Here is a 144,179-nt window from a genome sequence, read left to right on the forward strand (position 1 = left end):
AGTCCAAGGCATGGGGTCATGAGAATGTCAAATTTGTAGCCAAAACAAACAGAAGTTGTGAGTAACCTTGCATCATACTACTTGTGATCGGTGCCAGAAAGTGGGGGATAGTCTCCTGAAACTGAATCCTTAGCCAGTGGTATCTAATGCTATCTCCAGGGAGACGGTATCAGAATTAAGTTAAATTATGAGACAGCTAGCTGGTGTCACAGAGAAATGCTTGGTGTAGGAGAAACAGCCCTTACATTTGGTGTCAGAAGTGTTGTGAGTATGGTAGTAGTGTAAGAATGAAGGAGAAACCCAGGAGTTATTTTTCCCCCCTTTCCAAATGTATGTTGAATTTTTACCACATATTAGGTACTTGACTAAACCTGGTGAACCAATTGTGAACAAAATAAAAATGCTAGCAGAGCCTCATTAGAATTTTATTTAAATGCTGTGAAGGTATTAATCGGTCATCAAATAAAAATGCTGTCATAAAAATTTTCACACATTTTAATTATAAACTTTTGTATTTAGAAGCATAATTATGCTAGGGCATCAAGAAAAGCATATACAAAAGAGTAACATAGATGTTGGACATGAAGAATGAGCAGAGGTTAGTATGGAATCATAAAGAGAATACTCCAGGCAGAAAGAACAGAAGTTTTGTGTGCCCCAAGGTGGAAAAAGCTTGGTACTTTCAAGAAACTCAACATCAAAGAGACTAAGGGACATTGAAAGAGAGAAAGGGAGAAGGCAGGAGAAAGAGCCAAAGAGGTATGCAGAGACCAGATACTGAAGGGCCTTGAGGGGTAGGTAGTATATTATCTGAGTAAAAAACATGGATTTTCTAAGAGTTACTGACAATCACTCTATGGTAAGTTTTAAATATTGTACTGAATTATCTTTTCATATTAAGTTGTGTCCAGTGGCTGATCTTAAAAACATCCTCATGAGAATATGACGTTTCTTGGATTGCATGTGGTAGCTCTGTCTATATTTCTCTATATTCTCATGTTTGCCCATTTCAGCACCACATAAACATAAATAAATTACATAGCATGGAGTACATAAAAATGGGGATGTAATTGGCTTTCAATTTTGTATTACTAGTTATAAGACTTAATATAAGGTCATAAGTTTACTGGCCATTTAAATGTAGTTTTCTCTGATTTGCTTATTTGTATGTATGATAGACACTAGATGCTTATTTACTATATAACAGTCTTCTTTCTTCTTCAGGGAACACAGATAGATAAATGTAGTTTTCTCTAGTTTGCTTATTTGTATTTATGATAGAGACTAGATGGTTATTTACTATATAACACAGTCTTCTTTCTTCTTCAGGAAACACAGATAGACTATATTTTCTGCCTCCTTGAGGTTAAGTATGGTCATAAAACTAAATTCCAGCGAATGGAGTATGAGCAGACTGGTAGCTCCTAAGCAATCTCATGCAGAGATTTGTTGTTCCTACACCCACTGGCTCACGAGAGAAGAATCTGAGCATCTAGAAGAGGTCAAAGCCAAAAATCAAAATCACATGGGTTCATAAAGACATTGAAGTAAATTATCCTCATAGGTGTTCTTTTTACTAACATGAAGAACTTTCCATCTGATGTAACTAGTTGTATTATTGCAGGATTGTAGGTTTTCTCATTTTTAACATTACTACACAATGGCAATTGAGGCCCAAGGTAATTATAACAATCTATAAACTGACCAGCAATGTTTGAGAGTTCAAGTTGTTCCACAGTCTCAAACATTGCTGGTCAGAATGGAAAACTGCACCGACACTTTGGAAGATGCTTTAAAGTTAAACTTGCATTTATAGTATGGCCAAGCAAGGCCACAGCTAAGTATTTACTCAACAGTAAACGTATGTCCACACAAAAAACTTTACACGAAGATTTGTAGCATACTCATATTGTTGAAAACTGCAAACACAATTATCTTACAAGAAGCTAGTGAATAAACAGATAAAATACTATGGACAATGAAATGGAATAGAATACTATTCAGCAATAAAAATGAACAAGCATTTAATAAACACAACAATCTGGATGTATGTAATACATTATGCCAAGTGAAATAAACTTGTCTCAAAAGGTTACATACTGTATTATTTTATTTATATTACATCCTTTTAAAAAAAGTAAAAAAAAAAAAAAAAAAAAGAACAATAAGGATTGTTCTAGAACAGGTCAGTGGTTACCAGCAATTATGGGTGGGAGAAGGGGTTGAGGGATGGCACAAGGAAGGTTCTTTTGAGAGCTGACGGAACTGTTCTATATCCTAACTATGGTAGTTGTTACATTATTATTTTTGTATTACAATTCATAGAATTTTATATAAAAGTCAATTTCAATTCATGATAATGAAAAATATTAAAAAGTAAGAATAAAAATAGAAACAGTATTTCAAATCAGGCATTTAGACCACCTTGCTAAAATGTAATCTTTGGAGTTGAAGTTAGCAGTCATTACTACTCTGAATTCAAAAGCTTTTCTAAGTTTTAATTAGACTAACAGTTTGCATTAATCTTTCATGAAGTTTCAGACACAAGCTCAATAATCTTGAAGCCCTTCTTGATAACACAAAGGTTACGGGACTTACAGAGCAAAGGAAGAGAGGATGAGGGTCTTTCTTGAGTGGAAGTCTAGATTCTGTTAGAAAAAGAAATTGTTTCCAAGTCCTTGTTATACTAACATCACCAATTACACTCATTAGATTTTAAAAAATAGCTATGGTATTATTTTTAGATTCTTAGTCATTTTAGTAACCTACAGTCACAAATCAGGAGTGAATCTTTTTGATATGTCTTGTCTTCTACTTTCCTCATTTTATTTTTTACATGGAAATGTCTTTTCTAGTTTAAAATGTTTTCTGGTTCTCCAAAGATTGACAAAGCATGTGGTCTGTGTTCCTTGCCCATTTGTCTTGTATTATTTTGTTCATCTCTAATGATATTTAATTTAAAAAATGTTATCCTATTAACCCCAAACACATTTTTCTTACCATCTCTATTTCATAACTGAGAATACCAAAGATTTACAGTGTTATCTATTATCCACAAAGTTGTCCTCACAACTCTGATAGAGATAGATTATTTTTACATTTTACCTGTGAGAAAACTGATCAAAGTATTTAGAATTCATAGATTATTAAAGAAAATATAAAGCATATTTGGGTTAGAGCAATTTGTTTTCACTCTGTTCACTGATGTGTAACTAGAATGCTATTCTTCTGTATTTCCTGTAAAACTTGGAAAAACATATTTTTACCCTAGAACATAAAAAGGAACAAAGAAATAATGCAATGCATTTATTTAAGAAAAGCAAGTTTTAAACATAATGTAAGAATTAATTAAATAAATTTTATTTTAAAATTTTAGTATTTGCCCACTATTGATCTGAGGTCCAGAATATGTTCATTTTGTGACAGTCAAACCACTCCATAAGAACATTTTAAGTGATCTAAGATTGATGAAGTCAGGACAAGCTAGTGCATTTCTTGAGCAGTTTAAAGTGAGTTTCCTAAAATCCTCTAAGCAGTTCAAATCTAAAAATAACTTAAATTATTCAGATCTTTAATAATGTGCAAATGCGACTTCATCCTTTCTAAGCTCTAGGTATGTGATAATTCCTATCATTTTTCATTAGAAGCTGTTGGATTTTGAACATTTAGAATTCTAATCTCATTTCCACAAAGGGCTGAAAAGCATTAATATCTATCTTGAAGGAGATCACACATTTCATCTGCTTCCCCTCCTCAGGAGCCTTTGGCAGAAGGAGAGGAGGAAGAGAGAAAAACAACAATTATGCCACGAGGAAGATTTGTCTGGTCAAGATGCTTGGGCGTCTGCACTATACGATATCAAAACAAAATTTTATAAAACCCTGATTTGTTTTTGACGTTTGGTCTTAGAAGGGCTGACATTTTCAAGACCATTCTATATTGCATCCTATATGCATGCATAGAATATTGAACAATATTTGACAGTCTAAATGAGTGAGAATGTTTGCTATCTGAGTCAAGGGTCTTGAAGAATCTAATATTATCAGTTTAAATGAATAAAGAAAACAAATAATGCTTTTTTATCAGACGTAAATTTACTTAAAAATAAGAGATTCTTGAACTATACTAATTATGTAACTAAGGTGTGGTTTTGATGGTAAAGAGAAACTCTAGCAATTACTCAACTATAGAAACCATAGTTAAACAAAACCATCTTATTATCAAACCTAGCGAGTGTATCATTTCTTTTAATTTTGAAATGTAATCCCACTAATTTTTATATCTGTGAAACATTCTTTATGGTTACTTTCATGAGATTGAGATTCACGATCCTTATGTTGTTGTGGCAGAAATTCGGTCATAGGGAAGAGACAGACTGCATGCACTCGGAGAATTAGAAAATGGCTGTTTAATATGCACAGGTGCTGTCCCAGCAGAGTCCCCTCCAAAGGCTGAACCCCCAGGTGAGCCCAAGCTTTTACGCATGATAAACTTCTGGGTATTTGGGGGCTTTCTAGTTCCAATGTAGTTTAGGTCCTTGGTGGATGTAAGGGGATTACAAAAACCAAGGGCGGGGTCTCTGCCCTGCCTAAGGGGGTTGTCTGCACCTGGCTTGCCTTCTCATTGTAAGAAGCAACTTCCTTACTCTTTGCTAACCATTCAAATTGTGATTTCACTTTTTCTCAAGAAGCCTTGTTTCCCCGAACTAGATGAAAGGTAACGTGAGGTCATGATAAACTCAGCACAACACAGAAAAATGCAGTCAGTTCAGCTTGCCTGCAATTTTAGTGCCTTTCACTTTCCAACCATGCAAATCTAAGTACTCAGGAATTTTCCTTTTCAGTTAACTTCTATCTGCCTATATGACGTGGCCTTGTTCAGTTGACACCTATTACTGACATGATTATGTGCATATTAGTGTTGGACACACAACCTATAGCGGGAAACAATGGTTTTTCCTGGCTTCTCCAAATATCACATCATCAACATTTGCATTTTGAATTATTCTGACGCATGAGGAGAGTGGTATTCTAACTGTCTCAGACACTAATTAGGTGCATAACTTTGGCAAATGCTTCAATAATTTATATGGAGTTCAATTAACCTTTACTATAAATAAGAATAAATTGGCATGTTTATTACAATGAAAATTTCCAAGCATCAGAATAAGAGTCTAGCCCTGGCCAGTTTGGCTCAGCGGTTAGAGCGTCCGCCTGCGGTCCGGAGAGACCCGGGTTCGGTTCCCACTAAGGGCATGTACCTCGGTTGCAGTTTGTCCCCAGCCCTGGTTGGTCGTGCGGGTGGCAGCCACTCGATGTGTCCCTTTCACATCGATGTTTCCTTCTCTCTCTCTGCCTCTCTCTCCCTCCCACTCTGTCTGTGCAAAGAATGGAAAAATGTCCTCGGGTGAGGATAAAAAAAAAAAAAAAAAAAAAGAATAAGAGTCTAAAGGGTTGATCTCAGAAATCTTCCTACAGGGTTATGAGAGATCCAAGAAACACTTTCGAGATGTTAACATCCTAATCTGTGACCAGATAGGACTGGTGCACTATAATGGGGATCTTTAACAAAAATCGTCTACAGAAGTTTATCAAAGCAGTTTCACCTTAAAATCTCCCTAAAGGTGTGACTACAACAACATCCTTCCACTTCTGACCCCGACTGCACTTGAACACACCAAAGGAACTGTCTTTGTCTTTCTCAGTGAGAACCACCGGTTCTGTTCGATTCATAAGCTTACATTCACTTCTAATATCCAGTGATGGTTTCTTGTCACAATTTGTTTTGTTTTGACCAAAAGCAATGAACACGGGCATTACAAAGACATTTCTATTGTAGATTAGTTAAGATTCAGGGAGACTTAGTGGGCAAGATCAGGTTTTGGGTTTAAACTACGGACTGATTTCTGTGACCTTGGACAAATTACTTAACCTTTTTGAAACTCGGCTTCCTGTACTTGAAAATTGAATAATGGTCCCAAACATTCCAGTTTATTGCACTAATTTTGCGAGATGAAATATGGGAAGTTGTATGGCAGGCATGCTTGTCCTATGTTTATTATTATTGTTGCAGTATTTTGAAAAATTATGTCGTTATTCATTAAACTGCATAAGAAACAAAAAACATTACCATAATTATAATCACATCTCTAAAAATAATTATAGTGGTAAATCCTTGAGTTTTCTTCTGTCATCTACCTAAAAACTACTTTTACTTTCAGAATTGACATCATTAATTATAACTTTAAAGTTTATGCATATGTACATTTAACTTGTACTGGGTCTCATTTAATTTATCAGAAAGCTTTGTTTTATCCCAGTATTTGTCTGTCCCTTCAGATTAAGCATTTGACATTTTAATTAAAATCCTGTAATTTACATATTAATTTGAAGCTTGGGGCTCAAATGTTTTTAGTACTGAGGTCCTGCGTTCCCTGCTGTCCATCTGGGTATTGGAGACCAGGACCTTGACCCCTTCTCTAGGTATGACTGATGGCGTTTTCTGCTGCATTCTCTTCTGAGGGTGTGTAACATGATATTTTACATAGATATACTTCTGCTATATACTTCTTCTTGAATATCTGCCATGCTTTGCAGACGTGTTTGTGCCAAGGCACCTGAGGTCTCCCCTGTGAGTTTCAATTTTGAGAGATCTGTGTGATAAAGCCTATCAATGATTTCAGGCCTTAGTGTATGTCTCAATCAGAAGCTCAGCAGTCTCTCAGACTAGAACAGCTTGAGGTCAAAGACTCTTCATTTTCAGGTTCACAGGAACACATCAAATTTAAACCACTGGTTGGATAATCCCTAGGCTACAATTATCCAAAACTTCTTCATATTATGTATTATTCAAACGGGGTAAACATTTTTGGGGGTGGGGGCTGGAATGGGAGGTCAGCTGTGGGGACAAGAAAAGGAGGTAAAGGAAAGGGACTCATTTCATTACATTAAACAAAAAATAGAAATGGGTGGTGGGTCTAGTATCTAAATCGGTGGTTCTCAACCTGTGAGTCATAACCTCTTTGGGAGTCGAACAACACTTTCACAGGGGTTGCCTGAGGCCATCGGAAAACACATATTTTTGATGGTCTTAGGAACTGAGACACTGCTCCTCTATCTGTCTCCAGGTGGGTCCACCGACATGTAGATACACCCACATATGAATACCTGGCATTATGACATCACCGCGCCAACCCCATCATATACACCCCATACAAATACAGGTGTATGTGACAGGGTTGGTGCCATAATGTACTTATGTGGACCAGTCAGACATATGTAGAGAGCAGCTGCTGTGTAGAAAACAGCTACTGTGTTAAAAGCAGCAGTATTGGAGGTAAAATGACATAAATTAAAATTACTGGGTAAATGTAAAATCATGTACTGTAAAACCATCAATTACTGCAAAAAAAATATCTGTATCATGGGAACTTAAACTGGATGCTGAGCAGTCTTTTTATATTCAGCTGTGGTTGATGTGAATACTGCCCCCTTGTGATAGTAACAGGTATGTAAAAAAAACAAAAAAACACAGAATGGTAAATCATAGGAAACTTTAATGAACTGTATTGACTAAACTATGGCATGTATCATCTTTTGTATTATTAAAGCTATTGTTATATATTATTTTCATTAGCAAACCATCCCATGATAATGGATTGTGTAGAGAAGAACAGTAAGAAAAGAAAATATAATGAGGATTTTTTACAGTATGGTTTTACTTCAATAATTACAGCAGGAATTGAGAAACTGCAATGTGTTATTTGTTGTGAAGTTCTATCCACCAAAATTATGAAGCGAACAAATTAAAGTTTTGATAGCAAGCATCAGAGCTTTGCCAGCAAGGATACCAGCTATTTTAGAAGCAAAGCTGATGGACTCAAAAAAACCAGACTTGATACTGGTGGCAAGTACCACAAACAAAACGTAGCAGCCGTTGAAGCTTCATATTTGGTGGCACGTAGAATCGCCAGAGCTATGAAACTTACACCATTGCTGAGGATTTACTGTTGCCAGCGGCCAAAGACATTGTTCGACTTATGATTGAAGAAGAATTTGTTACGAAATTGAGTGCACTTTCCTTATCTAACGACATTGTCTACAGAAGAATAGATGACATGTCTGCTAATATTCTTGATCAGGTAATCCAGGAAATTAAATTCGCTCCACTTTCAATATTTAGCATCAAGTTTGATGAATCTACAGACTTTGCAAACTGTTCACAGTTACTGGTTTACGTGAGGTATATTAATGATGGCAACTTTAAAGATGAGTTTCTTTTTTGCAAACCTCTTGAAACAACAACTACTGCACTTGATGTATTTGACACAGTTGTTTCATTTCTGAAAGCACATATCTCTTGGGAAAAGGTTTGTGGTGTTTGCACAGATGGTGCTCCAGCTATGCTAGGATGTCGATCTGGGTTTCAACGTTTGTACTGAATGAGTCACCAAGTAATTGGAACTCACTGTATGATTCATCGGCAAATATTAGCAACAGCAAATATTGCCTCAAGAGTTACAAGAAGTAATGAAAAGCGTCATAAGTTCTGTCAATTTTGCAAAGGTGAGCATTTTAAACAGTCGACTGTTTTCACAACTGTGCAACGAGTTGGATGTGCTGAACAATGCTTTGCTATTTCACACTGAAGTGAGATGGTTGTCGACAGGAAAAGTTTTAAAACATATTTTTGAGCTTCATGATGAACTCAAAACGTTTTTAATCAGAAAGCAATACCGCAGTTCAAAGCACTTTTCAGCAATAAAAGTGAACTGCAGAAAATAGCTTACTTGGTTGACATATTTGCCATCTTGAATGAGTTAAATTTATCACTGCAAGGACCAAATGCAACATGCCTCAATTTGCCTGAAAAGATCCAATCAGCTCTGGTCGGCTTGGCTCAGCGGTTAGAGCGTTGGCCTGGGGTCCAGAGAGACCTGGGTTTGGTTCCCGTTAAGGGCACATACCTCGGTTGCAGTTTGTCCCCAGCCCTGGTTGGGTCGTGCGGGAAGCAGCCACTCGATGTGTCCCTTTCATGTCGATTTTTCTCCACCCCTCTCTCTCTCTCTCTCCCTCCCACTCTATCTGAACAAAAAGTGGAAAAATGTCCTCGGTTAAGATTAAAAAAAAAAAAAAAAAAAAAAAAAATCCAATCATTCCAAGTGAAACTTCAGCTTTGGCAAAAAAAAAAAAAAAAAAAAATTGGATGAAAATAAAATTTACGTGTTGCCTGCCTTATCTGCTTTCTTTGAGGAACATGACATTGAACCAGACAAAAAGATTAGGATGATCATTTCTGTGAAAGAACACTTGCACATGCTTGCAGACAAAATTTCATTGTACTTTCCAAATCTAACTGACACCCCATTTGTACTTGCCAGAACCCCATTCACAGTCAAAATTGAAGATGTTCCTGAGACAGCACAAGAGGAGTTCATTGAACTTATTAACAGCGATGCAGCAAGAACTGATTTCTGCACTATGCCAGTTACAAAATTCTGGATCAAGTGTTTGCAGTCATATCTTGTTCTGTCTGAGATTGTGCTGCGCCTTCTTCTTCTATTTCCAACAACATATCTTTGTGAAATAGGGTTTCCTAGCTTGTTGGTTATCAAGTCTAAATACAGAAGTAAACTTGTTGTGGAAGATGATCTTCATTGTGCTCTTGAAAGACTACCCCAAGAATTTCTGATCTGGTGAGAAAGAAGCAATCTCAACCTTCGCACTGATGTTGGCTTTTTACGCATACTGTCGCAAAATGTAGCAATGTAGTTTACTGTTGTTATATTAACACTGTTACCCATGCTACAACATGCTTCAAAACAAAATATCACTTATTCGTAATTAGAAATAAATATTTCACAATATATAATTACATATTGTTTTTGTGATTAATCACTATGCTTTAATTCTGTTCAATTTGTAACAATGAAAATACATCCTGCATATCAGATATTTATATTACGATTTATAACAGTAGCAAAAGTACAGTTATAAAGTAGCAGCAAAATTAGTTTTATGATTAGGTGTCACCACAACATGAGGAACTGTATTGAAGAGTCGCAGCATTAGGAATGGTTGAGAACCACTGATCTAAATGAAAGGCTTGACTCAGCAGCATGTTGACAGTGAAGATGATAGCTTTTGTCTACAGTATGTCATTGGTGTATCTCTGTTTGTAATGGACTGAAAGTTTGTGCCCCACCCTAAAAGTTTATATATTGAAGCCTTCATCTGTAAAGTGATGATCCTTGGAAGTGGAGCCTTTGGGAGTTAATTCGGTTTAGATGAGGTTGAGAAGGCGGGCTCCCGATAATGAGACTAGTATCCTTAGAAGGAAAGGGAGAGAGACCAGAGCTCTTTCTCTCTCTCCACCATGTGAAGATACAGCAAGAAGGTGGACATATGCAAGTCAGGAAGGGGGCTCTCACCAGACACTGAATTTGTTGGTACCTTGAGCTTGGACTTTCATCCTCCAGAACTAAGAGAAATACATGTCTGTTGTTTGAGACACCCAGTCTGGTATTTTGTTATGGCAGCCCAACCTAGGACATAGCCTACCGAGCATTCTCCTCCTTCTCATTCAAATATCTCAGGATTATTTGTGGCACTGGTCTCTTCAGTGTTTTCTTGCCCGAAATGTTGTTGTCCATTCCTTTCTACTGATACTTCTCCTTAGTTTAAAATTCACATAGAAGAATATTTATATCCCTTCAGAGATTAGATGCACAGATTGGTGGACCCAACCACCATCATCTCTAGACTTTTTTACTGCAACTGCCTCCTCCCTGGTATTTCTACTTCTGCCTTCACTGCTCTCATTCTATCCTCAGTTCAGTCAAAATTATCCTGTTAAAATATCATAGATCATACCATACTTTTTTCAAAATCCCTCAGTGTCCTCCTTTATTATTCAGAATAAATAACATTCTTTAAATGGCCCCCATGAACTCCTGCACAGCAATCTGCAGTATCTCTGAATCTCCTACTACTTTCCTTGCACCCTTCTTCATCCACACTGGACCCCGAGGTTTCTGTGAATGTGCTAGGTATTCTCTGCCTCAGGAACTTCACACGTGCTGACCCTGCTGACTGGCGTGTACTTCATCCGATTATTTACACATTTTGCTCTCATACTTCCTCAGTTCTTTGTTCAAATATTATCTTTTCTGTAAGACTTTCATTAAGGTCTATTTTCATTACCCTCCCCCAACACTCCTTTCCATCTACCTGCTTTCTTTTATCTATATTAATATGATACACTTAACTTATTTAACGGTATATTGTCTGACTCCTCCAAAAATGTAACACCACAAGGCAAGGGATTTGTTTGTTGTAGTCCCAGAAACAACAACAGATTAGCATTGAGGAAAAATTGCAGGTTAAATTATTGATTTCTTGTAGATGGAAAAAAAATTATTCAGTTGTCCTCCCTACCTGATCAATGTGTGTAACACTGAAGAATGCTTCTGACTAAAATTGCCTTAAAGCATACCAACTTGACAAGAAAGCTAGTGATCGGGGTTGGGTATGTGACGTGTGGGTTGAGAACACAGTGTCTTCCTATCATTCTGTTCTGCCATCCTCAGTGTGTGAAAATGTCTACTTTATGATTCAAAGATGGCTGCCTAAGACTTTCCTTCTCACATTCCATTTTCTTTCCAGAATGTAAACATTTCCGTCATGACAAATAGAAAAGAGCGCACAGCTAAGCCAAACATTGCACAAAGCGGTAAAATCATCATGAGGATTAGGTCAATTGTGGGTCACCTGCAGATATGGATGCACTGGCCCCAGAATGAAGGGACGAGTGAGGGAGGAGGATGAGTGATAGTTTTGGGGCAGTAGCCTGGAGCTTCAGCCAAACTTGTGAGATTAGAGCTCACAAACGGACCAGTACAGAACCCAGCATGTGAGGTAGTGTGGACAATTATATATATATATTTAAAAATTTGACCAGGGCCCGCTGGATAACAGTATCATTCAATAGTCCATCAAGCAGCAAGTCTGGAAAAGAGAGGATTTAACAAAAATATTGGTATAGTATAAGGACTAAAACTTGAAAGAGGAGGTATTGATAAACATTGAACCAATGTTGCCATTTGTTTTATAATGTTTATTCCATGCTGTTTATAGACAATGCTGGATGGTGGCAACAAGTTTGGGTTTTGAGTTTAGAGTCGGGCAGACATGCATTAACCTCAACACTGCCCCATTGGAGCTGTGTGACATTGGGCAAATTAGGTAACTTCTCTGATCTCTCATACACAATAAGGGTCTCAGTCAGACTCACCTTTAAAATGTAATAAGAAAGTTAAAGAGGATGAGTCAGTATGTCTTTTCTAAACACAGAGAAGCCAAATATAAATAAATAAGCAATAAACATTCCTGGAATAATTATTAAAGCACCTCAATGTATAACTTGATCTGTAATCAGGTTTTAAAATATATATTTTTATGATTTTTCCCTGAGCTCTATATATCTATATTTGAGCAGTAATATGACTTCTTTATTCTTATGGAGATATTATCATATATTAGAAAAACTGTAGAACCTAGGGGTCTATATTAATGCTGTAGTTACATTTTTAAAAGTGGTGGGCCCGGCCAGTGTGGCTCAGTGGTTGAGCATCAACCCTGCACCAAGAGGTCTCCGGTTTGATTCCCAGTCAGGGCATTTGCCCAGGTTGTGGGCCTGATCTCCAGTGAGGGGATGCAGGAGGAAGCCAATTGATGTTCTCTCTCATTGATGTTTCTATCTCTCTTCCTCTCCCTCTCTAAAATCAATAAAGGAAAAAAAAAAGTGGTGGTTTTGATTGTGTTACTACCTGTGCATCTGTGTGTGGGAGTAGAAAAGTAGAGTGGAAACAACTGATTTCAGAATCAGAGAGTCCTGAGTTCCAGTTACCTTTTTCTGGTTTCTAGCTATATATGTGTGATAATTCAAATCGTCTGCACTTCAATTTTATCATGTTTTAAATGGGAAAAAGAACTCTATAAATCCATCCATCTCTATCTATCATCTATCAGCTTACATATAATAAATAAAGTGCCCCAGTATTCTGTAAGAGTCAAATAAATTTTAGCTTTCCTATTATTGAATCTAACTATATTAACAAAAAACCCTACCTACTGAGATATATATTAATAATGATAATAGTAATCATAATAAAAATAAAAATATTTTGTGAACAGGACAGGGATGACATTTTCTTAATTGGAAGCAGAATATATTTTGAAGGGATTATATATGGAAATTATTTTCATTATTAATTCTTAACTTGATGAAAAGACCTGCTTTATTCTGTCCAATAAATTAAGATGAGCAAAGAAATTATACTTCTTCTCCCTCTGTTTCTTGATCTTGATCACATTATCAAGGCAATAGTAAGTATTCAAACATATTAGCTATTTTCATCTTTCTAACATTTCAGAGTTCTGTTCATTTCCTTTTTAAATGACAAGACTTTAATTGGAATGTTTTATTGGTAATTGGGAGAACACTAGTGTGATGGTTATTTCCATTATATCCTTGCTGTATTCTAAGCTTCCCTTTATGCTACTAAAACACCACTGTTGCTTATTTCAAGTTTCATTTGTTTCAGAAGAATTTTGTGAAATTTTTACCTGAATAAAATTTAGTCACAAAGTCATTTTAAATAGCTGTTGGATAGACTGGTTGATCCAATGAATGATTCTATACATCTATCAAAACTTTGATATCCCCAATGAGTTGCATGCAGTCAACTCTCTGTTTAACTATTTAACTTTAAATTCTGTATTACAATTTAATTAATAGTTTACATTCCGTGTGCCATTATATTATTACATGATAAATTATTCAAGTTTTGATGTTACAATTTTGACAGATGGTAAAGTAGTTAATGCTTCAAATGAATTGTAATCGATTGTCTTTTTTTTTTCTTCTGGTTTTGACTTGTGGGGATTTAGGATTTTTCACTAGAGTTATAATTAGTGTAGCCACTTGTCTCAAAAGTACTTTCATTAAACAAATATTGATTGTGTACCCTCAATAACCCATACACTGTACCTGGGTGCTGAGTGCAAAGCAGGAGAGACATTAGGCAGCCTGAACAAGTGGAGGCAAGCGATCTAAGGTGTTGAAGTCGGAGAAAGCTGTGGCTAGAGGGTGAATTCGGGCTCCCAAGATGAGGAGTGAGGACAGAGAATTCCATCTGGAGAAAGGCTCGGAGAAGGAATGGTTTGCCAAGTATTATGAATTACAAATAAAGTAATGACATGAAATAAACACGACTGAAAACTAGTGAGAGAAGGAGAAAATGCCCAACACTCAAAAGCCAATTTTCTTTTCATCGTCAAAGTTTACATCTAGAGGTGTTTAATTTTCTCCCTAAATATAACTTAAAGTTGAACTTTTTTTAAGTACCCTCATTTCCAAGTATGCTAACCATTTGGAAACATAATATTTTTACAACTATTACATATAATTAGTGGTATTTTAAAGTGACACAAGGTGTAAACACTGCTGTCTTATGTTGAAGATTGTTTATACCCTCTTCCTTTTGTATATAGTATAATTTATTATCTTGTTCCAAATTTTTCTCACAAAAATGAAAAAAAAAGTCTTTGCCACTAGGCTTGTAAGATATTTCCTAAAATTCATCACGATAGTCTTTATTCCTTGAAGAGTTGGTAAACTTCATCTTCTAAAAATGATATCTGATCTCATAATTTTTTTAAAAAAGCATAGTTATATAGCTTTCAGTACATTCACACTTTTGTAAAGTAATGAGATCAACTCTTTTTTTTTTAAATAATTTTTTTTCCATTTTTTGTTCAGATAGAGTGGGAGGGAAAGAGAGGGAGAAACATCGATGTGAACGGGACACATCGAGTGGCTGCCACCCACACAACCCAACCAGGGCCGGGGACACACTGCAACCGAGGTATGTGCCCTTAGCGGGAACCGAACCCGGGTCTCTCTGGACCACAGGCCGATGCTCTAACCACTGAGCCAAACTGGCCAGGGCCGAGATCAACTCTTGAATGCCCTGCCATAGAACTATTAGTGGAGTACAAAATTCTCTTATTTCTTTGTATCCACGAAGATATGCTTATGGAAAACATGGGAGAAATTACAAGAGGTCTTCTTGTTAAGACTCCCACTTCGAAGCAAGACAAATGCAGATGCAGTTGCCCTCTGGCTGTTTGACTTAAGAGAAATTGTTTGACTTGGGTCCCTCATGTATACAACAGAAATGATCTTAAAACAATTATTTTTTGTGAAGTGACACATGATAATTCTAAAGTACTATGTATTTTTCTTTACCATTTACTCTTTGTATACCTTCTTCCGACCACCTCCATAAAATAAAATAAAATATTCCACAAAAAGTTAAAGTACTTTGTATAATTCCTGCCACATATAAATAGGTAATCAATGTTCATTATTATATTTTATGATTTTTTTAAAAAAGTGCATCAAAATATGTGATTAAATATAGCTGTCAGATGTATAAGAGCCAAGATTCTCTCTTCCCAATCATTGCAACCCCAGCACAATGGAACTACAGACCTGTTGTGGATGAGTATATATTCTCTGCCATTTCCAAATAACCATGCTGCTAACAATACAGTAAAATAACATAAAATATCAGAGTTTAAACTATGTGTAATTGGTTCATGAGATGTGCTGCAGTTGCTGTGGCTCTGCAGGCGGGAAATGCCTTTTTCTTTAGCTGTGCTTTCAGTTGGGTAGCTCGAATCACCTTTCGCACCCCTCATGTCTCCTTGGGCAGATCCTTTAGCCTTCTGGCCAGTCAGAGGTATTGGCAGCTTTTCTAGTCCAAAGTTAAACTTCCATCTCATATCTGATTCGTGACTCCCCTCAGCACCCTCAATTTAGGTCACAGAGATTCTGGGACTGGCATCGGCTGAACAGTAACTACTAACCCTTTCACTATAACTCTTTCCATATTCTGGTCTTCCAGAGCTGAGGGGAAGAGAGGTAACAAAAGATATATGTGGTATGTCCGGCTGGTGTGGCTCAGTGGTTGAGTGTTGATCAATGCACCAAGAGGTCACCAGTTCGATTCTTGGTTATGACACATGCCCAGGCTCTGGGCCATATCCCAGTGGGGGGCATGCAGGAGGAGGCCAGTTGATGTTCTCTTTCATCGATGTTTCTATCTTTCTCTTCCTCACTTCCTCTCTCTCTAAAATCAATAAAGAAAAAAAAAAAGATATATATGGTAGGCAGAATGATGACCCCCCCAAAGATGTCCACATACAGATTCTCAGATCCTGTGACAATAAGCCTTGCATAATAAAAGGCGGTTTGCAGATGTGATTGAGGTCACAGATTTTGAGATGAAGAGATTACCCTACATTGTTTGATTGGGCACAATCCTATCATGTGAGACCTTAAAAGTAAAAACCTTTCCCAGCTGTGATCAAACATGTGCTGAAGGAAGGAATTCAGAGAGATGGCAGTGTAAGAAAGATTCTATGTCCGGTCCTTGGTTCTGAGACGGTCCAGTTCTTGGTTCTGAGACGTATGATATTATGTAACAAGATTGGAGAGAGGCCTCTAGGAGATATGGGCTGCCCCTGCTGAGTGCTGGCAAGGAATCATTGACCTCAGTCCTATAACTGAATGGAACTGAATGTTGCCAGTGCCTGAATGACAAGGAAACAGGTTCTCCCTAGAGCTTCTAGAATAGAATGCAGCCTGTTGACACTTGGATTGCAGTCTGGTAACACTGTTAAAACATTCTTACCTACACAACTGTAAGGTAACAAATATGTTGTTTTAAGCCATTGAGCTTGAGGTGATTTGTTATAACAGCAACAGAAAGCTAATACAGGTGATAACTACCCCAGCCCGTGTGGGTTATAATTCCCTGAGAGGTGTTCCTGCCCTGCATCGCAGGCACCCTAGTTCTGAGTGACCGTGGCTTGAATCTGTGAGTTTTCAGACCCTTCAGTGGTCTTCTGTGTTTGAGAGTTCCCTGCCGTGCTTCGGTATTAGGCAGAACTGTCATCACCATACCCTTTCATGTCATCGCGGGACAGTATATTGAATTGATGGAGTCCCTCAAGCTGGCTGGCTGCTTCCTAGGGAAGAATCCCGACAAAAGTATTTGAGCATGACTATTGCCCAGTAGAGCAACTTGACCTCTACACACCAGAGGTGGAGGCTCCTCAGCTCCAGAGAGGATGTCTTGCTCACTCCCCATGGGAGCAGTTGGTGTAGTACAGAAGGAAGAAACAGGGTGGGTAGAAGAAATACCACAGTAGTTCACCCTAAACCTACAAACCCGTGTTTCCCTTCCCTGACAACCTATTGCTATGCTATGTAGGCTGGTGTGAGGTGGATAGGGCGGGTCGTGTTCATTGGTATGAGTTAGTATTTCAATTTAACTTCGAAACACTTTTCTATAATTCCAGTACCCATTTTCCCAAACAAATGGGGGAGGGGGGTTATTTTTACACATTTAAATGCATTATGTCAACATTGATTTTAAGTATTTTAAAGTTAAAAGTTATAAAATTAATATAATTAGGAAAGTTTTCAGGTTCTTTCTATTGCGGTCTACTTAATTTTCTCAATAACTACACAGGCTAAGAGGGTGTTTCTGAAATTAAATATTGCCAATGAAAAGCTGATATTAAGCCAAATTATTTCCCTGATATCTTATTCTGCAGGTTCTTCTTCCACCCAACAGAAGCAAGAATACCTTTTCAAATGGCTTACCCTACCCTCATGAGAAGGGATAGTAAAAATCATTAGGTGTTCAGGGACAGCAAAGCTATACTGAAGGAGATAGAAAACTGAGACCATAGCTGTCTCCTTTAACGAGACAGTCATATGACTGCAAGCTCATTGGAAACTGACAAGTAGTTTTCACATTTCCATTAATAGAAAGAACTTTCAATTTGGAGGGAAGGAGATTTCCAGGAAACTGGAAAGAATGAAAAGACCACAGGTTATATGAATTGAAGTGACAGAAGCTACCTTATTGGGCTCAGACAAATCTCTTTGCCCATGATAATTCATATGCTCATCGCTGGCTTGTATTCCATAGAAGATGGAAAAACAGTCATTCTAAGAAAGTTGAATCCAGCTTTCACAAATTCCTTATATGAGCTTTTCTCCTTGGCATAAACCTGAGAACCCACATAAACCTTTCTTATACGTCTCTTTTATTATAAAAAATTGAATTGTTCAGCTGTATTTTTCATTGTCTACTACTACAAGATTGACTACAATGGAACTTAGTAAAACAATTTTCAAAGGCAGTAATAAACTTGTCACATGAATGGATGATGTAAAAATTCCATTTCCTTGGCTTTAAGATTTTCATAACTTTCGTGTCCAGGAAGAAACCAATATTAGCACTGCTGGGAATCAAACTCCCTACTTGAAAGAACAGTAGAAAGAGCAGCAAAGACTGTGAAAAGATTGAACATAAAAGGGAAAAATTTAGAGAATCAATCAACAGGAAACTGTCCAACAGGCTTTCCCTGAAGAAAAACCAGCGTATAAACCTGCTGTCTTTATTATCTAGCTAGGAGCAGCTCTCTCAGAGGGCTGAAACTTTGTTTACTCTTTGATTCAGGCTACCTCTCTACCTGCAGCTAATTCCTGGCAGGAGGCCATCAGGGTATTTAAACGGTTTTAGATCCTGTCAAAAAAGGAGGAGCAGTTGACTGTATTGAAATGGATATTATTAAGACATCCTTCAAGTGAAACAAGGCTAAAATCATGCCATGTCAAGGAGGAAAGAAATGACACATTTTCAACATTCTATAATTTTCTGTGCGTAAGAATAACTTGATGATGTTTACATATTCTAGATTATGTTGAGTTCAATTTAAATAATGGGGTACAAAGGCTTTATAGCATTGTGGAAAAATTTGTAAAATCATTTCTCCTTCTTTTTCTGTTGTCCATAGCACAATGGAATAAATTAAAAGAATCTTTTTTATTTTCTTTACTACTCAGATAATATCTATATAAACAATAACATTCTATTGCGCTAAGAAACATGGTCCTGTTGACCTGTGTGAACCTATGCTATTATTTCTTTGTAATAGGATAAAAAGTGTACTCACACTGCCTTCCAATATTCAAACGTTAGGCTTTTTGTGTGTGTGTGTCTATAAACTCATCTCATAATTCTGTAAGCTCCTACTTCTCTCTGGTAGGAGGATTTAAAGTTGACAATTAACTATTTCTGAGTTCTTTCTAGTTAAAAAAAATCATTTCCAGTTTAAACAATCCTTTTTATGTAAATGGTAGACATTTTCAACTCTTTCTATTCTGGCAAGGATTTGATCTAAGCCATACCCTGTGTCCCCTTCCACTACTAAACTTTATTGTTACGTAAACAATCGTAAAAGTTGCAACCAATCACTGATGTCTTATTCTAAGGGATGCATATGTTCTCATTTTCTTAAGCTAACTTTGGAAGAAACACACTAAGCAATTAATTTAAAGGCAGATGTGAGGCAAATCAGATGTATTGGTTGAATGTGTTCAGTGTAATCAATTTCATTACAACACTCATTTTTTTTCATTTCTTTCAAAAAATAAAAATAGAATACTATTGAGTTCCTTCTCAGAAGGGGGAAAAATGAAAATAGTATATAAAACAACCTATATTACAACACAGAAAGAAGAGTATTAAACTTCAATTGTCTCTACCAGAGTTTACAGGTTCACATGGTTTTTATCATGTTTAGGAACACAGAGATATGGGAAATACACACAAATAATTTAGCCACTAGAACACTTATCCACCTGTAAAACATATACTAACAGTTGATTATTTTATTTTCAAAGCAGAGATGCTTTTATGACAGAGAATCTGGAGGCAAATATGAAGAATAATAGTATCTTTCATTTAAATCATATGTCTAGGCTAGCCGTCATCTGGCTCTATCTGTGTGTTGGTATATTTATTCATTCATTAGTTTTTACTCACTCAGCACATATTATTAAATTGTGGGAAATATGACTGATTTCATGTTTGAAAAATACCATCTAATAAGTATAGAAAAGAACATTTTTTGGTGGTATCTGTTTTAAAAGAAGATAAAATATTCAGTATATAGTATATATAATATTACATGTAAATATATAATTTGTAATTTGTGTGTTTGAGATTTGTAAATCAAATAAGATATTTCTATGTTCAGTAACCTTCAAATACTGACAAACTCTAATGTTAATTTATACCAAGTTTTCAGAAAAATATCAATTTTTCAGATTAAGCTCTTTTACTCTTAATATTTCAGTACACCTTGAGATTACTAGTATGTCTGTGAGATCGAGCAAGAGATAAAAAAAATTTAAGTGGAGTAGAAGTGTTGTCACTAAAACAGTGGTATAGTGATATACTTTATCTACACATACAAGTATACATAGATATACAAAAATATACTTGACATACAACTTTATATTAGTTTCAGGAGTACAACAAAATGACTCAATATATGTATATATTGCAAAATGATCACCAATCAAGTCTAGTTAACATCCATCACCACACTAGTTTTTATTATTTTTGTTTATTTTTAAACATTTTTTTTCTTTATTGATTTTAGAGAGAGGAAGGGAGAGAGAGAGAACATCGATGAGAGAACATCGACTGGCTGCCTTCTGCATGCCCCCCACTGGGATCGGGCCCACAACCTGGGCATCTGCTCTGAGCGGGAATCGAACCGGTGACCTCTTGGTGCATGGGTCAACACTCAACCACTGAGCCACGCTCACCGGGCAACACTAGTTTTTTTTTAAAGTAATATTTTTCATAATAGCAAAAGTAAAACCAGGGAACAATCCAAATATGTATTACAGAAAAAATAGAAAAATGTGGCAACTCAAAACAGGGAAAGTAAGAGAACATACACATAAAAGTATGAATCTTAGAAATAATGTCAAGATTAAAAAAAATCAAGTCTCAGAAGACTGTACACAGTATAACAGCATTTGTATAAAGCTCAAAACAAGAAAAAATAAATTATATAAAACTAAAAAACTTCTGCACAGCAAAAGAAACAATTAAAAAAATGGAAAGGTAACCTATAGAATGGGAGAAAATATTTACAAATTGTATATCTATAAAGTGGTTAATATTTAAGATATATAAAGAACTCATACAACTCATTGTAAGTAAACAGTGAAATAGAATAGACGTTTTCCAAAGAAGACATACAAATGGCCAGTAGTCACATGGAAAGGTGCTTGAAGTCACTAATCAACAGAAAAAATGCAAATCAAAACTACACTTAGATGTTACCTCACATTGATAGAATGGCTGTTGTGTAAAAGACAGAAGATAATATTGATGAGGGTGTGGAGAATGTGGAGAAAAAAGAAACGGTTGGTGGGAATATAAATTGGCTCAGCTACCATGGAAAACAGTATGGAGGTTCCTAAAAAAATTAAACATCAAACTCCCATATGATCCAGCAATCTCACTTCTTGGTATGTATCCAAAGGAAAGGAAAACAGGATCTCACAGAGACATCTGCCCTGTCACGTTCTTCTCAGCATTATCTACAACAGCCAAGAAGGGGAACCACCTGAGTGTCTGTGAAGGATGAATGAATAAAGATGCGGCATACATTATTCAGCCAGAAGGAAGGAGGAAATTCTCCCATTTGCAACAACATGAATGAATCTGAAGGGCATGATGTGAGGTGAAATAAGTCAGAGAAAGTCAAATGCTGTATAGTATCACTTATACACTAAATCTAAAAAAAAGCTGAACTCATAGAAGTAGGAAGCTATGGTTACCAGAGGCTGGAGGGTAGAAAAATGGGGAGATGTTGGTCAAAGGGTACACACTTCCAGATAAAAGATGAGTAAATTCTGAGAATCCAAGGTGCAGCATGAAGTTTATAGTTAATAATACTGTAATATACACTTGAAACTTGCTGAGAGAGTCTATCCTAAACTGTCTCACTACAAAAAGGAAATGGTAATTACATGACATTTAGGAGATTTTAATTAAGGCTATGGTGATAATCTGTTGTAATGTATGCATATCAAATCAACATATTTATGCCTTTAACTTATACAATGTTATACATCAAATTTGTCTCAATTAAGCTGGTAAAAATTAATCATCGAAACTTTAGCAAGTCAAATAGAGCAGTTATTCTATCCTAAGAAAATAATAATAATTTTATCTTCTTCTAGTCTATTTTCCCTGTGTTTGTTACAAACCATTCTACCCAAATCTGTTTTCTACTTCATTAACCTCATGGAATGTTTCAAAGATTATGCTCTATGTATCTTACTGGGTACATAGCTTCTATTTGGGTTGTTGTAACCCAGGAGATCGACCAAACTCAGACGCCGAGATGGGGTTTAATAAAAGGAGTTTATTGAGCTAAGTCCGCAGGCCCCTGCAGTATGTCCCACACAGGAGTAACTGCGGCCGGAGAGCTAAAATGGCTCCTTTTTATAGGATTTTGTAAGGGGGGTGCTACGTGTAAGCAAGCATGTTACAGAAGCGGAATTTAGCGGTTAGTTAATTATCTGTTACTCAGTTTCCCAGACATTTCAAAGGTCAAGATGTTTTCAATAGATTATTCCTGGCACAGAGCCCAGGATTACTCAAGGGTTAGTTATTAACCCAGGGTTAGCGATTACTCAGGGGTTAGTTAGTGAAGAATGTTCTTCAGTAGATGAGTAACTGACAACCCCTTTGGTTGTGGTGAAGGCCTCTGAGAGTTCAGGTCAATGGCACTGAGTTATAACATGGTTGGTGAAAAAATGTGAGACATACATAGTGGTGATGGTGGCACAACCGTGAATGTAATTAACACCCACACAGTAAATACTTAAATTGGTAAAAATGCTCAATATAATGTTATATCTATTACAAAACAATATAAAGTACATAAAATCAGTTAAACATCTTTTAATTAAAAATAATCAAATCAATGTTTATGAGTCAGTTACAAACATTATAAGTCTAATATGCATAGAAAGCAAGATCTAGACAGTGATAATGAGAGGTTGATCATACTAAAAAAAAAACCACACAATTACATTTTCCCATACACAAATTCAGTATGCATTTCTGTGCAAATTTCTCCTTGATATAAGTAGTTCTTATTGTCACTGGGTAATTTAAGACTGGCTAAGTTATATCTCCTAAGGGCATCAAGGTTTAATGCTATCTCTTTCTCTTTCCTCAGAAGTGTTTCAAAGATATGCATGGTTCACTCAGTTTAATGACGTGGGACAATGGGAATGTGCACATCTTGTTTTGTAGCTTTCTGCAGATAAGATATTCATGAGTATTTTGACATTCATGAGGAAAATGAGCCATGTACCACTGTTTCCCTTCTTATAGAGAGCTACTAAGCATAAACAAAGTAAATTCAGACATATGTTCCAACATACTGTATGTCTGTCCTGAATCTACTTCACAAGGGAAAAACTGAGCAGAATAACTCCCGAGTAGAATATTTTAATAAAAATTTACTTATTTTTCAGCTTTAAATGATTTTAAATGGTTTGCTTTCAATATAACAATGAATCTGTTATTGCTAACCACGGTGATGCTATGAAATAATTATAGATTAATCATAGAATTGCTTTTTATTACTCTGCACCAAAAATCTTAATGCCAATCAGAAATAGCTTTGATGTTAAAAGAAATTTTTGAGGCATGTGGAAATTCAATACCATTGTTTATGTTTATTCACTAAAAAACAAAAACCTGAAACTAGAATCTGGAAAAAAATTAATTATAGAGTGTTAGTGATTCATAAACAATTTTTCTATTTTTTAGCTAGTATTGTTCATACTATATTTAATCTTTCCAAGCTGAGATGAGGAAATATTTGGAATGACAATAATAACATGTCATGCTCGTTTTATAAATTATTTTACCTTTACAATAAATGTAATTTAATCTGCTACCACACAAATTTATTTGAAATTATTTGAAATAGTAGAATAAGAACTTTCTCCTTTCTTGTCTGGATGAACACAGTAGCAACAATATAAATGGACATACTGATTTAGCATGTTTGAAAAAACAAATATGTTCTATTAGCCCAAAGTTATTCTGTTAGCATAAGTAGTTAGATATTAATAAAAGGAAGAGAGCAAAAAGAATTAGACATCAAGCCTAATAAAGTAGGGAGTTGAACTGGACAATAAACCTGATTGTTACAGCTTCAGACACCCCAGGGGATTGCAGCATTGCCCTGCCAAGGGGAATAACACCCCTTCTGCCCCCATCTAAGAAGAAAGGGTTTGCTTTCAAATCTCCCAGGATACAACCAATTCACTCACCATAACTATATGGGTGAGAAATAAACAATAAAGGAGAAATTCCTCTACTGGGTTCATGCCCAGTAGAAGCCAAGATGGCATGGAGGGAATTAAGCACATGCAGAGTAGAAACCAAGGTGGTAACCATAAGGAGCAGAGCCTACCATGGAAAAAGGATCAGATTAGATAAGTGACTTAGAACCCCAGAAGATCTAGGAAATGGATTGGTTAGCAGGAGGAACCAATACAAGCTCGAGAAAAATTGGGAAGTTGATTGGTTAGTTTGAAACAGTGTCTGGTCCTTCCTGCTAGGACTTACTCAGGCATTACAATTCCTAAGGGCCCTTGTGCAAGCCTCCCCACCCCAGGAGAACAAAAACCAAACTTCCTGCCACAGGAGAACTGGCCAACAAGAAATGCAACTGGACATCAGGAACCAATGAAACACCCGATCGCACATCCATATTCCTGTAGACCCAACCCTCTGCTCAAACCCAGCAACCAAGACCCTAAAACCCACTGACTGACAAAAGCTTCCCACCCGCAGATGCATATAAGGACGAAACTTCAGCTCCTAGGGGCTGCCATCATGGACCCAATACTCATGACTTGGTGATGTGTAGCCCTCCCCTTTGGACATCCCCATCCTCCAACCCTTTTTCTTTAAATAAACCCAATTTTTCTTTATTCACTGTCTCAGATTGCTGTTTAGCATGCCCGCGCACCTCAAACCACCACCTTTCACCTTTCACTTCCCAAGCCCAAGATAATAGAATCCAAGCTTAACAAAGAGCTCGCTCTCTTGCTCAGTGAACGCGCTGGCCCATTGGTTGGCGTGCTCCTGTGTCCACGCATTCTCTCTCCAAGGCAGCAGTGCGGACTAGCAGTCGAACAGACTCCGAGCACTGGCTCCAAGCGTGGGAACTCAGCAGGAGCCTGGGTATGGCCACACAGTGCTGGCCGGAGCACAGCTGGGAACAGAGACCCTGCCAGCTGAATGGGCAGAGTCTGGCCTGAATTCAGCTTGAACATAGACTGAATTGATGGCACAGAATTTCTGGACACTGGCTCCATTCCTGGGCCTGCTGAAGATAAGGCTGGACTTTCCACAGTGGACAGATGCAGACGAGACTCCAGGAACCTGAGAGCAGCCTTCTGTTTCCACCCCAATAAATCTCCCACACTCGGGTGGGTGCTCAGAAATGTTTTTCTGACAACTCTATACATGAACCCCATTTCCAATGGCCACAATTCTACTAAACTATGATCTTTAATTCCTTATTAATCTCCCCCTGGTTGGTTTCATGTCAAATTTTAGGCAAACTAACACACATCAACATGTCTTCCATGTATTAGATACTTAATATACCCATTAAAGACATTGAAGCATACCCATTAAAGCATTCTATGGTTTATAGTATTTTATTTTGTTGTTCAAAAGTTCAAGTTTGGCAGTCAGGTCCACCACTGACCATCTAAAATAGTCTAAATGAATGACCTTGAGAATATTTAATTAACCTCTTATCTCAGTTTAGTCATTTACAATATGGGACTGAAGGGACATAAGCTCTGCCACCCTGAAACTGCTTTGGGGGATATTGATTATAAACTATTTACCAAGAAACAGAAGACTAGGAAAGAAACTTTGACCTGCCCCCCTTTCCTGCCAAGAGGTTCAGACAGAGAAACCTGCTTCTGGAAGGAGACCCAAGGATGCCTCCTCAGCCTGATTTTAATGAAGTGTGGGAAACCAGGGGACGGAGGGTGGGTGCCTGATAGCTGGGTACCCCGTGTCCCATTTTTCCTGCCAGGTGTGCTCTGCTCTTCTCCAGCTACCTGTAAATCACATTCTGAAGTTAATATGCCATCACCTCCCTTTCCACCATGGTTCAAAATGCCTTATATACCCAGTGCTGCCTCCCTGCCTTTGGGGATCGATTATATCTATGTAAATTCTCCACGTGCACCTATGAACACTTTTAGTTTCCTCCTATTAAGCCATCTCTGTTCATGTTCTGGTCCAGGAAAAGGAACTTAGAAGGTGTAAGGATAAGTATGAATACTTTTTTAGCCCCCACAGGACAATAAAAGAACTCCCACAAAAAAATCACTGTGCTGTGATTTTTAAAATTGTGTGTGAGTGTATTTAACAACAAATATTTACTTAGAAACTAGGAGATGATAGACAGATCCCTGATAACTATTGTTATTATTATCTAATACCAACAGCAACTTTACTCCCTCACATATAAGATAATAACTTGGCAGTATACAAAAGCTAAAAATTAATTCAGGTCCTCATAACTAATACTTTCAGTTTCAGATCTCTGCCTTAATAAAATCATGACCGGTGAGATAAAGGATTTCACATAAGACTTTAAAAAATGTATATCTATAAGGGATCCAAAAATGCGAGAACGGCTACTCTTCATTATAATGTGAAATGTTAACTCGGTTGTGGAAGTGCTATAATAGGGAGTTAGTTAGATATTAGCGAATAGGAACGAAGCAAATGGAAATAATTATCTGATTAAGCCAGATTAACTGGGAAAGGACAGTTTCACCGCCACTCTGGGTGGGCATCCAAGTAGGCAAGAAAGACGCTTTTCAGTCACCCCAGGGAGCAACTGGCATCTTTCTGCCAGATGAATGGGAGGAGGGAGGAAAGAGCGAAGGGAAATTCCCTTTACTGAGAGCATGCATAATAGAAGCCAGCAGAACGATGAGCCATGCATGTTAGGAGCCAAAACGGGACCATAGTGTGTGTGTGTGTGTGTGTGTGTGTGTGTGTGTGTGTGTGTGTGTGTAGGGGGGGGTCCTAGCCTGGGTAAGCACTGGATTGGAGAAGGGCACAAGCCCTGAAAAGTTCTAGAAAGAGATTGGGTGGGGGAGGGCACCAGCAAAGGCTCTGGAGAGCCAGGAAAGAGATCGGATCGTTTGAAAGAAAGCCTCCTCTCTCCCTGAACCCAGGGGAATATATGGAAGCTAGACAAAGAACCCGGCATGCCCTTCTCAGAGCTCGCCTGTGCCCTTCTCACAAGCAGGTGCTTCTTGCTTTCTCTGACGCTAAACTCTGAAGATCCCGTGAGACTTGCAACCAAGGGAGCAGCGAGCAGCGCAGAGGACTCCCCTTTTGCCTCTGCAACTTCCCTTCCCGAGGCCACACAGCTGTCACTGCAGCCTGTCCGCCCTCTGCTTCTCTGAGGGCTATTATTAATTTTCACTCAGGTACATCTTGCCTCTGTGGCTTCAAGTCCTCCTATGCATGTGCTCCTGCAATTCCTTTCCTGCGAAACCCGAGAAAAATGCTCTTTCTAGAATGTGCCAGGGCAAACCCACCCTCGTCCTCGTCCTCTTCTGGAAACAGGCGGGGTTTTTGAAAATTATGAAGCAATTAGGCAAACGTTTATTTTCTCCTTCAGTGATTTAGATTATACAGGCTTGGCAAAGTAATGCTTGTCTTTGGAAGATAAATGTTCACGAACATTTCAACATTTATCCCCTGGGCAATCTGAAAGAATAAATGGACCTCATGTGTGTGTAAATTAATATAATCTTTTTGGAGTGCAAATATTTTGGCCCCGTAATGCTACCTCTAGGTGAAATACAAGATTTTTAATTCAATCATTTTTCTAATAAAATTTTAAAATAATTACATCAATAAATAACTTCACATAAATAATATGCCCATACTATAAAAATACCTTGTGGCTGTTATAAATAAAGAAATAGATTACACATACCTAACTAAAGAGATTGTTCATCTTATTTTTAGGAGTCAAAAGTAAAATTGAAGACAGTACAAGGGTATTATGTCAATTATGTACAAACTCACACAAACACACGTTCTAACCTTCTAGCAAGTATTGTAATAGTATGTGCATGCATCTGGACATACAGAGAAAGCACTTAGGAAGTCATATTATTATTGATGACAGCTGTTAGCTCTGGGTAGAGAACTAAGGTGGTAGAGATTAATATAGAATTTAATTTTATCAATACATTTAAAATGTGATAATAAAATAAATCTATAACTGGTTATAGAATATTTCAGTCAGAAATTCTGTTTAAGAATTGTTCATAGAAAAGGGGTCAGAATGCCAGGCTGGAGTGACTCAGTGGATTGAGCATCGTCCCATGGACTGAGAGGTCTCTGTTCAATTCCCAGTCAGGGCACATGCCCAGGTTGTGGGCTCGATCTCCAGTAGGAGTGCATGAGTCAGCCAATTGAGGTTTCTCTCTCACATCATAGTTTCTATCTTTCTCTCTAAAAAAATCAATTAACAAAAAAAAGAAAAGTAGTCAGAATAAGAAAAGACAATGAATTTTCCAGGGGATCAGTAGGCTTCTTTCGAGAAAGCAAAATTGACCCAGAACTGTGTTTATCTTTTGCAATCTAATGTAACTATGTATGGTCAGCAGATTGGAAATACAATCAGAAAGGTCTTTATGGTCACCTTTTGATTTAATAAAGAAAAAAATGAACAGGGACTGCAGGTATTATGGAGAAAAACACATAGATATTAGAGAGCTAGAGATACAACTGCATCAACAAATACAAAATTTTAGAAAGATGCAATATTTGAAGTTTTATGGGAAACCTACTACATGTGATAATATTGTATGAAACTCCTAAACTCCTCATTAAGAAAATGTATATTAATGACTCACCATTTAATGTAGCATTTCTTTAAGTCATATTTTAGTTTCCTTATATTCAACTCTACTCAGAAACCAGGTCCCATTCTATCCCATTGCTTATAAAATTATATTCTTTATGGGAATAGGAATTATATTGGGGTTTTGAAACTAAATCAATAAAATGCATTAATTAATATTGTGAATCAAATGTGAGATTTTCAAGGTTTTAATTGAAGCTTCACAGTTATAACTTTGGGAAACTAAAATACATGCAAGCCATGAACACTCTAAACTCAACTAAATCAAGTTGCCATTTTATCAATGAAGGGAAGTGGCATTCATTGAATAATTTCATTCTTTATCTATGTCCTTTAGCAATTCCTATTATTTTTATAGATTTTAGTTCTAGCATTTATATAGAACTTAAAATCCTGTTACTATTAGGAACTTTGCTTCACTAGCAATATTTAAAATTTTGATATTACCCCCTCAAAAGCAGAAACTTAGTAAATACATATGATTTAATAAAATAATTCACTAATCACCAGTTGATAGCAACAAAAGAGATAATTATTCCAGAAGATTAATTTCATGATACTCCTAATTTATGAAAAGAAAATTTCAATGTATGTAGGTATGATCAAAAGTAATATAAAAACCCCAGATATACTTGAAGATAAAACTATCAATTTTCAGAGAGTTGATTGATTCTAGAATCCAAGTAATCCTGGCATTTCACAGACAGTAAAATTAGTATTATCCTAACTAAATGATGTACCACTAAACACAAAGGTATTATCTAATGTCTAAACACCAAGATAAAATTTAAAGTACCTGGAAATCAATGTAAAATCTAAATTTAAAGTAAATTTTTTGCCCAGCTGGTGTGGGTCAGTAGTTGAGCGTCAACCTATGCACCAAGAGGTCACTGGTTTGATTCCCAAAAAGGGCTCATGCCCAGGTTGTGGGCCCCATCCTCAACGGGGGGCATGCAGGAGGTGGCCAATTGATGTTCTCTCTCATTGATATTTCCATCTCTCTCTCCCTCTCCCTAAAATCAATAAAGAAAAAAAAAAAAAAAGAAGTTCAAGTAAATTCTGTAGTTACTCTAAATTAAAACTCATGAACATTGGGTAATAACCAACATGCTAGTGATAGCAAAATGTGTTAATGTCGCAGCTGCCAACCTGCCTATGAATAAATTCCATGTGAAGAAAACCCATATGGAATTTATATTCCTGTCTATTTGCAAGGTTGAATAAATAGCAAAAGAATAAGTTTGAGAACATATTAAATATTTCCCTATGACTGGTTGTGAGTTCTTATAGAGAACCAAGTCTTCTAGTTTCAGACAATTTAGGTTCATACAAATGAAGTTCTTCAAAAGAGTGAAGTCAGACAACTGAAAGTAGAAGGAGAGCTTAAAGAAGAGATATATAAGAGAATTTGTTGTGTGGATGTCAGCCTCTTTTCTCAGTCACTATTTCATATTTACTTAGACCTTGTCCATTGAGCTTACAAACAAAGGGACTCTGTTGGCGGGGATGGAGGTTATGCATGAATTCAGTAAAATAGACTTTCTCTCATCAAGGCTAATGTTGAGCACAAACATGTCCAGAGAAAAGATCAACACTCAACACACCATGTGACATCATTTCCTGGGTATCGGCCTGATACCGGGTTGTACAGACTATCACATTGGAGAACCTTTATCATGGTTATCATGGATGGAGCAGCACTTTTTGTCTCACTGAAATAGACACTTTGCATGAATATGTATTTCCATTTTATACCGGTAACACTTCTGACACACAGCATTGTTTCTAAGAACACATTTTTCAGTTAATAAAGGTCAAGATTGGACTCATAATTCTAAATGTAAGTGATTTTGCTATAATCTTGATCAGGCTGAAGCAGGTGGTCTGAAGGAATGTGATACAGCCTTTAAATGTTCAGTTATACTGTCCAAATGAGGGTAACATTTAACCCTGCTGAGAAAAAAACCCCTCCAATATGGTACATGCTCCGAATCAGTGGCTGATACATAGCATGGTCTCTACTGAGCTGGGATTCTCAGAAGCAGGAATCAAAAGGTGGAAATGGGATAGCTCCTCTATTTATTACTCTTTAGGTTGCACCAGTAAAATATTTGCTTGCAGTTTGGACACTCTGAGCTCCTAATGCCAGTCAACCAACAAGAAAAGAAGCAATTTATATTCACCAAAGTAAATGGTCCTGACTAGCAAGGGGGAATTATATTGCTACTACTCATTGGGGATAAAAAGTTTGTTTGGAATGCCGGGGATACTCTAGGCCTATTATTTCTACTCAGGGGTTATAATATTTAATGAAAAACTACCCTGATAGGCAGCTTTGCTAATGAGCAAGACCCATCATGAAAAAATACTTAGGACACCCAATTAGGTAACAAACCAGGATTAAATGGGTTCACAGTTCAGAACAAAATGAATAGGAATGAGCCATTATGATAATAAACATATATGTTATAATCATGTAACCAATTGTAGAAATGAAGACTTCATTTCATTTATTTATTTTTAGTGTCATTTTTTAGTTTCTTTTTAAATATTATTTATGTTACAGATGTTTCTTCTTTTTTACCCCCTTGACACCCTTCTCCCCATCCTCCCCCCGCCCCGTCCACAGCTTTGTTGTCCATGTCCATTGGTTATGCATACATGCATATAAGTTCTGTGGTTTATCTCTTCCCAACCCCGACCACCCCTCTTCTGAGGGTTGTCAGTCTGTACCCTACTTCCGTGTTTCTGGGTCTACCCTATTCCTCAGACTGTTATATTTATTATATTCCATATATAGGTGAGATCATGTGGTATTTGTCTTTTTCTGCTTGGCTTGTTTCACTTAGAATAATACTTTCCAGGTCCCTCCACGTCATCTCAAAGGATAAGAGATCTTTCTTTCTTACACCTGCATAGTACTCCATTGTGTATATTTACCAAATCTTTTTTATCCACTCGTCTACTGTGGACACTAGGGCTGTTTCCAGATCTTAGCTATTGTAAATAGTGTTGCTATGAACATGGGGTACATATATTCTTTCTGACTGGTGTTCCAGGCTTCTTAGGGTATATTCCTAGAAGTGGGATCACTGGATCAAATGAGAGATCATTTTTTAATTTTTTGAGGTAACACCATATTGTTTTCCATAGTGGCTGCACCAGTCTGCATTCCCACCAGCAGTGTACTAGAGTCCCTTTTTCTCCACACCCTCACCAGCACTTGTTTGATGATTTGTTGATGGCCATTCTGACAGGTGTGAGGTGATACCTCATTGTTGTTTTAATTTGCATCTCTCTGATGATTAGTGATGTTGAGCATTTCTTTATATGTCTCTTGGCCATTTGTATGTCCTGTTTGGAGAGGTGTCTATTCAGCTCCTCTGCCCATTTTTTAATTGAGTTCTTTGTCTTCCTTTTGTTGAGTTGTATGAGTACTCTATATATTTTGGAAATTAACCTCTTATCTGATGTATCATTGGCAATGATGTTTTCCCATACAGTGGGTTGCCTTTTCATTTTGATGGTTGTTTCTTTTGTTGTGCAGAAGCTTTTGAGTTTGATGTAGTCCCATGTGTTCATTTTTTCCTTTGTTTCTGTTGCCTTAGGTAATGTATCATTGAAAATTCTATTGCATATGATGTCCGCAATTTTGTTGCCTACATTTTCTTCTAGAATTTTTAAGGATTCACAGGTCACATTTAAGTCTTATCCATTTTGAGTTTATTTTTTTGTATGGTGTAAGTTGATGGTCTAGTTTCATTTTTTGCATGTAACTGTCCAACTTTCCCAACACCATTTATTAAAGAGGCTGTCTTTACTCCACTGTATGCTCTTGCCACCTTTGTCAAATACTGATTGAGCATATTGCCTTGGGTCCATTTCTGGGTTCTCTATTCTGTTCCACTGGTCTATATGCCTGTTCTTGTGCCAGTACCAGGCTGTTTTGATTACAGTTGCTTTGTAGTATAACCTGATATCTGGTATTGTGATCCCACCTACCTTGTCCTTCTTTTTCAAAATTGCTGTCGTTATTCGGGTTCTTTTTCGGTTCCATATGAACTTTTGAAGTATTTGTTTTAGTTCTGTGAAATAAGTCATTGGCATTTTGATGGGGATTGCATTGAATCTATAGATTGCTTTGGGTAATATGGACCTTTTAATTATGTTAATTCTTCCAATTCATGAACAAGGTATGTGCTTCCACTTTTTTATATCTTTATTTCTTTTTTCAATGTCCTGTAGTTTTCTGCAAATAGGTCCTTTACTTCTTTGGGTAAGTTTATTTCTAGGTGTCTTAATTTTTTTGCTGTGATGGTAAATGGGATTGTTTTTTCAGTTTCTCTTTCTGTGAGTTCATCATTGGTGTATAAGAATGCCATTGATTTCTTGACATTAATTTTGTATCCTGCTACTTTGCCAAATTCATTTATTAAGTCTAGTAGATTTTGGTAAAGTCTTTAGGGTTTTCTATGTATAATATCATGCCATCTGCAAATAATGACAGTTTCACTTCCTCCTTTCCAGTTTGGATCCCTTTTATTTTTTCTTCATGTCTGATTGCTGTGGCTAAGTCTTCAAGTACAATGTTAAATAAAAGTGGCAAAAGTGGACATCCCTGTCTTGTTCCTGTTCTTAAGGGAAATGTTTTTAGTTTCTGTCCATTGAGTATGATGTTGGCTGTAGGTCTTTCATATATGGCCTTTATTATGTTGAGATATGATCCCTCTATTCCCACTTTGCTGAGCATTTTTATCAGAAATGGATGCTGGATTTTGTCAAATGCTTTTTCAGCATCTATTGATATGATCATGTAATTTTTAGAAATGAAAACTGTAATAGCTGTAATCATTTCTGCCTAACTTTAATATGAATATATTTATAATTATATTGAACAGTTCTTTCCTTTTTTGATTTTGCTCATTCATACTTTTACCATTTAACATAAGAATAATTATAGTCGCCCAGCCAGACTGGCTCAGTGGGTTGAACATCGGCCCCTGAACTATGAGGTCCCAGTTGCATGTAGGTCCTGGCTCCATGTAGGTCCTGGTTCCATGTAGGTCCTGGTTCAATTCCCAGGCAAGGTACCTGCCCGAGTTGCCTGTTCAAACCCCAGTAGGGGGTGTGCAGGAGGCAGCTGATCGATGTTTCTATCTCTCCCTTCCTCTCTCTCTAAAACATCAATAAAAACATATTTTTTTAAAAAGTTACTTGTAGTAGTTGACTTGTATTTATGTTTCAATAATCCAATGGTGAGTATGTCTGTTCTAGAACCAAAATGAGCATCACAAAAAGAAACTTAATTGACCTTGGGGAGATTTTTGTGTATTTTCCAGAAATGATTAGTGTATTTGTGATTTTATTTATTTTTTATTATTGAAAGTATTACAGTTTACCCCCTTTAATTTATGATTGTATTAAAGATATGTGCCTCACGAAGAGATTTGATTAGATTATAGCAGTGATGACAAGTTTTGAAGAATTAAGGATATGGTTTTCACATTGTGTGAGGATTCACTGACAAGAACAGATTGTCCACTTATACATTTATAATATTAAACCTTATTCTACTTGAATTCAATTATTTTCCTGTATTATGTCACTGATATGCAGCAATAGATTCTTTAAATTTAGAAAATTTCCATTTCTTGGGCTTCTTTAAAAAAAAAAATGGTCCAGTTCTATGATGGCTACCTACATAGGGATTTATGCTTGTATTTTGCTGATTTTTCTGATCTCATTTGGATAACTATATATGCTTTTGGCTGATACACTTGATAAGAAACAACTGCTATATAATTTAATGTTTGTTTATTAGTTTTCATTAGTTACTACATTATATTATGAATCTTGATTTACCAGGAAAATTGCTAGACTTTATTGCTTAGATCAACATGGTTTTATAAATGAATACCAGTATATGTTCCTCTAAAGTTTTATATAAAGCTGGTACAATATTTTAGTGTATCTAAACTTAAGTATTTCTACTGAATTCTAAAATGCAGTATAGTCTATTCTTAAAATAAAACAAACAAAAAAAAATTCCAGGAAAGAGCATTAAAATATTTTTCTAGATTCACATAATGAAAACAATTTAGTGTTTTTATTTTCTGGGATGCATATTAAGCAACACCATAATGTGCATAGAAACTGTTTTTATTTTTTTAATCCTCACCCAATGGATATTTTTCCATTGATTTTTAGATAGAGTGGAAGGGAGGGAGGGAGGGAGAGAAAGAGAGAGAAAGAACCATCAATGTGAGAGAGACATATCAATTGGTTGACTCCTGCATGACCCCAACCAGAGCTGGGGATAAAACATGCAACCAGATACATGCCCTTGACCAGAAATTGAACTTGCAACTCTCTGGTTCCTGGGCCAATGCTCTAACTGCTGAGCCCAACTGTCCAGGGCAGAAATTGTATTTTATGTATATAGTTTAATATCAGGTAAAATGAAATCTATTGTTTATACTGATCATAAATCAATACATAAGCAACATTATTATTCAAGTCAAGATTCCAGTTAATTCTAAGGGCAAAGGAATAGCACAAGGAGCTTTTGTAGATGATGGAATCTTTCTAATTGACCTATGTAGTGATGACATGGATGATCACATACTACTTAGTCATTAAACAGTGCATTTAATGCATTTCTTTGCATATATGTTATATAGTACTGTACATCTAAGAATAACAATTATATATAAAAAATTACACAATAAACTTAAGAAACTTTACCACCCAGAATTATTATTATTATTATTACTAAGGATAACTTAGCAATGTTTGCAATGTTATATTTTAAATTTACTTATAGTCATGCACCACTTAACAAAGGGGATACATTCTGAGAAATATGTCATTAGTTGATTTAATTGTAGTAAAAATATCATAAAGTGGACTTCACAGAAACCTAGATGGTATAGCCTACCATATGATATAGCCCATAGCTCTGTAGGAGAGAAAAACAAGTTTCCCTCAACCCTTCTGGGGCTTTGGCTGAGGGATCCCTGTAACAAAAGACAAATTCACAAGAGAAAAACAAACAAAAGTTTAATAACATGTATACAGCCTGTATACATGGAAGAAAACTAGTACAATTAAATAACTTTCCCAAATGGCTGAAGTACCAGGTTAAATACCTTCTTCAGCTGATGACAACAAAAAATGTTGGGGATGGGGAAGTCAGCTCTGAGAAGTGACCAGGAAAAGCACAGTAAACAAGGGTAAAGTTGTTATGCAGATTTCAGTCCTTGACTTCACGTTAATTAGTGTTTCTAGAGGTAAGGTCATCGCCCTGTGCCTGGTTCAGCTTTAGGAAGCCAGCCCACAAAGGAAGATTTCTTTAATAAATATTAATATCTTTTACAAAGAGTAACTTCTACTTGGTTTTCAGAGTTTTTCCCATGTCTGCTCTTTCTTAAAGTTAAACTACCTAAAGCAATTCTTATGCCTAAGAGACATATTTTGGGGTGACAAATTCTGATCCCCTACAGTTCCTAGACTACAAACTCGAGCAGCGTGTTACCTGTACTGAACACTGTGGGCAGTTGTAGCACAATGGCATGCATCTGTGTGATACATTGCACTATGACATTATGACTGCTACTACTTCACTAGGTGAGGGGAATTTTTCAGCTCCATTATAGTCTTATTGAATCACTGTTATATATGCATTTGAAACGTGATTATTTGGCACATGACTGTGTCTGGATTATACAACTTTATTAACATCTCTGAGAACAAGGGTCATTATATCAATATTTCCTTCTTGAATTATAAAATTAAATTCCAATAAAATATGAAATGCATAATTTCTACTAAAAATATAAATATACTATGTTTGTTTTTATGGAAATACATAATAATTGATAACTAATAAGACAAGAATAAATTCTTTCGCATACTTACAACTGCAAAGTTACTTTTACTCCACCCCCTATACTGAGAGAGAGAGAGAGAGAGAGGAGAAAAAGGGTTCTGAACTATTCACTCCAAGATGTGCCTTTGTGGTATGAGGATTATTTTGAGGTAAAGGTAAGTGAAACCCTGTGGACTCAACGGAAGCTTTAACGTCCAACCTCCCTTCTTAACTACTTAGAAAAATTTTAATTAAGAGCCTTGCCCACAATAAGAGATTATCTGAGTTAACCTTTTTTGACCCATCTATATGGCTGAGCAAACTACTAATAACCGAACATCTGTCCTTCCTATCATCCTGCAATGACCCGCGGAAGTCCCGAGGTGCCTTACCTGATCCTTAGCTCAGAATATCACATAGACCTTACTTTCCCTTTATGTCCCTGAACGTCTCATGTATGCGGGTCCTTGATTTTCTCCTGTCAATCTGTCTCATTCTGTCTCATGACGATTTGATCATTCAACCAGTCAAAAGAACCCGAGGAGGAAAGGTGGAATTTTTCCTTTCCCTACAGTTTTGGTGCTGTGAGCAGAATACATCACTGACTGATAAAATTCTACACTTGCTAGCTGGAAAACTGACTTCCCTGGCCAGGAAAACTGCTTCCTCCCAAGGACTACTGCAGATGATAGGATCCCGGGGTGTCTGGCACCAGCTGGCAGAGGCGGTAAGAGTTCTTACCATGTCAGCACACCCCCTGATCTCTGTGGGATCCAGTAGGAGAGAGAGTGCTGAGAATCTATATTTCTCTTTCTAAATTTAGAGAGAAAGGAGGAAACATTTGTGGAACTAGTTCCTTGGACTTAGTGCCTCTTACAAATTTAGTAGAGTATTCTTGCTTGTAGTGGTCCATTCCCTTCTAGAAATGCTAGAAATGTCTGTTCTGTGTTTCTCTGTTGTATCTTGTGTTATAATAAGAAAATTCCATAGGGAAGGCCAAGCCAACCCCACAAGATAAATGCTTGATTTTTTAAAAAAATATTATCTTTGTTGTTGAAAGTATTATAGATGTCCCTCCCTTTTTCCGCTTTGATACCCTCCTCCTCACTCCTGCTCCCCCATCACACTGTTCTCTGTGTCCATTGGTTATTTTTATGTACATATAAATTCTTTGAGCAATCTCTTCCCATCCCCAACCCCTTTTTCTCTGAGGTTTGTTACTCTGTTCCCTACTTCCATGTCTCTAGATCTATTTTGTTCATCCGTTTAATTTGTTCATTAGATTCCATATAAAAATGAGATTATGTGATACTTGTCTTTCTTTGACAGGCTTATTTTGCTTAGCATAATATTCTCCAGGGTAAAAGGTATTTCTTTGTTACAGCTGCATAGTATTCCAGTGTGTAAATGTACCACAGCTTTTTTATCCACTCATCTACTGATGGACACTTGGGCTGTTTTCAGATCTTAGTTATTGTAAATAGTGCTGTTTTGAGCATAGGGGTGCTTATATTCTTTCTGATTGATCTTTCATGCTTCTAAGAATATATTCCTGGAAGTGGGATCCATGGGTAAAATGGCAGTTCCATTTTCAATTTCTTGAGGAAACATCATATTGCTTTCCATGGCAGCTGCAGTCTGCATTCTCACCAGCAGTGTCCTAGAGTTCCCTGTTCTTTACCTCCTCACCAGCACTTGTTGTTTGACGATTTGTTGACGGTGGCCATTCTGGCGGTGTGAGGTGATACCTCATAGTCATCTTATTTTGCATCTGAGAGCTTGACTTTCTGAGCAGTGATAATAGTTTCTCCCTGGCCTCTACCATCCAGAGAGACATTGACTGAGGTGGCCAGTCGAAGGACTGGGACTTCAAGCTTTATCTCTGTCCAGCCACGTCATGGTCTCAAAGGAGTTAGTTTTGTCTCTTGACTGCTTGTCTTACTGTCTGACATTATTTTAAGCAGTGAATCTTGCTTTGTTTTGTTTTGTTTTGATCATGTGTGCTACCCCACCTGTGTCCTCTCCAGGAATTCATCTTGTGTCCATGATAGATATTTATTTTAAGCAAAGTTACTTCTGGGTCTTTCCATAAAAAGGCTATTGAGTTGATTTTTATGGAAATAAGTACATTAAGAGAAGACCCTCCTGTCAATGGCAAGATCATGGATATTTTGAATGGAAAAAACTACACCGAAAAAAAAAATGTTTTAGCTAGCTGACATTCTGAGCAAACACATTATTGATATTTACTGGAGGATCAGACTAAGGAGAAAATACCAAAAAAAACAAACAAACAAAAAAAACCCATAATGGCTAGCCTTAGGGGATCCCTTGATAAAATGAAAGAACAAAAGTCAGACTTAGAACAAAAATGAAAAACCAAATCTGATGTGAATTCCCCTTCTCCACCCACTTATACTCACATTTAAACTCAACTTCCTATTCCTGGCCCTCTAGAAGATCTGTTGGGTCTCTGGGGAGCTGGTTTAGACTCTGCTTCTCAAAACCCAGCTCCAGCCCTGGCTGGTTTGGCTCTGCGGTTAGAGCATCGGCCTGTGGTCCACAGAGACCCGGGTTCAGTTCCTGCTAAGGGCACGTATCTCGGTTGCAGTTTATCCCTGGCCCTGTTTGGGTCATGTGAGTGGCAGCCACTCGATGTGTACTTGTCACATCGATGTTTCTCTCTCTCTCTCTCCCTCCTGCTCTATCTGAACAAAAAATGAAAAAATGTCCTCGGGTGAGGATTAAAAAAAACCCCAGCTCCATCAACTCAGCTACTCCCTTTAGATCTGAGGACTCCAATTTTTACAGACAGCATCTAGCTGCCCATTTTAACTTCCCTTTCTTTAGCAGACCTATAGAGGGCAGTCAGACCTGGCTTCCAAGCTAAGGGTAGGACAGTTCACTTCTGTAAAGGCTAAAAGTCAGGAAGTAAATTTGTAGGAGCTTCCAGGATGGCTCATTTTGCCTTATGATTCTTCCTACTTTCTGGTAATTTACAAACAGGCCCTGTCAGTTTCAGACATTCATATTCCACATTCCTTGTGGACATGCCCCAGACCTCCACTGCAAAGGATTCATATCCCCTGGACATTGGCTGATCTTTTAAATTATAAAACTCTCTTACCACTGTTCTCAGAGGATCCAACAAAATTCATAGAGGAGTTAGAAAGATTGGTAGCTGTTCATAATCCCACTCACAGAGACCCTGACTGATTACTAAGGGGCATTCTTTCAGCCCATGATTATGCTGTAGTTTTCAGAAAGGCCAGAAGGCACCCTGGAGAAAACCCTCCTCAAGAGGGAAATGGATGGCCAGACCCTCTCCCAGGACCCCTGCAAATGACCAGGATATGGCTCTGCTGCAGGCTGATAGTCAAGGTTTAATACAAGTGATTCTAGAAGCCTTTCCTCCTAAACGTAATCGGTCAAAGATTGAATTATATACTCAGAAAGAGGGAGAACTTCCAAAGTATTCATTGAATGTTTTATACAGACTTTTCAAAGACACACAGCATTAAATTCAGGAGCCCCAGAGCACAGAGACCTCTTAATATCTGCTATGGTAGGAAATCTTCTCCCTGATATAAAAAAAAACAGATTGAAAATAGTTTGGTTGGTTGAAGCAACTGCTAACCAATAATAGAGGCTACCACACAATTCTTTGAGCTTAGTTTACTGGAAAGCAGAAGGAAAAAATAATTAAAGGCAACAATTTTTCTCTGCAACTTGAATCTTTAGAGAAGCAAAACTAAAACTTTGACAATCAATCAAAGTCTACTCAGAACACTTTCTGTTGGTCTCCAGACAATTGCAGATACTGCATGAAACCAGCACATTGGAAGAAAAATTGTCCTGAACTAAAAAAAAAAAAAAGAAAGTTTGAGAAGCAACTACCCTGAGCCCTAGAACTGTCAGAAGTTTTCTTTTTCTCCCCCTGTAACCATGTAGAAACTTCATTTCATTAATCACACCTTTTCAGCTCTACTTTTGATTCAAACTGGCCTCACCCAGCACCCTGACTTACCTGCCTCCTTCTCCTTTGCAGGAACACTCCCTTGATCATTAAACCCTCAGAACAATTAGGTTCTGATGAACATCAAATAATCTTAGGAACAAAACCTCTAATCTGTTGATCCCAGAGACAGAGTTCTTGGTCAAACCAGAGAGAACATCTAGGTCTCAGTTGTGTTTTAGCTACAGGCCCAGAAAAATGGCAAAACCAGAGGAAGAGATACATGGCTAACATCATGACCAGATGAAATGACCAATGACCACCTACCCTAGCACTGACCAATCAGTAAAAACCACGACCCTAACTCCCTTAGTCATTATCGTTAGTGATTTTCTCCCAATATAGCCCATACCCTGGAAGCCATCAGGGAGTCAGGTCTTTCAGCATTAGCTTTCCTATCTCTAGGTGTGGTGGTGGTCCCCTTCCTAAAATTAAACCCTTACTTTCTTTGCTACAAGCTCTTGTTGGTGTCTTCCTGGGCTCCGATATATGTAGCAAAGAGACCCCTTTAGTCTAGTAACACCCCTGAGCAGCAATTCCTCCACAAATGATTGGGTCAGCCCATCTGCAGTAATACCCCAGAGTCCACCATTGAACTTAAAGTGGAGGATCAGGAACTAGATTTCTTAATTGACCCTGGTGTGTCTTTCTCTATTGTACGTTTAGGGGATCTATCATTAGCTGTCATCTCTCATTCTATTCAAGATGTTGGAATCTCTGGACAACCTGTTTCATTGCCCATGTCTCAGTTCACCCCAATATCCTTAGGCCCTCTTAACACCCATCATGCCTTTCTAGTTTCAAATTGTTCACCAGGAAATCTCCATGGAAGAGACTTGTTATTCAAATTTCATACTGATAGGGGTACAGGGTAGAATGAAATACAATTTTTATTTCTTCTTCTTCTTTTTTTTATTTCTCTTTCCTTTCCCTCTCTTTTCTTAATAGAATGTGTAATTAATTCATCAAATGTACATATTTAACCTTATGTTCTAACTACGATTGTGTTACAGTTCTCAGTTGACCAAATAAGAACAAAGAGACTTTTAACCCAGCCTTAAACTTACATGCCTGGCCACCAGGAATTCAGAGGCTAATTGATTAGGTGTCAGAAACAGTGGGATGACACACACCAGATTACTGCTTGACTGATTTCAGAATGCAGATCATACTGTTGCGAGAACCAGTAATGAAGACATTTATCAAAATCCAAGACCCGCACAGGGACTCACGTTCCAGGACTACACATCACCAGAAAACCTTTTCATGCTCCCTACCCTCATTTTCTTCCCCTGATTTCTTTGTTCTATCTTCCCTCTCCTTCTTTATAATAGACCTCTGCCTACACTGAGATCTTAAGATGGATTTTTGAGGACTGGGAAAATCCCCCATTTTCTTGAGATGCCAGCACCCGAATAAACCTCTTTCCTTTTACCAGCAACAGTCTCACGAGTTTGGCTTTTGTTGCAGCAGGCAGCAGAATCTGGACTTTCAGTTACAATGACATTATAAAATGTAATGACAAGGATGTTTTTATTTTCCTGCTCTCAGAGCAAAGCCCAAAATCATTTTTTTTTTTTTTTAATTAAAAACTCATCTTGATTTAAATTCCTCTGAAGGGGATGAGTTTTTAAAAGATGCCCCAATTAGCCTCTGGGCCACACATACAAATGAAGTCAGATTGCTAGGGAGTGCAGAGCCTGTGTACATTATTTCAAAAAAGAATAAATCATTTCCTTCAGTAGCTCAATACCCTCTCGAGAGAGACACAGAGTGAGGAAATGAATCTATAATTGACTTCCTTTTGCAGCAGAGTGTCCTACTTTTTCACTTCCTCACCCTGTAATACTCCAATCTTGCCAGTACAGAAAGAAGGAAAATTTGACTCAGGTGGAAATTACATTTATAGATTTATATATGGACCAAGAAACCATACACTCTTCTATAACTCCTTTCCACCCAGTGGTCCCTAATTCAGCTACTATTCTTACCTCAGTTCCTGCTGATGCATCCTGGTTTACAGCAGTTGACCTCTGCTGAACTTACTTTTCAATCTCCTTGTACCAACTCTTTTAGCATTTATATTTAAAGTGAGTCAGTCAACATGGATTCACATATCCAAGGGATACTGTGAGTGCCCCTCAATATTTTCCCAAACCCTTAAAGCAGACTTAGCCTCTGTAGCCAAGTTTTTACTCTTGATCCATGTGTAGATGACCTTTTACTCTGTAATTAAACTTTTACTCTCTAATTAAGCAGGGAGCTTTTATTGACTCCCTCTTTCTCCTAGGGCACTAGCTGACCGAGTCCATAAAGCATCAGCTCTAAACTCCAGTGGGTAAAAATGACTGTTATCTACTTAGGACATGAGATATCTCAGAGCATGCAAAACTAACCACAAAACACATTGAGTCAATTTTGTCCATTCCCCTCCCTAAAACAAAACAAAAAACAAACTAAAAATGGTTCAATCAATTTCCAGAGGCAGTAGGCTACTGCCGCCAACAGATTCCTAGTTTTGGAGCCCTTGCTAGACTTCTGCACTTTCTTCTCCCAGATAATAGCCCAGAGCTTATCTTCTGTCTTCAGAGACATTAAACTCCTTTGAAGTCTTTTGGGCTTGTCCACACCCCTGGCTCTTGATTTACCTAATTTTGACATGCCTTTTCATCTATAGGGCTACAAAAATGAGATTACTGCAGGCATTCTAGAACAGTATTTTGCTTCTCAGTTATGTTCTATAGCATATTTCTCATGCCAATTAGACTCCGTGGCATCAGGCATGCCACACGCCTGTGTGTGGTAGCCTCAGCTGCCACCTTGACCAGCATCAGCCTCCCCCATTCTTCTCTGCATTCCCCATGCTGTGCCAACTATTTTACAAGTTCATGGAATGCAGCACCTCTCCACATGCGACAAACCACCTATAAACAGACTCTTTTAACTAACTAACCCTTCCATCATTTTACACCATTGTAACACTTTAAATCCAGCTATTTGACTACCCCTCCCCAATGGTGAGGAGCCCCACTCGATTCCCCACGATTGCCTGACACCTGTAGAAATGGCCTCAAAGCCATGAGAGGATCTAAAGGGACATCTTTTTCAACAACCCAGTTTACTTGTATTTCGTAATGGCTCCTGTAGAAGAAATGTCCAGGGAAACATAATAACTCGTTTCCCCACATGAGATGCTTGAGGCATATGCACTTTGCCCACTATAAAATTAGCCTGAGCCTGCTGATCTCATAGCTCTTACTGGAGGTGGCACATTGGCGGAAGGGAAAACTGCCACTATTTATACATACTCCAGATATGCCTTTGGAGTCTGTCATGCTGTTGGCATAATTTGGAAATCTTGTGAATTCTTAATGTCTGCGGGTACTCCTACTGCTAATGAGCATATAATTGTTGCCCTATTATGAGCTATTTGCCTCCCTTCTATAATTGCTACTGTTCATTTTTCAACCCATACTAAGGAGACTGATACTATATCGTTAGGAAATGACAGGGCTGAGAGAGCTGCTCCGTACATACGCAGCTCAAAACGGACCCCCTCATCCTCTCTTAACTCAATTTGTAAACCTGCTTTCATCCTGATTCATATTATTAACTGTCAGGCAAATGCCCTGAAAGCTGAAAAAAGACAAATGGATACAAAATGGTGCCAAACAATTATCTGGTGGACTATACATTGGATACATTGGGCCAAACGAATACCTTATAGCTTTTTTTTTTTCTTTATTGATTTTTAGAGAGAGGAAGGGAGATGAAGAGAGATAAATATTGATGAGAGAGAACATCAATTGGTTGCTTCCTGCATGCCCCCCACTGGGGATTTGGTCCACAACCTGGGCATGTGTCCTGACCGGGTATCAAACAGGTGACCTCTTGGTGCATGGATTGACGCTCGGCCACTAGCCGCACCAGCTGGCACATCTATCCCATTCAATAGGATGTATGTGTAGCAAGGGACAGTCAAGGAACTAAAAAACATTTGGTTTCACCCTGGCATCCCCAAAATTTCTGAGCAAATTATTCCCCAGTGCACTGCTTGTAGAACTCATCAAACTTCTGGGAGAAATCGATGCATCCCAAGAAGTTCTCCTAGGCCCACACTGACCTTTGTGGCTCTCCACAGGGATTTATAGACTTGCCCTTAGCTTTAGGCTATGATTTCCTTATCATCCTGCAATGACCCTCTGAAGCCCCAAGGTGCCTTACCTCATCCTTAGTTCAGAATGCCATATGCAACTAATTTTAATTTTCTGTCCCTGAACCTGTCATTGACATAGGGTCTCTGACTCTTTTTTATGTACGTGGGACTCTTATGTGCACAAAATTAAATTTTGTTTTCTCTTGCCAATCTGTGTTATGATATCATTGGTATTACTCAACCAGCCAAAAGAACCAGAGGAGGAAAGTAGAAATTGAGGATTTTTTTTTCTTTTTCTCACATATACATATGAAGAGAAAAAGAGAGTGAGGGAGAGAGAGAGAAGGTAGTTATCATATAAAATAAAGACTACATTTCTTATTAATTATTCTTTCTATCCTCTATGCAAAGAAAGTACCACGTTTATCTGTTGTTCACTTAGTTGACCCAATAATGTATTTTTCTATCTATCTATCTATCTATCTATCTATCTATCTATCTATCTATCATCTATCTATCATCTCTCTATCTCTCTATCTATCTATCATCATCTATCTATCTATTATCTATTTATTTCTCACCCATTTATCCATATTTCCATCTATCCATCCATCCATCCATCCACCCATCCACCCATTTATTACCAGTCACATTCCCTGGTTTGAGTCCTATTAAATAATATTATCTAAGAAAGAATCAGTGAATAAATTCATCATGATGAATAAAACTATTTACTAATCAGTTTTTAAAAATTCTTAGGATTTTTCTTCTAAAATCTGAAATACTAAACACAAATTTAAGTTCAAAATACAAAATTTTGTAATTGCAAAAACTTTCTTGGAATGTAGTTAAAGACTAAAATTAAACTGGTATAAAATGTGGTTTGTAAATATTTGTGAGTGTATATGTGTGAAAAAGAAAAGAGAGAGTATGAGAGTATGTCATTTCCTATATTAAAATAATTGAATAAAATTGTGGCTATTTGCCATAAACAATCTCAAATGCAATTAAATGATCTTTTTGAAGTTATTTTATTAAACTTCCCTCTATATTATTTTATATATAAGGGTTGCTGCCCTGCTTTGCAGTCAGTCATTGGGACATTTATTCTTTAACAAAAATCTTCCTTTTTCTTATGGAACTTCTATATGTTCCTATATTTTTGGCTAAATCTCATACTTTATTTTTGCCTGTTTTATTTGCAATAAGATTGTATTAGTTATCTATCACTGTGTAGCAAATTACCTAAAACTTAGTAGCTTAAAGCAACATATAGACAAGATGGCAGCTTGCTAGGTTTTTTAAAAGTCCTATTCCGAAGATATGTTTTTCTACTGCTTTTTAGAGAGAGGAAAGGAGAGAGAGAGAAAAACATCCTGGAATTGAACCTGCCACCCTTTGGTGTACGGAAGGGCTCTCCAACCAACCAAGCCGCACCCACTAGGGCAGCAGCTTCCAATTTAAAGACAGAATAAGACCAAGACTGGAGCAAGCCTGCCAGCAACACACAATTTTACGAACTGTAATCAAATTCTATTATTTAGAAGCAAGTCGGTTCTACCCACATTTAGGAAAAGGGGATTGCACTACAATGTGAATAAAAGAAGTGAATATCATGGTCTCCTCCTCGGAATCCGTCTGCCACAATGATTTACCCTCTCTTGTAAAAGTTTCACTTTTAATACTAGGGCCCAGCAGATTATTTCTTATATAGTAGTTTTACATTTTCCAGAGGTCATTTTTATAGTTAGAACTTAAGGTTATTTCTGGTGTCAAATATAAAAGGCCTCTAGTCAGCTGATTTTATAACCCCTCAGAAACTGATCACATGCTTTCATTAAAAAAATGTAATACCAATTAATCTTAAAAATCAAATTCATATTTAATAATTTAATTTACAAGTCACTCTTTTAGTTTAAATCAAGAAAAATGAATACTCTAAAATAGTGTGTGTGTGTGTGTGTGTGTGAAACAAGTTAAACTTAAAGCCTTTCTAAAAAGAGGGGGAAAAGTCCAGAATAACTAATACAACATTTTAATATGGAAATTTTCTTCTAATAAGTGGCTTTAATAATAACTCATAAATAAATAGAAATCCTGTACAAAATAAACATCAAGAAATCGACGGTAATCTTATACACCAATGATTAAGTAACAGAAAGAGAAACTAGAAAAACAATTCCATTTACCATTGCAGCAAAAAAATTAAAATACCTGCCCTGGCCAGTTTGGCTCAGCGGTTAGAGTGTCGGCCTGCGGTCTGGAGAGACCCGGGTTCTGTTCCCGCTAAGGGCACGTACTTCGGTTGCAGTTTGTCCCCGGCCCTGGTTGGTCATGCGGGTGGCAGCCACTCAATGTGTCCCTTCACATCGATGTTTCTCTCTCTCTCTCCTTCCTCTCTCTCCCTCCCACTCTATCTGTACAAAAAATGGAAAAATATCCTCGGGTGAGGATAAAAAAAAAAAAAAAGTTAAAAAAAAAAAATTAAAATACCTAATAATAAACTTAATTAAAGAAGTAAAGGACCTATCTGTAGAAAACTACAGGACATTGAAAAAGGAAATAGAGGAAGATATAAAAAAGTGGAAGTACATACCTTGTTCATGGATTGGAAGAATTAACATCATTAAAATGTCCATATTACCCAAAGCAATCTATAGATTCAATGCAATCCCCATCAGAGTACCAACAACATATTTTAAAAAACTAGAACAAATACTTCAAAAGTTCATATGGAACCAAAAAAAGACACTGAATAGCCACAGCAATCTTGAAAAAGAAGGACAAAGTAGGTGGGATCACGATACCAGATTTCAGGTTATACTACAAAGCGACTGTAATCAAAACAGCCTGGTACTGGCACAAGAAAAGGCATATAGACCAGTGGAACAGAACAGAGAGCCCAGAAATGGACCCAAGATATTATGCTCAATTAATATTTGACAAAAGAGGCAAGAGCATACAATGGAGTAAAGACAGCCTCTTTAATAAATGATGCTGGGAAAATTGGACAGCTACATGCAAAAAAATAAAACTAGATAATCAACTTATAGCACACACAAAAATGAACTCAAAAAGGATAAAAAACTTAAATGTGACCCATGAATCCATAAAAATACTAGGAGAAAATGTAGGCAACAAAATTTTGGACATCATATGCAGCAGAATTTTCACTGATACATCACCTAAGGCAACAGAAAGTAAGGAAAAAATGAACACATGGTACCACATCAAACTAAAGAGCTTCTGCACAGCAAAAGATACAATTGTCAAAATGGAAAGGCAGCCCACTGTATGGGAGAACAAAATTGCCAATGATATATCAGATAAGGGGTTAATTTCCAAAATATATAGAGTGCTCATACAGTTCAATAAAAGACAAAGAACCCAATTAAAAAATGGACAGAGGAGCTAAATAGACACCTCTCCAAACAGGACATACAAATCGCCAAGAGACATATGAAGAAATCACTAATCATCAGAGAGATGCAAATTAAAACAATGAGGTATCACCTCACACTTACCAGAATGGCTGCCATCAACAAATCATCAAACAAGTGCTGGTGAGGGTGTGGAGAAAAGGGGACTTTAGTACACTGCTGGTGGGAATGCAGACTGGTGCAGCCATTATGTGAAACACTATGGTGTTACCTCAAACAGTCAAAAATTGAATTGCCATTTGATCCAGTAATCCCACTTCTAGGCATATACCCTAAGAAGCCTGAAAGAATATATGTACCCCCGTGTTCATAGCAGCACTATTTACAATAGCTAAGATCTGGAAACAGCCCAAGTGTCCATCAGTAGACAAATGGAAAAAAAAGCAGTGGTACATTTACACAATGGAGTACTATGCAGCTGTAAGAAAGAAAGATCTCTTATCCTTTGAGATGATATGGAGGGACCTAGAAAGTATTATCCTAAGCGAAATAAGCCAAGCAGAGAAAGACAAATATCACATGATCTCACTTATTTGTGGAATATAATGAACATAACAGTCTGAGGAATAGTGTAGACTCAGAGACATGAAAGTAGGGTACAGACTGACAACCCTCAGAAGAGGGGGATGTGGGGGGAGGGAAGAGATAAACCACAGAACGTATATGAATGTACTTATACCCTATGGACATGGACAACAAAGCCGGGTACGGGATGGGGAAAATGGGGAGGAGGGTGTCAATGGGGAAAAAAAGGAGAAACGTCTGTAACAAAAAGAAATTAATAAAAAAAATTTAAAAAATGTGAAAATAAAAGCAAAGTCCTTGAAATTAAAATACTACTACTAATAATAATAATAATAATAATAAATAAATAAATAGAAATCCTGAACAAAATATGAGCATTTTGCTCTCAGCAATAAGTTTTCATTTTCCTTACATTAATCTCATTTGCGTGTTTGGTGATATAATCTATGCATTATGGATTGTGTTTCATACATATTTAAAAGTAATGGCATCTAATTCTTTCAGATACCTAAAGGGAAAATTCCAACTTACATATACAAATTTATAAGACTTATATAAAATTGTTTCCTTAATTAAAAAAAAGTCTTTATAGCTTGACTAATTTTTACTCATTATTAAGCACTGAGTCTATTTATTATACAGTAAATATAAATAAGTATTTATTTTACTGTGTATCATCATAAATATTATAACCACAATAAATTTGACGCTAGCCATATGGAGAGACAAATTTCCTACTGCAGAGGGAAATATATCAAGAATATTCATAAAGATGCACAATATTGTGAATGTAATTAATGCCACTAAATTAACCTAAAAATGATAAAAATGGTAAATTTTATGTTATGTACATTTTACCACAATAAAACAATTTCTTGAGCTCTGGCTTGTGTGGCTCAGCCAGTTGGAGCATTGTCCTGTGCACCAAAATGTTGCCAGTTTGATTCCTGGTCAGGGCACACCCAGGTTGTGGGTTTGATCTCCAGTGGGAGGCAACGGATTGATGTTTCTCTCTCTCTCTACCCCCTTCCACTTTCTCTAAAATCATCTACACATATCCTTATGTGAGGATATATTCAAAATATAAACCAAAATCAACTTGTTGAACATTAGAAGAATTCTAGATGTTTCATTTTAGATTTATAATGCGCTTAATTAATGGTAGTATTTGTTCTTTATTTTATTGATAAGGATGAAGAAAGAGGGTGAAGCAGGGAGTACACAGGAAAGGGTAGAGAAAGAGTGAGAATCTGTATCCAGCTGTATGATGAGGCTCTGAGTGCTGCTGGTGTGAGTGAGCCTGATAGGAGGCTGCCAGCAGTGGGGGCCACAGTGTGCAAAACAGACACATGTAGGGGGACCTGCCGGTGGGGACTGGAAAACACTGGGAATGTCTTGGCCTCTAGCCAGCTAATCCTTTGTCAATATGTTTCTGGGTGGTTTTGAGACTAATTTTTTCATATTTTAAATTGGGCAAAGGATTTCAAGCAATGCTGAAGCACAACCAATGTCTTGACAGCAGGGACATATTATTTCCAATGTGATATCATAAAATCCCAGTGCTGATAATTCATAGCTATACAATGTATGATTTCTGAATTGATTAGTACTAATCTTCCATTTTTTTCCCCAATACTTCAATATCTTCTCTAGAGATTGAGAATGCTGTAGGTATGGGAATGTTTTGAGCTTCAAAAAAGTAATGTACTTCCTTCCTGTCCAGAGATCCTTGTGCATGACAAATGAAAATTAAAGTGACTCCACTGCAACTGTTTCTCCCCTAAGAAAAAAGGCAGTGCTGGACTGTGAAATGGGAGATAAAGCAGTTATCACATTCCTCATAAATTAATCATCTCAGACTGCAATACTCTATCTGTTAAAACAAATCGATTAGTTATAGCACCCTGAATGTTAGTCTTTTATTGATTGATTGGTTGATTGCTTGATTGATTTTAGAGAGAGAGAGGGAGAGGGAAAGAGAGATAGAAACATCGATGAGAGAGAACATTGATTGGCTGCCTCCTGCATCCCCTGCACTGGGGAATTGGGCCCACAACCTGGGCATGTGCTCTGACCAGGAATCGAACTGGTGATCTCTTGGTGCATGGGTCGACGCTCAGCCACTAAGTCGCAGTGGCCGGGCCTGAATGTTAGCCTTTATTACATGTGATTAATTAATTAATTAATTAAAGTCTTAGAAAATGTTCACTATTTCAGCCTGCCTTAGTAGTTGTATTTTTATATAATGTATTTAGTCTGTTTTTCTAAGAAATTGGTGTTTTAACCTCTTTAAGATATAATCATGAATTGGTCAGTGTTGATGGAAATAGAATTATCTGTTGCTTAGGCATAGTTTGGCAAGTCCTGTGTTGGAGTAATGTGTCCAATTATACCTTTATAAGACAGTTGGAATTAAAAAATTGTAATGAATGGATATATATGAAGGGAATTTCTCTGTGGGAAAAAATTTTTTTCTAGTTTCCAATGGTAAAGATTAAAAAGCATTTAAAGTGTCAGCAAATGGGAATTTACCTCTTAGAGGTCCCAGGACTTATCAAACGGACACTCTGGAAGAGTTCTCAAGACAAGCCAAGGAGATTATTGAATCACTACAGATAGAGCCATGTTGACCGGAGCTTTGCCTGATTCCTTCCAGAAGCTGGTGGAAACAGAGTACAGGTCAACCCCACAGATCCCAGTCTACTACATAATTCATCTCTGTATCGAATAAAACAATACTCTGCAGAGCCTTTCCTACGAAGAGTGAAGTGGAATCGGAGCTGTTATATCATGGCAGTATGCCAAAAAAGAAACAATCTGTGCTCCTATTTGCTTATTTATTTTAAGTACCTGGATGTTCAAAAAATTTAATTTCCCTAACCGGAATAGGCTAAGATTAAAATGATGGTTGTAAGCTTTCAATTCTCTTCAAATTAATAATTATCAAAATGGAAGGCTTTCTTTCTGTAATTATAATATTTCTGTGACTTTACTTTTGTCCACATTGGGATGAGGAAAACTCATTTTCTGAAGAACTTAAAAATGGATAAGGCTTTGGCTCTATTTTTTTGTTTTGTTTTGTTTTCAGAGGAAGTCTAAAACAATTCAGAAAACAAATTTATTTCTCTACTTTTGAAGGCACTGACATCAAATTTCATAAGTTCCCCTTATAACATATTTCCGAATTTTACCATTGACACAAAAAAACTCATTTGTGCATCAAAAATTGTTTTATTCTGTTTTTGTTTTATTAAAGCATATTTTATCCCTTTACTGGTCACCTAAAATAATCAATATCCTCCACTAAACTATTAAATATACATTAAGTCAAGCATCATTTTCTTTAAAAATTAGATATATAATCTTGCAAATATTTTTGGTTCCCAGGACTTACTGAGAGATAACAAATGGCACTGGAGATACAAGTGATTACATTCCAAATTGCTATTTCTTAACTGAACAATGACAATTTAGTTAACCTCTCAAAATGAAATTAAGTTGATTTAATATCTATTTCTACCTTATAAGGTTGATATAATAAACAAAATTATATACTCACATACCGTCTGATTCTTCACATGTTCAATATATTATGTCCCTATATCATCTTAGTCCAGCTAGTATGCTTGTATGTTCACTTCTAATGAAATCAGCATATTAAAAGCTGTAGTCAAATATTAATTGCTTATTTATATATTTCAGTGTTTATTTTTAAACAATCAAATAAGTAAACTCATTGTCTTTTATATAGTAGCTGATAACTAATTCATTGTCTCACTACGCTTGAATCCATTCATTTTTAGCAGCTTTGGAATTTATTTTCTAAAATCAGATCAATAGAGATGGCTCAGGATATTTGATATACCTCTCTAATATATAAGGTTTAATTTTTTGTTCTGGCCAAAATGAGTTAAGAGACATATTATTTAAAGTGGTACAATTTAATGTAGTGATTCTTCCTATATAAATGTAATGCCATTATTTTATATATTTATTTTAAACTGTGTTTAGTTTTATTTAAATATCCCAAGTTCCAATGTTGGCTCTCTCAGTTAGTATTTTAAGCACACTTGACACATTCCTGTGTGAATAATGACCGCTGAGGGCCAAGCAATAAATACTATAAGTGCAGTAGGCTAAGAAGTAAAAGCAGATAGAATTGAAGAAATTGAAAATCACAACCTCCTTCCTATTAGATAGAATAATTACAGTGTCTCGAATGCAGAGAACTTCTATACTTATTCTGACATTTACGAAGCTTTACATAAGACAAAGGATAAGACCTTAAAAAATGTGATTTTAAATTTGCAGAAAATTATTTCAGAAATAATATGTGAGGGAGTGTAGAAACTGGATAACCCAGCTATGATTACCATGAATAAAGTTTCAAGAAAATGGACACTCTTCATGTTGAACTCTCTTTAGTTTATTGTTTTTGTTTGTTTGTTTAGGAGGAACTGTGGGGAATCCCAGACCTGAGAGGTTGAAAGCACTCAGTTATAATTAAATGAATGATGTGTGAATTATTGACCTAAGGTTAAATCTTTTTAAGCATTACATCTATATGCCTCTTGGTTGAGTTTTCTTTACTCAACTTCACTGTCATCTCTAAATCAGAATAATGTCTACTCACAGGTTTGTGGAAATTGACACTGTATGTGAAAAAAAACAAAAAACACAAAAACCCAACAATGGCATGTATTCATTTATATATTCATTCATTAAACAATAATTTTTTGAGTAACTACTATATGCTAATTATTGTTCTGTATGCTTGGAATATATTAGTGAACAAAGTAAATTTATTACAGTCATTTGTGATGATGATTACAGGGACAATGATGATGATGATCATTGTTATAAAAAGAGCTAACAATTTCACAATGCTTAATACATGCCAAATAATGTTATAAGTATTTTTATATATAACTTAATTCTTCCACAAAAACTAGGAGGTAGGAATTTTGATTTTTTTCCTACTCTATAAATGAAGAATTAAATGTGGTAAGATTACATAACTTGCTCAAGGTCACAGAGCTAGTAGATGTTGGAGCTGCCTCTAGAACATGTCCTCAACCCTAACACTACACTGCCACCTGGTTACACTGAGTGACAAGTAGTTGATTCTCCCAATCAACTACTCATTATCTGAGGATCTTTAACACCAGATAAAATGCTACAATGAGTGGAAATACAATGCTTTACCCATACCCAAGGAAAGGATAGAAAAGTTCAGACATAAAATATGATCCATTTTCAGCAAGGATATAAAATCGTTTAGGATCAATAAACAATGTATTTGATCTAAGGGACTTAAATAATGTAAAATTGTTCAGCCATAAAGACTCTTACATATTTAGTCAAAAACCTTTAATCTATAGAAGAAAAAATATGACCACTCTAGAGTCTAATTAATTTTCTACAATCATGAGGATATAAAGTGTAGGATTTGGACTCACATGCCTGATGACAAATAAAGGCTCCGTGTTTTGCCTCTATTTTGATTTTTATTCAACTGTAATTTATGAATGAATACTTTAAATTAATGAACACAAACACACATAGAAAGATATTCATTATTGCAACTTAGGTAATGATGCAAATATAAAGTTTTTAGTTCACAAGTAAACAATTCAAGCTTTTTGCCTTTGATGTTAATTATTTGTTTCTGTTGGAAGTAATTCTATAAATATTATTAGATTCCATCTATGCATAATGCTTATGCTAAGAACTGGTAGTAGAGTAGCAAAAAAGTTGGAAAAATAATTACTAAACCAACAACACCAATGTTTAGATTGCTTTAACCACACAGCCAAAACTGAGATAAAAATAATAACATATATATATTTTTTTCTTTATTGACTTTTTTTTAGAGAGAGAGAAAGTGAGAAGAAGAGAGAGAAAGAAACCTCGATGACAGAGAACATCGACTGGCTGCCTCCTGCATGCCCCCCACTGGGGATTTGGCCCACAACCTGGGCATGTGCCTTGACCAGGAATTGAACTGGTGACCTCTTGTGCATGAGTCAATGTTCAACCACTGAGCCACACTAGCGGGCTAACACTATATTTTAACAGCATAATTCTTTTGAAAAGAATCATATGTTTCCTTCAGAATATGATATCAATACTAATTAGTTTTTTCTATACCTACAGACTATTTGCTTATGAAATATTAAAATCTGTAATCTGATTTATCATTTATGTCTTGATTACCTATAGTACACACAGAAATACTGTACTTTATACCTAAACATATACTTGTTGACACTTGTTCAGTTAAAAACTGACACACAAAATGTCATTTCAAAAAAATTTAAATGGTAATGCTAGATGTAAAATATACATTTTTATTGCTAATCATGTGTACATTTTCTCTCAGCATGAGAGTTATATTTTAATACATTAAACTAAAGAAAAATGAGCAAAACATGTTTCTTTGCAAGATAATTTGTAATGTCAAGTCATGCATGAAAGTAATGAGATTAATAATAGAAAGTATAGATTTATTCATTCTCTGGATGATAAATCATGGTAAGTCATTAGAGTCATTTAATTCGGATGCATTAAAACCATGTGATGACTGAGAGAATGGATGATACTATTTAGAACAGTTCATGTCTAGTTGATGAGTTAAAATTAAGTCAGAGTTGTTAGTAGTGTTCTAAAATTGTTTTACATTAATAGAAGTCTGGCAACTTTGAATGGAGTATAAATTGTATAAGAATTGAGTCTTCCCTGTGAAGATTTTAATACTGCACATAAAAAGAATATTCTAACATAAGCTGGTCACTCTTAAATTTATGACAATTTGATTGAAGCACATCACTAGCATCAATAATTAATCAAAATATAGTAATAAACATAAAGAACATGAACTTTCTTTCCAATCAAGCCATCTACAATTCTTTGTATGTTTATTATTCCTAGGTAAGCTAGTATTTTATTTTTTATACTTTTATTTTTATAATTATAGTTTTAAAATTATATAAACACCTGGCTCACAATTCAGAAATGACAAAGGGATTTCTTTTACTTGCCCCTGTCTCAGACTATTTTGGCTTCAGACCGATGGTTCCCATGGACGGCAGAACATCAGAATCACTTAGAGGACTTTCACTGCAGACACGCAGTGTACCAGTAGTCTGCAGTTCCACTCGGGTAGCAATAGTGTTTCACCTCCTCAGGTGACTACCATGTGCAACCATGGAAGCAGGCCATTTTTAAATTTACATTTTATGTTGTATTTTTAAGCTCTTTATTTCTTTATTTTTTATTGGTACATGTGTTTGTATGTGTGTGTTTTGGGGTTTTAATGTCAAAATATTTAACCAGCTCAGCTTTTGATTTTTAAATAATGTTTGTCGCATTTGTTACTTGTCTTGTTTTTTATTTAAGTTAAAATTCTATGGAATCAAACATCAATATTTTTCTATGTATATCTTTATTTGATGTCATGTTTATATGGGTATTTTTCTACTTTCAAATTATATATATTTAGAGGTATAAATTATATCTTATTAGAAATATTTCGACATATAAATTATATATTATTATTTACATACAATATTTCATTATAATATTTAAATATAAATTCACATGGGATTTATTTCAGTCTTTTGTATGCTATATATAGATTTAACTTTTTTTTTCTATTAACTTTCTTTTAGAAAATACTTTTTACCCACCTATTTTTAATACATTCTTAATTATATAAAAGGAATGCTTTAAATTGTGTTTTGTTCTTATAAAATATACTCCAGTCTTGGAATAAAAAGCTGCTAAGATTAAACAATCAATAATAAACTGTACATGCAATTATTCCCCATTCAAGCATTTCTTGTATGCATCTAATTCCAGTAATCCAATCAACATCTTTGAAGACAGATACATAATGATATTTGGATGCATTACTAACAGAAAAAAAGTAAAAATATGTAGGATTTACAAAACGTGTGTCTATATATGAGTGTGTTTGAAATTCAAATATGAAGCTATTAAAAAAAAAGATAGATTCAGTTTGTGCTTATAATCAATATACTATTGTTGCCTCTGCTAAGGAAACTTAAACTTAACACACATAAATCATGTTACAATTAAGTAGGAAATAACTTAAGTGAATTTATCCCTCTATGAAATTACATTGAGTATGCAGCATTTTCACCAAGAATTTTATGTCCATAAATATTAGCTTTTTACATTTAAATATGTAAAATACTTTATTCTTTATTTACGTGCTTGGTTTCTGTGGAACAAGTGGCACTTTTGCCCGCTGCTTCTTGGCATGTGCACAATGCACACGCTGCCTAGAGCAACACCTGACTTAGAGAGCAGACAGAGCAAGACCAGCTTCAGCAGTGGGCATCAGTCTCCATGGCCAGCAGGGTCCCCTGCAGCCAACCCAGGGTAACAGGACTGGCATGCCCACCTCCTGCTACCGCGAAGGGACCTTGTACCCTCCCCACAGGGGGCAGACACAACAGTGAGCTGGCCAAGGGGCCATACAGTACCCAGCACAGCAAAGGAGCACACACACAGTCTGAAACAGAGGTGGCAAGTCCAGCCGAGCTGCGAACACTCTGTCTCCTTATGGAAGTGTGTCAGGCCCACGACCCACTTACCTCTCTGAGAGGAAGTCAAGACTATTGCCTTTCCCAGCAGATTCTTCGGAATCTTGTCTTTTCTATATTTTACCTTAGCACTAAAAGTAGAAGATAACCCCCAAAGAGGACTCCAAGGAAGACACCATTACATAATGAGGGCATGATTCATCTTACAACCATTTAAAACACTACTAAGAAGCAAGGAAACAAAACAGAGCAGAACAAGACAAAAACCTAAAATAGGCCCTGGCCGGTTTGGCTCAGCAGTTGGAGCCTTGGCCTGCAGACCCAAGGGTCATGGGTTCCATTCCAGTTAAGTGCCCGGGTTTCAGGTTGGAACCCAGCCTCGGATGGGATCATGCTACAGGCAATCAATCAATGAGTCTCTCTTACATCGTTTATAGTTTTGTTTTGTTTTGATTTTCTCCCTCTCTCCCTCAACATCCTTCCCACTCTATCTAAAAAGTGATGAAAAAATATCCTTGGATAAGATTAAATTGAAACAAAGAAAAAAAAACTAAAATAGCAAAGACAAGTCAATTCATTCCAATTATTTTATAATGAATACATTAAACATCTTATTTTTTTTTTATTCTTTGCAAAATCCTGAATGTCAGAAAGTTGGGTATATTTATTAACACTTCATTGGAATGAAACATGGAATTCAGATCTATTTAGACAATGTGGCAGAAACATTTTTTTTTTTATCCTCACCCAAGGACATTTCCATTTTTTTGTTCAAATAGAATGGGAAGAAGAGAGAGGAAGAGAGAAAGAGAGACATCGATGTGAAAGGGGCACATCGAGTGGCTGCCACCTGCACGACCCAGTCAGGGCCAGGGACAAACTGCCACCGAGGTACGTGCCCCTAGAGGAAACCGAACCCAGGTCTCTCGGGACCGCAGGCCGACGCTCTAACTGCTGAGCCAAACTGACCAGGACTGAAACTTTTTTTTTTTTTTAATGTTTTTACTTTATTGATTTGAGAGAGAGAGAGGAAGGGAGAGGGGGAGAGAAAGAGAGAGATAGAAACATCAATGACAGGGAATATCGATTGGCTGCCTCCAGCATGTCCCCAACTGGGGATCAAGCCCACAACCTGGGCATGTGCCCTGACTGGGAATCAAACCGGCAACCTCTTGATTTATGGTTTGATGCTCAATCACTGAGCCACACCAGTGTGGCGTGGCAGAAACATTTAATAATAAATTGTTTCTCAGGCTTTTACTCATATTTATTTGCTTTCGATTTATAAATTTGTATACTTTGCTTTCCCAGTATAACAGAGCTTTTATATGGTAATAACAGAGAATTTAATAGTGGCTTTGTGAAATCAAGGACATTGCTTAGAAGAGAAAAGAAAACTGAATGACTCAATGTAGAATGTATAACAGGAGAATTTCGTAGCTCAAAAAAGTACAAATAGATGAGGACCTACTTAATATATACACTTTAATATTTCCCAAAGTAAACAATGTATTATTATGCCAAAAAAGCAATGTATCATAATGAAAATGGATTATTTTCAATAATCTTGGGTGATAACACAAAATTGTAATAAAAGTTATCTAATGTATCACAGTAAAACTGTTGGCATTCACAGAACAAGATATTGTTTCACAACAATTCCCCATAAATGGAAACTAATTCATCCAATATGTTACATATATAAAACATTGATTACATACAAAAATTCATAGCTACATGTGTGCATATTTGTGTATAGACTAAAACTTTTATTTAAATTGGATTTCAAAATCAATTAATAAATTGATTGATTAAAATTTGAAACAGAGCTTTGCTGAAGATGAAAATAAGAGTTTACTGCAAGGGCATAAACATTTACTCTAGAACAAGGGAAGAGTTTTGACTCTATTATAAAAAATAGCTTTATGACTTTCTTAGTAATTTTTAATATTTGTAATGAGAATATCTTTATTGTAAGAATGTTCTCCTATTTGAAAATTACTCTCCCGGAATCTGTACAAGCCACTGTATATGTTATAGTAACTCTAGTAACTAACATTTGGTTGAGTGATTTCAAAATTTGCTCTCTTCAACAAAATTTATCATTCCTTCCCATATACTAGGAAACTTTACATAGTTATAAATTTAAAATGCAATTCGTTTGTGTAAAAGCATAGGCAAACTAGCTGCAAAAATATAGACATATAAATGAGCTGCAAAATAGATATGTAAATTAGCTGCAAATATTGTCTAAGGTTTAATACAAACACAAATATAGTAATTGTTGTCTCTTTGATTAGTAGAATTTCTTGTTTATTATTACATAGTATTTATTTCTGTTAACAACTTCATTCAGACCTACATGAATATTTACACAGACATCTGCAAATAAGGTGCAAAATACTGTCTATTTATCTGACAAGAGGTAATTGAAATAATGAGAAATAAGGTCCATCTTAAAAGTTTATCTCTTCTCCAATGAAAGTGGACTGAGACATTACAATCAATACTTTTGTTAGGAATAAAGCAGCCGATAAGTATTATAATGAGTTATACCCTGATGAGTAAAGATAAGAAATAAATAGGTCAGCAGCCTAAATAAATTGGTAGAGCTTTGCTGCTGCATAATGGACTCATATGCACCAATGGACACAATTAATGTCTTAAATATATTATGGGGTAACCTTAGAATGCAATTTATCCTTCTTAAATGTATTCTCCTTTAGAATGAATTAGCCTTTTTTCCTTTCATTGTAAGCAGATGCTAATTTCATCGCTCATTTTGCTCTCATTCTCATTAACCACTGTCCCTTTCTACTACTACCCCAACATCCAAGGTTAGTATGCACTTTTAAACTGCACTACAAAGTCTGTATAGTTGCTAATAATCTAGATACATAAATGTACTTCCCTCCAGATATCATTTAACAACTTCAAGCATAGAAGAGATACAACCCATGAGACTATTTTCTTGCTCACCAACTAGTTTTCCTTTGAATGGTACATGGGATAATCACAGAATAAGCTGTCTAAATAAATATCCATATATTCTTAGATAACCAGTCATTTTTCACATATTCCTCAAATAAGAATAGATTGATATAAATCCTTAGTAAGTTATCTCTGTCATTTATTTATTCATGTATTTAGCAGACCTTTGGTGAATATGACTATAACACTCATCTAGGCTCTAGTTGTGTAAAGACAAATGTGACATGGTCCATCTGAATGCCATTTCTTGTTTTAAAATGTTTAAGTTATTTTAAATAATCTATTTGGATGTCTTAAATCATAAATATAATTGTAGATATGGAACACTTTGTTCACAAATTCATTCATGTGTGCATCTAATAAATGCTTACAAAACCTTCTATTTGCTAGGACTATGATAAACATTGGTGATATGGAAATGATTTTTAAAAAAAATAGGATGCCATATGGGAAGAGATATATAATGAATAAATAAAAGATTCATATATATTGTATGTAGAAAAGTATAATGAACAAAATAAGCTCATGAACAAAATAGACCCAGAGACATAAAAAAAAGTATGATTCAGACTGACAAACCTCAGAGGAGGGAGGTAAGGGGAAGGATGAGATAAATCAAAGAAATATCTGTAACAAAAATAAATTAATGAATAAAAAACATATAAAAATTAAATTGAGAAAAATAATGCAGGTTAGAGGAAATAGGATGTGTGAAGAAAGTTGCTAACATTCATTCATTTAGTCATTCATTCATATATTTATTAAGCACTAATATGTACCAATAACTATGTAAAACACTGAGATATTACAATAAATAAAACAGTTAAAGTTTTGTGCCCACACAAAGCTTACATTCTAATAAGAGGGTTAAATATATAGCATGCCAGAGTGGCAGGTGCAAAAATATATATATATATTAAAAAAAGGAAAAGGGAATATATGTGGGGGAGATGCAGGGCAGAAGGGTGGCCATGAGGGTCTTGCTAGAAAGGAACTTGATACAGATTTGAATGATGTGTGGGAACCGGCCATGTAGATAACCTAGAGAAGAGTATCTCTCAGACCTTAATGTCTGAAAACAAACAAGGGGACAGTCTGGCCAGGAGAAAGCTCTACAGAGGTAAAACAAGACTTTCGAGAGGTAAATTACTATATGGGGAATACTAGTTTGATATTGCTACTATAAAAAATTAACACAAATTTGGGGGCTTAAAACTACGCAAAATGTATTCTCTTACAGTTTTGGAGGTCAGATGCCTAAAATCAAGGTGTTGGCAAGGCTGAATTCCTTCTGGAAGCTTCAGGGGAGAATCTAGAGGCTGCCTGCATTTTGTGGCTCATGGCTTCTTCCTTGCATCGCTGCAATTTTCTGTCCAACCCAATCTCTAATTTCTGCGCTCTCATCTCATTCTGCCTGAATCTGATTCCTCCTGTTCTAATCCGCAGAAGCTATGAATATTATCTTACTTATAGTAAACCGTGTGGTTACATTGGGCTCACCAGATAATCCAGAATATTCTCCCCATCTCAAAACCCTTGACTTGATTATATCTGCAAAGGACCTTTTGTCATGTAAGATAATATTCATATTATCTGGGGATTAGAACACGGACATTTTTGGACATTGTGTGGGAATAATTTAGCCTATCAGATAGGGCCTTGTAGATCATAGTATATTGCTGTCTTTTGCTCAGAATACTATATATAGGGGATCAGAGAATACTGCATTTGTAACATGGCAAAAATAAGAAATTTGGTCATGCAGATGTATGGAGAAAAAGAGTCCCTGGCAATAGAAACATCCAGCAAAAAAAAAAAAAGTGTGAGCAGTGTTCCAGGAGGAGGAGGAGGAGGGAGGGGAGTGTGGCTGGGTACAGTGAGCTAGTTGGAGAACCTCAGAAGTTGAAATTCTAGAGGCAGAGGCTGGAGGAATCTGTATGGAAGGCCTTAGAGTTCATTTTAAGGGCCCTGGATTTCCCTCTCAATGAGAAGAAAGCCATTGGCAACTTTCCCTTGAAATGGATTAAAAAACAAACCTGAATGTATAAATATTAAAGATATATAATTGGTATTCCAAACCATGTATTAAGGAGATCTTCAAAGGAATCAATAAAATGAGAAAGAAGGAAAGTACTTTAGCTCGAGCAAGAGAACAGCCAAAATGTAAAGGTCACAGAAATATGGAAGAACCAACAAAATAGACAAGAAAGAACAGCCAGTGAGGTAGATAATATTTGAAACATTTTTAAAAGGCCAAAGAAACTGTAAAACTATATATATATATATTTATACACAGATTTCTTTGAATATCTGTTGACTTTAAAGACAAGATTGTTAAGTCTGCAGTCTGCATTATGGCTTAAAAAAATTACAGGACAAACCCCTTCATGCAGCTGATTTCTGATGCTTTTACAAGGACAAATCTTAGTCATTTGAAATTCATCAGTAGCATTTTCCTGAAGATACATCAATAGTGTGGTGAAGCAGTGAATTTATTTCAAACGAACTAATCATAAAATCATACTGTGATGAAATACATGTCACAAAATAGCATAGCCATGCTTTTTAAAAAACAAAACAGTCATCTAGAGTCACTAAAGGTGCTTAGTTTCTGAAATGAAACCTGGATTTAAATCTGAATATTTTTATGTACTCCAATTAATCAAATATAATGATAATAACATGAATCAATAAATCCTTAAACATTTATAAGATCAAATAAAAAGCCAAGAAAAAAGAAGTATGAGAATTCTACAAAGAATAAGACAAGAAAATTGTCCTACAAGATAACAAAAACTCTGATGAAACTATAGTATGATGTTGGAAAATAGTACACAAAGAGACGAAGGGAATAGAATTGAATGAGACTAAGCCATTTTAACCTTTAAATCTATATACTAGAGAAGCATTACAAATCTATGAAGACTTCACTGCATAAATGTTATTAGAAAATTGGTTGTCTACAGGGAGAATAATAAAGTTGAGCCAATCATACCTCCTGGAACAAATTTCTCAGGTAGATTAATAACATAAATGTTTAAACACTAGTTACAAATTACATGCAGAAAATAGGATAGTATCTGTATAAAACTGAGTAGAATAAAGATTGTTTTTAAAAAAATGAAAGCACAAGGATTAAAATACGATTGAGATATTTTGTTATATTTAATTTTTTTTCTCTTGAGCAACAAAAGATAAAATAAGTAACATTTAATTATATACCAAAAACTGACAGAAGATAGTTCAAAATATGTAACTAAAGATTATTACCCAAAATCTATACAGCATTTCTGCAAAGCAATAAGAATTTTAAAAACACAATTAAAAACATACAGAGGAGATAATAAAATGCAGAGGTGAAGAACTCTAAATAACTATGTGAAAAGAGCTTGAATCTTACACATGATCCAGATATTACATAATGAAACAACAATGAGATATTTTACTAAGATCAGATAGAAAAATATTAAATTAACTGTTGTAAGAATTTCACTGATGTAAAACCAATGTAATATTTATGCAGTAACTAGCCAAAGTATAATTTATTACAAACACACACACACACACACACACATGCTTCTCAACTTACATTGGTGTTGCCATGATAAACCCATTAGAAGTGGAAAATGCATTTAATAACCTACCCAACATGATAACTCACCTAGTCTACCTTAAACATGCTTAGAATACCTACAGTAGACTACAATTGGGTTAAATCACCTAGTACAGAATTGTCTTTTTTATTTTTGTTAATCCTCACCCAGGATACTTTTTCCATTGAATTTTAGAGAGAGTGGAAGAGAGGGAGGGGAAACAAGAGAGCAAGAGAGACAAAGAAACATTGCTGCGAGAGAGACGTAGCGATTGGTTGCCTCCTGCATGTGCCCCTGACCAGGGCCTGATCAAACCTGCAATCCAGGTTATGTCCTTGGAATCAAACCCATGACCCTTTGGTGCACAGGCTGACACCCTATCCACTGGGCCACACTGAACAGAGCCACAGTAGTGTTTATACCCTCGAGATGGCATGGCTGATTAAGAGCTATGACTCACTGCCACTGCCTGGCAGTGATACACAGGAGAGTATCATAGTGTATATTAAAAGCTCAGGAAAAGATCAACATGCAAAATTCAAAGTAAATTTCAGGTTATACTTCAAAGCCACTGTAATCAAAATAGCCTAGTACTGGCACAAGAATGGGCAGATAGATCAATGGAAAAGAATAGAGACCCCAGAAATTGACCCAAGACAATATACTCAATTAATATTTGACAAAGGTGGCAAGAACATACAGTGGAGTCAAGACAGTCTCTTCAATAAATGGTGTTGAGAAAATTGGACAGCTACTTGTAAAAAATGAAGCTAGAACACTAACTTACACCATACACAAGAATAAACTCAAAATGGATAAAATACTTAAATGTACTCTTGAATCCATAAAAATCCTAGAAGAAAATGCAGACAACAAAATCTCAGACATCATACGCAGCAGAATTTTCACTGATACAACACCTAAGGTAAGAGAAACAAAGGAAAAAATGAAGACATGGGACTACATCAAACTCAAAAGCTTCTGCACAGCAAAAGAAACAACAATTAAAACATAAACGGATCCCACTATATGGGAAACCATAATCGCCAACGATGATAAGGGATTAATTTTCAAAATATAGAGTGCTCATACAACTTAACAAAAGGAAGACAAAAAACCCAATTGAAAAATGGGCAGAGGAACTAAATAGACACCTCTCCAAACAGGACATATAAATGTCCAAGATACATATGAAGTAATGCTCAACATCACTAATCATCAGAGAGATGCAAATTAAAACAATTATGAAGTATCATCTCATACCTGTCAGAATGGCTGCGATAAACAAATTATCAAACAACAAGTGTTGGTGAGGGTGTGGAGAAAAGGGACTCTAGGACACTGCTGGTGGGAATGCAAATTGGTGCAGGCACTGTGGAAAACACTATGGTTTTACCTCAAAAAGTTAAAAATTGAGTTGCCATTTGACACAGTGATCCCACTTCTAGGAATATACCCTAAGAAGCCTGAAACAGCAATCAGAAAGAATACATATACTCCTATATTCATAGCAACAGTATTTACAATAGCTAAGATCTGAAAACAACCCAAGTGTCCATCAGTAGATGAGTGGATATAAAAGCTGTGGTACATGTACACACATGCAGCTGTAAGAAAGAAAGATCTCTTATCCGTTGAGATGGCATGGAAGGACGTGGAGAGTATTATGCTAAGTGAAACAAGCCAAGCAGAGAAAGACAAATATAACATGATCTCACTTGTTTGTGGAATATAGTGAACTAAACAAACTGATGAACGAAATTGACCCAAATACATAGAGGTGGGGTACAGACTGACAAGCCTCAGAGGAGTGTGGGTTTGGGGGGGTAGAGATAAACCACAGAACTTACATACATGTATGGATGACCAATGAACATAGACAACAAAGCTGGGGTTGGGGCTGGGGGAAAGGGGAGGAGGGTGTCAATGGGGGAAAAATGAGAAACATCTGTAACAAAAACAAATTAATAAAGAAAAAAATTAGTAAAATTTCTACGAAATGTTTATTGCTTTAGCACCATTGTAAAGTTGAAAAGTCATAAGTCAAATCACCATAAGTTGGAGACCGTGTGTAAGTTTATATGGATATACATATAATTGTGTATCTGTGTATCTATATAGCTTTAACTCATAAATTATATTTCTAATCACACACACACACACACACTATTCAAGAGAAAAGAAAAAAATGGAGATTCTACCCAACTCACATTTTTATGCTAATAAACCTGATACCAAAACATAAGAAACACAGTTTAAGAAAAATCTTTATCTTAGCAATAACAAATTAGCAAAGTATAAAATAAAGTAATATACAATGACCATGTAGATTTCTCCAAGAATGCAAGACTGCTTAAACATTCAAAAAATGTATTAATGCAATTCACCATATAAACAGAATAAATAGAAAAAATATGTTTTCACTAGATATTAAAAAAGAGCACTGGAAATTTTCTGGATATAAAATTAACCTAAAAATTTCATTTTATATACAACAAAACATATTTTAAAACTTAACTTAAAAGGATAACATTTTTATAACAGCATCCACAATAGAAAGTATGTATGAATAAATAAACAGCAAAATGAGACATAAAATGCCTCCTGTTAAACAAATAAAAGAGCCACCAAGTTCTCAGCTGGAAATACTTAATAATGAAAATACTTGAATTCTCTGTCAACTGAACTACAGATTCAATAAAAAAAAAAAAAAAAAAAAAAAATTGGAACATGCTCTTAATGGACCTGGAATAAAAGGATCTCACATATTTATATGAATGTGCAAAGGTTCAGGGCACACACGTCCTTCTGTATAAGAACTACAACATGAGACAGTTTGTCCTACTCAATATCCATTTTCACTTAAAAACTCTACTAATTAAGTGGATGTGTTTTTGGAACTCTAACAGACACACAGAGATCTCAGAAGCACATAAACAAATATATGAAAACTTTGATATATTACCCAGATGGTATTGCAGATTGGATGAAAATGACTGATTTTTAAACAAACTATTTTTTAGAACGGTTTTAGATGTATAAAAATATTGTCAAAATAGTAGCATTCCCTTATAAACCCAAAACTAGTTTCCCCTATGATTAATGTTACATTAGAAAGATTTATTGCAATGAATAAATACTTATACATTATTGTAACTAACATCAATATTTTATTAAGATTTCCATAATCTTTCCATAACTTCCCTTTTCTATTCCAGGATCTTCCTCTCTCAACCCCCGACCCCCAAATATTACATGACATTTAGTCATCATGTCTCCATGTGCTCCTACTGGCTTTGAGAATTTCTCCAAGTTTCCTTGTTTTGAATAGTAATGAACATGTAATTTATAGAAGGTCCTTCAAATAAGATTTGTTTGTTATTTTTCTCCTGGTTATTGGTTTTAGGGAGGAGGGCCACAGAGGTAAAGGGAATTTTTGTCACAATCTATCAAGGGTACACATGCTATTAACATGGTATCACTGTTGATGTAGACCCCTTGACCTTGATCACCTGCATGAGGTAGTATCTGTCCACTGGCAAGTAAATTTTCCCCTTTCCACACTACTGACACTTAACAAGGGCAGAGAATGAAATATCTACACACATTATTTGAAATCTTTCTTTATGTGATAGTTAATATTTTTTTTTCAACATTTGCTTCTGCAAGCATGGAACAATAAAAACGTTATGCTTTGGGTTAAACCCAATAATACTTTGCGTGTTTTGTTCCAGCTTTGGTCACAGTGAGCTCTTTCATTTGGTGTCTTTGGCATAACTCATCATTGTGCTATTAAAAAAAATAACATGTTCTTCTTCTCCGACACAAAAGTTACTCCAGGATCATCTTGTACATTTCCTGCAGTAGAATTAGGCATTTCTCCAAGGAGCTCTTGATCTTTTTTTTTTTTGCAGACTGGTCTGTCAGCATTTTTTGTCAAGTTCAGAATTAGAAAATCTCAAAGATTTCTTAATATCAGAATGGGTAAATATTTTGTGAGTATTTATACAATGAGAAACTATACAGCAATAAACATGAATAATCTGTAGCCTCAAGTCTCAGTGATGACTCTCACAAAAGATGCTGTGCTTAAGTTTCAAATCATAGAGGAATGGATATAGTGTGATTTCATTTAAAAGTACACACATTTCCTTACAAGTGATCATTCTATTAGATTCCTATTGCTATTGTAATAAATTACAACAAATGTTGTTTCTTAGTATAAATTTATTATCATATAGTTCTGGAAAGCAGAAATTCTAAATTGATCTCAATGGGCTAAAATAAAAATGCCAGCAGAATGGCATCTATTCTGGAGGCCATAGAGGGGAATCTCTTTTTTTGACAGCTCCATATCCTTAAGGTCACCCACATTCCTCAGCCCAGAGACCCCTTCCTTCATCCTAGTGTGGTGATGCCAAGCTGCACTCTCCTTAGGTTGACATCTCTTTAATTTTCCCTCTTCCGCTCCCGCCTTCCACTTTTATGGCCCTTGTCTTTGCGAGGGGTCCACATGATAATCCAGGATAAATTCCAAATTGTAAAGTTAGTTGATTAGCATGCTTTATTCCATCTGCAACCTTATTTTCCCTTTGCAATATAATGAATGTGTTTACAGGTCATAGGGATTAGGACATGGGCATCTCTGGGGGAGACATTATTCTGCCGACTACAACATCATTCAAAAATTAATTACATTTTTTATTGTATATATCACCAGTAAAACGATGAAGGAAAAGTAGAGCAATGGTTTTCATTAAAATTAGGAGAGTAATACTTCTAATGGGGGGAAGGGGATGTAAATAGAGAGGGGCAAAATAGTGCCAGTCTCTCATTCTGGCAATGACTGATTTCTGAAACAGAAGTCACAGGTGGATTTATGCTATTGTTCTTTATCCTGCGTTCGTGGGTACAGTGTTGAAGTACAATAATTCTACAGTTTAAAGTTACCTGGATTTTGTTCTTGTTGCTTATTACTTTAAATGTCATTAAATGTTTCTCAAAAACCTATTTAAGATGAGTCAAAACTGAGAAAACATGCACACACAAAAAAGAAGTGACAAGTTATTTGTGTATACAAAAATATATGTATAAAATGAAAATACAACAAAATAAAAATCTTTGGAGCACAGTATTGGATTAATTCCACTTTTCACTTCTATTTCAATCTATACCACACTTTGATGGGCTCTGTGCCACAGGGGCGTGGCTTGGATCAATTTGGTCCCTTTGCTATCTGGCTTCAGGTGAGGTTCAGCAAATGAAAGGCACTAACAGAAGACTGAGAATTCAGTAGATAGAGAGAGAAAGGGGAGCAATATATTTTATACCCTACTTGAAAAAATAAAATATATAGTTGTAAGTTATTTTGCTCTCTGTAAAAATCTCCATAAATATCTGAGAACATAAAACATTATTTTTGTTTTTATTGTCGCCATAATTCTCCTTCTCTCCTCCCCCTTCTTTTTCATTTGCTTCTATTTCTTCATCTTCTTCCTCCTCATTTTTTTTCCTCCTTGTTCTGTAGTTTGTTTTCCTCTTTTTGTAATGTTGTTGCCCCCAACCCTTCAGGGGAATTTGATTATCTAACTGGTTTTCCTTTGAGTCAAAGCATAAAAGACCAGAGGACAACACAATTGGGTAAAATACTCTTACCATTGTTACAAAATAGTATACAAATAAGTGCTTTCTAGAGGGGACTAGGACTACAAATAGGTTTCCATTGTTACTTGCTCAGCAGCCTTAATGTCAAAGACCACAACCTAACTTATAAAAGGAAAAAAATTAAAATAAAACAGAAAAAAGCAACCGTAGCTTGAAACTGAATAGTTAATTGTTTCCATTTTCCATAGTTGCTAGTTATTTCTCCGCGTGACATACTTCCATTGAAAACATTATCTGGAAAGGAGAACCAAAAAAATAGACATAGATTATGGATATTTCATAGATAAGAAAACTAGATGTCTTAGAACTTATATGATATATTTTAAGCCATAGATTTAATAAGTAGCAAAGCATAGGCTAAAACATGTCCTTGGAATCCAAATCCATTGTCTTTCTATATGGCACTCTTAGATATAAATGTATTCTGATACTTAACAATGTTACAATAATTCAACTCTATTATATTACTGTATTTGTATGAGCCAGCGTAATCTGTGGTCTGCTCTGAGTTTATTTATTTGCTTTACCCATCCCTGTGAAAAGGCCCTTTACACTAAGTTATCTGAACGAACTGGTCCACCTTGTGCTTTGATGATTACATCACTGCTTTGTGTCTCTTCAGGGTATTGCAGATTCAAAACTAGAAAGCTCATTAACATGAAACAGCTCCCACAGGAGATGCATTATGTGAAATCCAGTGTTTACAAACACTTATAGACCTATTCATCCACAAATTGTCCATTAGTTGGCAGTAAATCAGTGTGATTTGCATTGAAACATGCGATTTACCTTCAGTAGCCATGCAGCCATATGTATATGAACATGTATGCACAGTCTATCTTCCACATATATGTTCTACGTTCCATATATATCACTTATATATGAAATCTAAAGTGACACAATTATGCTATATCATATTTTAAGTTAATTATATCTGATAACATATTTAAAGTAAGATGCAGTGTTTATTTTTTTTTCTGTTCAAGCTGTGGACATTTTGTAAGTTTGATTTTCAATAGTGATCCATAATTCAGATTTCTTCAACCTTAATTTTATAAGTATTATTTTGAAGTCTGAGAAATACTTAAAATATCATAATCATTTTAATCCTGAATGGTGATATTTCATATATCTAATTGCAATAAATGGGTCTCGATTATAACATAGGAAGAAAAGTCAGGATTTTATATTAATATATTCATTAATCAATTTAAATATATATGAATATATGCAATGTGATTTGGTTTTAGTAATTTATTTATTTATTTAAAAATATTTATTAAGGCCCTAAAATATGTCACACTCATTATAGTACAGATGTAAAGGAGATAAATATCTTTAAATTTATTTATAATTAACATTAAAAGAAGGCACAAAAATAAAACTAAGTTAAAAACTAGAGATCAGTTAGAAGGGTATCTTTAAAAAAAAAAAAAAGACTACAACCACACAAGGACTGCGACAGATAAGGGGATAGGTCTCAATAACTTTCCTGTATACCAAAACAGAGTGCACTGAATTTAGACAATACCACTCAGCAAACTGGAGAGAAATATAAAGAAAAGAAAACTCTGGACTGCTGATAGTGGCTGGCTGAGCTGAAAGCCCTTATGCAGCTGGAATGCGATCATGCTAAGAAAATCAACAGTGAGGGTGTTGTGTGGTTTATACATGATATAGGCAAATATACCAGAATCAACTTGACTGAAGGAAAAACAATTAAAGTCTTATTTACTTAGAAGATTCTCCAGGGTAAGTGATTAATTCTTCCCAAATGATTTTTTAAATGTAATCATATCTAAATTAAATCTCAATAAAATTACTAGCCAAGATCAATCTTATTCCAAAATTTATGGGTAGGGGGTGATGAGGACTTAGGTTAAAATATCAGATCAGTTGTTCATTAAGCTGTGTGTCCTTGGTCATTTGACTAACTTCTCTGTTTCAATGCCTTACATGAGGACAACATATCTTAGAGTAATTAAAAAGAATAAATAAGATCACACATATATAATATTTAGAATGACATCTGATTCTCAAAAAGTGCTTTCTGAATGTTGATATTATCTTTCTCCTTCTTATGTTCTGAGATATCTATTTGACCACCAAAAATCTGTATTTGCTCCTCACAGAGTCATCACTTGTAAGTACCTGACCAGCCAGCAACTACATTTTCCAGGCCCATCTCAATCCAGGTAGAGCATGTCAGTATTTCTTGCAAATAAAATATGAATGAAGTGATGTGCCGTATCGGGACAGATATTAAAAATCAGTGTTCTGGACTTCCAGATTCAGCTCCAACATGGAAAGATACTGGAAGTCATCACTTCCATTTAAAAATAAATAAACAACAACAAAAGAAGCTGAACAACTTGAAAAACTATTCCTTTTTTTGACTTATGAGAGAATTGAGTTTACAGGGCAGACGACCACCCTGAAATCTGAACAGAAAGGTGAATCAAGAGAATCACAGCCAAGATCTATGTACCTGGAGCAGAAGCTTCTGGAACCATAAACTGTAAGTTACACTTAAATAAAAGGTCACTGGTTCGATTCCCAGTCAGGGCACATGCCCAGGTTGTGGGCCCAATCCTCAATGGGGGCATGCAGGAGGCTGCCAATCAATGTTCTCTCACATTGATGTTTCTAACTCTGTCTCCCTCTTTCTCCCTTTCTCTCTAAAATTAATAAAGGAAAAACAAAACAGGATTAAAAAATATCACTCTGGCTTTCTATGTGGGCAACAAATTCATAGCAATAAATACCTACTGATGGTGTTTTAACTAGGGTGGCAGTGATAGAGAAAGATAGAACGACTTGGGTACATTTGGGTGCAGACTTTTAAGGATTTATTAAAGGTTGGTCACAGGCAATGAGAAAAAAAGAAGAAGAAAATGATTCCTAAATTTTGATATGAATAGGCTGGGTAATGAATTGAAGAGGTTGAGGGGAAGGGCAGATTTGGAAGAAATAATTACCCACATTCTATTTTGAACATGTTAAAATCAAGATGGCTTTAGACTTTTGAGTGGCTGTATACAGTCATGAATTAGAGATGCCTTTGGGACTCGGTATTGATCTAGAATGGAGTTGTAAGTTTGGGAGTTATAACTATAGATGTGGTCTTCATAATTTTGAGAATATATGTAACCAAGGAGGTAGGTAGATATGGAGAGAAAAGGACCTGTGATTAAACCCAGAGAGACATCTAAACCATTGTTTAGAAAACACATAAATAAAGGAGAAGCTCATAAAGTAAACTGACACTGAGTTAGAGCAGCGATTTTCAACCTCTTTCATCTCCTGGCACATGCAATCTAATTACTAAAATTCTGCAGCACACCAAAAAAATATACTTTTTGCCAATATGACAAAAAATACGTATAATTTTGATTTAATCACACCAGACTACTATTGTGTTGGCTGTTGTCTTTTTTTTTTAACTGACAGTCTAAGGGAAAAGAGTTCAGTGCCGTGACTAAACAGTCAGGTACTCATGGTTTAAAGATTCTGATGGCACACCTGGAGAAAATCGCTGAGCTAGAGGAAGGGCTGGAGACCGTTTCAGAATCTATGTGAGGGGAATGATTAATGAAAAATTTACAGAGAGCTCAAGGACATGCAGATTTAGAACTATATTTTAGACTCAGAACCTGACAGAGTTCTGTCAAACTTATAAAAAATTTTTTTTTTCTTTATCCTTACCCGAGGACATTCTTGCATTTATGTTTAGAGAGAGCAGGAGAGAGAGAGGGGGAGGAAGAGAGAGAGAAACATCGATATGAGAGAGACACATCAAATGGTTCCCACCCACATGACCCCAACTTAGGCCGGGAACAAACTGCAACCAAGGTACATGCCCTTAGCAGGAACCAAACCTGGGACTCTCTGGTCCGCAGGCTGACACTCTAACCGCTGAGCCAAACCGGCCAGGGCATTTCTGTCAAACTTTATAAGAGCAGCATCTTTGTCTCCCAAATTCACACAGTCACCTGGTCTTCTAGATAAGACATGTACTGCTGATCAATCACCGTCTCAATGGGAAACTATGGCCCACTCAAACTCGGGTAAGGTGAGGTGGGGTCACTTATTTTTAAAGGACTAGTTACAGATATGCACCAACACTGAGATAAGCGGGCTACTCCCTGGGCCTCGCTGGCAGAAAGCCAAGAACCCATTACTTGTTCCTAGGGCCTTCCCTTGTTACAGCTAATAAGCAGCTTGGCTGAAGGACACTGCTGTCTGCAAGATTTACTTACTCAGATGGGCTTAAATTTTGTTCTTTTCACTCATGCATTTGCACTAACAAGAAAGACTGCCTTTTCCATGACCTTTATTTAAGTATTAAAAAAACACACCCCTGAGTGGAGATCTAACATGCCATTGAGACATGTGAGCATGAAGGAGCATGTCCTTACGTGGCAAGTGCCACAAAGCCCCCATCTCTATACGCTTAGATGTCATTCTCCCCAGCCTTCGTTTGCGAAGCAGCCCATGTTTAATTTTCTCTCATACCTTTTTCCCTACACACAAGCCTAAAAGACTTTGCCTGAGCTTTCCTCTGGTGATCTCTGTTGATTTCTATCCTCGGAGATCACAAGAGCCCAGCGCAGGTGGGACAAGACTTAGGGAAACCACAGCAGATGCTGAGTGAACCTGGGCCCAGCAGCAGAGCTGTCCCTACACCTTGTCTAAGGGCAGAGACAGAGAGAGTGAGAAGCAGAAAGAGAGATACACAGACAAGTGCTGGTCTAGTCACTGTTTGTTAGGTGACCTACATACAGAAATTGAGAACAAGCATTTGTAAATTTCAATATCAGTGTGATGAAATAATTATATGTTTCTTATATTTAACAATTACAGGAATTGGGATCATCTGAAAAAAAATGAAAGCAGTATCTTTTGAAGGGTAAGGATGAAAGTCAGTTTTGAGAAGGAGGCATAAGAGATGGGTTTTGAGAAAATAGAAATGCCAAGAGTTAACAGATCTTCATAGACGTTTTCCTGTGAAAAGAAACAACAAAATGATAGTAATAAGAGAGGCTGATGGTATCTAGAGAGGAACTGTTTTGTTGTTTCAGTGATTATTGTCACTGTTGTTACTGTTGTTACTTTTTGTTGTTGTTACTGTTTTAAGATGGAATGACCCGGGCAGATTTTTATGACACTGGATTGTTTCAGTGGCTAAGAAGAGACTCATAATGCATAAGAGAGAAAGTGGACTTGGGAGGTCGAGTCACAGATTCTACAGGGAAGGACTATGATCAATGAATGCTGTCAAAATAAACACATTAGGCTGAGATTAAAACATGGGTGGAGAAAGAATTCCAAACTAGCAAAAAGAAAACAAATACTAAGTTACTTGGCATAAACATGAATCAATGATTTTAATAATAACAGAACGTAGAGTGCTATGAGGCAGGGGAAACACAGTCTGGGGTACAAGATCTGACAGAATTTCATATGCCCTGTGAAAGTTACTTGACTTTTTCCTGGGGGAGACAATTCCACATTCATCTCTTGCATTCCTCCACGTCTTGCAACCAAACTGATTGCTTTAGTTCCACGTTATCTTTCCAAATACATGGGAAGGAGAAGAGTAGCCACAAAAAAGACAGAAAGAGCAGACAGAGAGGACTCACATACAGGAGATACGGTAGAAGAGCAAAAAACAAAGACAAAAATCTATAAAAGCCCCTTAAAATAAAGTATCAATAGAGCCAAAAGCTTCCTAGATCAGGTAAGATGAAAAGTAAGTGAGCCGATCAATCTTAGTAACTGGCCAGTGACTAGTGGCCAGATCACTTTAGTGGTAACTAGATTCAAGTAGGTTGAGGAGTGCCTTTCGGATAGAGATGGAGAAGCAAAGATTGTAGCAATGCTTTAGTGGAATTAAACAGCTTGTTTAAAGAAAAAATGCATGTTCAAGGTAGAATTCATTGTTTTAAGATTAAAAAAAAAAAAGAAAGCATGTTTTTATGCTATAGGAAAACACTCCTTAGAACATTGGAAAACCCTTAAAGACAAGACATAAGGATGGGTGAATCCTTTATAAAGATAGGGTAGCATTGTAAGGAGTGGTCACAAATACTAAATAGCTTGTGGGTGTGGTCACAGAAAACTGAGGAATTCTAGATGTAGAAACAAAATGCGTCCAATGACAGAGTTTAGATGGCTCTGCGGATGGCAACAACAGTATGCAGTTGGAAATTGTGGTTTTGTGTGGAAGCCAAGTCGCAGTGCTCCAAGGCAATAGTTAAAAGCATTCTTCCATTTGTATTCCAAAGACTCCTTCCACTGATAATAACATTTGATCAATAGCAGAATAATGTCAAATATTCAAAGAGATTACTAAAGCAGATTCTGAGGCAGGAAAGAAATAGATATCAACAATAAGACATTATGTCTTTAGCCTCTTATCTAATTCTAGTATTTTATAAATTTATGAAAATCTCATAGAACAGAAAAGGGGAGCCTCTTCTCAGACAATGGCCCCTGGAGCGGCACATCTTTGATAGGTCTGGTTAATTGCCTAGGAGTTCCTCCAGGCTGAAAGCAATAAATCAGAGAACATTTGGGTAAGTACAGCAGTGCCAATAACCTTTGGCTGTAAAGAGTTTATTGAAATGGATGATTTAAATCACTTTTCAACTAAAAGCATCCATGATTTACATAGATTATTTTTTGTATTTATAGTCCTTGAATAAATCGGTATCACTACTCAATTGTACGCTCCCTAAGGACAAGTAGGTGTCATTCATTTTTTTTCCTCTGTCCAGAAACACACTTTATTTTCTTATGCAAAATATGGGCTCAAAGCCTGAAAACATAGACACACTAAAAACATAGACACACTACTAAAAGTGTGTTTGGTAAAGAAAGAAAAATGTAATTTTATGAGAAGAAAGCATTCAAATGATATCAAACAGACATTCTTTCTCCCTGAAGACTAAAGAGAAAATGTCAGTAATGTGTGAGATTTAATGTGTACCTTCTGGTAGTACTCCTTCCACTCAATTATTTTCTAAAATAATTGAGATTAATTCAGGGAAGAAAGCTCACACTGGCCCTGAAGAATTTTATGGACTTGCTCACTTTACATTAAAATAGTTTGTAACCTGGCCTGTGTGGCTAAGTGGTTGAGTATCGACCTATGCACCAAGAGATTGCCAGTTTGATTCCTGGTCAGGGCATATGCCCAGGTTGTGGGCCCAGTACCCAGTGGGGCATGCAGGAGGCAGCCAGTCGATGTTTTCTCTCATCGATGTTTCTATTTCTCTCTCTCTTCCTCTCTCTTTCTTTCTCTAAAATCAATAAAGAAAAGAATTTTTTAAAAAATAGCTTTTAGCCAACAATTTTATATTGCATATACCATATAGAATTTATACAGATTTCAATATTCCTTTATTTTTTTATATAAGCACCTATCCTGTGAAATGAAGAACAAACTAACTGAGGCATATTTCTCATGAGATATCAGTGATCCTTGCCTGTTGGGCTACTTAGACAAACCAATGAAATTAATTATGTTAAATGCTTTGCCCAGATATTGGTACAAGACAAGCATGTAATAAATTATACCCACAGTCTGGGTGGCTTAAACAACAGAATTTTTTTTCCCCCTCACTGTTCTGAAAGTGAGAAGTTGAAGACCAAGGTGTGGGCAGGTCCCTTCCTCTTCAGGCCTCTCTCCTGGTTGTGGAGATGGCTGCCTTCTCCATATGGCCCTTTTCTCTGTGCACACCTCTAGTGTCTTTTCCTCTTTCTGCAAGACACCAGTCATATTGGATTAGGCTCTCACCCTAAGGGCCTCTATGTGATTTAATCATCCCTCTGAAAGACCACTTTCCAATACAGTTACAAAGATTAGGGCCAACTCATATGCCCTCATTTAATCTTAATTACTTCTTAAAGGCCTTCTCTCCAAAAATTACCTTCTGAGGTAATGGGACTTGGGACTACAACCTATAATTTTTAGGGAATGCATAATTTGCATGAGAGAAAGCATCACAACATTTGTTATTGTCATCATTTGTATTCAAATAGCTTGATAAAATTACCATTCATTTGCTACAGCCTGCTAGTGTTTAAAGTGTTCTTTTACATGGTAAGTAGTTGCTTTTCTTTAATATATTCTTGTGTAAGAAGTCATCTCAAATCATAGTGGTTTTATTTAAAGATTTTTCTTCACTATTTTGTAAGTTAGGATAACGGGAAGAGGTTGGCTCCGCAGGTAGTCCTGGGTGGCACTGTGTCTGCCGAGGTGGCCTGGCCTGGAGAGTTAGTTTATAGAACAGCAGCATACTCGTAAGTAAACAATGTTTATAGTTTGAAATGGAAGAACTTAACACTATTTCTATTTACAGATGATATATTCTTGGATGTAGACATACACACACCACACATGGAGGACACACACATCTATACATATAGCTGACGGAAATGTGGACACTGATTGTTTAATGGTATTAATATTTTTTAGTATGTTTTTATGGATTTTTTAAGAGAGAAAGACAGAAACATCAATGTGAGAAAGAAACACTGATCAGCCGCCTCCTGCACGCCCCCTACTGGAGATTGAGCCCAAATCCTGGGCACATGCCCTGACCAGAATCAAACCAGGACCTCTCCCACCACAGGTTGGTGCTCAATCCACTGACCCACACCAGCCGGGCTAATGACAGTAATATTTTGAAAGAACTGCACATATGTTGTAAAAGGGGAGATAAATTGTCTTGAATATATATTTTGAAATATTTAGAAGAAATTTCATATCTAAAATTTGCTTCAAAGTAATCTAGTATTAAAGTGGGGAGGATGAAAAATGGTTGGGGACTTCCGGTCAAGATGGCGGCGTAGGTAAACGCAGTATCACGTCCTCCCACAACCACATCCAAGTTACAACAAAACTACAGAACAACCATCATCCAAAACCGCCTGAAATCAAGCTGAATGGAAGTCCTACAACTACGGAATTAAAAAAAAAGAAAAAAAAAAGCAGCTACATCCAGACCGGTAGGAGGGGCGGTGGCGCGCGAGGGGTGGCGGCGGCGGCAACGGTGGCGCGATGGGCTGGTCCCACACCCAAGCGTGGCGGATAAAAATCAGGAGGCTCCTGCGGCTGGGAAGGTCCTTCTTGAGGACTGAGGGGTCCCGGTCCCACACCAGGTGCCCTGCTCAGGGTCCCAGTGCCAGGAAGAGAATCCCCATAACTTCTGGCTGGAAAAACCAGCGGGAACTGAGGCTCAGGGAAGCTGAAGCGGCTGGAACCCCAGGCAGCTCCTTAAAGGGCCCGCGCACGGACTTATCGGACTCTCTCCCTCTAAGCTCGGAGGGGAGGCAGCTCGAGGGGCACCAGAGACATACAGGGAAGAACTGAGCTGTTTGGTACTGGAGCGAGGGCTGGAGAGGGGGCTTTCTCTGGGACAAACGTGCTGTCAGAGGCCTTTGTTCCTTTGGTGAGCCCTTCCCGGGGGCGGCAGACAGAAGCCATACCTGGGACTCCAGCAACCTGGCTCACACTGGTAGCCCCACCCTGCTGACTCCCTGAGGCTCCGCCCCACCCCACCCAACTTTCAGGCCCACCCAAGCTATTGCCAGTTGCTTAACCATAGGATTGGCCTGTCTTGGATCCTGCTTCAGGTTTTCCTAAATTCTTTCAAACGAGCAGCATCGGGTCTCAGCGACCCCTATACCTCTCATTAAGTAATACACAGAAACAAACACAGGGAGGCAGCCAAAATGAGGGTACAAAGAAACAGGTCCCAAATGAAAGAACAGAACAAAACCCCAAGAAAAGAACTAAGCAAAATGGAGATAAGCAACCTAACAGATGCTGAGTTCAAAATACTGCTTATAAGGATGCTCAATGAACTCAGTGAGGGCCTCAAGAGTATAAAAAAGGACTAGTCAGAAATAATCGCTGCACAGTTAGAAACGAAGGAGGCTTTAACTGAAATAAATAATTTACATAGCTTCAATAATAGAGTACGTAAATCCAAGGAGCAAACCATCGATTTGGAATATAAAAAAGAAAAAAACGCCCAATCAGAACAGCAAAAAGAAAAAAGAATCCAAAAAAAATGAGGATAGTGTAAGGAGCCTCTGGGACAACTTCAAGCGTGCCAACATTCACATCTTGGGGGTGCCGGAAGGAGAAGAGAGAGAACAAGGAATCGAAAACCTGTTTGAAACAATAATGGCAGAAAACTTTCCTAACTTGGTGAAGGAAACAGACATACAAGTCCAGGAAGCACAGAGAGTCCCAAACAAGATGAACCCCAAGAGGCCCACACCAAGACACATCATCATCAAAATGCAAAAGGTTCAAGACAAAGAGAGAATATTAAAAGCAGCAAGAGAAAGGCAGCTAGTTACCTACAAGGGAGTTCCCATTAGGCTGTCAGCTGATTTCTCAAAAGAAACTTTGCAGGCCAGAAGGGAGTGGCAAGAAATATTCAGAGTGATGAAAAGCAAGAACCTACAACCAAAATTACTCTATCCTGCAAAGCTGTCATTTAGAATCGATGGACATATAAAAACTTTCCCAGACAAGAAAAAGTTAAAGGAGTTCATCACTACCAAACCATTATTATATGAAATGATGAAGGGTCTTTTTAAAGAAAAAGATAAAATGTATGAACAAACAAAATGGCAATGAATACACATCTATCAACAATGGAATCTACAAACAAAATGAACAGGAAGAACAGGAACATTCTCATAGATACAGAGAACATTTTGTTGGTTGCCAGTTGGGAAGGGGGTTGGGGGAATGGGTGAAAAAGGTGAAGGGATTAAGAAGCACAAATTCATTGCTAGACTGACAAACCTCAAAGGGAAAGGGGTTGGGGGGGTGGGAAGAGATAAACCAAAGAACTTATATGCATAACCAATGGACACGGACAATAGTGTGGGAAAAGGTGGGAGGGGGGCGGGAGTGGGGAGGAGGGGGTCAATGGGGGAAAAATGTGGAACATCTGTAATACATTTTACATCCAACAATAAAGATGTGGAAAAAAAAAAAAAAGAAAAATGGTTGGAATTGGAGTGTACAGAGCAGAAGTGTGACCATGAATTGATAACACTGGAGCCTATGGAGTGTCACTGTACTATTTTTTTCTACTTTTTTATATGTCTAAAATTTCCCTAATAAAAAGTATAGAGAAAAAGAAAAATGTGGAAAGTCCTACCATGTTAGCTAGACTTTGATATCCAGTTAATTAACCATACAATTCAAATGTTTCTTTGCATAATCTTTGGCTATCATTTTTTATTGTTTATCATTTAATTATGAATTATAACCTTAAAATATTTTTAAAACATTTCTACTTGGACTGTGTAATTAATCAATAAAACTTTTTCTATAAAAGACTTTCCATATTTGTTTTAGATATCCACTTTTCCTAAAGGCAATTTTGATACTGATTACCTCATTTCTATTAAGTCAGATGTCACTATGACAAACCAAAATGACATGACAATGTTCAAGCATAGAATGAATAATAAAAAGGGAGGGACTCTCCACCGAAAAACAATTTCAATCAATGTAAAACCATCAGATGAAAAATATGATCTTGTCTACATGATGTCAAAACAAGCAATCCAGACAATTATACAGTTTTTTTCTTTTTGAGACACCAAACTCACATGTGTAAGATAGGCATTCTTTTAAATTTCAGAAGTTCTGTCATTATATAGGCACATCTCAGAAGGAAAATATTCTTAAATGTCACAAGAAGGACTATCAACCAATTGATGTGATTGATATAAAAGTATCTGAATGTGTGAATTTTTAGCAATGGAATTCAAAAATTTTGCAAGATGTACATAAAACCAATATGTTATATACTATATATATTTTTATATAACATATATATGTTTTATGTCCTATTATATATTCATATAACATGCGTATATATATACACACACATATATGTATGCTAAATTAAAAATAAAGTTTAGTCATCATAAAATAAATTTGTTTCAAAATAGATACTAGTCTTTTTAAACTATGAAAGGTTATGAAGAATGGAAAAGAGTATCTTATCTTAACAAAAAGTTTCTTTGATTAGTTAAATTTAAATAAAAGGAATATATGTTTTGTTTTCTTTTCTTTTCTTTATTGATTTGAGAGAGAGAGGAAGGGAGAGGGAGAGAGAGAGAGATAGAAAGATCAATGAGAGAGAACTTCAACTGGCCTGCTCCTGCATGCCCCACTGGGAATCTGGCCCACAACCTGGGCACGCGCCCTGACTGGGAATTGAACTGGAGACCTCTTGGTGCATGAGTCCATGTTCAACCACTGAGCCACACTGGCTGGGCGAAAGGAATATATGTTTTTAAAGTGAATGGAAAAACAAGCCACAGATTGGGAGAAAAGTATTTACAAAACACATGTGTGTTTCAGGATTGATCTCTGAAATATACAAAGCCTTCTTAAAATTCAACATTAAGAAAATGAACCCAATTAAAAAATGGACAAAATATCTCAAACAACACCTCACCAAATAGAATACACAGAAGGCAAGTAAGCATAGGAAAACATGCTCAACATCCTATGTCTTTAGGGAATTTCAAATTAAAATAAGATACTAATGCACACCTATTAAAATAACCGACATTAAAAATACCGATGGCACCAAATGCTGTTGAGCTCGTGGAGCAATAGGGCTGTCTCTTTCATTGCTGGTGGGAGTGCTGCCACTTGGAAGACAGTTTGAAGTTCCTTACAGAGCTAAACATTGTGTCAGCATATGATCCATCAACTGCACTTTCTGCTATTTATTCAAATTAGCATCTTTATTCATCATTGCCAAAATGTGGAAGCAACCAACATATATTTCAATAGGTGAATGTATAAACAATCTGTAATATAGTCATATTATGGAATATTATGTAGAGATAAAAAAAAAAAGCTATCAAGCCACAAAACAATATGGAGGAAACTTAAGTGCATATTTCTAAGTGAAATTAATCAGGTTTGAAAGGTTATATATTGCATGATTCTAATTATACCACATTCTATAAAAAGCAAAACTGTGGAGACAGTAAAGAGATCAGGATTTTTGTAGTTGAGTGGGGGGAGGGGTGATACCTTGGAGCATTGGGGATTTTTAGGGTAGTGAAAATATTCTGTGTGGTACAATAATAATAGGTACATGCCATACATTTGTCAAAACTCATAGACTGTACAACACAATGAGTAAAATCCAGTGTCAATTATGGATTTAATAGTATCAATATTGGCTCACCTATTGTAACAAATATGTCATACTAATGCAATATATTAATAATATATTAACAATAGGGAAAAACTGTACGGGAGGCAGGCGCTCCGGAAGTATATGAGAAATATCTATACTTTCCAATGATTTTTTGCTGTAAACCTAAAACTGCTCTAAAAAATAAATTTTAATTAAAAAAAAAGTACAGTCCTGAGGAATATTTATTAACTCATTATTGTGGAGGGACAGTGATGAGGGAGTACTTACTTGTCTAACTTCTCTTAAGGTTTCTTTGTATAACAAGATCATCTGAAGTCACACACTCCTTGCATTGCAGCAGTGTTCAACTGGTGAGCTGCAAGAATGTTAAAACAAGCAATACTCTTAGATTGTCAAATAAAAAATGACATCAGCTAACACAAAAGCCTTCTGATATGAATGAATCAAAATTATACCTGTTTTTTTGTTGTTGTTGTTGTTGTTGTTTTGTTTTGTTTATTGTCAGGTCAGGAAAAAATAAAATACACTTTTTGATGTGTCCCGGTATTTTAGTAATTAGTTTGTGTGCGCCCTGAGATGAAGGTTGAAAATCGCTGCTGCGTTGTGTTGCAAATGGTCTCCTTAACAGACGTTCCTAAATTTTAACTTAGTTACAATAGAGATATTATTATTTATACCAAGGGGATGCATAATATAGTGAACTGGAAATAACTAAAACTTGTAATTGACTTACTACATTAATGGAGGAATTTGAAGATGAACAAAATGAAGTTAACAAAGTAAAATTGTATCTGAAATTGTTTTAGGAGACATAGGCCTCACTTTACTTTCTTTTCATGAATAACATCAATCACTATACGGCACAGAGGGGAATTTTGTTACCCCAAAATTGTTTATAAAATCAAAGAGAACACCATGTTTCAATATGTCTGTGCTATTACTGCATCCTCAAATGTTTCTTTCATATGGCCATCATTAATTATGACTTTCAATCTGGCTTTATCATTGTTAAATAATAATTTACATTTACATTATGTGAAGTACGTTATCAGTTAAGTAAAGTACACAAATTCTAAGACTATCTTGATATTCAGATAGTGAAAAATTATATGTGATAATTCCCATAAAATCTTTAAGAAAACTTTCCTTGAATATCATCTGAGAAAAAAATAACCGTGCAAAACAGTTTCTTCCCCCAAAGCACTATGTATAATATGAGAACCTTTTTTAAGTTTTCAATGCTATGTTAACATCTGTAACATTTTAGTGTCTAAAGAAATCATAATTGGTATTTTAGCTATAGAAAGCAACTCTTCAGTTTTAATTAATATCTAGTCTATGACTTCCTCTTACTTTTTGTGGAGTATCTGAACATTTTATAGATTGTTAGTTTGTATATTACAAAGATGAATAATGAAGGGTGAAAATGAGATTAATCAGTACTAACATTTGTCAGTAAAGTTTGATGCAAATATAATAAATATAATATAGTGCCTACAAGGAAGTTCCATCCCCGTCCCACAGAATAGGAAGCAAGGAGAAAGCAGTGGCTGGGATCCAGCCAGCAAATACTCCTGATCACTTTTTTACAGATTAGGTATTTGCCCCCTTTATAAACTAGTCACAAAATGATAGCACATAAACCATTTTAGACACAGAACCTCTGGCTCTAAATTAAACCCTAAGAGCATTTCACCAGCTAGATAAGGCAAATTGTTTAATACACTTCTTACTACAAGGTCACACAAATGTACTATGTATTCTAAATATTGAATGGTTACCTTTACATCTATCATTCATTTCGGTGGGTCACTGTACATGATTTGAAATAAGGGTTCAACTTTGTTCTTTTGCATACAAATGTCCAGTTTTTCCAGCACCATTTGAAGACAAATCTTTGCCCACTGAACTTCTTGATACTCTTATTGGAAATCACAAAATATAAATATGAGGGTTTTTTGGACTCTCAAGGTTGTTTCAATATTGTACATTTCTTATCCTAATGCAAGTACACTAAGTACTATAGCTCTTCATTGCTGTGAATCATAAAGCATGTTTTCTGACATCCTTTTTCAAGAGTGTTTTGGCTCTTATAGGTCCCTTGCATTTCCATATGAATTTTAGGACTTTTGTTAATTTCTACAAAAGAGTCAACTGGGGTTTATGTAGGGATAGTGTTGAATCTATAATGAGATTTGGAGCATTGCCATCTTAACAATATTAAGTCTTCCTGTCCACGAACGAGCAATGTCTATCCATTTAGCCAGGTCTTCTTTCATTTCCTTCAAGAATGTTTTGTATTCTCCCATGAAGTCTTCCATTTCCTCTGTTAAATTTATTCCTAAATATTTTATTCCCTTGGGTGCTATTTAAATTGTACCATCTTTGATTGTGAAAATTGATAAACAGAAACTTCATTTAAAATAAATTTGGGCCCGGCCAGTGTGGCCAGTGGTTGAGCGTCAACCCATGCACCAAGAGGTCACCGGTTCGATTCCCGGTCAGGGCACATGCCCAGGTTGTGGGTCTGAGCCCCAGTGGGGGTCATGCAGGAGGTGGCCAATCGATGTTGTCTCTCATCGATGTTTCTATCACTCTCTCCCTCTCTCTTTCTTTCTCTCTAAAATCAATAAAAAAATATAAATTTAAATGAAGTTGGAGACTAGAAGAGAGAACTGTGACTCAAGTGTCACCAATGCACATCACTGACCCCAACAGGAAGGGACCTGCCTTGCCCCCTCAATAGGAAGTAATACTACTTTTCTACCTCAGCAGGAAGGTAAAAAAATTTCCCCTTGTCTATTAACAGCTCAGCCAGTGGGGTATTGCCATAACTCAGCCAATGAAAAGTCACCATACTTTGAACTTCCAGTTTTCTTCAATGCACTCTTTGTTCAAGGCATTCTTTCCACATCCATCAAAAAGTGCTCCTCTCTTTTGTTTCTCTGGACTTGTACGTGGTTCACCATTAGACTGTATATCCTGAATTACAATTCTTGGCGTTTCCCAAATAAACCCATTTTGCTGGAGAAATTTCTGGCTATGGTCAACAGGATTATTAATCACTAGTGTGTAGAAATACAATTTATTTAAACATACTATTACCATATTTTGCAAACTTGCTGAACTCATTTAATACTTCCAAGGTTTTATGTGTGCTTCTGTGTGTGTGTGTGTTTGTGTAAATTCCTTAGGATTTTCTGTATATAACATTATGTCATCTGCAAATAGAAGTAATTTTATTTCTTCATTTCCATACTATCAACCTTTATTTATTTATTTATTTATTTATTTATTTATTTATTTATTTATTTATTTTTCTTGAGTAACTGGCTTGGCTACAATCTCCATTAAATAGTAAATAGAGATGGTGTGACCAGACACCCTGATTTTAGTGGAAGATCATTGAATCTTTCACCATTAAATATGATTTTAGCTATGGGTTTTTAGTAGATTGCCTTCATAAGGTTGACAAAATTATATTTTTTTCCTACTTTGTTACGTGTTTTTATTATGTAAGATTGGATTTTGTCATATGCTTTTTTAACTGCATCTACTGAGATAGTCATGTTTTTTCCCTTTTTATATTAATATGGCATATTACATTGATTGATTTGTCTATATTAAAGCAACCTTGAATTCCTAGGATAAATATTGCATGGCTGGCTATACTATATAATCCTTTCATATAAACTGCTGTTTTTGATTTGTTAAATTTTATTAAGTATTTCTCTGTCTATGGTTGTAAATTATACTGGTCAGTAGTTTGCTTGAAAGGTCTTTATTTTGTTTTAACAGTAGGGTAATAATGACCTCATAAAAGGAGCATGAAAGTATTGCCCTCTCTTCTAATTTTGAAAGAATTTTGAAGGATTGTGCTATTTTTTTCTTAAATTTAAGTCATCTAGACCTGTATTTCTCTTTGTAGGAAATTTTAAATTACTAACATAGTTTTTCTAGTTATTGGTCTGAGATATACTAATCCATTTTTAATCAGTTTTGATAGTGTCTTTCTAAGACTATGTCCACTTTAGCGGAGTACCTAATTTAGTATTTCCCTTTTATTCCTTTTTATTTCTGTAAGGTCAATAATGATATCACCTCTCTTGTTTCTGATTTAAGTAATTTGATGTCTTTTTCATTTTTGTTACTAATTTTTTTCCCTACAATGAGAAAAAAAATATTTTCTACTGATTATTTATGTAAATGAAGGTACAATTATCTTCCTTGATAGCATTCAAATACCTCATACCAATGAGCATTGATACTGACAAATATGAATGCAGGCCACACATGAGCAGTGGTTTGGAGGCTGCCTGCAGTGCTGGGGGTTAGTCTCCTGCTTTTGTACCAGGAGATCCTAGAAGAGGTTGGGGAAGCGGTCCAGTCACTTGGAGCAGAGGTTACTGTGCAGTTGCTGTAAAATAATTTCAATATTTTAATAACTGGTAATTTTTCTACTGGTACTCAACTCCTAAGTAGCAGCCTTACTCGTAATTCTCAAGACTGCTTCTTGATGAAACTTATTGATGTGAGTTTGGAAACTACATAGTGGTAACACTGGTACAATTCTATGAATATAATTTTTAAAATCTCTGAATTGTATATTGTAAAATGGAGGATTTTATGGCATGGAAATTATATCTCAATAAAGCTATTGTAAAATACATTAAAATCATAATAAAATCAATGCATTTTGCATAAGTTTTTTTTTTTATCCTCACCCGAGGATATTTTTCCATTTTTTGTACAGATAGAGTGGGAGGGAGAGAGAGGAAGGGAGAGAGAGAGAGAAACATCGACGTGAAGGGACACATCGAGTGGCTGCCACCCGCACGACCAACCAGGGCTGGGGACAAACTGCAACCGAAGTACGGCCCTTAGCGGGAACCGAACCCGGGTCTCTCCGGACCACAGGCCAACACTCTAACCACTGAGCCAAACTGGCCAGGGCATTTTGCATAAGTTTTAAAGTGAGAATACCAATTTATAAATTGTATGAACCTAGAACATTTAGGTTTCAATGGTGATCAATAATTATTAGGTTTCTAATTATATTGACCTGTTTCTAAAAGAAGTAAAGTTAAAAATAATTAAATTTCTTTATGGTCTTTAAACTCTTTTTGTAGTTTTTTAGTATTTAAATATAGCTTTAAAGTGTACACCATGCATTTGGTTTGACTCCTTAAAAAATGAACAAAGTAAATTAACAAACAAAATAAAAACAGACTCATAGAGACAGAGAACAGACTGACAGCTGTCAGTGGGGACGGGGTTGGGTGGCTGGATGTAAAAGGGAAGGGATTAAGCAAAAGCATAAAAAGAAAACCCTCAAAGATGACAGTATGGTCATTACCAGAGGGAAAGGGGATGGGGAAAAGTAGACAAAGATAAAATACGATAAATGGTGATGGAAGCCGATTTGAGTTTAGGGCGTGAACACAATACAATATACAGATGATGTATTATCGAGTTGTATACACCTGAAACTTAGATAATTTTATTAACCAGTGTCACCCCAATAAATTCAATTAAAACAAAAAACAAAAAACTAAAGATCCTGGCACTCAATCATATATAAGATGCTCCAAAGTGTATTCCAAACTGTGAATGATTTACTTGTCAGAGAATGACATTTAACTATGTACCTTTCAATGGTCCCAGGTGTAAAATGAAACATAGTGTTCTTTGTTGATCTTACTGGATACCCCTGTGGAGATTAGTGAAAAATTATTATCTTTCTTGACTTAAAGAGCTATTTCTTATGTTAATGGTAAAGTGAAAGTAATATACTTCATATGAGATATAAAAAAATGTTAACATTTTTTTCCCCTCAAGGAATTATAGTCAGTCATAAACTCAGTAAAAAGGGTGAGATCATTACTTAGGTTGGAACCATTTCAAGATGAGAGAAGACATGAAAAGTTGCATGTGTCAAGATTTTTGAAAAGGTAACATTAAGTAACACACTTTTATAAAGTATATATTAAGAAGTTAATTTAAGCATAATCAAGTAAAATACATAAAAGCTGAATAATTCCCCATGTTTTCCTAGTGAGTCAAAATAGAAATAGTATATAAATTTTTTTTATTATAATATCATTATATTTAAATGCAAACACACACACACACACACATACACACATATGTAATTTGGCTCTTAATAAAATAAAAAATAATTATAAGTTATAAGTGAATATCTAGATTTTAGCCTTGAAATTATTTCAGTTTATATAGCATCTAAGTTAACTTTAATATAGCAAATGGTATATTAGGGCCATAAAGGAATAATTATTCACTCTTTTGCTAATAATAATAATAGGGGATTATTATCTTAATGATGTTTCCCCCTTTTTCCTGTATATATTCAAAAAGAATTATATAGAATTACTATCATCCTTATCATCATCATTGCTAACTTTATTAATCCCTATACACCAAGTTCAATTATACATGACTTGCTGTCATATCATCTGATATAATCAAAGCCATGATTTTATGAAGAAGCTATTTTGCCCTAATTTTAGAGAAGAAAAAAACCAATACACAGAGTGTATTTTTTAAATTCCACCATATAGTGCATATTGCAGTTGGGATTGAAGGTTAAATACATGTAATCTTATGTGGTAACTTGTCTCACCATTTAACTTCCTTTAAAGCAAATTTCCTCCTCATTTAAAAACCTCAGGTCTGGAAATAAAGATAATAAATTTTGGATATAATATGTCTACATCTATTAGTCTGTGTTTGTGGAATACATTCTGGAGAAGTTCTGAAATAATTGAAAAATATTGGCTATATATCCTTGTTTAGAGATTCATAAAACACATATATAGAATAAAGACTGTGATTCATTGAGGTTAGGACATTGCTTTTATCAGCAATACCAAAACGTATTTCAACATGTAATACAATTTTCATGGTACACATGAGAGAGTAAGTTATAAAGACAATACAATTAATACTTATGTCCAGCCGGTATGGCTCAGTGGTTGAACATCAACCCATGCACCAAGAGGTTGCCAGTTCGATTCCCGGTCAGGACACATGCCCAGGTTGCGGCCCGATCTCCAGTGGGGGGCATGCAGGAGGCAGCCAATTGATGTTCTCTCTCATCAATATTTTTATCTCTCTCTCCCTCTCACTTCCTCTCTCTCTCTCAAATCAATAAAGAAAAAATATTAATACTTAATTTAATTGATTTGCACTTGTTTAATACAGAAATATTGGGAAAATATAAGTTTTTACTGGTGATTGTGAAAAGCACAGGAATCTCAATGTTTAGAAGAGCACATTCATAGAAACTAATATAATAGATAGATACATACATACATTCATAAATAAGACAGAGAAATTCATAGCATAGAAAGTCATGAATGAATTTAGTGTGTGAATGAATTTAGTGTGTGAAGTAGAGTCATATAATGGTTAATAATACTTACAAAGTGAATAATTTGATTTTCCACTAGTAAGCTAGTCATATCAGGTTATTTATTTATTTAATTATTTATTTTTTATCCTCACTTAAGGACATTTTCATTTTTTGTTCAGATAGAGGGGGAGGGAGAGAGAGGAAGAGAGAGGGAGAGAGGAAAAAAAACATCGATGTGAAAGGGACACATCAAGTGGTTGCCTCCCGCAGGACCCAACCAGGGCCGGGGTACGTGCCCTTAGCGGGAACCGAACCCGGGTCTCTCTGGACCGCAGGTCCACGCTCTAACTGCTGAGCCAAACCAGCCAGGGGCCATATCTGGTTATTTATATATTCTCACCTTGCTCAACTAGTATCTTAAGTTTCTTTTCATAAAATTATGTTGTCCTTAATATCCATACTCATATTTATTTACTCAGTGATTTCTTAAACTTATCAGTACTTATATCTTCCTCTACCCCACCACAAATATTATAACAGGTTCCCATGTCCTTTTTATTTATTTTATTTTTATAATTTTGTCTTTATTGATTTTAGAGAGATAGAAGACATTGATGACAGCCCTGGCCGGTTTGGCTCAGCAGTTGGAGCGTCAGCCTGCGGACCAGAGAGTTCCAGGTTCAGTTCCCACTAGACCCTAGCGGCTAAGGGCACATATAAAAAAAAAAAAAAAAAGAAAAGACATTGATAACAGAATACATTGATTGTCTACCTCCTGCATGCCCCCCACTTGGGGTCAGGTCTATTACCTAGGCATGTTCCATGACAGGGAACTGAACCACAGAACTTATGGTGCACAAGATGATGCCCTACAAACTAAACCACACCGGCCAGGGCTGTTTGTATGTCCGTTTAGTCTTCTCATTCACCCTCCATCATGGTACTACATATAAAATTTAAATTCTAGGTACTGATGAATAAGCTTTTTCTTTTTCATATCTCTTATGTGGCATCATCATTTTAAGAAAAATTCATATATAAGCCTTGTGGGTCCAAGGTCAATTTCTTCCAAGAAACAAATTATTCCTCAATCATTTTTTTGCATTCAGTTGCTGTGGAAAATCTGATGTCTATCTGATTTATGTTTCTTAGTAGGTGATTTGCTCTTATAATCTGAAAGCATTCTCTCTCTGTCTTTGTTGTTAGTCTAAATGTCACTGTAATGTGCATAGGTATAGATATTCCACTTATCTTCCATGCTGGATATTCTACGGACCTTTTAATATGAAGAGGTCTTTCATCTTTCTTTAAATTTTGGGATTTGTGTCCGTGATTTTAAAGATTCTATGAATTTCATTTATTTGTTCCTCTCATGCTAGAAATCCAATGATTCAGATATTAGCATTATAACTTATAATTTTCTTATCATTTAGGTCTCGTTTTATACTTTCTCTTTTTTATCTTCTCTTGCCTTTTGGGAGAATACTTCAATTTGATCTTCTTACTAATATATTTTCAAATGGATCTAGTCAGCTATTTATCTCATTTACTGTGCTATGAATTTTATTTATTATATTTTTATTTGTAGTATTTCCTTTGTGTTCTTTCCAGGAATTTTTCTTATATTGGCAGTCATTTCCCTTATCTCCTTCAATAGTTTTGATCCTGTTCTCAATATGGTTCAGTTTGTGTTTTTCAATTAGCCTTGTACTCTTCAGGCTCCTAATTATTCTGAGTAATTCATGGTCCACTGAGATTATCAATTATTCCATTTATTAATATGTGTTAGGTAGAGCTAAGGTTGAGTCACAAACTGTGTGCATTTAAGTGACTTGGAGTTAAAAGGAGGGATACACGTCAGTGTTGAGAGTTCCAGCAAACGGTCTTGCTTTTATAACCATAAGGATTCATCTTTATGCCCATAGGGAGAAATATCAATGGAGAGAGGTAATTTTTTATTTGAATCTCAAAATGCAGAGAACTGAGAGAAGAAAATGATGGAATATTGAACGTCAGAATGTAATGATCATTTCAGAGAAACACTGGGGAGCGGCAAATGTCAGAAATACCTCTTCTCTTTCCTGTCAATACTGCTTCTGCCATTAGCTACCTCCTCACCTGCACCAGCTCAAGACAGTCTGTCATTTCCCAGACAGGTCTTCTGAGTTTGCCGGTGTGATTGGCGGTGGTTACTTAGTAGTGATTTCTGGATTTATTATTATTATATATCATTATTATTTCTATATCATTAGAAATATTATTTCTTATTATTTCCTTATTACTTCTATATTATTATTGTTATTTTAAATTGTATTAATTGAATTATTTTTCTTACAGATGTTTCTCCTTTTCCCCCAGAAATCCTCCTCCCGATCCTGCCCCCTTCCTCCTCCATTGTTTTCTATGTGCATTGGTTATGCATACATGCATATAAGTTCTTTGGTTTATCTCATCCCTCCTCCCAACCCCCTTCTCTGAGGTTTGTCAGTCTGAACCATACTCCTTTCTGTGTCTCTGGATCTATTTTGTTCATCAGCTTATTATTATTATTGAAAGTAATACAGATATCTTTTCAGAGCTAATTGTTGAAAGTAATACAGATATCTTTTCAGAGCTAATTGTTGAAAGTAATGCAGATATCTTTTCAGAGCTAATTGTTGAAAGTAATACAGATATCTTTTCAGAGCTGATCGCGGAGGAGGTACCCAGCAGTCCTCGCTTGTTGTACATCTGGTGAGAAAACTAAATTTTAATTTATCTTTATATTTGCTGTCTCTTCTAAATAGAGTAGATGTGCAGGCTGGCAATATATTCTATTTTTCCTTTATTGATTTTAGAGAGAGAGGAAGTGAGAGGGAAAGAGATAGAAACATCAATGAGAGAAAACATAGATTGGCCATCTTCTGCACGCCTCCCACCGGGGATCAAGCCCACAACCTGGGCATGTACCCTGACTGGGAATCGAACCAGTGACCTCTTGGTGCATGGGTCAATGCTCAACCAGTAAGCCACATCAGCTTGGCCCAGCAATGTGTTCTAAATTAACTGAAGGATCTTATTGATATTAATTTTCTGTCGCGATAAATATTATCCTGAAGTTAATGGTGCATTGCTTTCATAATTCACAATATTGGATTAAGAACAACTCCTCACTAGTAAAAATGCTTTATCTTAAAAACATGTGTAGCTTTACAAACATGTAGAATGGTCATCCAGTCATTTGGGGAAAACTATTAAGAGTCAATCAAACTTCTAGACTGTTTTTTTAAAAAATATTAATGGATACATCTCTTTAGTGATATAAAGACTTAAGAAGCCTGTCTTCTTTTCTCTATATTATTTGCAAAACTCCTCTTTCTTTATGATAATTCTAACTTTGATAACATGATATAATGTTACAGGGTACATAACTATATAAAATACTGTTTTACTTTGGAACATTAGACCAACTACTATGGAACATGCAAACTAATAATAAGCAATGCTTATAGAAATTATAAAATCCTGTTTATGAACAGGAATAAGTGAGCCAGAGAAATAGAAGCTTAATTCTCACTTCTACATAGCACAAAAAAATTCATCTTCAGATTTGCTTAACTAAGTGAACATGTAGGAAAAATAATTCCCAGCTCTTATAATTTATGTTTGTTGCATCTGACTGGATGACCAAATTGTAATGGCACAAAATGACCTTAGAAACCATATAGAAACCTATTGAAAGTCAGAGGCAAAGCACTGCAGATCTAATATCTCATTTGTTAGAAATTCTTTTCTGCCTCTTTGTGGTTTCGCATTCTTAGTAGCATGCTAACAAAGGACATTCCAGAGCTGAGGCCTGAGAAAGCTGCTAGGGCAAAAGAAAAATTAGAGAAATGAAAAGGAGAACATGTTTCCTTCTTTATGGCTGTGGAATTGCAGAACTCTTCTGCATCAAGGTCTGGGTTTTTGGTTTTTTGTTTTTAATTTTTTATTTATTAGTGTGTTTTTGTTACAGATGTTTCTCATTTTCCCCCCATTGACACCCTTCTCCCCACGGCCTGGGTTTTGATAAAGTGATGAACTGGGAAGAGTAACAAAAGTGATAATAATATTGCTCAGGTTAGTGTTTAGTGAGTTTTTAAAGCAACTGTTCCCCATGGATTGCTACCATGTTCTCCAAAATATAATCTTTAATCCCTAAATATCTGCTCTTCTATTTGCTTCTATTTCTAAACCAATAGTTGCCATATTAATAATATTTAAAATGCCTTTGTGCCCTGGCCAGTGTGACATAGTAGGCTGAGCATCCTCTTGTGCACCAAAGGGTCACTGGTTTGATTCCTGGTCAGAGCACATACTCAGGTAGCAGGTTTGATCCCCAGTTGGGGTGTGTGTGCAGGAGGCAACTGATCAATGTTTATCTCTCACATCAGTGTCTCTTTCTCTCTCCCTCTCCTTTCTTCTCTCTCTAAAATCAGTAAAAAAATATTAAAAGTGATGAAATTTTTTCTTTTTTCTTTATTGATTTGAGATAGAGAAATGGACAGAGAGAGAGAGAGAGAGAGAGAAACATCGATGAGAGTTCTAGAACATCCATTGGCTGCCTCCTGCATGCCCCACACTGGGGATCAGGCCCACAACCTGGGCATGTGCCCTGACTGGGAATCAAACTGGCCACCTCTTGGTGTATGGATTGACACTCAACCAATGAGCCACCGCAGGCAGGAAAAGTTTTTCTTTTTCTTTTTTTTTTTAGTCCTCACCCAAGGATATTTTTTGATATTTTGTTCAGATAGAGTGGGAGGGAGAGAGAGAGAGAAACATCGATGTGAAAGGGACATATAGAGTGGTTGCCACCTGCACAACCCAACCAGGGCTGGGGACAAACTGCAGCCGAGGTATGTGCCCTTGGTGGGAACTGAACCCAGGTCTCTCTGGACCACAGGCCAACGCTCTAACCTCTGAGCAAAACTGGCCAGGGCCAAAGTTTTTCTTTTAAATAAACATTTAAATTCATATAAATTTCTTGGTAAAGCTGGGGAATAAACTTTACATTTGCCATCCTTCTTCTTCATGCATGAAAGCATAAACTGTGACTTAGATTTCTCATTAAAATAAATAATGTAAGCATCTTTTATATTTAAATTAACAAAATAAAGCACTTCATATAAGTAATGGCCTCCAAAACTGAACAAAACCAATGATCTCTGTGTTTAGTTGTGGCCTATTCGGCATCCACAGATGTCTCTCTCTTTCCATCAGTACTTAGATTTCCTTTGAGACAGCCATGTCTCAAAGCTGAAACATATACTTTATTATGGATGAGCCATGTGTATCTAGTTCACCATTCTATGCTTGAGCATGTAGTACAGTTCTTGACACACAGATATAATTCACTAAATATTTACTGAAAAAGTAAATGATGAAATGAATAAATTACGATGCCATTGAGGATTTGGAATTTGAGGTGGTATTCCATACGGTGTTGCATAAATGAAAACAGAGTATTTAAAATATATGGTTGGATCATAGCACTTAGCCAGATTATATTAACACCTTAGTTTTGAATGTCAATTTAGAAAAAAAAATATTTGGGAGATCCTTGATTTCCAGATTAAAACAGCTTTGCAACTTTGATGTATGAGCAAAATGGTTCCATTTCTCTTTTAGAAAAGAGCAACTGCTAAATAATATGCAAGAGTGAGGGACTAGAAACAGAAAGCTCCTTTAAAATGGTAATTAAAATTAAAATGAATAAATTAACTTTTAAAAGTTAAAATTATTTCTCAAATATATTGCTGCCACATGTACTTAAGTCATAAATAAATAAAGATATGAAAAACAGTATAAAAAAGTCTGAGTCAAAGTAAGATAACATAATAATTCACTACTTATGAAAAGTATTGGACATAGCTAAAATTTTCTGCAGTGAACATTATCTTAAAATATGAAGTATAAAAGACAGGATGATCGAATTTGCCGTGTTTAGAAATCCTTTATATTCAGTCTTAGTGCATACTAAATGTGGAGTCATTACTTATTAAGTTAGTAAATAATTCCTACAAAACTTAAATATGTATTACATGTAACAGGATTTTCTAGTGAGCTTTTACTGAAAATTCAAATATCTTGGTTTACCCAGAAAAACACATGCAGTCTACACAACCCATAATTAAACTCTTCAAAATCTAATTCTAAACTCATTAGTGAGTTATATGCATTCAAAAGACAACATCTGCAAAACGCAGAACACCTTGTTTTCATTAATTTAATCTATTTTGTGTTAGTCTATTAGGCCCAGGCAGGTCAGTATTACTTCTATTTTTGTCCCTCCGGGATGTATTTCTTCTAATCCTGTATAAATGTCTGGAAGTTTCTAAGGGAAAATAAGCCTATTAATTTGACTATTATTTAATTAGAAGCTGATTTAGGCTTTGAGTTATTTTCCTATATATGAGTGTTAAGGTGGAAACCAACACACTGTTGAGAATACATTTCAATGAAGAAAAGAGATACAGATATTGATCAATTAGGCAATAAACTGGTTTTTGTTTTTGTTTTTTGATACATCAGCTGTCTAAATGTAACTGCCCAAATGGCAAAGTTTTGCCTATGCAGAAGAGCTTAGTTCCACAATGAACCAATCTCTGCTACAGTATTGTATAACCAGTGCTTGCATAAACCAATCAAGTTCCTGAGCTGATGACCACAACTAGGAATAACCTATTGGCAAGGAATTCTAAGAGTTCAGTGACCAGTGGAAGTCCAAATGAGCCGTTAAAAACCTCATGTCTCAGCAAATAAACTCCTGATCTAGCTTAAATATTACAAGTCACCACATTTAAAAGATCATATGAGAAGGAAAGGTCAAGCATTTAAGTAATTAGGTCATTAAATGTCTCATATGAACTAATAATTTTTTAATATAGAGCTCGACTTCAGACTGAAACAAATGGAAATTTGGTGACTAATTACTAAGCTCCAAGGAAATGACATTTAGTGTTCCACAAGTACACTAAAATTCAGAGAAAGGCAATAGGTCAAAAGTAGGAGGATGTGTACAATTCAGATGAGAAAACCTGTAAGTGTGAGTGAAGCAGTGAAAAGTGAGGGTACCCAATCTCCATTCCACTGGAGGCAGGGCACACAGAGAGCTGAATGATCAGACAAAAAATCCTAGTGCAGGGTTTCTTAAACTTGGCACATTTAATGTTTTGAGGGTAAATCATTCTGTGTAGTGAAAGCCTATCTAATAATCAACAATCTCTCCAGACCTTGCCAAATGTCCTGTGGGTGTCAAAATCATCCCTTGATGGGAACCAACGATTTAGAGAAAGGATTTGGACAGTGGATATAAAATGCATCCTTTTTTTTATATCTAGTCAAGAATGAATCAAAATCAAGCTGGGCAATGGATATAAAATGCTAGTGATATTTAGATGAGGTCTCAGCAACTACTAATTGTACGTAATGATTATAAAACAGTGCTTAGGTTAGGCTGCTTATTAGCTTTATTTTATTTTAACCTCAAAAGGTATAGCATAATTATGATGGTTGACAACATTTTACAGAGAAGAAAAATGAGGATGATCATATATAATCCCCCAAAGTCATATAGCTAGTAAAGATTATTAGTCAGATCATCCTGAGTTCAAAATCTATAACCAAGGATTCCTTGCATGTTTTCTACCTGGAAAGGAAGCATTATTTGAACACCCTAGATCTAAAAGGTATGAGTTTGTCAATGTTGGTCTCTTAGAAAGTGTTGTAAAAAGAGTACGCTGCCTGGCCAGTGTGGCTCAGTGGATTGAGCATCCTCCCATGGACTGAGAGATCCCAGTTGGATTTTGGTCAGGGCACACACCTGGGTTGTAAGTTCGATCACCAGTAGGGGGCGTGGAGGAGGTGGCCCATCGATGTTACTCTCTCACATTGATGTTTCTCTCTCCCTTCCTCTCTTTCCAAAAAAATCAATGAAAACATATTTAAAAAAAAAAAAAAGAATAATATGTTTAGGACTCACAAGAAAACAATGAAGTTGTTCCTGTTGAAATATTATCATGTTTCACTCTGTAAATACCATTTACCACTAATTTTTGAAGATCTATGTAGCCTAAACTAAGCTCTGTGTATTCAACATGGTATAAAATTAAATCTATATAGGAAACTCAGAGGCAAAATCAAAGACAAAATATTTAGGATATCATTTTTTGTGTTTATATTAACTCTGGCTTAATCATGTTGTCTTACCATATTTGTATCTGTCTTTATTACTCTAGTTTTATTGGACTGTATATACTATTTATATGTGCTTTATAAGCAACACAAGGCCACTCTTAGAATCTACTCAAAGGAAATGGGTTAATTTGTAAATAACTAAAAAGTTCAGCAGCATGGACTGTGGTGCCACACAAACCCATGTAAAAATGCAAAATCAATGTCAATTAAAATAGTCTTTAAATTTTCTGTTTAAATACATTGCACAGTTTACTCATTTGCAATGTAAATACAACCTCCACTGTTTGGGGATAAATTTAATTTTATACCATGTTGAATACACAGAGCTTAGTTTAGGCTACATAGATCTTCAAAAATTAAATGAATTACCTCCATTGATTTAGAGGTATCAGAACGGAAGAAAAAATATAAAGTGTAGCTATAGTGTTATGATACAGATTAAATAAAATCTCTAGGTTGAAGCCACTTAAAATGTGTTTTTTTCCTGTTGATAGGGATTGTGCTTTTTATCTGCAATAGATACAACAAAAGCTTTACAAAAAATTTACTTGATTTTTTTTCCAAAGTGAAGATGGTTGTCATCCTGACTCATTCTTGGAGGCTGCTTCTATAAAATGACTGATTTATTCATTCAAACACTGGCCAAGTGAACACAGTATCCAGCTGCTCCCTCAAAAGAAATAGTGGATAGAGGCACACGTCAGCTGGACGTGGGGAAAAGTACACATGAAATGTTTTCTAGTCTAAAATTAATAATCTGTTCACTGCATCAGTAAATAAATTAACAAACTTTTACTGGTCATCTCAAATATCCAGAAAAAACTGACCTGGGAGACAGTAGGTTCTTAATTAATATTTATTACAAAAATGAAAAAAAGAAATTATATTGTTTTTCAACCAGATAAAGCAGTTTGAGATATTTACTTGTTTAAAGAAGTTTATGTAGCCCAGCAGGTGTGGCTCAGTAGTTGAGCATCGACCCAGGCACCAAGAGGTCAGCAGTTCGATTCTCGATCAGGACACATGCCCAGGTTGTGGGCCTGATCCCCAATGTGGGGCATGCAGGAGGCGGCCAATCGATGTTCTCTCTCATCGATGTTTCATCTCTCTCTCGCTCTCCCTTCTTCTGTCTCTCTAATATAACAATAAAGAAAAAAAATTTAAAGAAGTTTATATAAATTAATACTACCACACTATAAGATAACTACATGACTGGTACCTAAGAGATGTGCTTACTACATGCTACGAACGATGGATGTTCCAGGAGCTTTTCCCTACAGGCTGACTGTTAAAACACTCTCAGAGAGGTTTCGAAATCTAAGGACGATGCATACATAGCCTGAGAGAGTTGGTAAGGTATGTTCTAAAAAGAGGGCGAGATCGAGAGCCCGCAGAGAAACACACAGAGGAGAAAGTGAAGGACAAACATTCTAGGAAGGTAGATGGAAAAAGCATAAAAGCATAATCTGCTGGCATTTTGCCAGATGAATATGACTGCGCATTTTGAAAAAGAGGAGCAAACTCAGAGGCAAGAACAGTTTGAAATCTATTGCAATTATCCAAACACAAAGTAATAAGAGGCTGAACTGACCAAATGGCAGTAGAATAGAAATGACAGATGCATGAGATATTGCACATGATGAATCAATTTTCCTCTTTTCAATCTCCAAAACAGCCTGGGTAGTTAAATATGCTGATAGTACAAATTTATGGGAGTGGTAAACACACGGCAACATAAATGAGCATTTGAAAAGGACTGGAATGTTTTGATAAACAAGCTAGTTGGTAAGCACATTTAAATGACAGTTCCTATAAAGAAAAATATATTCAATAATAATTAAGCACCATCAAGAATTAATGGTTTGATTCATACAGAAAGTACTTGTTTTATAGGCAAGGAAGCGCATAATTATATTTATCACCCACACAAAATAATACTTATCACATTATAAAAGTTTTTTTTTTCCTTTGTTGATTTTAGAGAGAGAAGAAGGGAGACGGAGAGGGAGAGAGAGATAGAAACATCTATGAGAGAGAACACTGATTGGCCGCCTCCTGCATGCCCCCCACTGGGGATCGGGCCCACAACTTGGGCAAGTGCCCTGGCCAGGAATCCAACTGGTGACCTCTTGGTGCGTGGGTCGACTGTCAACCACTGAGCCATTCCTGCTGGGCACATTTTAAAGGTTATAAAACATTTTCACAGATATTATTGATTTGCTATTAGAGGAAGACACAGCTCATACTGTGACGTGCACTTTGTAAGTGCTGCCACTCACTGCTTTCACTGTGTGCAACCCGTTTTGTGGGAGTACATTAGAGGCTGTGTGGAGGGTGCATTTGTATGCTTGAGGTGTGTCAGTCATGGTCCTGGCAGGGAAAAGAAGGTGCCATTAGGGAAGTTTAATATTAAAGATGTGGGCAATATCCAAAGGCCAATAGAAGCAAGTAGCTTTTGTCTCAGCCAAAAGGGAGAGGAAGCTGCATGAATCCCACAGGAAGCATGTCCTTCGATAGAGAATGCAATTAGCCTGTGGAAGCCTGGAAGGGACTGGGAACAAGCTGAGAAATAGACAATCCACTCTTACCCCCCTCCTATACTTTGATCTTCTCTTGCTACCTGCCGATGGTCAAACCTAACTATTATGCAGAGGCAAGGGAACCCGCTGACCCAGCCTGTATGCATAAGCCTCCCCAGGGAAGGGAAGGGTAGAGCCATATGGCAAGTGGCTCTGGAAAGCAAGAGGTAAATATCCAGCAAAATTGTTCTAGTGTGCCTTTCAGACAAGGAATAAAAAATATTAGAGTAAATTATATAAGACTATATGTACCTTTCTCACCCATAGTTTCATTTTAGGCAATGGTCAAAGACAGTATTTCCTGCAGAAGACTGTTCCAATGTATATCATGTGTCTCAAGTGAAAATATCCTGGCCTAACTTCATTGAGCCAGGAAAGTTACCTTTGAAATATATAAGGGGCTGAGCCTGAGTGACACTGACCACTTCTGAAGTTACTACATGCTCAATATGCACCAAAGAAATTCATAATAAAAACACTGTGTCCAGACGGAAGGTGGTTTCCTCAAGTTCTGGATTAATCCTGAGCAAAGCAATCATGCAACTTTCCTGTCTCCAAGAGTATTTTTTTTTTTAAATATTGTTTTGTAAAAATTGGGAGGCTACTTCAACTTCCCTTATAAACTTGTGGCAAAGTTCAATTTGCAGAAATGCTTTAGATATAATTCATTCTTTCACCATTTATGAAGTTAATTAAAATGTAGGACTTTAGTAGGGTAGTTAAATTGATCACTTATTCCTATAGCTACCTATCATAAATAAATAGAGTAAGTTGAATATGCAAAATGTCAAGGTGATGATAAAATTCTCCATTGATTCTCAAACACAGTGGCAGATGCTATTCACACTCACTGAAACATATGGTTTGCCTCTCCTCGGGTACCTACCACATTGAATCAGATTTATCATGTGGTTGGCTTTGACCATTTAATCACAAGGACAGTGATGTGTGTCACTTCTGCCAGGCTCCCTTTCAAAGCAGGTGCACAATTCTCCAAGTCATTTCCACCAACACATGAACACTGGGGTTCAACTAGAAGTTCAATAATTTCTGGAGATCTACTGTACAGCATAATGATGATTACAGTCAACAATACTGTATTAAATATTTCAAAATAGCTAATAGATTGTATTTTAATTACTGTATGTTAACTCTCATGCCCTCTGTCATAAAATAGTCCAAAGAGACCCCGGTCAAATGTACATAACAGAGACTATCACACTGTCACACTGTGTTGTTGAGATCATGTTAATTAGATAACATAAGAAAGTAGCAAGTATGTTGGTACAGAGATTATGAGATAAAATTTACCAAGTTTCAGACGCCACATAACAGAATACCTGGAGTCTCCTTCAAAATAACGGACACATAATCGTGCCTATTCCCATCTGCTATAAAGGAGGAAGCAGTACTCTAGTAGAAAAATCAATATTTTCTTAAGAATGTTTCAGAGTGAATATTTTCATATTTGGAGGACAATGGATTGTATAATACAATAGTTGAACTTAGAGATCAATTCTTACAGAATCTCATTTTAAGAATATTGGGAAGATTTTTAAAATAACAAAAAAAAAATGGAGAAATTTAGAAAACGTGACACATTTTAGAGGTTAACTATAAGGTCTTTCATTATATTTCATGTAGTAGTTCATAAATAAGAGATCAATGATGCTATACAAATTCTTAAATTAGTCCATTTTGTTGATAGTGGTGACACCTAATAAAACACACAAGACTTTTGGAGCAATATTTAGAGCATGTTCAATTTAATTTGCTTAAGGAACATTCAAGTGGAAGTAATATGGAGGAATTAAGTATTTCTGTCTGAACTGGAAGAAACATATATACAATGTGAAGTTCTAAACATATATTTAATATTGAAATTCAGGAGTCTGAAATTACTCGCTTTAATCTGAGAAAGAAGAGAGACCAACAACGACTCCTCACCTATTGCAACAGAGCTTGGTAAAAGAGATGGCATGAGCAGAGGATGCCAATAAACGGACAGCCATTAAGAACATGCTGGGTTATGAAATACAAGGCAGATATATATCTAAAGAAAAATAGAGTAATAAGCTGTATTCAGCATAGCTGACAGGTAAAATAAAATTAAACAAAACCTGATCATTAGATTTGGCATTGAGAATGTCATTTTCATGTTCATTTGAATGGTGGGGGATGGGGATGGGAGGAGTCAGAGACATTTGAGAACAGTCAATGAGTGAAACCAAGATGGACAGAGTGATGTTTGAGTTTTGGAGGCAGTTACGAAAGGGGTAGAATAATGACATGGAAGCTAATGATATGGGAGATCACATAAATGCCGGAGAAGAAAAGCTTTCTATTTTGTTTGTTTTTAAACTTGGAGAACCAGGACGTGTTTATATATTGTTTGAAATAATGAAGAAAGGCAAACAAATAAAAAGGAGCGAGAAAATAATTATAAGGACCATTCCTTTCCAAACCTAAATAGCATGGGATCCAGGGAAGAAGAGTGAAAAAATGACCCTCCTGTTATAATGTTATCAGGAAAGAAATCAACTACAAGTCAAGGTCGGCCCTTCTAGTTACACTTTCATAAGACATCATGCATGATTTCACTGTGATATTATGTATATATAGCTGTTTTACTATTCTCTGTCTCAAAACCCACATGGAAGGAATTTAAACATTTTATCTTTATTTTCATAGATTCTATTTGTCTATACTTCCCTGAGTAACAATGGTATCAAACTACATACTTCATCAACTCACCTCACCTCTACCAATAAAGCTGTATTCTTTTTCATTCTCAAAAAGGTATAGGATCTTTCTTGCACTGTCATTTTTCTCTCTGTTTGTTGTAATGTTTTATTGCCTCCAATTGTTCCTGCAGATATTTGAATACTTATTCTGCTTGTTTGTGCCATATCTTATTTCACAGTACCCCTCTGGTCCCATATATAATAGACTCACTCTAGAAGACTGTCCCATACAAGTGATTTGTAATGGGCAAGGCCTTCACATTCACGCACTATTTTCTAGAATCTCACTGTAGGAAGCCGTTCACTTGCCATTCAATTTTGTACAAGACATATTGATGTCAAAGAATAATGTTTTCTAAGGAGTCAGACTGTCAGACGGTGGGATTTTCCATCTTAAAGAAGAATGGATAGACAGCAATTTGACTATGTGGCTTAGTCTAAAACGTAATCTTAGAGATTTATACTACAACTATAATACAATATATGAAGACTCTGAATTTCTCAATATGGTCTTCTAGCAAGGTGACTTCACCAGCTCAAACACATAGCAAAATCTTCAAAACATAATTGATCTTGTCTTTGTGCACAGACAAAACTGCTTCTTCCTCTCAGCACATTTTTTAGTCATTAGCAAATAAATTAGTAAATCGCTAAATTTCAAACAAAAATGCTACTTTTTTGCTGATAAGTGTTTTATAGAAATAAAGAGTTTAAATAGTATATTATACATTTTTGTTAAATTTTCTGTATTTTAAGGCTATTCAAAACTTTTACGGAAATATGATTTTTATTACTTAAATAACTTGACAATGTTGTTGAACATCATAAATGAGGATAGCTCTTATTGATTTGGAACTATCATGAGATATCTGTAGTTTAAATAAAGCATTATCTGGAGCCTTTAAAATTTCATTTGTACATTTACAGTTGTCAAATTGAAATATTAACATTAATTTCTAAGTGAAATTTTAAAATTTCAAAAATACCTATAGTTCCAAATAGGTTTGATATTGTGATGCTACATTAATGTTAGTTACATTTTCTGACAAAATTATACCAACTATCACAGATATTATCTAAAATCAAAGTAAGCTAAATTGATTTTATTCCAAAAGATGTGTACTGCTCTTCAGTGTAGGTAGAGATACCTTAATGGACTGATACAAACATGAGGCCATGAACATCCGAGTCACGCCCTCACAGGAAATGTTCTGAAATGAGTTACTTTATTATTTTTGTTTTGTTTTTTTAATTTTTAATTTTAATTTTTTATTACTTTATTTTTGTTACAGATGTTTCTCCTTTTTTTCCCATTGACAACCTCCTCCTGATCCTGCCTCCCCTGTCCCCGCCCTGTCCCCAGCATTGTTGTCCATGTCCATTGTTACACATACATGCATATAAGTTCTGTGGTTTATTTCTTTCCTCTCCCCAGACTCCCTCTTCTGAGGTTTGTCAGATCGTACCCTACTTCTATGTCTCTGGGTCTATTTTGTTCATCAGTTCTTTTTGTTCATTATATTACACAAATAAGTGAGATCGTGTGGTATTTGTCTTTCTCTGCTTGGCTTGTTTCACTTAGGATAATACTCTCCAGGTCCCTCCATGTCGTCCCAAAGGATAAGAGATCTTTCTTTCTTACATCTGCATAGTATTCCATTGCATACATGTACCACTGCTTTTTTATCCACTCATCTATTGGTGGACATTTGGCCTGTTTCCAGATCTTAGCTACTGTAAATAGTGCTACTATGAACATAAGGGTATATATATTCTTTCTGATTGGTGTTTCGGGCTTCTTAGGATATATTCTTAGAAGTGGGACCACTGGGAAAAATGGTAGTTCAAGTTTTAACTTTTTGAGGTAACACCCTATTGTTTTTCACAGTGGCTACACCAGTCTGCATTCCCACCAGCAGTGTATTAGAGTCCCCTTTTCTCCACACCCTCGCCAACACTTGTTTGATTTGTTGATGGCAACCATTCTGACAAGTATGAGATGATTCCTCATTGTTGTTTTAATTTGCAACTTTATGATTAGTGACGTTGAGTATTTTTTTCATATGTCTCTTGGCCATTTGTATGTCTTGTTTGGAGAGGTGTCTCTTTAGGTCCTCTGGAAATGGCATTACTTTAACAACACATACAAACACATGTATGGCATAATACTTTGTGGGTGTGTAAATTCCGATCACATTTCAGATGTTCATTGATGATTTATTTGCCTGGTTACATTTTATCCCCTATCTTTGTGCCATACCTTATTTACTTTAGTTAAAAACCCCAATGAATGGGGGTATTCCTTAATTGCAGTAATGTTTTCTTCATTTTTCTGAGTCAAGAACATCTGAAGTGTTGACAAAACTGAATGATTTTGAGTTTTTGACACACACTACATTCAACTTCACCTCCAGAGAACCAAAATGATCTATCCTATAATATTACATTACAACCAAGTATAGGAGCAAATATCAGTATAATCATTTAAAAGTGAACAAGTATATATTTCTACATTTGATTGGTTTTGGGGTGTGTGTGTGTGTGTGTGTGTGTGTGTGTGTGTCTGCATTCCAGACACAAGTAATACCAGATTACCTGCTATCTATGTACAGAAACTAAAATATGTTTATTGATCACTTTGTAAACAGTTCTCGTACTATCCTTTTGGGATCTTTCTTACACCAACAGGGGGGAAATATGATTTGTTGGAATCAGAATACAAATCCTGGAAGTTTTCAAAGTGATGTTTCCTGGAATGAAATTCCAACTGAATGGATCAGTCAGTCTCGTATAAGATAGAAAAAGTAATATTTAATATCTTCATATTTTTAGTATATTAAATAATAGGTTTATCTCTTCTTTCCTCACCATAATATTTAAAAATGTATTAGTCTTTACAATAATATATAATTTTTAAAATATTTTTTTACATTGGTATGCTTAGTGGATTTAACATCAATTTAATAATTTATAGATTTTTGCCTGGCTGGTGTGGCTCAGTGGTTGAGCATCAACCCATGCACCAAGAGGTTGCCGGTTCAGTTCCCAGTCAGGGCACATGCCCAGGTTATGGGCCAAATTCCCAGTGGGGGACATGCAGGAGGCAGCCAGTTGATGTTCTGTCTTTCAATGTTTCTATCTCACTCTCCCTCTCCCTTCCTGTCTCTCAAAAATTAATAAAGAAAAAAATTTTTTATAATAATCTATAGATTTCTTTGTCTGGGTTATATAACTGTAAGAATAAAGGTGTTTCTAACATTCTCTCCTACAACTTTCAATAAAGTAGAGTTCCAATTGATGTGAGAGATGAATAAAACAAATTCCATGACATTAAATTCTAGGAAAAATTCTAGGTGCTAGGTTGAAATAAGAAAAACATGGTACTTATAATGCTTCAGGCTTCAGCAAAAAATAATAATCTGCCCTGCATTTCTGTGCAAAGGCTGTATTCACATTCAGTTTCCATTTATTTATTTATTTATTTATTTATTTATTTATTTATTCATTCATTCATTCATTCATTCATTCATTATCCTCACTCCAGGACATTTTTGCATTTATCTTCAGGTAGAACAGGAGGGAGTGAGGGAGGAAGAGAGAGAGAGAAACATTGATGTGAGAGAGACACATCGACTGGTTGCCACCCACACGACCCCATCTGGGGCCAGGGACAAACTGCAATGGAGGTACGTGCCCTTAGCAGGAACCAAACCCAGGTCTCTTTCGTCCATGGACCAATGCTCTAACCGCTGAGTCAAAGCAGCCAGGGCAGTTTTCCTTTTAAATTGATGTATACTCCAAGTTAATATCACTGAAATGTGTGAGAGTAATTCTACAATTAAATCATATTTTTAATAATTCATGACTTTAACTAATATTTTTTACTATATCCCAGTACAAAATCATTTTTGAATATGACCAATTTCAATTCAGCGTGAAATCTTCTCCTTTACATCCATCTGTTTTCTTTCTCCCTTTTCTTCATCCTTCTTTCCTATTCCTTCTCTCTCTCTTTCTTCTTTTCTTCTAATTTTGAAAGGGGTCGTTTAGAGTCTCTGGCAGCAAAGAGGATTGGCAGCCAAGCCTACAATGAATGTGCTATGAAGAGAAATAATGACATGGAGATACACCCTGAACAATAGCGTAGGTTAAGTTAGCATGACCTGGGGAATGTGACGACGACACGGGCACGTGCAAACCCAAGGGAGTGAGCAAATGGGGCGGACAGATAACGGAATGAGTTAGCACTAAGGGAGCACTGTCTGCCTTGGGAGAAACAGGAGAGGAAGTCATAGATGAGATGAGGGTATTGATCATCACAAATCTTCAGTGCCACTACAGGGAATTTGGCTTTTCATAGGAAAAGGACATTGGAAACAAAGGGTTCTAAGAAAGAAAACAGTAGAGTTGTAGTTGTTCTTTGAGAAAAATCTTGTCTGGCTCTATCATTAGCCAACTGTAAGGTAAAGTGCCTGTGAAAAACAATCTCTGTAAATTGCTATAAAAGCAAGAGTAGGTTTTAGTGACTGCAATAATACAAAGTTACCATAATAACTGAAGTAAAAACAGAATCATGTAGGATAGCATCAGACATACAGATACATACATACATGTATGTGAATCTACATATATTCCACCCTATTTCTGTTGTAAGTAAATAAAAATATTTACTGTCTAATGAATAAATTATTTCAATTTTTAAATTTAAAATTTAAGAAGATCATTTGCTGTACCCATCACCTTAGCTTAAGATAACAGGGATAGAATTCTGTGTCTATTTGTCCAACACAGACTTTTCTGCTAAGCAAAGATTTTCCAGCTGCGAAGGGCATTTTCATTTGCACTTCTCAAAAGTATTTTAAAAGCAATTTGTTCCCAACAGGATTCTTCTCCATGGCACCCACAAAAACTACTTAGATACAATTACTTCTTCTTTTGCTGCTTATTACTATCCTCCTAGTCTGCAAGAAAGAAGTCTTAACAATCCTCAGATTTTCCCCTCTCCTGAATTTGCTGTATGTTCAATCTAAAAATCCTATTAAATAGAAACTCCCTTAATAGTTTTTAACTCCACTTCTTCTGTTCATACACCCAGGTGAATTAGAAAAGATATATATTGTTAATTCACAGTTTTTCATAGTTTCTGTAGTTATAGAGACTATCCTGCAAAAGATACATATCCTCTAAGACTGAATTATAAGTATATTCCCCTTCCAGTATACTTTACAGATCACTTCAGGTTAAGCATATTTTCTGTGTACTCCAATAAACACTGAGAGCGACAGGCAGAGCTCTTCAATATCATATTAAGTAAATCTCAATGCAATTTTAAGCATCCTTAGGCCATTTTTTCTGATCATTTATTAATATTTTGTAGATTTCTATCACTTACATCCTTAGACATCCACTCTGAATCAATAAGGGCACAAATATCACCCTTCAAAGTACCTTCAAAACAGCTCTTTTAAAATTCATAAGACAAGCATAAGGCAGCCCTTATGCCTACTGCATCCTTCTTCTCAAGTGTTATAACATCTTCAGAAAGTGTTTCCTAAAAAAGAAAGCTGAGACAGTGTTTATAAGAACAAAAAAATGCGAGTTTATGAGAGATAAAAACTGCCTTTGGTTAGATAATAACCTCTTTACTGGGCACACACACAAACTCTAGTTTACATCATTTCATTTGGAAAGTATATTTTTTTTTCCTAGAAGAAAATGCATTCCTTGATAGACTTCATACTATAAATCACTGGCTAATCTACATAAAATATGCTTATGTTGACCCCTCACATCTCCCGAAAAGCCCTAGATTGTTTATGAATGTTTATATCTACCTGAATGACCTTATAAATTTAGGCCTTTCAAATTTAACCATTAAATGATGAAGCACATCATAAAATGAGACATAAGAAGTGAAACTCTCACTTTATTTTAGCGATTTTGCCCTCCTTACCATCATTTTATGTTAAAAAACTGGGAGGTGAGACGTTTTATTGCACTTATTTTTATATAAGAAACCATTATGGTTAAAATAGTTCAAGTGGTTTGCCCTGGCCAGTTTGGCTCAGCGGTTGGAATGTCAGCCCACAGACCAAGGAGTCGTGGGTTCGATTCTGGTCAAGGGCCCTGGCTGGGGTCGTGCGGGAGGCAGCCAGTTGATGTCTCTCTCACACTGATGTTTCTCTCTCTCTCTCTCTCTCTCTCTCTCTCTCTCTCTCTCTCTCTCTCTCCGTCCCTTCCACTCTATCTGAAGATACATGGATGAATATCCTCAGGTGAGGATTAAAAAAAAAATAGTTCAAGTGGTTCTAATATCAGCAATAAAAATGGAAGACCTTGAAATTATACTCTGAACTAAAAAATGTGCCTAACCTTATCCCCACCTGCACTGTGTATAGGGAATCTTACTAAACTAGGTTCACCATCAGTTGAATTTTAGCCAATGACCATATAAGTCTTTTTTTATTGAGATATAATTGACATATAGTGTCAGTTTAGGTGTATAATGGGCAGATTTGATATATTTATATATTGCAACATGATTGCCACTATGGTATTAGCTAACATCTTTACCGCCTCACAAAATTATCCTTTTTCATGGTGAAAACAATTAAAATTTCATCTCTTTGACAACTCTGAAGTTTATAAAATAGTATTGTTGACTACAATCGCTACACTGTATGCATTAGAACTCCAACAAGTATTTGTCTACTGGCTGCAAATTAGTACCCTTAAATAATATCTCCCCAAGTTCCCCACTGCCAGCCTCTGGTAACCACCATTCTACTCTCTGCTTCTATGATTTCAGTTTTTTATTTTTATTTTTTTAGATTTTACATATAATTGATATTAGAGTTCTTTGAAATAAAAAGTTAATCTACATTTTTTTTCTCCTTAGTGGAGATGAATTTATGGCAGTTTTGCCACATCATTTCAGTTGTCTAGTTAGTTTAATTTTAGGTATATGTTACATTAGCAGACTGAAACTCTAGTCTAGTCCACTCAACAACCTGTTCACATTGACTTGCTCAGTTTTCACAGACCAAAGCAGCGTTTCATGAATTTCCTATCTGAAGTCACACAGAGCCTATGAGAGCAAGTATGAAATTTACTGTGGTAGAGCTATGGTAAGTCAATAAATCCAGACTCTTGCTCTAATAGATTCTGAAGGACCAGCTACATCAGGCAGTGTCTTTACAGCTCATATATTTCCTGGCTGACAAAATGTACATTTCTAAATTGTAGTCAGACTGCATAAAATATTCTTGTAACTAACCCTCAAGCTGCAACTGAAGAGAACTAAGATATGTTAAGCATATATAACCTGAGTGAGTTTGACCCTTTTAGAATATCTAAAAGTTAAAATGACTTAGTACATAATATAAAACAATTTTGGGGGGGGACATAGTCCCCCAAACACCCACCCTCTTTTTTTGGCAGTAGAGTAATGGAAAACGTTGATTCATGTCATTTTCTTTAGCAATGTGTGAAGTTCACAAGTTTGATGCTCACTAAAAAGGTTTCCATGAAGATGATTAAATAAATGAATATTATTAACATCTGAATACCTATATCTTCAGATAATTATGGTCATTAATTTTAGATTTGTTTTGTGACTTTTAAAAAGATAAAATGGCATAAATAGACTCAAGAAACATATCTAATCGTTCATAGTGCCACAAAAAATAATGAAATAAAAATATTAGCCTCATAAATGGCTATGTATTATATATTAACATTAATAAATTATTTACCATTTGATATTCTAGAAACCTGTGTTTTCCACTGTATACTTTAATCAATAAGAGAGTGTTTGTCAGCTTGAATATACATACTAATTTTCAGATATATACTGTTATTCTTCAGTACTGATGAGGGAGAATAGTTTCTTTTTTGCAAATTAAATCATTGAATCTAAAATATAGGAGCAACCAAAATTGGGCATGTGATCAATAATTTTGTTTTATTGTATTAAATAAAATCTTCTTAAAGCATAAGGAGTGGGGAATGCAGATATAAGGTAGTATATGAAAAATACCAAATGCAAAAATTTAAAGTCATATAGGAGATATGAGATTTAAGAGGACACTGTGGGATCTTGTTCTTCAGGAAAACCTCCATTTTTGCCTTCAGGAGATGGATTTGAATATTTGAACAACCTTTTGTGGTATAAATGGAGTTCTGCGCTTTTACCATTATGTACATAAATGTAAACTTGATTCTCTAGACTAAACACGTTCCTATAATTTAATTACTTATTATATAAAATAAGGTAAATATACCTATGGAAAAAATATTTCAAATAAGCATTTAGCTTAGTCATTAACACACTGATTGTAGCACAATACAGCTGGGGTTCAATTTTGTTTCCCTGCTCACAATCTAAATAATCTTTATAAATTACTTAATCATCCCATGCCTGTTTCCTCATATATAATTATACCCACCCCAGATTTTATGTAGATTAAGTAATTTTTTATTTCTAAAGTTTTGTGTACAGTTTGTAAATCTCAGTATGTACACAGATATGTCATATTTTTATTCTTCATGCTGAAGGTAATCCAGTCTAATGTCAAATATTTAGATCATGACTTCTTGATGTTTATGCAATTTTTGTGTAGAATTCAGGGTTTCTGTGAATTTGTTTTGAGAAAAAAATACATCTTTGAAATCACAGACATTTGTATTTGACATTCAACTTTTGTATATATTTAAAAATACCATTTATAGTCATTAAAATTGCAAAATCACAGTAGTTATTTTCATCAGGAAAATACCAATGATTGTCATTTTGCTATCTACAGAGATGTCTATGTAATACAACTAGGCATCTATTGAGCTACTTAGAGCTAGGAGTCATTTGTCCACAAACACTTTGTTTCTGAATTCTCCATTGCTGACTCAAAGTTGCTTTTCAGCAGTGCTTATTGACAATCATTTGTCGATCAGTACATAGAATGTAGTAAATCAATAAACAGCCTAGAGTTTAATGTTAAGCAATTACAGTCTACACTGATCTGTCATAATACATAAAATGTTGCCCGGGCCGGTTTTGCTCAGTGGTTAGAGCATCGGCCTGCAGACCAGAGAGTCCCAGGTTCAGTTCCCATAAGCGGCAAATACCAAAAAACAAACAAAAAAAACATAAAATGTAACTTGCCTAAATTTAAATGTTTCTTGTTATTTATTATGTTAGTTGAGAACATATATATATATTACTATATCATAATTTATAAGATATGTTAATAACTATTTCAAAATATGTGCAATATTTATTTCCTATGTGTAATTTTTTTTATTTTCTCTAGTTGCTTTCAAGATTTTTCTTTATATTTGCCTTTCAGTAGTTTGATTTCATAATTGTAGGCATGGTTTCCTTGGACCTCATCCTATTTGGCATTTTCTTAATCTTGAATCAATTAAGATTGTTCTCGAATTATAATATAAACACCTCTGATAATTTGTAAGTAGTTACCATCAATCTTTTACACACACATAAGATTTATAAAATAGAAAAGTATACTATTAGTTCATTAGAGAAACACACTAGAATAATAAATTCAATCTAGTCTGACATGAATATTTAAATTAATTTTATAGATAATTGTTATAATGGTGGTTAATTTTTTTCAGTATCAATAATACAGTTATGTTTCAAATGTTTAACTCTCTAAGTCAATTTTAAATTCAGGTTAGTTACAACTTGCACTGATTATAAATGCTATTTTGGTTTGGCATTTTCTATTCTTTCAAATTAAAGCAATGGAAACTAAAAATCAAAGCATCTGATGTATTGAAATTACTCCAAAGTGAGCATAGTGATTAAAATCACTAAAAGGCTTAACATTTTATGGGTACTCTACTGCAGGAGCACTTCAATAATTTTAAATTACTCTTCACTATACAAAGCAATTTAAATTTATTGGAAACGAAATCTGGAAGAGTTCAAATTCTGGGCAATGCTATACATACTGCTTGAAAATTACTAAGAGCATTTCAGTGTATTTGATAAGCATTTCGTTTACAGTTGATCGGAGCTTTGGCGTGGAATGATACAGAAGGACTTGGAAGTGCCTGAGTCATTCCAACTTCAATTGTAATTTGGAAAACTCAAGTTCTTTGACAAATAAACTAATTTGATATTGTTATACTCTTCAAATATACATATTATAAATTTAAAATATAAAAATATTTTTGAAATATTTTTTCTGTCTTGTTTTGTAGAACTTTCACAATTTATTTCAGGAGAATCAGTGGAGTCCCACCGATTATAATTAGTAATAAAGGCAAAAAAAGTTCATAGGAATTCTGATGCTATTAAAACTGTGCCACAAAATGATTTCACAGTATCTACCATATACCAGTATATGCTATCACAAGAAAGTAGATTATTGGGCAAGTAAACTAATATTAATACAGCATGAGTTCATTAGCAATACACATATTATTTCACTAAATAACAAACTGGATATAAAAAAATGAAAACAATAACTATTATTTTGCAAGGGTGACTATCTCTTAAGTTAAGAATTGGTGGCATTAAATATGAATCAAATACAATCTTCAGAATGATGACGTTTGAAAAAGTGAAATTAAGGGCATGCTGTCTCATGCTTCAACACATTAGCATTTTCTCTCCCTTTGTTTACATACAAAGCAGCATGCTGCACAGTGGCAGTAACGAATGCATTGTTTTGTCTACAGATAATAAGTTTCATTTAAAAATGGACCTACCTATGTAAAATATCACCCTGAACCTTAAAGAATTAAGAATTTCCGTATTAAACCTTAGTGAAGAAGTAGGCCCTTAAGCATTTTGTCAGCATTTCAGGAGTGATGAATAAGCTGGCTTGAAGGACTCCATGCGTGCATTTTAATGATTCAAAGTGACTATAATTCTCCCTAGCATACCTAAAGTTCCATAGGAACTTAACTCCTGAAACTGAACCTGCATTATCTGGTAGGCATCTTTATAAATGAATCTAAAAATGCTGTTCACAGTATTTGCCTCCAGTGACATTCATCCTAATTGAATTGTAAATGAAGCAGTCAGGGTACAAACTAACCTAAAGCTTTCTTCAGTACCGAAAGGCGAAGCTTTAAATATATCCCCTTTCATTGCAGTGACGCTGACATGGCATTGAGAATTGTCCATTCATAACTTCTCTTTTTATGGGATGAGTTTCATTTTAAATGACCTATATCTTCAAAAAGTCACAGTGCCCTTGAAACAAAAATAATATGAGAGTCAAATTCACATATATCCTAAGCGCAAACACCAATACTGTGATCTATTTACGAAGTAACATCCAGTAGTTTATTAGAATATGGGAAGTAACCACAGGTTAAGTGCCTGGACTAAATTTGAAAGATGTAATATTTCTCAAAGCTTTGGAGACCTCAAAAATGTATTTTGATTTCTGATAAACAATTTCATCTAACACTTTCTGAATATGTTATTCAAATTGACATCAGTTTGAGAATTAAACCACAAATACTGAGCAGAATAAATTTCAAATACAAACTCTCACACACCTAGGCATATACTATTTACTCTTCAGAAAAATGAAGATAAAGAACAAAATATTTAAAACAAAGCCAGAGCAGGTGGGGGAGTAACATCTTATCTACAGAGGAGTAAAGATAAGAATGACATCTGACTTCTCAGAAACCACAGGAGCAAGGGAATGAGATGAAATATTTAAAGCGTTGGGAGAAAAAAACACACCAATCTAAAGTTCTGTGCTTTGCAAAATTATCCTTCAAAAGTGAAAGAGAAATATAAATTTTCACAGATAAACAAAAATTAAAGGAATTTGTTGCCAATAGGCCTGTTTTGCAAGAAATGTTAAAATGAAGGTCTTTAGAGAAATAAAAAAGAATAGAGGTCTGTAACTGAAATCCACATAAAGGTTGGAAGAGCACGGAAGAAGGAATTAAGAAAGGCCAAAAAACCTTATTTTTCTTATTCTAATTGACATAAGAAATAGAGAATTAGTGGCTAATTAAACATAAATATTAGAATTCATCTTTATGCAAAACAATGCCATTTTCTTGCTCATATATATATTTTGTATGTGCCCCTAGCGGGAACCAAACCCGGGACTCTCTGGTCTGCAGGCTGAGGCTCCAACCTCTGAGCCAAATCGGCAAGGGCTGCTCTTATATTTTTCAAAAGATAATTTATTTTAAAAGTCTACAGTTTTTCTTTATTTTCCATTTATTATCTCTTTAACTCCTTATGACAAGACATTGTTATGCAAATTTATTATTTAAGAAAATGAGTTTCAAAAATATCAACAGATATGCCTAAGTCATAAAATAAGGCGAGCTAATATTTGAAACCAGTTTTGTATATCTTCAACGGAAGTACAACGGACTCTCTGAGCTATGACTCTTGCTGATTTCTTGACAAGCTTTGAAAGAAAATTCACACAGTGTAACAAGTCATAGTACAAAACAAAAATAAGGTTGAATGAAAAAGTCAAATATCACAGTACAGACCTCTAAACTATTCTCTCTGATGTTTCTTTATGGAACATAAATACTCCTCAGATAGTATTGAAACAATATGTAAACCGAGGAAACATTACAAAAGACATGACACGTTCCAGGCACAAGCACTGCTTTACAATAAGAGTCGATAAAAAGCCCTGATGATAAACTGATTATCCAGAGTTAGATACACAAAATTAGGTTGTATAAAGTAATGACAAGCCTTACTAGATGCGGGTGTGACACATTTCAAAACACCGAAAACGTGCCCAGTTCCACCACTCTGCCATGAGGAGTGCTGATGAGTCTAAATTTCAGACAGACGTGACCGGATTTGCTGTCCTTTCCATATTGATTTGCTCTCCAATTTCTTGCATATCAAGGTCCTGTAGATTTGTGTATCCATAGTCTCTCAGTTCTGATTAATTGGCATGTCTATCTCTCTTGCCATATCACATTATTTTGATTGCCTAGTTCTATAGTAGATCAAGCCCCCTTCCTATTTTATCTCAACATTTTTTTTGTTAATTATGGCTCCTTTAACAGTCTGTATAAATGTTCAATTAGCTCGTAAGTTTTAAGGGTAAACATAATTTAAAGGCATTTATTAAGGTTGTCTTGAAATTATAGACTTAGTTGGGTAAATTAAAAGTTGTAAGGTATCATGATTTAGTAAATGCTTCATCTCAAATAATTTTTAATGTTCCTCAATAAGTTTTTATAATTAAGAAGACTTTCATAACATGTATTAGGTATATGTCTATATCCCTTAAAATATTTCTGTGGTTATACACAAAAAAAAGAAAACTATGGATGGATCTCCTAAGCAAAATTTATATAATTACCTGCAAAATAATTTATTCAACTATTAAATTATGTACATTTAGCAAATAAAGTTCATTTGAAAATAGAATAATAAAATTTTATTTGTTGTAATGAACTGAACAGATGTTACTAATAAATAAGGACCAAAAAAGGCCCATTTAGTATGACTTTATTTTAATTTTTTAATATATGGTATTATTTATTTGTTTGTTTGTTTGTTTATTTATTTATTTATTTATTTATTTATTTATTAGAGAGAAAGGAAGGGAGAGAGAGGTAGAGACATCAATGTGAGAGAGAAACATTGATCAGCTGCCTCCTGCACACCCTCTATTGGGGATCTAGCCCACAACCCAGGCATGTGCCCTGACCTGGAATCCAACTGGGATCTGTCAGTCCATGAGATGATAGTCCACTTGAGCCACACCAGACAGGCACCATTTAGTATTACTCTAAGGTAAGTTACTAATACTTTTAAATCACAAAAAAAATAACTCAATATAAATTTAATTAGAAAATTTTGTAAATTGGTTATCCATCCATCAATTAATCTATCAACTCATCTATCCTGGCATCTATTCAATTCACATCAAATAATTTTAAAGTGTATCTTTAAAATTATATTTTTATCATGATCAATATCAGAACATAATTTTTAAAAATCTGCACAAAATCATTTCATAATTCATCAAGAAGAAACAAAGGCATTTAAGTAAAAAATTAACAGTAACATAAGTAGAACATAAAAACAATAACCAACACATACACACATACCTATACAGATATCATCAGCAACAACTGGACCTTTAAATAAATAGAGTAATAGTATTCTTTAGGAGGAAGTGAGCTCACCTAGTAAATAATTTTAAGAGAATATTAAGGATAAGTAATGGCATATAAATCCAGAACCTATGAGATGTGGCTTCCTGGATATAACTATTTAAAAAAAACAAACTCTGGAATTTTAAATGGAGATGTTGCAACTTAAATGGTCTCTCCACTGGACAAGGTGACACCATGTACTGACTTAAAGACATCACATTATTCTGGGTAGAAGGTACATATCTAATGTGGGATGGAAGTATCTGAGCCATGGTCCTCAATAATGGACAAGATTTCTAACTCATGTCTGAATGATTTCACAATCTGATCTTGAGTGATGTGAAAGTGTTGAAACCAAGCCGAGGTATTTGGGTTCGTTGTCTCGCAAAATCGAAGAACGAATTCATGAACCAAGGGTAAGTGAAAAGAAATTTTATTTGAAAGACAGACAGACTCCCCGCTGTGGGAAGGGGACCCAAGTGGGTTGGTCATGGGGCTCTGTTGTCTAGAAGTAGATAAATACTTTGCTAGCCTCTGATTGGTCCTTTCAAGGAATTCTGCCTCAGCAACATCCATTTTAAAGCCTGTGTTTCCTGCCTGACTGGGTTCAGCCCTAGGTCATCTATAGGGGCCTTAGTGGCTTCGCTTTTTATGATAATTTCAACTTTTCACAGACACTTAATGAGCAGGAGGGGAAACACCTTTGGAGCAACCCTATGCTTGCTTTTTTTTTTATTGGTTCATTTCCCCCCTAGCCGCTAGGGCCTAGCGGGAACTGAACCCGGGACTCTCTGGGCCGCAGGCGGATGCTCCAACCCCTGAGCTAAACCAGCCAGGGCATGCTTGCTTTTGTTTTCTCCTACAAATCCAACCTTGGTTTCCTATAATACTTTCTAAAGTAATCTGGCTTTCTACTATAGATAGGCACACACTCCCTGGTTTTGCAGCAGAACTCATTCAGCAATCCTGTTGCCTTGCTCCCAGAAACTAGTAGATCAGAATTGCCAGCACTATATTCTTTAACAGCAAATAAAATTATTTTGCAAACCCAGGAAAAGGAACCATTCTATCACTGTTCCTTTCTTGCTTAAAACCATCTTTCTGTGTGTATGTTTTTGTTGTTGTTATGTAATTGACCCATGCTCCTTCCAGGAGCTTCTAATTTCATTTCTCTAAATAGGGGCTGGGAGTTTCTAGCCTTGGACCACAATATCTATGTTGATTTTAGTTTTATTTTGAGATCTATAGAGTCCAAACAAACCTTCAGATATGCTGTGCACAGGGTTGCCTGCCTGTGCGCTGAGCTCCAAGTCATCTCAACCTTCCCCGTGTCACAGCCTCCCCTTCCCATGGTCCTATCCTCACTGCCTGACCTGCCTCTGTCTCCTCAGTGCAACATTATTTCTGTTGGTCTTGCTTGAACTTTGTACTACTTTTTCCCCCCCGCAGTTTAATAGTTTCATCCCTATTCTTTCTCTGCTTCCTATTACTCCAGTTATACATATTTGAGGATGTTATGCCATGTTCTACTTGTATCTTATGTAGCTCATACATGGTTCACTTTGTAGTTCACGTGGCTTTTTTCTCTTTGCTTCAATTTGACCAACACCCATTGCTATTTATTCTCACCAAACCAACCTTCAAGTAACTGTTTGGTCATTAAACCCATTTTAGTGTTCTCAAATTAATATTCTAGAAAGAGTCCAATATTTAGTATTCCATATTCTGGCATATTTAATATTCTAGAATTTTAACTTGGTAGCTGTTCATACAACCCATTTTTCAGGTGAATTTCTCCATTTGCTTCTATTCCCTTTTACATATTAATCAACTCTCAGATTCTGCGCTTTTTAACTACAAAATAAGGATTCGTTTTTATTCTGATTTTATTGTCAATTAATTTTATTTTCTTTATTGCTCATTCTGCCCTGTCTCATTGAGCTTTTATTTTATTGTTTAATTGAACTTATTAAGTATAAAAAATTATAGAGAAGAGGAGGTTGAATAGATGCAAGTAATCTTAATCCAGTCAGAGCACGAGATGATCTGAGTAGAGTATTCTGCTTTGCAAGGGCTGCTGATTCCTGTTTCCTTCAGTCTCATGCTATGGCATTGCAAAAGGCTCAGGTGAACCCTGGGGTGTTTAATAGGGCCTCTCCTCTCTGCCTATTCTTGAATTTCAATTTCTAGGTCATCAGCACAGTAACACTGCCAATATTTCTGTTTAGATTTTCAGTATCTCAGCTGGTGCTTTCGGTGTTATCACTAGTCCTCTCATCCCTCAAATTATACTTCACCCTGGGTCCTTGGTTTCTGAAAGTTTGGCTGCCTTCGTTGCTCTGCAGTGCCCTCAAATTTCTTTATTTCTATTGTAATTTATTTTAAAAATGTTATCCAGTTTCTGTAGTTCTTTCAGTGGAAACGTTGCGGTGACGATTCGTAACGGCCACTGTGGAGACGTCGTCTGTGGCTTGGAATCAATAGTTTCATTCCCTCTTTTAAAAAAGTTAATGAAACCATACTTTTATTTCTTTAAAACTAGAGAAATATAATTGCATTCTTAATGCCTGATGTATGTGACTATTGTATTTTTCCTACCAGAACAAAAATTGTTGAAAAGAAGAATAAAAAAAAAATGTAGCTAAATAAAAACGTCTATATTAGTATTTGTTTTTCCTACAGAGATATTGAAAATATATTAGACAAAGTGCGATATCACTAATTTAAAATTTAAACTCTCTAGAATCTAAGAAAAATATTGCAGTGGCAGAGACGGCTAAAACTCAGCAAGAGATGTTTCCTTTTCATGAGCACACAGTCCAGTTAGATTTCTCATCCCTCTTGCTGGGAGGGAGAATAATGTTAATGAATTTAAGCAAAAAGAATGCAGGCAGAAGGACTATATGATCACTAAGTATCACCCACATTTAGTTTCCACCATGGTTCATGGTGGAGGCAATTTAGAGACTAAGTGGTGACGATTGTAACAATACAAAAAGGAGCATGGACTCCTGTGCTACCGAGTGTAAAAGAGCTACTCAACCTGCACTAGCCTATAAAATGAACAAGAAATAAATGTTTAGTGGATTAAGACACTGATTTGAGAACGCTTTAAACATTTTTTTTTCCTTTATTGATTTTAGAGAGAGAAGAAGGGAGAGGGAGAGAGAGATGGAATCATCGATGAGATGCCCCCCACTGGGAATCTGGCCAACAGCCTGGGCACGGGCCATGACCAGGAATCAAACTGGTAGCCTCTTGGGGAATGGGCCGATGCTCAATCAGTGAGCCATACCAGCTGGGCAATTTGAGAATGTTCTTTACAATGCTTAGCACAATCTTATTATTAACCTGTTTATATAATAAATACTAAATATTTTTAAACAACTTATATAGATGTTAATATTATCTTGTACTTACACTTGTTTGCCAGTCCCAAACATTAATATGAGTTAATCATTTTAAACAAAATAGCATTGTGTCAAAATAGAAAACTAAATTCAAAATGTATTAACAAATATTTATGATATAGTTAATATAACAGGTGCTACACAAAACACTAAGGATTGAGCATAGAGAAATAAAAGTTTCTGTTACCCTGGAAATTATATGTTGGTTGGAAAAATACTATTTTACTTGAACACAGAAAACTACAAGAGACTTTGAGAGACATAAATACTAAAAAACATTTTCTGACTTAGAAACAAATATAAATCTATAAACAATCTGTTTAAATAAACAAAATATTTAAATAATATTTTAGGTACCTATTTAAAAATAAACAAGCAGTAAAACAGACATTTTTAAGTTGGTGACTTCAGCATTATATTTGACAAAGTATAAATGTTGTAAGGCTTCTTTTTGGTTATTTTAAGTGTGAGAAGACATTTAAAATACTGTGGTTATACCTTTTATTTTTGAGATCATCACAATCAACGTCTCAACTCAAATATCTCTTTTCTCAGATCTGTTTTCTGAGAACACTTATGGTTGAATTGAAAAAAATCATGGCTGAGATTATAATCAAAGTAGTATAACAAAAAGATATGAGTCATTGGGAATTTTAGAACTGCATTTTCTCCTCTGAATAGTTAGAACCGGTGGATTTTATGAGAGCATACTACTTGTTCAGGTAAATTTCCCAAATATGTAGCTTCCATATTCATGGATTTCTCTAAATTATATATGCATTATTAAAAATGTATATTGCGAAGAAACAGAATAAGAGAATTATGACTTAATGGTACATTATTCAGTATTCAATGTGCAATCTTTGTGAAGTGGTTTTTAGTTTTCCATGTCATTGAAAACTTTCTCATTGGATGATTTACCAGTGTAGGCTTTGCTTGAAAACACAAAATGATGTTAATAGCAAATATCCTTTCTTCCTTAAAGTGAAATCAAGTAAAAGTGAAACAGAGAAATAAGAAAATGTAATCAGGACTTAGAGAATTAGCTATTAGAAGATGATGAAGAAGAAGAAGAAGAAGAAGAAGAAGAAGAAGAAGAAGAAGAAGAAGAAGAAGAAGAAGAGGAGGAGGAGGAGGAGGAGGAGGAGGAGGAGGAGGAGGAGGAGGAGGAGGAGGGGGGAGGAGGAGAGGGGGAGGAGAGGGGGAGGGGACAGAGAGGGGGAGGGGACAGAGAGGGGCAGGGGGAGAAGAAGAAATGAAATTAAAAAAATGAAAAGCCCACCTACAGACAGAACACCTTTCAAAAAGACACTTGCTAAATAGCTGTAAGTTTGGCTAGTTGACATACCTTCTTGGGACAGACCTTGGCCAATAAGTGAGCAAAGCTGTGGTAACAATGTTCCTACCTTTCCTGAGTCACCCTCAGACGTAACAGTACAAATCACTTGTTCAAGGACCTTGCCATTCCACCCAAGACAGGATTATGCTCCAGGATTCTCCTTGCTGCTGGCAGAGACTGTCAAGTCTGCATCGTGTTCTGAGGGCTTGCTTGTATTCTTGTGTCTTGCCTATTTCATTCATAGTGCTACTCCCCAAATATGTATTTTGTGCTCCTAACTTTCTCTTAGCATTTACTCCCCAGAAAAAACAACCTAAAAAAAATAACATCTTTCGAATTAAGAGGAAAGAGAAAACAAAAACAGTAAAATTTATTGCACAATTTCATTTTAGAGATAAGTTTAAAAGGATTAATCTTCCTTATTATTATGTTCTGACATCAACAAATAAGATCGAAAAACTTGATTAGGTATGCATCGCAGTTTTGTATATATAAATTTCAATAATATTAAATGGTTAAAAATAACACTACAATTCCTAATTCCTGATGAATCTTGTGCTATCATTCATGGTGTTAAGATTTTATTTTTTTATATTCTTTATAACATTGTATATGAATTGACACTTTTCAACTACAATCTAAGTAAAATGGTGTACAAAAATTAGATTATTGCTCTAAATTTCCACTCCAGACAGACTAAATGTGCAAGAAAAGATAAGACATATGTCAAAGTAGAACTAGAGAATTTTGATGTTATTTAAAATTATATTAATGCATAGACAAAATAAGCAATTTTACACTTCATAATTTCACAATTTGGGGAAAAAATCTGTCCCATAATACAAAATATTTCTTAATCTTGTCATAAGGCATAACTAATATTTATTAGCCAGTGTCTCCTTTTCAGAGGCACACCCAAAAAACAAAACAAAAAAAAGGCAAACTAATATCTGATGAGCACCAGAGAAAATGAGCCTTGGAACTAGTTTAAAAACACAGTATCATAAGTCCCAGAGTACCATGCCATAGTCAGTTGCTGAATGCTTCTCATGGCACTGATCAATTTCATATTGATAAAATATAGATTCATCATACTTCTCTATCGGTCTGAATAATATCTATCACATTTGATATTAGTTGTACAGAAAAAAAGTGGAAATATCAAAGAAGCATTTTTAGTAGCTGCATTGGATATAGCATTATATCAGCCAGTGCTACATTCTTTTTCACTATACTACTGTAAAACTTCAATAGCAGAGAAATAGACTCAAGGAATTAGTATTGATTCTTGGATACAAGCATCACGTTGTTGTCATGACAATGAACCACAGCTGCAACTGTGTTCTCATACAAATGATACAGCAAAGCTCCTCAGCACACTACAGGCACAGCAGCTCACTCTGCTTACATGCAAAGCCACAAGAGAAGGATGCAGTCTATAAAAGCTTTATATCTTGTCTGTATGCCAGTTGCAAATTGGATAGGACTAGAAAATTGGCCGAAGTGTTTGTCAGCCCATAAGACCTGTGCACAAATTGTCAGATTGCTACATTTATCTTGAGCCATCTGCATTGAATTCTGTCCTGTTCATTTTTGCTTGTTTTTCACTCCCGAAATAAAAAAAAGTACTCCAAGAAGTTATTCAGAACCATGTGAGCTAACTCAATGTGATTCTAATAGAGGAATAATAATATATTGAATAAATTTTAACAGAAAATAGATGCTCATACCAAAATACTATAAACAAGATAAACCATATTTATCCATTTATACATATAAATAAATAAAAAAGAACAATTGCTCTCAGTTATTGATTAGTTTTTTCAACTTTTTCATGTATAAGTGTCCAAGCACTTTCACTCATGTACAGACTATATTTATATTAGCAGATGTAAAATTGCTATCTTAAACGAATGCAAATATTGTTTCCTATTTTTAGTGAGATATATATTGACATATCTGATAAAACAATAACCCAAGTCGAAGGAGCTTTTTTTTCAAAGTTAAATATATTTTGATAACCTGAAGTTAGAGGTTTACTTCCCCAATATCTCTGAGTCTTAACTGTTCTAAAAATTCCATCTCTGACCAGGAAAACATTTTAGAGGTCTCTCTTAACACAAGTTGATTTTTGGGTGAAGTGAACATAATGTCATTTAGTTTGTCAATAAAAGCAAATAAACACTTTGGCAGAAAATAACTCTGTGCTGAAAATTGTGAGTGGCACTGCAGTTATTGGAAATAAAATAATGTGAAATCTGATTTTACTTGTGTGTCAACAGTGTTTCTATATTTATATCACAATATATTTTTTCTAAGCCAATTTAAAATACTTTGGATTTCATTATATTGGAACTTCCTCATTTTTCACACTTCTAGTATCAGTTAAAGAATCATAATTCAGTTGGAGGATGGAGTATGCATTTTAAAATGGTAATTTCACATGAAAAACAGGATGTGAATTTAGTTTGATTAATGGTAAACATCAAAATACCATGTTATTTAAATTGTTGTATGATAAACATTTTTAAAATTATATAGTGGAATTAAAGAGATATTTAATAAGATAATTTTTTAAATCTTTGTCTTCTCACTTTAAGATTAAGTAACATTTAGCTATCTGCTTTTTAACTACCTCTAACAGATTAAGCACAAATGATTTTTTCATGATCTTTTCATCTATTTTAAAGATTGTATCCATTTCTTCTTCATTTTTCCATCTAGTGGAGTAAAATATTATCTTATATGCTTTTAAACTAATTAAATATTTTGTACTTCTGAATATTTCAAATGACAAAAAGTAAATAAAATTTTATTATTTATTTTTAATAACCTCAACTTATGTTTTTAAGAGAGAAAGCAGGCAAGGAAGGAAGAGAAAAAAATAGAAATGACCATAAATTCAAGTCTCACATATTAGCAAGGTCTTTTTAGGTAAGTGATTTGATGTTTATAGATATGACCTGATGAAAAACACTGAAATGAGATTTAAAAAATGGAAATGAACACATGTGCTACCTAACATTTTAGAACAAATGCTTTTTTTTCTGTTGTGGAAAAAAAAATAGACTTCTTTATTTCCAAAAGACAGTTTTTTCTTATTTCCTTGCTAAATCTGTATGTTGAAATACTTATTTCACTAGATGAGATTATTGGATCATTATATAACTTGATGTCTCCACTAAGGTAAGTATGAAATAATCATTTGTTTCTTTGAACATAGAAAGTGAATCCTTCTACAAATTAAGTCAATTCTTCTTTATATAGTACTGTAAATTGTTTTGAATCATGTGTATCTATTGATTATAAGGAAATAATTCAGAAAACATAGTATTAAAAACTCTCATTATATATGTCATAAACATTTTCAGAATTTATGGTTGGCATTACAAAATAAATTTTTACTGAAAATATCTCTTCTTCATATCAAACTATTAACTATAAAATAATTCCAGTGAAAAAAGAATTTCAACCCAGCTTACTCATTCAGGATATATACTTTCCACACCCTGCGGCCTCACTGATCTTACCTGAGTACCTTCAATATGGTAACTTTTTTCTATTTTCTATTGACTTGCTTGAGGTTGCCACCCCCAAGAGAATATGAGTTTCAGAGGGTCAGTAAGAGATGGACTTTACTAATACTTTTATTACCATCACCTTGGTAGGTGTCTGTTACATTAAAACAATTCAACAATAAAACTATATATTTAAAAAAAGAAAAAATAAGAATGAATGTTTGAGTATATGAAACCAGTCTTTGATAGTCCTTATGACTGGCTAAGAACTGTATCAAGGCTGCCCAGGAAACCTGAAATTAAGGCCCTAGAAATTAAGATTTGGAGAGGAAGAGACCTTTATTTGGTCTTATAATAAAGATATTTTTTTCTCCATTTAGTATTACCAAGCAATCTGTGCATTAGACATTATGAAATATTTTTTTAGTCATTTTATAAAGCAAGATTGTGATCCCTTTTTCCTGTCTGCTTCTGTGATACTTGCTCCTTTCAGGTAAAAGCCTGACGGGCAGGAGATCTGTGTGTCATTCATCCCCTTACCCCTCTCCGCTCCTCAGCCGTTAGCATGAACCCTAAGGACTAGATGGCAACAGGTGTTTCCCTGACTAGGTTTTAAGCATCGCCTGCTGTATTCTGTCACTAAGCATATTTGAAACCTCAGCTACCATTCCTCCATAAAAAGGGGATTGCTTTCCTTTCTGATTTTGAGACATGACCAATACTGCAAGATTGTTTGGGGCGAAATGCAATTACCCCTGCCACGAAGTGGAATGGTCTTTGGAAGCACTCGCTGATCCAGACAAGCCTGAGTGCTTTATATCCCTCCTATAATGAATAGAAATCATTACCACTTTTTCTCTTAAAGAATAGACTGATTCATGTTGGTAAGCTATCAGTATCTCAGGCCTTAAAATTTTATATGCAGAAAAGTGGACCTGAAGGCCTCTGCTGGAAAAATATAACCAAATTCCAAAGTTCTAGTTTTAGGAGAAAGTGTAAGGTAAAATTAAAGTATTTGCAATGTTCTCACATGAAACAAACTAGGATCCCATGCTAAATATATCCCATTGATTCCATGTATAACATACTCATGAAGTGAAAACAAATCTAGTATTAAAGAGCTCTTCATTTATTCATTCACTCAGTTCACAGACATTTTATTGGATGTCTGTACACTTCAGAGAACAGAGAAAGAATGTTGAACAAGATACACTTTTACCTCTCTTCAAACTTCTAATCAAGCTGAAGAGACAGACAATGAATAGATTTTTAAAAAGCACTCAAGGAATTAAAAAAAATTTTTTTTTCTTTATTGATTATTAGAGAGGAAGGGAAAGGGAGAGAGAGATAGAAACAACAAAGAGCAAGAACATTAATTGGCTGCCTCCTGCACGCCCCCCACTGGAGATTTGGCCCACAACCTGGGCATGTGTCCTGACTGGGAATTGAACCAGTGACCTCTTGGTGCATGGGTCAACACTCAACCACTGAGCCACACACTGGCCAGGCGCTCATGGAATTTTCATGCAGCCATTAGCATTTGTCGAAAGTAAAATAATAGGATATGGTAAATGCTGGTCAGAGAGGACTGCTCTTAGTTGGTGATATGGATCAGAAATCAACATAATAAGAAAGAGTTTCTTCTGAAAAGAAGTGGGAGAGGAACATTCCCAGATGAGCTACAGCTGTTGCAAGGAGCCTACCGCAGCATTAGTTTGTTGCTGGAAGAGAAAGGAGTATTCTAGAATATGCTAGTGAGACAGGAGCAAGGGAGTAGAAGGTAAGTCTGGAAAATATTGAGGGAGCAAGGGGTTCTTCGTAGGGCAGAAGTCCTTTTAATGAAGTCAAGGGGTCTAGCCCCTCAGTCCTGTCTTGAGTGAAAAACTACTAAACCTTCATCATCTCTCATTTAAGAAATGCAAGTCTTTAAGTTCTTTGAGAAGCAAGAGGAGAAAAATGATTAGAGCCTACTCTGAGGGGCCAAGCCAATGGTAAAATAGAGTCAGTCTGACGTGGAGCACCTGCTGCACTCTGAGGCCTTCTTTATTGGGAGATGTATAAACGGGAAGAATTTCTGGCATCCTTAAAATCTTTCTTCCCTCAGTTTGAGGGAAAAGTGGGAAGAACGCGACTCCATGCTCTTGTGTCGTTGTTGTTGTTTTTTTTACCAATAAATGCAAAATAAACAAGTATGTATTTTAAATGTTTGAATGTAGAACTGTTTGGCTTTAACAGCCTACACAATTGAATAAAATTTCCTGCTGTAATTTAGTTATTAAGGAAAACAGAATGTCACCCTAAAATTTACCTCTTTGACATAGAACTAATTTTGATCTTAAGGCAATGAAGAAGCAGTAAATGCAGAAAAGCTCCTTCTTTTCTGCCTAAAGGCAGGGAATAGTCTTCTTTTACAGGAGACACTCAGCCCAGAGACACCAGAGGTATCTGCAAACAAACCTTGTTAAACTAACTCTTTCCTTTCTAACTACTTCACTGTCTACTACCCCCAGCCCAAACTTCTTTATCTTATCAGTTCTTCACAAATGTATTGTTTCTTTATCTAAAGGACATAAAAGTTTCCTGTGTTGCTCACTTCTTCAGGTCTGCATTCTCTTGAAAGGGCTCCTGTCTACCTGTAAAAATTTTATAAAATGTGTATGCTTTTCTCCTGTTAATGTCCTTGTCAGCTTAATTTTCAGACCCAGCCAGGGACTAAGAGGATCAACAAAAACCTTTTTCTCCACTATAGTTACTAGGTCCTTTTATTGAATTCTGTACAGAACTTGATTGAATCCTTTTTCAATCTTATGAAGGGCTAGCCCATGTAAACACCAGACAAATTGAAAACTGACGGGGAGACACATTTCCTCCATAACCCTGATTCTAGTTCCTGAATAATCAAGGGCAAGAAAGAAAAAGCCTTCTGTGGTTTAGTTGTTCATTTTTTTTGTTCATTAGTTTTATGTGTGTGTGTGTTTTGTTGTTGTTGTTGTTGTTGTTGTTTTTGCTATAGATCTCTTTCAGAATTCAGTAAAATGCTCTGTATTTCCATAACTCTTTACCAAAACTTACTGTAGGAGACCGAAGTACATTAAAATGTAGTTTGTAGCCAGATTAACTAAAGCAAATAAGAATCACTATTTACTTTCTGGTAAACTGACTTCAGCTTTTACCTCATGGCCAGGAAATTGTGGAATACATGAGTTAATATATCTAAAATATTTGGACTATTTTCTATTACATAAATGATAGTAAAATGATAGCTTTGAGAATAGCATTAGGATGAAAAAAGATCAAGTGAATTTTCAGAACACCATGTGGAAAGTTCAGAGGAGGATTTTAGCAGTTTTCAAGCTACAAGAATTTAAGTGAACCACGAGTATGGAGATTGAGAAAAAGTCTTGTAAGAAAAACTACCTTTGCTTCTCAATTCATGGCATAGGAGGGAGTGATCAACCCGAACAAAGCACTGTTCCTCTGTCAGATTTAGTGTGTGGAGCTTCAAAGACAACTACTATATGTCTCCTATAAGTTGTGACATATGTACTCACCCTGGAATTTTGGAGAACACATGTTGGAGTGGTGTTTGATGCCCAGCAGAATATAAGGAAGGGGCTTATTAGAGGGGCTAGACCATGCACATTTTTGAAAGCTGGTTTAACAGCCTATGAAATACCTTTTTGTTTCAAGATAGTGTTGGGTTTAGACAGAAAGAATATCCAAACAAACCACAATATGTAAGGACCAACAGGATCTGTATCTGTCTCTCATGACTTCTAATTGCTATGGTGTGGGTGATCTACATGATACACTGGAAGGCCTTCCCTACAGAATTGCAACTGTGTCTGGCCCAGGATTTAAATTGTGGAAGGAGGACATCTATTGGGTGCTAAAGGAGCTGCAATTTGAGATTTGGCTCAAGCCAAAGAGGTGAGTTTTTATCTAGATTAGGGTCAACATATGTGAGTTGCAACAATGTCTGTTCTTACTCCAGCCTTCAAAGAATAATAATAGATGCTATTTTACCTCTGTCATTCAAATCTCAAAAAAATTTCTCTTATAGTCAAACCTCATCAAAACCATACAGGGAGAAACACTTCTGAGAATCTAATTGCAGTTAGTTAGGTTGATACAGTACCAAGCCATCACAGGGCCGCACTAGGGATTGATTGAGCTCCTTGTTTATGGTTGGTCAGAGTGCATGCATCTCAGAGTTTTATCATCTTTGTCCATTGCTTTGGTTTTTAGTAAAAAATTTCTAGTGAGAAGAGGAGTTATAGAACTAGAGATAAACCTACCACACTCCATTTCCTAGAAGCAGATGGATCCATTTGAATCATGTCCTATTTGAGAAATTATGGGAGTCATTTTCAAATGCAAATTGATGTCTTAATTATGAGTTTGGACACGTGCAATTACAAAATTGATGCTGTGTGTTTGAACCTCGATGTGACCATTACTGTTAACACATTATTTTTACCTGAGAGTAATGAAAATTCACAGGATGTCTTAACTTTTCATTAAGCTGCAGGGAAGTTATCATTCTCTTCTGAAAAAATTTTAGAGGCAGTGTGAAGACAAAAATAAGTTTCTCCTTGATTACATTTCAATAATCATACACATTTGATGAAACACTATATACTGTGTAAAACTGAATAATGTTAACATTGCATTTTCTAATATCGCCATTTGCTACCTGTATTTATAGTATCAATAACCATGCCAGGTTTCTAAAGAATTTTAGAAAGAATATTCAAAATTAGGAACAAAGTATCTTGTTTCTCATATTTTAACCACTTCTGAGTACATGACACAGGTCAGTACAGAGTCTTTCAAAAGCTACAGCTTACCTGTCCCTCGCAGGAAAACCTTTAAAACTTCCCCTTCCATTCTGAACCTCCTTAGATGAGGTTATTACCTTCTTGACAAGAAGTAGACTGCAGATAACAACTATTCTTCAGTAAAAATGATAAAATAGACATACTTTTGTAATATCTGGTTTATCGAGAATGGCTGGGTATTTAAAAAAAATTCTAAGTTAATTAAAATATAATAAAACATCTAAAGTTTTATACAATTGAAAATACAGACATATTTTATTTAGCACATTATAAAACATTTCTCCAATAAGTCCTGAAGTTAGAACTGTTATTTTTGGGAATGAAAACTGATTCTGGAATAAAACTACCTAATAGTGGAACCTGGAAAATAACATTGTAGAGTTCAACTAATTCCTAGGAGATGTGTTTTTCTCAAATCCACATAAGAAGTTCAACCACCCTGATTTTTTAATCCTCAAACCTCTTTTTTTCACTGAGATCCGACATGGTCCCTCCTCCTCACATAGATATTAAAACCTACATTGAATACATGCTCATATTAAAAGGAAACTGAATGATGCAATCTCGATTTCATTAATATGACCTCCATTCTAATTTTAAGAGTACTACTTATCCCACACTTTTAAAAATTTATTTCTTACTCTTCTAAATTTTAAAACCATTCTTTTATTGGATAATTCATCTATGATAACACAACAGTTTGGGTTGTCAAATGTAACTCATGTGAATAACATATTTTATCCAGGACCAAATATTAAATAATGATTTAAGAAATCAAAGAATTTCTCACAAGCTCTACAAGGAAAATAATGCTTGAAAAAATGAAACATTAGTTTTTAAGACGTCCATCAGACAAAAGTGCATAACATGATTTTTTTTTTCTACAATGAATGCATTTAGATTTTGACAAGTTTTTTCCTTCAAAATATGATGGGATATTGGAAACCTTTTCCGTTATGAGGCATCCCTGCTTTACTATCCCCTTGTTAAGATCCTCTGGCCAGCTCTGTCCCCTTTAATTCCACTTCCAGATGTATTCAAATAAGTGATCTTGACAGATTTTGTATATCTTCCTAAAAACATTTTAAAGATAAGAATTGTCAACTCATTAATAACATCAGTAGTTTACCAGGAGTCACAGCTAATAGCATGTTTTCAAGGATATTTGCTTAAGATCTTTCTTTTTTTCAATGCATTCCATAGCTCAAATTTTTGTCATCTCTTTTATTTAAATGAAAATATGATGATCTCTTGCAAATATTTTGTGTAAATATCGGGTATGTTTAGGCATATTTCTTCTATTATAGATCTTGTTTTTTGCTAGTTTTATCATAGTAAAATGTACACAAGATAAAATTTATTGTTCTAATTTGTTTCTGAGGACATTTTTCCATTTTTTGTTCAGATAGAGTGGGAGGGAGAGAGATGGAGAAACATCGATGTGAAAGGGACACATCGAGTGGCCGCCTCCCACATGACCCCAACCAGGGCCAGGGACAAACTGCAACGGAGGCACATGCCCTTAGTGGGAACCACACCTGGGTCTCTGGACCCCAGGCCGACGCTCTAACCGCTGACCCAAACCGGCCAGAGCTGTTCCAATTATTTTCAAGTGTACAGTTCAGTGGCATTAAGTACATTCACATCGGTGTGCAGTTATCTCCGCCATCCAGCTCCAGCAGGCTCTTCATCGCAATAAGCTGGAACTCTGTGGGCACTGAGCAGCGACAACCCACTGTTTCCACATTCCCCACCTGCCAGCCTCAGGCAACCACTATCCTACTTTGTGTCTCCATGAGTTTGTCTGGTTTAGCTACCTCAACAAAACATTGAAATCATACAATATTTGTACTTTTGTTTCTGGCTTATTTCATTTAGCATAATTTTCTCAGGTTTTGTCTATGTTACAGTATACATCAGAATTCCATTCCTTTTGTTATTGTTAATCTTTACCCAAGGAGATATAGATATAGATGATATAGATATAGATATAGATAATATAGATGTAGATATATATAGATATAGATGATATAGAAAGAGTGGAAGGGAGGGAGGAATATAAGGGGAGAGAGAGAGAAAGAGAACGAGAGAGAGAGAGAGAGACACATGGATGTGAGAGAGATACATCCATTGGTTGCTTCCCGCACACTTCCCAACCAGGGTGGGGGATCAAACCTGCAACTCAGGTGCTGTGCCCTTGACCGGGAACCAAAACCAAGACCCTTTGGTATGTGGCCAATGTTCTAATGGTTGAGCAACACTGGCCAGGGCAGAAGTTTATTTCTTTTTAAGACTGAATAATAATCACTGTATGTATATATCACATTTGTGTGTCTATGGACATTCGGGTTGTTTCCATTGTTTGACTATTTTCGATAATGGTGCTATGAATTTGGGTGTACACATATTTGTCTGAGTCCCTGCTTTCGATTCTTTTGAGCATATAGCTAGAAATAGAACGGGTGGATCAGATGGCAATTTTATGTTGATTTTTTTAGGAAACATCACGGTGTTTTCCAGGGTGGCTGCACCTTTTATATTTCCATCAGAAATGCACAGGGTTCCAAAGTGCTATATCGTTCTCGACATTTTTTAGTTTCTCTGTTTTAAATAATAACTATCTTAATTGGTATAAAGTGGTATCTGAATGCAATTTTGATTTTAAATTGCATAATGATTAGTGATGTTGAGCATCTTTTCATGTGCTTATCAGCCATTCTATATCTTGGGAGGAATATCTATCCAACTACTTTACCCATTTTAATCAGGTTGTTCATTTTCAAAATATTGAGCTGTAGGATTACTTTACATATTCTGGAATATTAACCCCTCATCATGTGCATGATTTGTAAATTCTTTCTCCAATGTGTTGCCTTGTTATTTGATACACAGAAGTTGTTCATCTTATTTTGAAGTTCAATTTCTCTCTTGTTACTCTTCTTGTCTTGCCAAAAAATCATTGCCAAATCCAATGTCTTAAAGTTTTTTTTAGGTCACATTTTGAATAAATTAACAAGAAGTAACATATTCAATTTTTTTCCTAATATTATTATGTTTACACAGCCATTGATTTTTTTTTTTTGATAAAAATAATTAATGAGCACATGTTAATATTGACTTACACATATTGGTAACAATGCCTGTGGAGATCTTTCACTGTAATACCCTCAAGAAAGGCAATATTAATAGTGATGGGCTCTTGCTAGATTGCTTTAAAAGATTATGTGTAGTCTAAGAATGCAGTCCTCATTCTCTTCAACAAATCCACATTTATTTAACATAGTTCTGAATGATTTGCTAAAGTTACATAAACTATGGTTTTATTTCCTTAAACAGGAATTAAGTAAAATAAAATGTAATTATACAATCCTAATCTGAGTGACATTCTACATATCTGACCATTAATCCTCAAAACTATGAAGGTCATGAAATACAGGTAAAGTCTAAGACTCTATCATATACCAGATTAGACTAAGGAGATATAACAAATGTCATATGGTATTCTGATGGCATCTAGGAACAGAAAAAAAAAGGACATTTGTGGAGAAAATAGTAAAATGCAATAAAATCTGGATTTCTGTAATGAAACCAAGTTGGTTCCTCTTGTTAATGTGTGCCATGACAATGATGCCAACAGGGAACTAGGTGGAGGGCACAGGAGGACTCTCTATATTATCTGTGTAAGTTTTCTGTAAATGTAAAACTACATTAGAATAAAAGTTTAATTAAAAAACCAACTGTGCATGGATACCGATATTTACATATACATGATCATTACAAAGATGAAATTTATTCAATTAAAATTGTTATTTGGGCAGAGGTTTCCTCACCATTATCTGTTTCAAAATGTTAGTCCACGTAACTAGTGATCTCAATTGATTACCTTTGTAAAGAGTAGAGATATCATTTGTCTTATAGAACATACAAGCAATATTCTTTAAATCTGGACATTCTTTAATATATTTTTGAAAACTTATTTTGAATGAGAAAAGTTTAAAATATTAGCTTGAATTATTTTTTTCTTGTTTGAAATATAAAACTACTAGGGCTCTGTAATATGAGGTAAATTTTTTGTGACTCCTATGGCTGAATGCTTGCATGCTCAAGCAGATCAAAGGCAATCTATTCTGAGAAGTCTTTGGAGCACAGGAAGGATTAACTCCCTTACAGGCACATACATCTGTTAAACAATTCAGCCTTCACAGAATGATGTCAATTCTACCTTCACCGGCTTCAGTTCTATAATTTATTCAAGGATTTTTAACTGCCTTCAAGTGACAGTTCAGTATAGTTGCATGGAACCCACAAGCTATCTGCACCATTTTCTAAAGTAAATACTGAATAATCAAACTCTAATAAGTAAACTCAGGATATATATATATATATATATATATATATATATATATATATATATATCTAGAATAAGACTGTCTAGAATTAAACTAAAAATGGAAGGATGTGGGTGGTGCTGAAAGTTCAGAGCTCAGTGGTGGGAGAAAAAAATCACTATTTAGGGAGAAATGACTGAATGGCATAAAATGTTTCCCACTTGTGTATGTACTTAGTATACTCCTGGTCTATGTAAATGAACAGAAAAATACATATACGGGTTGATTACATTGTAAAACAAGCCCCCACACATGCACATTATTTGCTTTCCAAATATCCTCTTGTTCCTGAATGGTATTTGGTACAATGTTATTAGCAATAAAAGTAACCATTATAGTTTTCATAAAAACATTGTCAAAGATAATCTTAGTTTTATCAGTCAGTGCATTATTTGGGAATAGTTGTATTTTTGTAATGTCTCTGTAGTTATGTAATGGTTATTACAATTGTGTAGCTAAGCAGGTTGGTTTTTGTTCTGCAGCAACATAGCATGAAGCTAAATTTTAGCTTATTCTGTAATCATATTCTATGCAATGTATTTTCCTTCCAATCTCTTGTTTATATAACTTTGTTTTTTTCAATCTATTTTTTCTTTGTTTCAATTTTTGTTATCTTGTTTTGTGTTTATGTTTCTGCTTAGGAGTAACCCTAGGCTCAGTCTGCATCTTTTTATAGAGAAATGCTAGTTTCTAATTAAGGTTAAACAACATAAACTTTAGAGAGCTGACATTTATCCTTTTGCAAAAGCATGGTTTGTCCACATAGTGGTTATAAGGCTTCTATTATCTAATAAATCAAGAAACCTATAGAGTTGATGAAATAAGTGTCTATGAAAATAGAATAATTTGATATACAAAACTGTCAATATTGTTCTTTTTAAAATAGCATGTTTTAACTTTTGAATGAGAGTTTACCATTTTAAGGCTCTCTGAACAGATGAAGTCTAATCAATTTAAATATTGCCTCTCAAAGCAGAGTTGAATTTTTGGAGTGTAGGGATCAAAATTTATATATATATATATATATTATTTAATAAATGTTGGCCCTACATGTAGCATAAAGTTAGTTTGCTAGCCTTAGAGTTAGAAGCCTGGTTAAAGATAGAAATCAGGGCTCTGAAAGAATTTAGCTTTTAATAGACCAATAAAAAGTGGCTAGCCTTACAGACTGATTATTCTGTTGTTGTTGTTTTGTTGTTGGGTATGTTATAGTGTATGTGTTTCTTCTGAGGTGAGTACTGAAGAGCATGGCTAGATATTTTCAAAAACACCCCGAATAATCTGAAATTCTGTTTGTCAAGACAAACAAGACTTTTCACAAGAGAATCCTGTGCTCTAAATCACTATTTCTTGATGTCAGCAAGAAGGATTAATTTTATATTGATCATTTCTATTGTTGTGTCTTGCACAAAGATGAGGGGAAATTCTCAGATATTCATCTTGTTAATTCTCTGACTTTTTATCTTTAGGATGTCTTTGTTATTTATGTTGATCCTATAAATCCTTCTATGACATATTCACTTAAAAAATCCTCAAAATGAATTTACTCTCCTAACCTAGTACACTGCAGGGATTTAAAAGAGGTTCTCAATCTTTTATTAAAACTGCTTGCTATATATTTGTATGTCTGACACATTCATAACATAAAATAAGAAAATTACCCCAATGTTAGTCATAAATACTACCAATTCTGGGGCACATCTGGAAAGGTGAATTTTTTTCAGACATTTTTGTCTATGATGTGGAAATTCCCTTAAAATACATTCTAGATAAAAGAGATGATATGAAAATATATATCCATTGTAATTCAGAAACCATAACTCATGTGGATCAAATTGGTTAAAAAAGTGTTTATGGATTAAAATGTCCAGGCTGGTTCTAGTAAGATGTCCTATGTGTACTTGCCAAAAAAAAAAAAAAAAAGGAGGGAAAAAATTTTAAGAAAATATGGACACTACAGAAGGTATTAAGTAAACTGCCTAAGATAGGAGGTAACAGGTAGGGGAACTAACTTATCTAACTCTAAAACTTTATGCAAATAGACATTGCATGAAAAGTTCACAAAGCTCACTACCTAAATACAAATCACAGGTTCCTCTCAGCCATTCAGAATATAGGTCAACATAAAGGAACAGGAATATTAACTTCATATAGATTCCTTCAGGCCAGTGACACATAGCAAGAATAACATTACACATTCTTTCCTGAGAAGCAGAGTATTTAACAACTATTCATACTATATTCAAAGTTAAATGTCAGAATTGGAGAGAATACATATACACAAAAATTTGATTGGAGAGGTATTTAATTTCTGTTTGGTGGTTTGATGAGAATTTATTGTACTTGCCTATTTCCCTTTCTTCTGAAGAACACTCACAGAAATGAGTCATGATGATTAGCATGAATTCAGAATGATAGTCAAAGTCAAAACTTAGATGTTATCTTTCCTAAGTTTTCCTAATTTGTTCTTTCCTGCTAATTGTAATCTGAGTATAAGTTTCTTCAGAGTGCTATTCTATTTTCCAAAAATTATTTTTTGTTACTTGTATTTCTATATACTTCTTAGTAAACCCTGTGTGACATAGCTGACCCCCAACATTCAGCAGTTCTTTAATCTTAGAATATACAATATAAAACATCTTCTGTTCTTCCACTTGGAGTTTAGACTCAACTCCAGAAAAACAGAAAATATCTCATTCAAAGATGTAGCAGCTCTACCTAATCCATAGAAACAGATGAATGCTGCCAATATGAGGAGATGAAAAAGCACATCTCAAATGTAAGAACAGAACAGAACTCCAGAAGAAGAACTAAACAAAGTAGAGACAAGCAATCTAGTAGATGCAGAGTTCAAAACACTGGTTATAAGGATGCTCAATGAACTTAAGGGAAGAGTAGATGAACTTAGTGAAAACTTCAACAAAAATATAGAAAACATAAAAATAGAACTAGAATACATTAAAAAGAATTAGTCAGAAATGAATAATATATTAACTGAAATGAAGCACATTTACCAGGAATCAACAGTGGAGTAGATTAAACAGAGGATAAAATCAGAGGTTTGGAAGATAAAGAAGCAGAAAATACCTAAACAGAACAGCAAAAGAAACAAACAAACAAATCATAAAAACATGAATCAAAAAAAAAATGTGGATAGTATAAGAAGCCTCTGGGACAACTTGAAGAATACCAACATTTGCATCATGGGGATGCCAGGAGGAGAGAGCAAGGAATTGAAAACCTATGTGAAAAAATAATGGAAAATTTCCCTAACCCAGTGAAGCAAATAGACACACAAATTCAGGAAGAGCAGAGAGTCCTCAAAAGATGAACCTAAAGAGTCCCACACCAAAATACATCATAAATAAAATACCAAAGATCAAAGACAAAAAGAATCCTAAAAGCATCAAGACAAAAGCAATTAGTTACCTACAAGGAAGCTCCCATAAGACTGTCAGTTAATTTCTTAGTAGAAACTTTGCAGGCCAGAGGGATTGGCATGAAACATTCAAAGTGAAGAAAAGTGAGGACCTATAACCAAGATTACTCTACCAAGCAAAACTATCATTTAGAATCAGAGGTCAGAAAAAGAGTTCTCAGACAAGAAAAAGCTGAAGGAGTTCATCACCACCAAATAAATCAGTATTATATAAAATGTTAAAGAGTCCTCTTTAAGAATAGGATAAAAAAACCAAAGATCAAAATATGAATAATAAAATTGTAATAAATACATATATATATCAATAATTGGATCTAAGAAACAAAATAAACCACTAGAACAGAAACAGACTTAAAGATACAGAGAACATTTTAATGGTTGCCAAATGGGAGGAGGGTTGGAGGATGGGTGAAAAAAGTGAAGAAATTAAAAAGTACAAAGTAATAGTTATAGAATAGTCACAAGGGTGTAAAGTACAGCATAGGGAATATAGTCAATAATACAGCAATAACTATTTATGGTGTCAGATGAGTATGAGATTTATAGGGATTTTCATTTAATAAGTTATATAATGTCTAATTACTGGATTATATGTCTTATGTTTTTCTTTCATAGTACTTAATATTAGATAACGATTTGTGTGTTTGTCTTAGTATATGTCTCAGAAAATGAACTATGAGATTAGATACTAAGTATGCTTTGTTCACAGCTCTGTCCTAAAAATAAATATAAAGGCTCACCTTAGGCATAATAAACACCTGTTGAATTGAAGAATGAATGAGTGAATGAATGACCTGCTATTACATAGCTTAAAGTCTGGTGCAGGATGTAGGTGAATGACCAAACAAGCAACAATTTTGTCTTACACATGTACAGACTTAGAAAGTAATGGGTTCTATGGGAATAGAAAGAAGGGGTAATTAAAGCACACTAACAGATCAATGAATAGTATTGCTAGTGAAACAGATAGAGTGTGTGAAGAGAAGTGCTTTTCAGGTCAGAAGAGATCTTTAAAAGCCTTTAAGGGAGCCCTTTTAACACATTTTCTAGGAACTGAGCATTAAAAAAGATGAAGCTTAAAAAGAAAATAAATTAAAAATAAACAGAGGATATAGGATATCCTTAAAATTGTTTTTAAGGTACTTTTCTATGCAGTCTTTTTTTCACTAGCCCATTACTTGTATGTTGATGTTGCTTGAAAGTGATTAGAAGTTTACAAGAAAACCACAGGAACATGAATCTTGTTAAAAGATGGAGTGCTGAGTGCTTCTGAGAGGTGAATTTAGGTAAGAACTGATGATCATTTCATGTATATTAAAAAACTTTTAATGGCCTTGAAAATCATTTTCCAATGTGTAGTGAAGATGTCCACATTTATATGGTAGTAGTTGAGAATAAGTAAGTGGGAATTAAGGAAGCCAGTAGCCACTTTTCAAAAAGTTTTAGTGAGCTGACGATGCAAAAATAGGCATCAGATGAGGAGAAACCTGGACTCAAAGGAGAGCTATTTTCTTTTTGCATTAGTTTGTTTTACAAAAGAGAGTTGAATTGTGCATATTTATAATACTATTAGGAAGAGTCCTTAAAGGCGGCAGAGACTGAGCAGAAAATAGAAAAGCAATAGCGGTGATCATAAGAGGAGAAACTCTTCATACGGCCAAGTGGAAACACGATCCATTGAACTGTTATTTAGATTAGACTAAGAAGTAACACTAATTTTATTGTGAAGATAGTACTAGTTAAAAAGACCTGAACAAGGACAGCTAAGCTGGTAAGTATGCAGGTTAGTAGTAGTAACTTAATGTGTGTTTGTGTTGCTTTTATATGGCTTCTATTTTTGTTTGGGGGTAGAAGGGAGAGTTGGTTGCTGAAAGGGAATTATGGGTCTGGGGAGGTTTAGGGTGAAATAAAGATGTTCAACAACTTTTGCAGAGCATGGGATAGTTAAACAAAGAGATGTAAACTAGTTAGTCTGTAGACTTTAATTAGGGCTGGATATCAGGAATTTATAAAGGAACTGATCTTAGTGGCTGAGTGATTTCCTCTAAGAACTCTTTGCAGCTTGGACATAAGCAAGGGAAAGGTGAGTAGATTTATTAATAAAAATTTTGCCCGAAAGGTAGAAAAATGGTGGTCAAGATGATTGCAAGAAAGCAATTGGCTGGAATTAAGTTGGGACATAGTTCCTTGGAATAAAACATAATTGTCAATGGAAATTAGACTGTAAAAGGACTATTTCTAGAAAATTTAAAATCGATGAAGTGGGCCAAATGAGAGTGGGCTGAATAGGTGTAAGGTTTTTGCAAAAAAGTATAGTTGAATTCAATGTATCTGAAGATGTTTTGAGTCATCACAAACGTCACAAGGAAGTGGGTAAAATGCCAGTAAACACCAATTAACATGTTAGATGTATAACCCCTGTGGCTGCTGAAGGTGTCAGAGTTTGAGATAGGGACTAAGACAATGCAGTGTGTGAACTTTTCAAATTGCAGACATGTAAGGAAAGAGAATTGAGAGTTTGGCTAATTTGGAGAAAGTATAACAACATGGAAGTGAAAGGTAGGAAAAGATGTTTGAACAGGACAATTTTTGGTTTGATCAGTGGACAAGAGATCCAGGGTATCAGGCCTGGTACTGAGTTCATAATGTTTTATCAAGTGTGTTAGTTATAGTGGAGCTCTGATGGGGGTGGTCTCATGTTTCTGGGGTTTGAAGTTTAGTACTCAGGAAGACCCTGTTGGCTCTAGGCTCAAGCACAGAGAATGCTAACCAATTTTTTGTCTTCCGTCTGTTTAGACAATACTGGGGGAAAATGTTAAAACCATAATGCTCTTAAAAAAACAATGGTCTCTTATCATCAGTTTACATTCTGGGCTAACAGTTTCATATATATATTCCTACTTATATAAGTATAAAATCAGAACCAAAAACTCTGTATTCTATACAGGAGTCAGTAATTAAACATTTGCCCTGAGTAAAATACTAAAGATAAAGAAACTGAGTATCTTGGATGTGCCAGTCTTTCATATACAGTAATTGCTGGATACATATAACAATATTACAAGGTCATTATTACTGTCCTCATTTCATAGATGAGGAAACTATGATGATTTTCAAACTTATTATAAGCTAGGAGTTAGACTTTGAACCAGAACAATCTGGCTCTTACATAAATAACCCTTTTCATCGGTCCCATGTTGCCTTTCAAAAAATTAGAGACAATAAGAAAATGAAACAGACATAACCCTTGCTTTCATAGAATTCACAACTCAGTTTGGGCTGATAATATATATTATAATATAGAGTATGTTTTTTCTCATAAATATTTCATAAAGGCATAATGTTTTTATGTATATTTCCAAGCTTAATATAGAGACAGTAGAGTATTATGAAAATACCTTAAACTTTAGACTTAGGGTCCTGCCTAATCAGCTAAGTAGTTCTGGGACCTTAGGCAGGTTACTTATGTCCTCACATTAAAAAGAAATGCATAATTCATGCCTTGAAAAATTATTGTAAAGATTATAAAATAATGAGTATAATACTTTTATTTTAGGGTCTTAGAAATAACAGGCATTAAATGACAGTTCACATTAATGGCAATTAAAACTACTATGAATTGTAATTTGTAAATAAATAAATTTCTTATAGCAATGCATGTATTAATTGATACTAGTGGGAATGCAATATAAAACATTTTTTAATTTTTTATTTCAGAATGTATCTAAATGGCATATCTCTCTTTCCCTACATTAATCATATATACAGCATGCACAAAATTAGGTTTATAGTTGTAATACAAATAAATAATACAATAATTAATAAATAATGCAAAAATACACTTTGTTTTCTATACTCGCAACTGTAAACCTACTTTGCCCACCCCTATATAATTATAATTTAGTAAAATACATTTTCATTCCTTGATTATAAGTCTAGTATTACATAAATTGACTGAATCATACTGCTTGATATAAAACAAAAATTCATAAATTTTATTCACATCAAATTCAAATCAACTTTTGGGAATCCTAAGATAATATATATAACTTATAATGTCCCGGTAAATGATACAAATTGGTGTAAATCATCATTAATTAATATTTGTACCAGTTTGTAAGATTCAACTGTCAAAGAATTGAATTACTTTTACCTACCTGGAGATACACCTTGCACATGTGTGCACTATATCATATAAAATTTGCAGGCAGTGTACATTAAAAACATTTAACATGTCTAGGTTGGTGAGGAAAAGAAAATCAAATGGAAATAGTCATAAACATACTTAGTTAATAAGTTGAGGCTGGTCAAATTCAAAGGTGATTAAAACTTTTATATTAACTTGAAATGTGTTTTTTTTTTCCTCAAAATTATTAAGATAAGCAAATGTACAATACCAATTATGGCATGAAGATTTATCTTTACATTTCATGTAATGATTTCAAACTATGTGGAATGTGAACTCTAAAAATATTTTATTTTAATCTATAGTACTAAATGTGCCATTGTGAAAATATAAATTTTTAGGAAGGGGATAGCTGATGTCCTCAACACAGCAATGCCACTCAAATACCGTCTTCTTGTAAAGTAGAACTACATAGCAGATTGGCCTGTATAGTCTGATAACTGTCCAAAATAATTCATTTTCACATTTTTCTGTATAAGTAAACTTTTCATTGGTAACCCTTTACTGTATTTCACAGTGTAGAATAGAAAAGAAGCATTTGAAATACAGATAATGATGCTGATCTCAATGAACAGTGTAGTGACTTGTAGAGGGAACTAAAGTAGCTGAATTCAGAGCAAAAGTAGTAGGAAGAAATTGTTTCATGCACTCTTTTTCTATTAGGCATAAATCCAGTTGAGAGTGCTTTCCTAGTTGTTGATGCCTAGAGCAATATGCCCACAAGGTAGCACAGTTTCCACTGCTATTGGAAAGATAATGACCCAACTATAAATATTCAAGAGACACTGGAAGTCATTATAGATGTTCTTAATTATTTTTATTTTTATATCTGAACAAGTTTTTGTTCATAAATAGAGAAAAAGTGGAAAATCTAAATGTAATTAGTACATAGCATTCAAGATTCTAGCCTATTTTTGTTTTGTAATTTTTTTTACCAATACAAATAACTACTATACAGGTACAAACTGTATTTGACAATAGAGAAAATTTTTC

This window comes from Molossus molossus, unplaced genomic scaffold, assembly GCF_014108415.1.
Source record: "Molossus molossus isolate mMolMol1 unplaced genomic scaffold, mMolMol1.p scaffold_m16_p_3, whole genome shotgun sequence".
Lineage (NCBI taxonomy): Eukaryota > Metazoa > Chordata > Mammalia > Chiroptera > Molossidae > Molossus > Molossus molossus.